Source organism: Zea mays, chromosome 7, assembly GCF_902167145.1.
Source record: "Zea mays cultivar B73 chromosome 7, Zm-B73-REFERENCE-NAM-5.0, whole genome shotgun sequence".
Classification (NCBI taxonomy): domain Eukaryota; kingdom Viridiplantae; phylum Streptophyta; class Magnoliopsida; order Poales; family Poaceae; genus Zea; species Zea mays.
The window spans coordinates 98,669,833-98,814,011 of record NC_050102.1 but is presented as its reverse complement, the minus strand read 5'-3'; the positions used below and the strand labels follow the sequence as shown (position 1 = coordinate 98,814,011).

The following is a 144,179-nucleotide window of genomic DNA, read 5'->3' as shown; positions in this document are numbered from 1 at the left end:
AAAAATCATGTTTATTGGAGCATCTTATTGCATATCTGTTTTTGCTCTTCTCTGTTCGCTTCCTATTTCTTGGAAGCATTTGCTATTCTCTATCTTTGAGATTATGAATACTGCCGAATCCATATGCTGGAAAACAATTTCTTAATTGTACCCTTTTGTATATTCAGGCAATTGATCACATAATTAATTCAGCTGCCAAATCGAACTACATGTCTGCTGGGCAGATATATGTTCATATTGTCTTCACGGATCCAAATGGTGCTGTTGTTGGAGTTGGTGCCCAACACTCACAGGTTTTTGCACAAACTTGCCTCTATATGGTTGCTCTGTTGTTGCTGTTATTCTTTAGAAGACAAATTGTTATGCCAAATGATTTAATGTTTTGAAAGTCTTTACTGGGATATACATTGACAAGGGATATATCAATTGTAGGATTAAATAGTTTGTTACATGAGTTATTTATCTCCATACTATAATGGTTTGTCTAACTATTCTAAAAATAGAAATAAAACGTAAATGTGTTCACTGAAAGAGGTGCCATGACAAGAAGTCCCCACCAGGACATCATTATCCCCCACGCCCCTGTACTCTAGAAATTTGGGGTTAATCACCAGACCACAAGTGCAATAGTAGTTTGAAGGTACCTTGCGTATGTAATAATAGTTCTAATCATCATTAATAAACATGCAACAAATTATTGAGGTTACCTTGCATTAGTTTACATGGATGTTTATTTAATTTACTGCTTTAAGAAGCAATCCTAGATCCACATCCAACTGTGCCTCCCTGTATTATGTATGATCTATGGAGATCATGCTATATCTTCATGGATCCACATCACCTCAACGGGTAGCTAAAAACCATCCGCATCAAAAATATTAAGCAAATTAGACATGCTGGCCTATCAGCTTATTTCTGGTATAAAAAACTGAGGTCATTAAAAAAGAAGAAAATATTTTACTTTTGCTACAGCCTGCTAGACTGGACCCCGTTGTGTTCTTCCTATGATCAGTCAGTCAGTCACAAATTTAGAGCATGCAAATCAAGTATGTTTGTCCATTCATTGCCCATCATGAATCCCAGACAAATATTGAGCTTGACTCCACGCGCATGCATGCACTTTCCGAAGTTTTTTCATTAACTGAACAAAGACATTTCAGAGTGAATAAATGAGGCTCCATACACTTCAGTTCATTGAAACTGAATTGCTCTTGTATACTTCATTTCATGCTTGATTCGAAGAGTAAAGGAATACTCGGAGCAGACCCAAGAAGGCGACGACCAACATGTTTTCAAGTTCTCAAGCCTTCTTGATGATGAGGTATATTCCACAATCCCACCAACAATTCCATATAGTCATTTCAGTTAATAAATGAATAGATTACACGCCCATCAGATGATCTCATGTAATTTTCCTTATCGGATCGAAAAGATTGTGATATTCATGATATAACAGCAAGGACTGATTGCAGCAAGACTTGAAGATTTAGGGAAGAAAGAGGAAAGACTTCAAGAACTGCCACTTCTACATGATATATCTGAACTAATAGAAGCCTATAGCTATAGGAAAGTTGGCCTGAATCTTGTAAAGCTTCAAAAGTACATCGATGAACGTTTGGGTTATAAATTTATAGATTAATATTAGCAGCAAATCAAACCAGCCCTACTGAATTTATGGAGAATATGGTCTGGAAGTTTGAGAGGGAGGCGTGGACGGTTATGCAGAGTAGACAACACAATGTGCAATGGGAGTTCTTTCTTGTAAGCTACCATTTGGGTTTCAGTGATTTCTTTTCCTCAACTTTTTTCAACTGGATGTTAAAAATGTCATCTTGAATAATTTGTCAGCTCACACTGGATTGCATTGCTTGATGGTTGATTTTGTAAAAAAAAGAATTTTGGACGTACTTTTCATCTTTTGGAAAGAAATAGAACATCAGGAATGTATAATCCAAACAAACACCCCTAAATTAGTATCGATAATAGGTCAACATTCTTCAATAAACAGATGATGATGAACAAAATATCCTTGTGCATCATGATGTTCCTCTCGCTAATTTTCCGCTATGTATTGCTTGGATGGATTTTAATCTAAGAGGTGGTGAAAAGGTAAAACTGCCATGTTAAAGTAAGGGGTACCATTTTATTTCTATTTTTTCATCTATGTTAGTTCAGTGCACAATCAGCTACTACTACCACCTCGGGGTCTGGGGTCACTTTAGTTATTTTTGATTTACTACCACCTGGGGGTCTGGGGTCACTTTAGTTATTTTTTATTCGACTCATAGAGGATCAGTTATTACAGTTGTAATAGTTGAAGGTGAGAGTATAACTTTTTTAGAAGATGGCCTATTTCTGGTGCGGTATGTTTTCATGTGTTAAGTCATAGTAATAACATTTTTTTGTGAAACATGATATGAATGTGATATCATTAGTGTTCTCTTACACATCACGTCTACCCTAACCAAACTTGGTTGAGGCCAAAGGCTTTTGTTGTTCTTGTATTTCATTGATAACAAGATATCTTAGTGACATCTAACATTCAAGTTTAATACAACAGAGACTTATCGGTATCTCTAAAAGGATTAGATTAGTGTACAAGGTGTCGACATTTGTTTATGATTAAACATTATATATTTACTCTTTATAAATAATTTATTGATATGATAATGTTTGTTCGACATAAGTTTAATTTATAATAATATTACATGTTTATATCGTTCCATGTCTATGTTTAATCATGGATTTTACTGTCACCATTGTACTCACGTAGCCCGTCGCTACCGTCCAGAGCGATTGGAGGCTCGTCAATTTATGTTCCGTGGCATCGCACGGGCACGTACCTAGTATTTATATATTCATATAGTTAATAAAAAATAAAAAAATGAAAACTAACCCTAGCCGGATTCGGCCCAGCCGAGTGCCCTTCTGGGCGGCCTCCCACCTGACTTCCCCCCCCCCCACTCACTTCCAGGCGGGCCCGCTCGGCCCCTTGCCTCTCTCTCCTGCTCGGACACGCGCGCCTGCACTCAGCGCCGCGCCGCGCCGCCCATGAAGCCCACCGCGCCCGTGCCCCCTCACCTCCTAGCGCCTGCTCGCCTCCCCACGGTTAGGAGCACCAGAAGCCGTCGGTCCCTTCCTCTCCCCTCCCCTCCACTCACCCCCATCAATGGAGGAAACGGTCGGCACCATTAATGGCCGCCACCGGCCTCTCCCTCCTCTCTCCCTGGCTCTTCTCCTCCCTCTCTCCGTCTATAAAAGGTAGCCCCGACTAGAGCTCTCTCCCTCCCCTTGTCCACTCTTTCTCCCTCTCCTCTCTCTCCCTCGCCTGTGCACACCGACCGAAGCCGCCACCATCCGTGGAGCTCGCCGGACCGCGCCACCCCGGCCACGCCCAACCTCGTTGCGCCCTGCCTGAACTCGTGGCGCCCTCGCCGCATCGTGCCCCGGCCGCGCCCGACCTCGCCACGCCGTGCCCCGCCGTCGACCGCTCCCTGCTCAAACACAAGGACTGGAGGTTGAAGATAACCTGATTGTTTTTGTTAATACCTTCAAAATTATGTTTTGAATTAGTTCATGAATTTTGTAATTATTTTTTGTAATTTGGAAATATTGTGATTTGGAATTCATGTCTGTAAATGATTGATTTTGAGTATATGTGCGATGAATTAACATATTAGTATCAGTCATGTTATTACAATTATGTTAGAATTTTGGATCAGAAAGAAGAATGACAGAATTTGGTAGACCATGTGTTAGTGATGAAAACACTAGATGAGTAATTAACTTTGTTTTTTATGAATTTTAGAAGTTGTCAAGAAGTTTATACTCATAAATTCATATACTTAATTTAGAGCTACTAAATAAATAATAGAAACTTTATTAACACGAAAGTGATAAGTAGTACAGTGTTTGTAATAATTCAAATGTCGTAGTCTAATCAGTGGTTGAATTTATTATTAAAATATTTTGACCTCTAATTATTATAACGACATTTTCTTTTAGAAAGAAAAGATAGAACTAAAATGAGATCATTGTTAATAGTAGAAATAATTAAGTAATAATTAATTTATTTCTATAGAATAAGTTAAATCATTTCATCTAAGCCATGTTATGTAAACTACTTTTAGTCGAATGTCCACATAACCTTTACTAGTGGCAACCAAAGTAGAGCTATAGTTTATGTCATAGCAAATAGATTACCATAAGTATGGTTTGTGTGGTGAATGTTATTCATGTAATGGTGAATTTTTATTTATTTGGTGAATGTTTTCTTTTGTATGTACGATATGTGAATCTATATTAGAAGTGATTTCGTGGTAGAAGACTAAAATACGTTTGACGACGATCTGCATGACACCTTTGAGCAAGGTAAGTGGATTCTCCCTCTGCATTTTTGTTTGCACCCAAATAATACATATAATAATATTTACTTTTGAATATTTGTATAATTTGATGGGTTTTGCCTAAATAGAACTACTTAGAAATACCAACCATTTTCCTAGTTTAACCTCGAATTAAAGTAATACTTAGTATTTATGATATTGCTCAATTTTATCACTATGATGCCACTCTTTGAAGGTATTATTGTTTGTAAACGAAATGTATATTGTTGTTTTAATCCAATGATTAAATCAGATCAAAGTTTATTAAACAGAACATGTTGTGACCACCTAAGATAACAAACCATGAGTGCTATCATGGCTCTGGTTTTGGTAATTAGCTTAATACGCTTAGTACTTAGTAACCTTTCCTGAAATATGGGCAAGAGGGGGTCGGCAGTGGTGGCAGCTCACGATAACATGGGAACGTAGTCTTGGCTAAGCTGCCTCGCTCAGAGTGCCTCCACACTGACTTGGAAACCTTAGTAGGTTGTTTTGTATTAAGTGTGTTTTGTGAAAGCCTCATATTGGATCCCTATCCATTCACCTCGGTAGTGTTTAAGGGTTCGTACAGCCCAGACTAGATGGGATACATGGCTTATGGGTAAAGTTGTACCACCTCTATAGAGTGTAAAACTGATATGTCAGCCGTGCTCACGGATAAGAGCAACCTAGACCCTCACATGATAATTACACTCAAATATGGAGAATAAATCGTGATCCGATGATTTATAAATGGTTTGCTTAAGTGGTTTCACTTAGTGCTTTTGATATAATCATATGCTTATGATTAATTGGGATATTTTGGGATATACTTACAATTAGTAAGTTAGGTGTTGTTAATAAAATATTGACCAACTAAAATGCTTACCGCATAACCATACCTACCTTGTTAAACTTGCATAACTCCTTCCACTTGCTGAGCCCCCTCCATAAGTGAGCTCAGCCCTTGCTAATATTTTGATCAGAAGTTGATGAGGAAGATTTTGATGTGGATGTTGACGATTACTAAGTCTAGCAATGTGCCGGTCATCTTCGTGTGGGAGATTGCTCCTGATATTTTTGTTGTACTGTAATGATGAAACTATTTAAGACATTTATGTCTAGATGATGTAATAAATTTATTACTCTCTTTACACCTTTTGCATTGTCTTTTGATATATTACACTTGTGACGTCAACATATGTGTGGAAAATGGATCCTGGCACACATATGCTATGCATTCGGTTTTGCCCCTAAAACCGGGTGTGACATAGAGGGAGCCCTTGAACCACATACTTAGCCAGTATATGAGCATGTTCATTATCTAGCCTCAGGATATTCTTCAAAATACTTTTCCAGGGCTGGGTTCTTTGCTTTCCTGGTCTTATCAACATGGCATGTAATGACTTGGGAGTCAGATTTGAGAATTGCTCTTTTTACAACCATTGCTTTAAGCTTTCTGAAGCCTAGCAACAAAGCTTCGTATTCAACAATGTTGTTTATACATTGGATCTATAATTTGGCTATGTATGAAGTCTTCACTTTTGATGCTGTTGGGGACTTGTTCTCAAATGCTAAGAGTTAAGAACAAGGCAACATAGAAAATGTTAAATGTTAAAGTCCTTCGTCCTTCGAAGCATTATCTCCCTTCGGATATAATGAATCCCGGACGAAGGTTATGAAGGACAAGCCTTCATAAACACAATAAATGATGGAGAAGGATTCATACATAAGATATAAAAAATAATATAAATACTTTAAACATTATTATCAACTTATTTTTATTTGAGTTACTGTATTAATAATAACAAATTATAAATGTACCTTCGACTCGAAGGAAAGCAAGGGTACAAGCGTGATGTGAAAGCAAATGCCAAGTCAGCGTGAACAGTACGGGGATACTGTTCACCTATTTATAGGCACGGGACGCAGCCCATGTAAAATTACACCCATGCCCTTTACATTTGCTAATGACCCTATAGTAATCCATCAAGGTCTGAATAGCCTTTTCCTTTTTAAGTCGGTTCCCTTTTCTGCTGTCATGCCGAAGTTCTCCTGCACATAGCTTCGGCTCTGCGCCAACCTTCGTGTTCTTTGTGCCTCTTCATGTTGTAGTTCTGATCCAAATCCGAAGATACCTGTTCATGTATTATACTCCAGAAACATTGTTAAATCATGTTTTTGAGGACCTTCGGAAGCCGAAGGCCCCCAACAGTAGCCCCTCGTAATATTAATTTGTTAGAATGATAAATTCAAATTGCGATATGGACGAAGGCCTTAAGCCGAAGGTCCGAAAAAACACCTTCCCTTTGCTAGAATAGCAATAGTCAATGACAAGTGGGGCCCTGCCACTTGCAACGTATTGGGCGTATAAATAAGAACGCACCGCGAGCACATTTAGCACTCTTTCTTGTCGTCTGCTCTTGCCTTCCTAATTTTTAGCTCTTTGCACACCAACGCTTGCCTTTCTTTTTAAATTTTTAAGCTTCGTCTTTGAGAGCACTTTCTTAGCATTTTTGAAGATGTCTGAAGACAAGAAAGCTGTCGTTGAGTCGAAGCTAAGCCTTTCCAAAGAGATGAATCTCGGCTTCCTTGAATAAATAGCAAAGACAAACACAGAGAAGATTACTAAGGAGATTTTAGAGGGCCCATCTGAAGACACTGGTGATAGTGATAGTTATGATGTGGAAAGTGGCGGTGAGGATTCCGAAGATCGACCCTGGCGACCAAGCCATGCAGTTTTTGGAAAATCAAGCATTAAATAAAGCCATCTTGTCAATATGAGGGGTAGATATTTTTGGGATTTATCTATTGTGAGGGCTGACGAAGGATAGAAAACTTGTCCGACTCCCGAGGAGAATGCAGTCGTGATATTCCAAAGTTTCTTTAAGGCTGGGCTTCGGTTTCCTTTGAGCAGTTTTGTGGTAGAAGTTTTGAAAATATTTGAAATCTGCCTTCATCAAATTACTCCCGAAGCAATCATAAGGATGTGAGTCTTCGTATGGGCCATGAAGAGCCAAGGTTTGGAGCCAAATGCAAAAAGTTTCTGTAGCATGCATGAGTTATTATATGAGACAAAACCCTGGGGTAAAGAGCAATACCATAACAATTTTGGCTGTTACAGCTTCGGTGCCCGCTCTGAGTCAAGCTGTCACGTGCCAACATTTTGGACGAGATGGCCTGGGGACTGGATGAAGGAATGGTTCTATGTGAAAAACGACTTGAAGACACGAGAAGATATTAAAGATATCATCATGCGCCCCATCTGGCAGCGTTTTGGCCTTTGGAAACCGAAGGTGGATATTGACGAAGCAGCCAAACAATGCCGGAGAGCCTTCGGTGTAGTTTGTTCTTTCATCGGAACGAGGGATTTGATCCAGGAGCATATTTCCTTCAGAGTATGGCCACTTGTGGAAAAGTGGGAAATACCAAAGGAAACCATCAGCAAACCTGACGAAGGTGGACTAGTTAGGCTAAAATATACCTTCAGATATGGAGATCAGTTTGTCGAGCCAGATGATGACTGGCTGAAATGTATTGAGGCCACAAGCGATGAACTGCTTGGACCATATTCGAAGGCAGAAGATACTGCTCTGTCTGCAGCCTTCGGAGGCTGGAAGAAGAAAAGGTTCAATCGAGTATTTGATGCCATTGGGTTCGTCTATCCTGACTATCGTTACCCAACACGGGGTCAAAAAAGGAAAGATACAGCTTCTGTGAAGGAAGCTGCTTCAGCCGCTCTTAATGAGCCATCGCCGAAGAAGAAAAAGATGAAGGTTCTTACACACCAGCCACGCTATATTGAACCGGCCACAGTGCCCGAGTTTGTCGGTGAAACCTCTTCGGCCCCCGAAGCCAAGGAGCCGACTCCCCTGCCGAATATTGAAGAGCCGGTCATAATGCCGGAGATGGAGAAAATAGAAGAACTGAAGGCTAAAGAAACAAGGACATCTGAAATTTTAAGTCCTTCAGCAAAAGTTGAAGTACCAAAAAGCCAAAAGGGTCCAGCAATGACCCCTAAAAGAAAAAGGATGGTTAATGTACTGGATGTATTGGAGACAATAAAGTCTTCAAGCATTACTCAGAAGAAAATTGCCAAAACTCCCGAAGTACAAATCGAAGCCTTTGGTGCCGAAGCTTCAAAGCACCAAGCTGAGACTGAAGCTGGGCCTTCAGAGCCCGCCAAGGTGAAATCCTTGGAAACCAAAGAAACAGAAGCAACAGAACAAATTTTGGCTGAAGAAACTGGCACTGCGGCCCCCGAAGCATTTTCCGAAGCTTTCAATTATATTTTATGACATGCTTCGGGGAAAGAGTTGACTGAAAAAGAAAAGCAAGAGGCTCAGTTCTATGCCCAAAAACTGAAATATCCAAAGGGGGCATTGATATTCAACGGCAGCGGAGAAGAAGACTTCTTGTATTGTCTCCCTGACAGCAAGGAGATTTCTGTCTGTCGGGAGATGAGCAAGAGCTTCGGATTCCCAACATTAGAAGACGGGCTCTCGGTGTTGTCCAAAAAAGAGTTGGCCGACAGCTTGGCGTACAATAGCTTGAAGGTGAAAAAATGAGATCTTTGTATTATTCCTTGAAACCAAAATTTTTCGTTTGCCTGAACTTATTAACGCATTTTTTACAGGGCCTTATACTTAGCAATGCCCTCAGGGCACAAAAAGATGCCAAAGACGAAGGGTGTACCATAGCCTTGAGCAACCTTCTTTCCGAAGTAATTGAACTAAGAAACGAAGGTCTCGAAAAAGATAAAATATTACATTCGCTGGTGAATAGAATAAAAGAAGACGAAGCTACTTTCAAAGCTCAAGCTGAGGCTCAGAAGCGCGAAATTGAGGATCTTCGGAAACAGCTAGCCAGAGCTAAAGAAGAATGCACGGTTGAAGAAGCCAAACGAGAAATTAGTGAACAATGGTCAAATCATCTAGAGAAAAACGTTGAAGAGCTTCGTGCATCCAAGAAAAGGTGTTATGAAAAATCTGTAGAATGTGTTAAGAAAATAAGAACCAGCTTCGCCAGCGTTGGCGCATTCTCGAGTGAAGAAAATTTCATAAGGGGCAACCCCGAGGGCCCAATTGGATGGATCAGCCACGAAGCTGAAGCTTTTGAAGAAGTTTTGAATAGCCGCGGAGACATTTGTGCCTTCTCAGGTGCTAGGGGGATTGCCACTGTTTTGGAGAAAAAAGGCTGCGATCACGTGAAATCCTTGGCACAAACAGAAGCCGACTTGTCCCTTGAAGACATAAAAGACCCTTCAGCCGAGGCAAGCCCGGTTGGTGGAAAATTTTTCACCGACATCTGGGACAATGGTGGCCGGGAGATGGCCCAAGAAATTATACGAAAAAGCGAGAAAGGTATTCATGACGCTAGAAAAGTAGCAGAGGCCGCTGAGAAAAGTGCGGATCTCGAAGGGAAAATAGGTATTGACTAGTAATTTTTGGCTCTTTGTTGTAATTTTTTGATTTCGAACTTGTTTACACTTTGTAACACAGCCGCACTTTCTCCTCCCTCAGAGCCTGCCGAGCCATCGGTGGTCCCCCATGCGAAGGGGGATGACAAAATTAGAAAAATGGCCGAAGCTATCATGGATAAAGTTGTTGATCAACTACTGAACGAAGCTGTAGAAGTAGTTCTAAGGAAAGATTAGATGTTATTGTAAAAATATTTGGAATGTAATATTTGTTGAACAACATGTGTAATATTTTGTAACTTTAAATGTAATATATAAGCTATTTATGGTTCAATTCTTTACGATGCATGAAACTTTACATACATACCGCTTTTTGAGCCTTCGACGAAAAAACACCTTCCCTTCTTTTCATGCTTCGTAAATAATATCGGTATTTTCATAAAAACATCCAATCGTCGTAAAATCAGTAACTAATAGATCTTTTCATTTCGGAGTTTGACGAAGGTATGCTTCTTCGATAATTATTCTTGTGCCTTGGCACTGTTTCTTCGAAACAATCTTCGAATATCAACATTGAACCCCCTTCTTGCGTCATTGATGCAATATGATGTATGATGTTATGCTATGCAAATGATGTGATGATGTGATGTTATGCAAAATGATATTTGCCGAAGATCGACGTTTATTTTTCACTGTAAGCCTCCCTTAGGAGCTTCTTCGCCTTTTACTTCAGCGGAATCAGCGTTTATTTTTCGCTGTAAGCCTCCCTTAGGAGCTTCTTCGCCTTTTACTTTCAGCGGAATCAGCGTTTATTTTTCGCTGTAAGCCTCCCTTAGGAGCTTCTTCGCCTTTTACTTTCAGCGGAATCAGCGTTTATTTTTCGTTGTAAGCTCTGCATTCCCTTCGGAACAACTTTTGAGCAGAAAACTTACGCTACGCTCCCTTAGGAACGACTTTTTGTTATTTCGGAGATTCTCCTTGTAGCCATAAATTCTTATGCTTCGGCAACTCCGTTATTCTGTGAAGAAGGTATATTTTTACTGTGGAGAAAACGAAGCTATTACAAGAAATTGAAAACGACAAAAAGCACTTAGGCTTTCAATAATTGTTCCTTATTAAAAAGAAAATGCTTCTGAATGTAAAAACTGCTGCCGAGGTAGGATATTTGTTAGTAAATATGCTTCGATTCTGGCACAGTACTATTGACTGTGCGAGCTTCGGACTCTTCTCTGAAGTCCCATTGGAGGTGGGTATGCTGACTCCCTTCTGGCTGCTGGCCTCGTTGCATTGGTGGTGGAGGTGGAGGTTGTTGCCAAGATGCCTAAGGTTGGCTTGCCGAAGCAACATAAGCTGCAGGGTGGTTGCCTACATATTCTGGAATGTAAGGCGAATGGTACGAAGCAGTGTGCATAACTTGCTTCGGCTGGCTCTGTTGGGCTGCAGCTTCTGCTATCTCCTTTTGTTTCTGGATGGTAACATGGCACATCCTGGTGGCATGGCCCTTGTCCTCACCACAGAATAGGCAATAAATCTTCCTGGGCTGATCCCCAAATCTTCCTCCGAAGCCCCTAGCACCTCTGCACCTTGGAGCTGGAGGCCGAGGATAGCTCTGTTGCTGCCACGAAGCCTAGGAGGAATATTGCGGCCTCTGTTGTTGGCTTCCCCTGTCATCACTCTGAGTGTTATGGATCGATCTGACATGTCTAGGATGAATTCTTCCTCTGAAGCCCCTGGCTATTTCGGAGAACCTGTAAGCTTCCTCCCTTCTCTCTCGAAAGTCATTGTCAGCGCGGATGTATTCATCCATCTTCTGAAGCAGTTTTTCCAGTGTCTGAGGGGGCTTCCTGGCAAAGTATTGGGCTGAAGGTCCCGGCCGGAGCCCCTTAATCATGGCCTCAATGACAATTTCATTGGGCACTGTTGGCGCTTGTGCCCTCAGGTGTAAGAACCTTTGGACATACGCCTGAAGATATACTTCGTGATCTTGGGTGCACTGGAACAAAGCTTGAGCAGTGACTAGCTTCGTTTGAACCCTTGGAAACTGGTGATCAGCATATCCTTCAGCTTCTGCCATGATGTGATTGTTCCTGGCCGAAGGGAGGAGTACCAGGTTTGTGCAACATTCTTGACGGCCATGACGAAAGACTTCGCCATAACTGCAGTGTTGCCGCCATAGGAAGATATTGTTGCTTCGTAGCTCATCAGAAACTGCTTCGAATCTGAATGTCCATCGTACATGGGGAGTTGAGGTGGCTTGTAAGACGGAGGCCAAGATGTAGCCTGCAGTTCTGCTGACAGAGGAGAAGCATCATCAAAAGCAAAATTTCCATGATGGAAATCCCCATACCAGTCATCCTCGTTGAAAAAGCCCTCTTGATGAAGCTCTCTGTGCTGAGGCCTTCGGTTCTGCTCATCTTGAGCAAGATGGCGAACTTCTTCAGAGGCTTCGTCTATCTGCCTTTGCAAGTCAACTAGCCTAGCCATCTTTTCCTTCTTCCTTTGCACCTGCTGATGGAGCATCTCCATATTTCTGATCTCTTGATCCAAGTCATCCTCCTGAGGCGTTGGACTGGTGGCCTTCCTCTTCTGGCTTCGGGTCTCCCGAAGAGAGAGGGTCTCCTGGTTGGGATCCAGCGGCTGCAGAGCGGCAGCCCCTGTTGCTGAAGCTTTATTTGGCGGCATGACGAAGGTCTATGCTTGCCGAAGGTGTTCAAAACTCAAAAAGTGGAAGTGAGTTCACCGGAGGTGGGCGCCAATGTTGGGGACTTGTTCTCAAATGCTAAGAGTTAAGAACAAGGCAACATAAAAAATGTTAAATGTTAAAGTCCTTCGTTCTTCGAAGCATTATCTCCCTTCGGATATAATGAATCCCGGACGAAGGTTATGAAGGACAAGCCTTCATAAACACAATAAATGATGGAGAAGGATTCATACATAAGATATAAAAAATAATATAAATACTTTAAACATTATTATCAACTTATTTTTATTTGCGTTACTGTATTAATAATAACAAATTATAAATGTACCTTCGGCTCGAAGGAAAGCAAGGGTACAAGCGTGATGCGAAAGCAAATGCCAAGTCAGCGTGAACAGTACGGGGATATTGTTCACCTATTTATAGGCACGGGACGCAGCCCATGTAAAATTACACCCATGCCCTTTACATTTGCTAATGACCCTATAGTAATCCATCGAGGTCTGAATAGCCTTTTCCTTTTTAAGTCGGTTCCCTTTTCTGCTGTCATGCCGAAGTTCTCCTGCACATAGCTTCGGCTCTGCGCCAACCTTCGTGTTCTTTGTGCCTCTTCATGTTGTAGTTCTGATCCAAATCCGAAGATACCTGTTCATGTATTATACTCCAGAAACATTGTTAAATCATATTTTTGAGGACCTTCGGAAGCCGAAGGCCCCCAACAGATGTTGAGATTATAACATCACCAGCACCTGCCCCGAAGGACCCCCACGAGCGATCACAAAAGACTACCCATATAGCTTCTTCTGATGTAGTAGCTTCATCCTGTGAACTAGGAATCCAATCAATAATGAAATCTACCAATGCTTGAGATTGGATAGATGATATGTGTACAAAATCTATGACAAATTCATCGAGTTCAGCGGCCCATTTTCCAATCCACCCGAAGCTTCTCTGCTTCTTATGATATCTTTCAAGGGCTCTGATAAAGGTACAATGATGTTGTAGGACTATAAATAGTGTTGAAGCTTCTTGGAGGCTATTAAGACTGCATATAGGACATTCTCCATTTCTATGTAGTTCTTTTTAGATGGGACTAACACTTCGAAAATGAAGTATACTGGCATTTGATTTTTGATTCCTTCAACTTTCTCTTGAACTAGAGCAACACTTACAATGGAGTGCGAAGCTGACACATAGAGTAGTAGAGGAGCCCCTAGCAATGGTGGAGAGAGAGAGTTATTAGCTCAATCAAATACTTTTTCAACTCTTCAAAAGCTTGTTGTTGAGCTGCTCCCTATTGAAATACTTCTGCTAGTTTCAGCACTTCGAAGAAAGGCAAGCTTCGTTCTGCAGATCTTAAAATAAATCGGTTCAAGGAAGCAAGCCTTCCTGCTAACTTTTGAGCCTCTGTTCTTGTTTTCGATGGCTCCATCCGAAGTATGGCCTCTATCTTATGTGGATTTGCTTCGATCCCTTTTGTTGACACAAGGCAACCAATGAATTTGCCCTTTTTCACTCAGAATACACAATTTTCTATGTTCAACTTCAGGACTACCCTTTGGAAGTTGGTGATTGTCTCCAGGAGATCTAAGATATGGCTTTACTGCTTTGTGCTTTTTACAATGATGTCATCAACACAAGTAAAAATATTTCTACCAACTTGTGTGCTCAACACCTTGGTTGTCATTCTACTGAAGCTTCCGCCAGAGTTCTTGAGCCCCTTAGGCATCTGAAGGTGGCAATAGGTACCGTTGGGGTGTTTGAAGCTGGTCTTTGGCTCAACTTTGTTCTTCGTCCAAATCTAATGATAGCCTGAGTAGCAATCTAGCAGGCTCATAACCTCCGAAGTAGATGTTGCATCCATGAGGGAATCAATTCTTGGCAATGGAAACTCATCCTTTGAGCATGCCTTGTTGAAGTCTGTGAAATCTATGCACATTCTCTATTTGCCATTTTACTTCTTGACCATGAGTGTGTTGGCTAGCTATTCTGGATATGCAACTTCTCTTATTATGCTAGCACTGGGTAATCTTTTGACTGTCCTTTGCACCTTCGACCTTGTCTTCATACATGTTGTGAAGTTTTTGCTTTCTTGGTCTACTTCTTGGATCAACATTCATAGCATGTTCTATGATACTTCTATCAACCCCACGTAAGTCTTTTGTTAACCAAGCAAAGACATCTTTGTTGTGAAACAAGCATCTTTTGAGATCTTATTCTTGCTCCGAAGAGAGCTGGTTGCCAAAGAAAACCCATTGACCAGCCACATCTTCATAAAGCAAGATTGGCTTCGGTTGATCTACCGAGGATACTTTTTCTTTGATTTGCTTTTCTGATGCTTGATCTTGTGTCTCAGCTTCATCAATGTTGTATACAATTTTAGGCTCTTGCAAGGTCCCTCCTGCCCTTTTTGTGGCCTCTTGACTGCCATACACTGATATGACTCCTTGATTGCTTGGTATCTTCATGCAAAGGTATGCTGAATGCAAAACTGCTTCGAAGATATTGAGTGTTCCTCTTCCAATAATTGCATTGTATGGGAACTCCACGTCAACTATCTCAAACACAGCTTCTTCTGTCCTTGTGTTTGTTGACATAGCCCAAGATGATGGGCATAGCCAACTTTCCAAGGGCCAACACTTACTGCCCTCCGAAGCCACAGAGAGGATAAGTTGAACCTTAGATTTTATCTTCTGGCTCCTACATCTACTTGAAGGCCTTTGCAAATATGATATCTGTTGCACCGCCTATGTCAACCAAGACATTGTGGACCACGAAGCCCTTTATGACACATCAGATCACCATGACATCTTTGTGTGGGTAATCTTTGAGACTGAGATCCTCTTGGGAGAATATAATGGGAATATGAGACCACTTGGTTTTGATGTAGGGTCCTTGGACACCCACATGCTGCACCTTTCTTTGGGATTCTTTTTTTTGCTTTTTGTTGCTGGGTTCAAAGCTCAAGCCCCCAGTGACAGGGAGCACAAGCTTCTTCATCTTTGATGATGAACTTGCTTGCCATGCTCTTTGTCGTGGTCGTGAAATCACCAAAGGTGGGCACCAATGTTGGTCACTCATTTTTTATTTCTAAAAGATATAAAAAACAAGGCAACACAAGTTAATAAACTATGAGGTTCTCCTTTTAACTAGCTTTCCTTTGGAGGTTGGTTAAAAAGGAGAAGATAAAAATGATGTGATGATATGGTAATGAAAGTAGTATGTAAATCAAAAAGAGTAAGCATATCACTCATCTGGATGTGCACACTTGCATTTATTTCATCCCATGCAATGTAATATATCATTATAATCATACCTTTAGCTTTACACAATAGGTAGCTCGAAGGTAGTTTCGAAGGCTGAGCTAGATGAAGCTCTAGGCTCTCGAAAACGTGATTTGTGCATGGCATTATTCCTCTACTTATAGTCATGGGATACAGCTTTGGGCGAAATTACAAATATGTCCCTAAACCCTATACATAGTTTCTACAAAAACCATAAGGGCAACATTGTACTTCTCCATCTTCATATCTTGCGGAACAAGTCTTTCACGGTTTTCAGCTTTGCCTCTGCTTCGTCGATTTACAGCTCACCTGAAGTTGCGTCCTTCGGCATCAATCGGGTTAGCGCTCCTAATTTTCTTTAGCTTCGTCCATACTGCCAGCTTCGTCCTAGTGACGAAGGTAGAGACTTGTACCTAAAACTTGCTTTTCATGACGAAGTTAGCAACTTGTAGACCTTCGGTGATGAAGGCTCCCCCCAACGGTGTTTTACCCGGTCGTGCTCTTGGATGTAGGGGTGGCAATGGATCGTGATTCAAATGTCTCTTAACAATTTGTTTGAACATTAACTAATTTTAGTTTAAAAATAAATAGAAATAGAGCCCAATACTAATCCAATCCGATCTTTAAATTTTTTTTGTGTAAAATTTAGAGCCCATAACCACCTCTAGTTGAATGTTTTTTCCTTCGATTGCTTCTTTGCTCTTGTGTTTACTAGATCCCATTTCATAATTTTGATTAGATTTCATGGATCTCTATTATGATGAAAGTAGGAGATTGAGAAGTGGATTGGTTTAATCAATAGCATGAGGGCTCCAACTCTTCCAAAGATCTCTCATACCTTTGGACCTATCTGTCAACAATGTTTTTCAAAACTATGGTTTACACTACTATACTTTGTAAATATCATGATACTGTCATAGTTTTGGCCAGCTAAAAAATACCATGGTTTTGAGAAACATTGTTTGGATACAACATTGTAAACCATGATATTTAAGCAAAAGCCAGCCACACTATAAAAACTTTGTGATAGAGTGAAGTTTCCAATACTCGAAAAATACCATGGTATCTACAATACCATGGTTTTAAAAACATAGTTTTTAAAAATACAACCAAACACCTTATGGCATAAAATACTTTAGTATTCCTATAACCATGGTATTGCATAGAAACTATAAAAACACTTTACTTCCAATTCCAAATAGGTCCTTCATCTTCTTGCTCTTTGGTTGCTCTTTCGCTCAACTCTGTATTCGATCTTGTTTCCTAGAGTCGTCTCATGTGGATTGGTTGGATCAGTAGCGTGAGGATGGCACTTGGATGGAGAGTTGAATTTTTTAGACCTCCTATCATAGGAGTCCGTGATTTTTGTTCAGGAATTTTGGTGATATTTTTTGCATATGAGCTAGTGTTGTTGTTGGTAACCATATTATTTAGGGTGTGTTTTGGTTGATTATTCTATGATTTGATGGTTTCTAGGATTTGTTTCTGGCTAATTTATTCCATTGTAGGTGAGGAATCATGGTGTAATGAAAGGTCAGAGGGGAACAACTAGTAGTCTACTGCTCTTGGATGCGATTAACGAATTATGATTCTTAGGGTAATGAAGGACCAGAATGGAACATGGCAACTGATTTGTGATTTGCAAGTTTGGACATGATTAATCTTCCTTGTTCCTCATAATATTACAAGACCTAGTTTTATATATGATCTTAGAACTAAAAATATAGAAAGAGTACTGTAGATTCGATGACTCAAGAATTGAACATTGTTTATGGAACTTCAGTGGAAGTGTCTTAGTTTAAGTTAAGATGACAACTCTATCGAGGAATATTTGGTAGTAAATTTATGGGGGAGATCATGAGATCAAGAACTAAAGGTAAATGCACAGGTGACAAAAAGATTTAGACATGTTTGAGCTCTCGATGCGAGCTATATGCTACATCATGTATGTTGGTGCCTATTGCTTATGATTTGATGATATGCCCTCTTGGGGTGCCTCGTTCCTCTATTTATAGTCCAAGGGGGAAGTGGTTACATGAAGGTTATCTAGTCACATAAAAAATAAGGAGATCTATATAACACCCTAAGATTCTAACTTTGAGAATTAGGAGGATTTATCCCAAGATTTCAATAAATATGGTTTCTAACAAAAGTTAATAGAAAGGGGTCCTTATGAAAGTGAAATCATTATTTTGTTGAATAATATATTTAGATCATTTTCTAAAATATGTAGGTGAAAATATCTCTTAATGGATATTATACATCAGAAGACAATTACCCTTCAAAAGAATAGATGATAAACATTAAATTTTTGGAATAAACTTTTAGTTTGGCTACATATTGAAGATAATGATTTGTTTAACAAGGAAAAGGTGTGTGATGCATATTGGAGACATTTTCTTAAATAAATATATAAAGTAACTTGTGTAGAAATAAATTTAGTTGCATATTATGCTGGAATTTTGAATGTGCATCTAGTTTGACTTGAAATTTAAACACATATTTGAATTTAAATTTGACAAAATGGAAAATGAAATGGGTAAACATAAAATAGAAAAGAAAAGAAAAAAGGAATTACTTACTATGCGCTTGGGCCACCTCTTTACCTACCCGCCCAAATATCACGCACAGCGGCCCATCACCGCGCCCGCAAGAATACCATGTGCTGTCAGGTGAGCCCAGCTCCTTAGTGCCTCAGTTGCACTCGACACGTTAACTATCAAGCGAGCCCCAACAACGACCTCATACCCCACATCCTCCCGCAAGCCACATGGCACCAACAGACCTACCCCACCTGTCAGCCTCACACTATCCTTCGCTTGTGCTCGCGTGGTCTTCGCGCTCGGTGTCGTGTGGGCCCCTGATGTCAGCCTCGTCCATCCGTTGTTGCAATGAGCTTCATCGCACCGCACCATGGAAAGTTGCCTGCATTTTTGGACACTTTTAGTTGGATGGATCAATCTAACTCTAGTGTACAAAAATGTTAACCTTGTGTGTCAGTGTTTTGAACCTCGCTCTAACAAGTAAATTTATTGTGCACGTTCTGGGCTCCAGACGGTGTGTGAAGTGAGCACAAGGATTTATACTGGTTCGGGAAGAATGTCCCTACTTCCAGTCATCGGTGGTTTGTGCTGCAGGCAGCATTAATGATCAAAGCTCGGAGTAGGGGTTACAAGCGGGTGAGAGAGGTCGGAGAGGCACTGTATCATGGTGGAGGTGGAGCTAAGTGTTACAGAGTGGAGTCCTAGCTAATTTGTGGCTTGGCGGTAGGGCTCCGACCTCCAAGTCCTCGTCGGTGCGTCCTCCTCTTGTTCGTCGATCCTCCTGGGCATCTTCTTTTCGGTGGAATGACCCCCGATCCCTGCTACCTGTCATTTAGAGAGTGCACCGAGGAAAGGCGTCCCTAATTGTTGGGGCCCGTTAGTCAGACGGGAGAGGCAGGTGCGTCAACCCTGGAAGGACCCACCCCCGGTCGAACCCTGCGATACCGAGCCTAGGGTTGGGCGTGGTAGAACTAGACAAGGGAAGCTAGGTGTGTCGGAAGGGAACCACTCGAGTGGATCCAGCGCCCAGCCCCGGACTGACTCGCCATAAAAGAGTTGTCGCATTAACCACGCATGGCACCGAGCCACAACATGCGCTCCGGTCCGCTTCCCACTCATGACGTATAGACCCCTCAGGCTACATAGCACTCATGACCTACGAGCCCCAGGACGGTGATGCATTAATGGCGTGTGTGCCCCTCGACCTGCGGCGCACTTATGGCCTATAGAACTAGGCCTGAGTGCACAGACCTCTCGCAGGGCGCTACACGACAGGCCACGCCGAGGCCCAGGCTATGGACGCTAGGGGTTGGCGTAGCCAGGATGATGATACCTAGGAACATCATCGCTCCCACATCACCCGCCACATTAAATTTGAGACAACCAGGCAGCTCTAGGTGCCACGAGGACGCGTGGCCTCACCTTGGGTAAAACACTAGTTTTACCCTTGCCTTACGGCTCCTTCCTAAGGAAGCCACTGCTGGATGACCCCCTCTCCCATCCTATAAAAGGAAGAGGACGACCTCTATACAAGGGGATCAAAAGGAGAGAGCTCTTGGACACAACCAAATGCCTTTAGACGGAGACAAACCCATAAGGACAAACGGGAGGAGGAGGAGCACCGACGAGGACCTGAAGACCAGAGCCCCGCCAAGCCAAGACTTAGCTAGGACTCCACCTTGCAGCTTCTAAGCTCCACTCCCAGCCCAATAAGAGATCTGGGAGCCTCTCTTCCCTCTCTCGACTACTTGTAACCCCTACTACGAGTTTGATCATCAATGGTGCCTATAGCACAAGCCATTGATGAATGGGAGTAGAGACATTCTGCCTGAATCAGTATAAATCTTGCATCCTCTGCGCACACCCTCTGGAGCCTGGAATGCGTAAAGTAAATTTACTTGTTGGAGCGAGGTACAAAACACCGATAGTTGGTGTGCCAGGTAGGGGCCTTGCGCCTTCCACGAAGAGATCATCCAAGCTCCGGATGGAGAATGTCTAACAATGGATCCAGACCTCGCTCTATATATATGAAAGGGTACGATCGATTGCGCGCACCACTAATTGAACCAATCAATCAATATATCAATTCCTTTACTTTATTGCCCTAGGAGTAGCAGTAATGGCATCGACTAATATGCAAGCAGACCCTACATGCAAGCATGTAATCATGTATTCTAGTCCCTCTGATTCTATCCAATGATGGATCAAATAGGCAATTATTTTTAAAATGGTACACACTGGTGGAACATGCTGATGGGAGGACCAAATTAGAAATCATAGATCCATCGTTGGATGGGAATCGAAGGGACTAGAATACATGATTGCACGCTTGCATGAAGGGTCTGCTTGCATATTAGTAGATGCTAGCAGTAATTAGCCTAGTTGTAGTCTTCCTTGGCCTAATTTCTTAATCCATAAGCGACTCTATGTCGTCTAGAGATACCCTGGGTGACCTGCTAACCCTAGAGCACCCCTAGAACTCTCCTCCCTAATGGGGTCCCTCCTAGAAGGTGAGGTCTAGGGTTCCACACCGCTAACAGACGCCCTGCGCCGTTGTGAACTGTATGAGCCCTGTGCGCGGACCGTTCGGGGTGACATAGAGAAGATCCGCTCCTGTTGCAAGGTCGCAGAACGTCCACGATCACGCAGGGAGCATGCCAGGAGGTACAACTCTAATGTTTGGCCCCGAATTGGAGCCAACACATTTTTTGGAGACTCCATTGGGGACAAGAGGTGTGACCTAGCAAACAAAGATAACTGGTTCAAAGGATTACTCTAATATCTCCCCAAGCAACATCATCAAGCTGACTATGGAAAACCTATCACTCAAAGATCAGTAAGAATTCAAGGAGTACAAAAGGCAGTTGATCAAGGAGGTTGAGGCAAAGTACTTAGCCAATTTCAAGATGGACTGGCACCAGAAGATCATCAAGAAAGGGGAGATCGGGATGTCATCTCTCCTACCTTTGTCAAACCCCAATATAAGTAAATAAAATGACCTCCAGTCCCTCAAATAATATGTGGATGTACAAGGGAATCAGTTGCAACAATGCATTAGGGGGATAGAAGACACGCTTAAGAAACTCACACGTACAATAGAAAATCTGTCGTGTCTAATTTTCCATCACATAGGTCGCGATTGTGCCAAATTCACCAAAAGCACCAGCTGTAGATAGGTCCTCACAAACCTAGTCTTTATATGGTATGCCGATGAATACATTCACACAACAACCAAAACTCTTCTAGCCGATTTGGGATAAACCTGCGAACTTGTGCACGGCCGGACCATTCGGGCCTGAGATCGGACCATCTGACCTAGTGGTGGATGTCTTCGTACTTTGTGGCGAGCCACCGAGATCCACGGTAGGGCCATCATACTGTGCACAAGAGCTCATAGACATGCTCAGACCATTCGGTTACGTACGGATCGTCCAAGTATACCTCTGGACTGTCCGTGTATCACACCGGACCGTCTGACGTAGGGCACACAGAATAGGACATTGGTAATTACCATAAACCCTTCTACACATCTCAGGAAAACTTCTCCCTACCACCCATGGCTCCTCAAAATCATGGCATGGCTCCACGAACACGTGGGGGTGAGTACTTTTTGGCCCCTAGAAGGCCAGAAAGATTTAACACACATTATGCGGCACCTAGGGCACGCATTAGTGCCTCATAGAACCCCAACCCATGGGCAAGGGGATGACATAACGAGACACAAGCGCCCACACATTTTGACCCAAGGGCCGCTGGATTACCACTGGTCGCCATTGACATAGTAAGGGAGGAAATAGCTGGGGCATTCTGAGACAAACTCGGAGTTAACATGACCCATGGGGGGCAGTTATATCGGAAACCATATGACACCCAATTTGACTATGACCCATATTCACAGGAGACTAGGATACCTAAATTCTCAAAAAATTTGGTTGACCAGTGCAAAAGCACACAGGAGCACATAGGCCAGTTCCTAGCACAATTAGGGGAGTTGTTCGATAGGGAGGCTTTCTGCGTTCGCTTATTTTCATTATCCCTTACTGGCACCGCACTTGCATGGTATGCCATCCTATCACCTAGTTCCATCTACTCTTGGGTGATTTAGAGCAGAAATTCCATGACCATTTCTTCTCCGGAGAGTATGAGTTAGATTTGGTAGATTTAGCAGCCTTGCGGTAGGGACGGGATGAATCGGTTAATGATTATATATGAAGATTCTAGGACATTAGAAATCGATGTTTCCAAATTCACGTTGTTGATATATAGCTGGCAGGGTTATCTTTTAATGGGATGTGTTCATACTTAAAAGAAAAGTTAGAAGGGCTTTAGCTTGTGAGAGCCGAAGCAAAGATACATCTAAGAGGACTCATCACAACGTTCACAGAGTTGAGTGTGATGAGAGTAGTTCAGCAGATGAGTCTCCACAGGTATATGTCGTTGAGTTAGTTTGGCCAGCAAAGGCCAAACCACCAGCTTGCTCCTCTTTACAGCCGATTCAAAAAATTAGCAGGAGGAGGTTAAGTTTACTTTTACTGTTGCCAAATGTGATAAAATATTTAATGAATTACTCAAGAGCAGCAATATTAAGATAAATCACACTATTCCATCTACCGACGAGCTCAAACGACATGCTTAATGTAAGTGGCATAACTCATTCTTGCATGCCACTAATGATGGTAATGTGTTCCATTGACAGGTGCAATCGACCATTAATGAAGGCCGATTGAATTTTCAAGATATGCAGGTTAACAAAGAACCTTTTTCTGGTCAACGTGATGGATTTAATGATGAAAAAGTCTTGGTTCGGCCGGATATGGCCGACAAGGACAAAGGCAAGGGGGTCATCATCGGTCACCCTCGGGCCCTCGATGTAAACACAAAATTTTATTACAGGAAAGTCGTTGTTGAACGAACCCCATATGGAGGAGAAACATAAGATCACCATAAAGTTCGAAACTTCTAGGGGCAAACACAGACAAGCGACTGAGCCAAGCTCCCTATTCTATGCATCGTGGATGGTCCAACTGGATAGCACGGATGGTTCGCGTCTTGGGCAGACGGTTTGGGCATCTCTGGCAGATGGTCTAGCGACATCCAAAAACAACAACGACTACATAGCTTCAAGTCGTGACGACCTAAAATAGGTACATGGAAGCAAGATTCAACAAAAGCACCTATTTAGCTAATCAAAGTTGGCCCAACTTTTAGTCAACTATTGTCAAAATATGTCAACAAAAAGGTCGATCCCCATGACCGGACAACGAAGCGACCTCATTCACCTACCATAATGAGATAGGCGAAAGAGAATTGGAAGTGAAATGGGCTTAATCATTTCCTATAATCGATTTTGGTGTTTGACGTCCATCACAAACCACGTGGACTAACTAGTTTGCCTAGTTGATCATTTCTCAGGTGCATAAGTTCATCTACAACTATTCTAAGTTGATTATCCAGAATACCGTAGATTATTCTGGACAGGAGAAGCTTTTTGGAAAAACACCTATGCGCGGGCTGTCCGGGCCCTTGTGGCAGACCGTCCACGACACCAGGGTGAGCCTCGAACAGGAACACTACAAAAACACAAGTTAACACTACGGACCGTCCGATGGAGAAGCGAACACCGTCCGAGACCAAGCGCGGACCATCCAGCCTCAGGCGCGGACCATCCGGTAGTTGAAAAAACAGAAAACCCCGAAGGTGACGGGTTCGGTAAAATGCATTTTTCGTGTCCTCGCGGACCGTCCAGGGTGCACGACCGGACCGTCCGCGATTGCTTTATCTGACATCTGACGACACATTAAATGTACTATAGACATTGATATAGTTGTTACTGCCGACCGTTGTGATTTCAGCCGTTGATGTGCAGGGGCGGACCGTCCGGACCAGAAGCGCGAACCGTCCACAGTCGACAGAAAAGGAGCAATGGGTAGGAAGTGGTTGGAGGCTATAAATACAACCCCAACCACCTCCATTCACTACATCCAAGCACTCCACTCTTTTACATTCAATACAAGAGCTAGCAATCCATTCCAAGACACACTCAAAGCTTCCAATCTCTCCAAGTCCCACAATTTAGACAAGTGATCATTAGTGCTTAGTGACTTGAGAGAGAGTGATCCGTGTGTTATTTGTCGCTCTTGTTGCTTGGCTTTCGCAATCGTGCTTTCTTCATCTCTCTCTAAACTCTCCAAGTGTTTTGTAAAGATTGCAAGAGACACCTAATTGTGTGGTGATCCTTGTGGGGTCTTAGTGACCCATGAGATTGAGAAAAAGCACTTGACCGGTCTAAGTGACCGATTGAGAGAGGGAAAGGGTTGAAATAGACCTGACATTTGTGGCCTCCTCAACGGGGACTAGGTTCTTTGGAACCGAACCTCGGTAAACAAATTGTCGTGTTCATTTATGTTGATCTCCATTCGATTTGTTTATCCTCTCTTCTCTCTCTAAAAGTTCCCTTGCACATATTGATTTGAGTTGGCTCCCAAAGTTATCCGCATTAATTGAGCAACTCTTGGAAAGGAGAACTATCTTCCACACTCCGAATTACTTCTAACACTAACCTCGAGCATAATGTGTGTTTAAAGTTTGTAAATTTCAGGTTTCGCCTATTCACCCCCCCCCCCCCCCCCCGTCTAGGCAACTTTTAAGAATACTTCATCCCAGGAGGTGAGGCTGAAAAAATTGACCCAAAACATTGTTCAGCCAGTCCCAAACACACCAGCGTGGACACCTTCACCTCAGTATGCACCTATGTCATACTCACCTCAATATCCATATCCTTACACATAACCACATCCACCATATGCGCTAACCAAAATGTGGGGAATGCCCATGATCCACCCAAAGTATCCTTATGAGATGCCACCACATCCGGCTTAGGGGGTGTAACACCCTGAATTTGGGGGTATAAAATTTCTTTCTTATGATCATCCAAATTCAGGTGTTACTCTTCTCTATCTCACTCTAGTTTCTCTCTCTCTAGTTTTCTTTCTCTCTCTTTCTCTTTTAATTAGAGTTAGTTGTATTAGTGAGGGATTATTTATTTTATTTTTCCCAAAACATATGAGTCATGGAATGTTGCATCATATTGAGCCTAAATATTCTTTGAATTGTTGCACATATTTGATTTGGTTTGGATTTGAAACTTGAATTGAATTTGAATTGAAAACCCTAGAGAAAATAAATAGAAAAGGCAATAGAAATTCCAGGAAAATGGAAAAGGCCAATTCAGCCCAGGTCGGCCCATTCAGTCCAACCCGCGCGTGCCCCCTGTGTCTGAAAGGCAGGTCCCGCCAGTCGACGCCATCCAGCGCGCTCACTCCTCTCTCTCTCTCTCTCTCTCTCTCTCTATCTATCTCGTGGGCCAGAGCTGTCGGCGCCGTTCTTTTTTCCCCGCGCACTCTCTCTCTCTCTGTCCCGCCATCCCCACCTGTCAGCCGTCTCTAACCTTCCGCCCACGATCTCCCCGCCGTGGACGTGCTCACGACCGCGCGTTCTCCGACCACGTCCGAGCCCCCGCGCCCCTTTTGAGCCCCGCGCCCTGCTCGTCCACCTCCCCTCTCTCATTTGAGCCCTCTGCCCAGTTCCCTCGCCCTCTTTCTCGCTCTGCCCGCGCGAGCAGAGAGCTCCGCCACCGCCCGCCGACGCCCACCGCATGTTCTGTCGCCACCGTTGCACCTATGCCCCGTCCAGTGCCACGGTGAGCTTTGCCTTATCGTCAGCTACTCGGGACACCCTTTGGTGTGCCCTCTCCCTCCCTGTTGCATCCGGTCCGCTCTCACCGGAGCGTTTTCTTGCACAGCCAGAGTCTGCCATCGTCGCCCCATCAAGCCCCAGCGCCTCCGCCGTCGTTTTGCTACGCCAGCGCTTCTGCTCGAGGTAAGCAACCTGCCCGTGCCCTTAATTTGGTTATCCTCGCTCTATAGCTCGCGCGATTGCTCGCCGGAGTAATCCAGTGCCGCTGTTAGCCCGCTCCGCCGTGGTCTGCGCCCTCTGGTGCTGCTGCGCCAGCGTGTAGGCCATGGCCGAGTTCGCCAGACCGCCCTGATTGCGCCTAGGCTAGTCCCCGAGCCTCTAGTGCCCCGCTGTGGCCAGTCTGCTCGTCTCCGGCGAACTCTCACCGCGGGACCGAGCGGCGCCACCACGCCCAAGCCAGCCCTGGCCGTTAGATCTCGGTCGTTTGTCTCAGATCGGATGGTTTAGTCTTAACCCGAGTAGATCTAATCCTAGCCCTTCGATCGGAATCTGACCGCCCCTCTCTCTTCCCCTCACCCGCGTCTCTGCCCCTGGGCCCGGCCGTTCAGCCCACCCTAGCCCGCTGATGCCTTGGCCCCGCTTGTCAGCTGCGCCCTCGTGCCCGCGCCCGCGCGATCTAATCTGGGTCATTGATCTCTGATTTGATGGCTGAGATTACCCTGTACCCCTTCGCGTGTGAGTTTTGCTTAAGAACCCCTCTGGTTTTAGGAAATCAACCTGACGTCCTCTGTTTTAGCGCATAGGTCCCTGTTTTATTTAGAATAGCCCTCTGGACTTTTATTTAATCACAGATTTAGCCTTAATTCCATATTTCAAACTTCAAAACTTGTTTATTTCATATCTTTTTCATATGAACTCCAAATTTAGTGGTTCAAATTGCAAAATGTTCACAAGATTATTTCTGTTCAAATAAAATATGATCAACTGTAATCTGTATACTTTAATTTTTACACTTAGAATATAGAATTTAAAGTATATGTTGATTTATTTATTTAATGAAATAAATAAAAGGAGAATCCTAGGAGTAAAATATATTTAATCTTGTGAGATTAGTGTCATGCATTACATGAATTCATTTTTGGTTAACCTTTAGGTCTTAATGACATAAATAGAATTAGGTATGTAATTATGGATAACACTTAAAGGATAATCAAATTCCTATATGAGAGTAGTCCATCTTATAATTTAATCTTTTCTTTGTTTAATTACTACTTAACCTTTTTGAGCTATGTTCCAACACTTAGAGAGTAATTAATCCCCAATTAGGATTAGTCCATTTTATAACTTGATCTCATTCCCCTGTACTTAATATTATACCTTTTTGAGTTGTGTGCCAATGTTTGTACATGTTCGATGTGATGTTCATTTTTACCTTCCAAATGTATTGAACGTATGCTCGCTTTATTTAGACAACGAGCAGCTCGTGGTTCCTGAGTGTGTTGATGAAGATCCCTCTAAGCAACAACCTAGTGAAGGCAAATGTCCTCTGACCTATTATGTCCTACATACTTTATAATTCACTGTCCCGCATTACATTATTTAAGCCTAAGGATTTACTAGCTTTGTATTTACCTTATCCTTGTTTACCTTTTTGGGTTAATCATGGTTAGCTTAACCTATTGCTTAAACTTAATCAATGAACATGATGTGATCTTTTATGAAACGATGATGTTATCCCGATGAGGTTCTTGTGATTACTTTAGGGGGGGCTCAGGTTGTTTCCTGAGTACCTCTCCGTAAGGACCTGTTTGGGGAGTGACAACCCGGGATAACAAACCATGAGGGTGGAATGGGACGCCCTTAGCTGATTAATTAGAGGAACCAGAGGAGTAGTTAGCTTCGCTGTAGGGCTGTCAATGGGGTCCGGGCACAGTACTTGCTCTGCCGAGGCTGGTTGCAGAGGTTCTTTGATTTGGTTTTGTTAGTCACCCTTCCTCTGGGGAGATGTACTATGTTTATCAAACTGGAGAAACCTAACGGGCGGCTATGACCTCTAGGAAATCTTTGTAAAGGCTACGTAGTGAGACCCTGCTAGGTCACCTTGGTAGTGATCAATGGGGAGGCTAGAACCCCGGGCAGAATGGGAATCACGGCTTATGGGTAATGTGTGCGACCTCTGCAGAGTGTTAAAAACTGGTATATCAGCCATGCTCACAGTTAAGAGCAGCCTTGGGATCCTCTTCGATTAAAAGAACTTTGGTTACTTTTATGATGATGATTAACAATGATGGTTACAAATCTGATCTCTGGTATTTCCTCGTGGAGGGAGTGCCTCTGGGTAATAACTGGGTTATTACTAAAATTTGGCTATACTTATAGTAATAAAACTTGACCAACTAAAAGCAACTGCTTAACCTTAACTCCACATACAGCTAGTCCACTTTAGCCAAATGGGACATTTGCTGAGTATGTTGATGTGTACTCACCCTTGCTTTACAAACCACCCCACCCCAAGTTGTCCGCACTGTACTCAGTGCTCAGGAGGTGAAGCTGGCAACATGGAGGACTTTGAGGAGTTCCAGGACTACGACGAGTTCTAGTTTACTTTAGTGGCAAACCCCAGTCTGCTGCCTGTGTAGGCTTATCATTCTACGTTTCGTTACTCCGCACTTTGATGTTATTGTTAAACACCATGTTTATGTAATAGACTCTGTGGATGTCTCAGACATCTTGATGTAACTAAGTACCTTTCCGCTATTTAATTCAAGCATTGTGTGATGATGTCCAATTATGTAATCGCTTTGTACGTGAGTTCTGATCCTGGTACTTACATGGTTCGCATTCGGTTTACCTTCCAAAACCGGGTGTGACAGGGGGCACCCCAAACATCTATGTTTGATAGGATAACACCACTGGTGCAGGATCGATTGGGCGTTTCTCAATCTGGTCAGCAGGCACAATCACAACAAGAATGTTGGTCTCCTCAGCCACAAAGGCTAATCAATCTGGAAGGGGGAAATAGGGAGAAAACGTCTATAAATGTATATACCAATGCTAAATAACAACAAAGGAGGATGTCATTAAGATAGGCACAACAGATGTTGTCATAAAAGGAAATAATGAGGGGCTGATGATCTTTAGTGAATCAGCCAAAACAAATGAGGAAAAGGATAAAATTGCTACCAGTAAAATATCTGACCCAAAGTACTCCAGGTCTTGATGGTGTCTATCAGGACTAACTCACTCTCAAAACACAAATTGCAGCACTTGAGAGAAAGGAAAATAGAGAAAAGGAGACAAAAAAGATATTTAATGATACACATCTACAATTCCCACCACCACAAAAAAAATAAAGACTGCATGCCACTAAAACTAACACAAAAGAACAAGCAGCCATAAAATATAAAAATACCACATTAATTTTGTAGGTTTCTGCAGGTACGATAGACCGTCCAACTCCAAGGCGGACAGTCTGCGTCAAGCACCTAGACCGTCTGCGGCCCACTAGGAAGCTTCCGAGGACTTGCCAGTTGCCATGGACCAAGATGGAACCGAGGATGATCTATTTGGGGAGGAAATGGTGGATAACGGGGCATCGCTAGAGCACCTAGTTATGGAGATTAATGTAATTATGTTTGCAGCCGGTTAAACTATTATTGGTGATGATGAACATGTGGTTGCTCTGTTTGATTTTGGTTCTAAAGAAATGATCTTCACCAAACCCAAGGAATCATTCAATCATTTGAAGCTGCTCTATGTGCACGACCACATCGATGGGACATCGATTTCTAGGATGCTAATTGATGGAGGAGCGGCCGCCAATTTAATGCCTTACTCCTTGTACCGAAAGCTTGGTAAGAAGGATAACAAGCTGATCATGACCAATATGATGCTTAGCGGTGTTGGGAGCAATAATTTGATCGAGGCTAAGGTTGTCACGTCCGTTGAATTAACCATCGGGACAAAGACCCTTGTTGTTGCTTTCTTTGTCGCTGCAGTAGAAGCCAATTATAGTGTAATCTTAGGAAGAGATTGGGTACATGCCAATGAATGTGTACCTTCTAATTTATACCAAATGCTAATACAATGGGTGGGCGATGAAATAGATATAGTATATGCAAACTCATTGGCTTGCATTGCTATGGTCGATGCCCCTATACTTTGGACTTATGATACTGCCAAATGTTTAACAGGGGTTGATTTTCAGATTATCAATTCATAAGCGTATGCAAGGAAGGCTTCACTCGTATAATGTTAGAGCCGATGGAAAACCGGCTAAATCATAAGTGATCAATGATGCATACACCAAAAAAATCGGGTCACGGACGGTTCGGGCTTTGACGCCGGACAGTCTAGAGTCTAACAAAGAGGGTTGCATTACATAACCCTTCTCACGGATGGTCCGACCTCTATGGTCGGATGGTCTGGAGTCCAATAGAGAGGTCTACAGTGTGTAGCCCCTCTCGCGGACGGTCCATCCTTTATGGTCGGATGGTCTAGAGTCCAGCAGAGAGGTTTGCAGTTCACAACCCCTCTCATGGACGGTACGACCCTTATGGTCGAACGCTCCGTCGCCAGCAGAGGGTGGCAAACTCCTTTGACATGAGCACAATAGAGGAGTTTAGAGATTTAGACAAGTGAGGTCAAGGGTTTACATAGGCCGAACCTTTGGAAGAAGTTGACATAGGAGATGGTAGCACTCTAAGACCGACTTTTGTAAACGAGAGCCTAAAATCCGATCCTAGGAACAAAATGACCAGGTTATAAAAATAATACTCTGATTTCTTTGCTTGGAGTTATACTGAGATGACAGGTTTAAGCCTAGAGCTAGTGGAGCATCAGTTGCCTATTAAGCTTGGTTTTAGGCCATTCAAGCAAAGATCAAGACCGTTTCGTCCAGACTTGATCCCTAGGATTAAGGACGAAATCCATAAGCTCTTAGAGGCTAACTTTATTAGGCCTTGCAAATATATAGATTGGGTTTCAAACATTGTGCCAAAGGATAAAAAACATTATGGTAAGCTCAACGTACATATTGATTTATGTAATCTAAATAGAGTGAATCCTAAAGATGAATATCTTATGCCTATAGCTGCCATTTTAATTAATAAATCATTAGGAAATAGAGTCATTAGTTTTCTTGATGGTAATGTCAGATAAATCAAATTTTTATGGATGAAAAAGATGATTCTAAAACGACATTTATATGTCCAGTCTTCATTGGTTTATTAGAGTGGGTTGTTATGACATTTGGTTTAAATAATGTTGGCACCACTTATCGAAGGGCTATGAATTTAATTTTTCATGAGTTATTAGAAAATATTGCTGAGGTCTATATTGATGATATAGTAGTCAAATCGGCTATGTTGAATTCCCATCTAGCTATTTGCGCAAAGCCTTTGATAAAATGCGACATTATGGTTTGAAAAAGAACCCACACAAATGCACCTTTGGGTGTCGACTAGCAAGTTCTTAGGATTTATTATTCATGAGAATGGCATAGACGTACATCCCAACCGAATCAAAGCTATTCAGAATGTGGGAGCTCTAACTTGTAAACTTGAAATGCAAAGTTTTCTCGGCAAGGTAAATTATTTGTGAAGATTTATTTCTAACCTAGTCGGGAAGATCGATGCTTTCACTCCTATTCTTTGGCTTAAAAACAATGATAATTTCACTTAGGGGTAGAGCAACAGCAGGCATTTGATCTTATCAAGGATTATTTATCTTCGGTTCCAGTGTTAAAAGCACCGAAGTGAGGGTTGCCTTTCAAGTTATATATTGCAGTGGAAGATAAAGTTATTGGAGCTATTCTGACCCAGGAGTCGAAGGTTGGCAGATGCTTAAACGAGGTACACCTTAATTGAGAAATTGTGTCTATGCTTGTTTTAAGCATTCACCAAGCTTAGATGTTATTTACTATCTAGCTCTTTCATTGTTTCCTATATAACCAATGTAATTAAATATATGTTGCAAAACCCAATCATCAGTGGAAGAATTGGTAAATGATCTTATGCACTTATAAAATATGACTTGGCCTATGAGTCATTGAAATCTATGAAAGGCTAGGTTGTACCTGATTTTATTGTAAAACATCAGATTAATGATAACCTTGAGCTAGTCATTTCATATCTTATTATTACTTCCTAGACTCTGTACTTTGATGGATCGATTTGCAATGAAGGGCTAGGTGATGAGGACATCACTCCCATACAAACAATGCATGAACTGACAACACGAGCACGTGCACGATAGTTAAATCTCCAGGTTTGCTCTAACCTATTTAATTGTGTTTTAGAGCTTACGCTTGGTGTCATCTATGTTTTGATGATTAGGAACCTTGCAGAGAACTGGCAAGGACTTGGGAAAGGCCAATATGTTAAGGAAGAGAAGCTAGGACACTCACAACAAGAGAAAGCCAAGTCCGACTCAACTTCGTCTCCACCTTGGAGTCTAGGACTAGTCTGCACTAAAACGGACACCCATGATACATCCAAACTCTGATTAGGTTGGAATTTATATGTATGGAAAGCTAAGGAGATAATCTTTCCAACCCAACTATAACCAACTTAAAATTCATTTGGAGTCAACGGGAATCATCGAAACAAGTCAGCGTTCAAATTTTGTTTTGGTGTTGCAACATCGTCCGTTGGGCTGTTGGCCCGTGTATCGTGTTGGAGTCCATTAGGGGTACCTCTAGGGGTTATGCACGCTCTTAACCTCTATTTTATCAGCAGCTGCTGCCACAATAGGGTTTGGATTTTGATTAGATCATAACTGTCATTGAACAGTGTCGTCGTTCATTAGTTTGTGAGACCCCACCTCATGATCAATACAATTTTGATTGCGTTCTTCCCATTCTTGTTTGTTTTCTTGATTGTGCTTACAGGGATAAGCCTTCGTGGTGAGGTCACTCGTGTGTCATGGGTAATAACCAACGAAGCAGTGATGTAGTGATTGTGAGGATCTGTTTGCTTGGAGCTTTAGATCAACAACGTCGAGATCTCTACCCAATCAAGTTATCCTACCTCGCGGAAGATTGGGTGTCGTCCTCTATCAAGTGGTATCAAGATTCAGGTTGCTCGTGAGGTATAATCATACCTTTAGATTCATTTTGTTTCGTCCCATAGTTCACAAAAAGCCAAAAAAATACAATCAATTTATCCTAGCACACTACCATCGCCTTAGCCTTTGCACAATTCAGTTTAAGAGTTCGTAGTTCTGAGTTCATGTCCTAGGTTGAGTCTAGTTGCTAGCTTGGATTTGTGTTAGGCTCAGTGTTGACCCTATCTTTCTGTTGTCTACCCACAAAATCAACCCCACAAAATAGAGCTCATCCAAAAAACGAGCCTACCAACAAAACTGAACCCATCCACCCTTCATGTGCCTTGCCAACAACCCTAATTAGGTTGCTGGTTTAGATCTATTTTGGATCAGTTTGGTCATTACCATCAACTGCCATCCCACAAACTCAACCTCGATAAACCGATCTCATCCATAAAACCGACCCTATCCATAAACTGAACTCATTCACCCATCATTTTTCATCTCATCATCTCGTCTTTATCAGATTAGTTTCTGTTCAGTTTGGTATTTTGAGCATAAATCTCGCATACAAACTCGTAATTTATTGTTCTTGTACATTCTGGAAAACTTAGAAAATTATCTACAATGTTTTTATTTATGATATTTCCAGAAAACGTCAGTATCATGGAGTTATTGGTATTGGAAGTAAATCTATTTGTGATCCTGAAATTTTGGACCAGACTGTATTTCGAGGTCAATATCTCCCATTTACCTTATCCAAAATAGTTTATCCATGTATCTAAAAGAAAGATAAAAATAGAACTACAACTTTTGTGTTGTGAGTTTTTGTGTTTGATGTCTCTAAATTTGTGAAAGAGTCTGTTGAATTTAGAGCAGAAAATCTATGACAGATAGATGAGAATTTTTTTGATACTCTTGTGTTATATCTTGTTTTTGTGACACTTGTGAAAAAAGAGAATATAAAAAGCAATTGTAGAAAAAAGCTGCACAAAACAAAGAAGAAAAATAAGAGAAGAAAGGGAAAAAGAGTGTCGGTGCGCATAATCAGGAACACCATTGATCTGTGCACCTCTGTGTTTGTTTTTCATTCCAACTTGTTCCCTTGCTATTCCTCGAACCTTTTCACCTTCTTTGTGTCTTCCTCCAATTGTGCTAATACATTCTCTAGGCCAGCATCTAGGATGAGTACTTTGGACACTTATATTCTATTGTGGGCTCTTTGAGCAGCTACTGCAGACTTTGAACAGTTTACTTTCTCTGCAAAGTGTTCTCATGCTGTTATTACTTTTACTGATATTGACTTTATTGAAACCTCAAGCTTATCCTGCTTCTTTATAGAACTGTAATACTAATGATTTTGTAGTGTCCAATTCTCGTTTCTACTGAACTTGCCTTAATCGTAGAGTAAATACCAATTTATGCAATGATTATATATTGGTACCTCAATCAGATCTAAAGCTCAAAGGACAAGAACAACACCAATATTAACACAGTGTTGCTAGGTAGATTTAGAAAGTTTATAAATGATATAGATCTAAAGGAAATTCCCCTCGTGGGAAGAAAATTTACTTGGTCGAATGAGAGAAATGCCCCCACTCTTGTGAAGCTGGATCATGTGTTTTGCACAACCAGCTGGGAGGATCTTTATCCAGACCGTATCTTGCATAGCGATGCAACTAAGCTATCTGATCATTGTCCTTTGTCTCTCAATCTTATAGAGGATGGTAAGGGCAAGTGTAGATTCCATTTTGGAAGTTTCTAGACCAAGATTCTAGGTTTCTTAGATGTGGTGGCTGCTTCTTGGGATCAGCCAAGTCTGGCCTCTTGTCCTCTGGAAAGAGTGTTTCTTAAGATGAAAAGGTTGGCGAAAAACCTACAGTCGTGGGGCATAAAAAGGTTGGTAATGTCAAGTCTAAGATGGCCACATCCAAGGAGATTCTGCATAGGCTTGACATGGCTCAAGACATCAGACTGTTATCTTCAGAGGAGCTGTGGTTTAAGAGAAAATTAAAGTAGCATTACCTGACACTTGCTTCCTTGGAGAGGACGATTGCGCCTTAGGTCCCAGATCAAATTTTTGGAGGGTGATGCCAATATGTCCTTTTTTCACATGCAGGCCTGGTATAAAAAGATAAGGAATTTCATTCACAAGTTGGTTAATGGGGAATAGGTGGTTACCCCACAAGAACAAAAGGAAAGAGGTTTTGCATGAGTATTATTCTAACCTTTTGGGCATGGCTCAGCCAAGTGAGTTTATTCACAATTTGGACGAGTGTCATAGAAATGCGGTTGATCTGAGTGATCTGGACCTCCCTATCTTGGAAGAGGAGGTATGATATACTATCATATGTTTGCCTTCTGATAGAGCTCTAGGGCCAGATGGTTGCACGGGGAGATCCTACAAAACTTGTCAGCATATCATTAAGGCTAATTTGCTAGCAGCAATAATCACCCTACAACAAAGGTAATGTGGAGAAATTATGGATGCTGAATTCAGCTTTTCTAACTTTGATACCTAAGAAGACGGATGCCTTTGCAGCTGGTGACTTTAGGCCTATAAGTCTTATCCACAGCTTTGCCAAGCTGGTCACCAAAATCATAGCTAATCGTCTGACCTTTCATCTCAACAAGTTGGTTGCGACGAATCAAAGTGCTTTCATCATGGGTCGATCCATACATGATAATTTTATGTTGGTTCAACACTCCATTAAATCTCTTCATAGGAAAAAGATTGATAGCTTGTTCTTGAAGCTAGATATTACTAAATCTTTCGATTCAGTCGCTTGGGCCTTTCTTCTTGAGGTGTTATCACATCTTGGTTTTGGGACTGGATGGTGCAACCTTGTCTCAAATCTGCTGGTCTCTTCATCGACACATGTGTTTCTTAATGAAATCCCGGGAGATCATATAAGGAATCAAAGAGGTTTGCGCCAGGGAGACCCTTTGTCTCCATGCTTTTCATCCTAGTCATGGATGTGCTAAGCAGCTTGTTCAAGTACGCCAAGGATAGAGGGCTGCTCCATGACTTAAATGATGGAAATGTTAAGGCCAGATTATCGATATATGCAGACGACGTGGTTATTCTTGTCAAGCCACAGGAGAGGATTTAAGATGTGTCAAGCTTATCTTGGAATGTTGTGGTGAAGCCTCAGGTTTGGTCGCTAACATGCAAAAGAGTTGTGTTATTCCTATAAGTTGTGATGCACGGGTTGCCCAGGAATGTTGTGGTATTTTGTAGTGTACTCTAGGCTCTTTTTCGTGTAACTATCTAGGGTTGCCTATCTCCAATAAGAAGCTCAAGAAAGGTGATCTCTTGCAATGGATAGAGAAGATTGCTGACCGCCTTCCTAGTTGGAAGGCATCTCTGCTCAACCTTGCTGGTAGGACGACTCTAGTGCGGTTTGTGCTCTCAACTATCCCTGTGTACCTTCTCATTGCCATGAATGTGCCTAAATGGGTGATCAAATCTATTGATAAGCTGCGACGAGGTTTTATTCGGAAAGGAAGGAAAGAAGTAAATGAGGGTAGTTGTTTAGTGACATGGGATAAAGTTACTAGGCCGCTTAATCTTGGAGGCATGGGAATTCTAATATTAGTTGGGCTTTGCAAACGAAATGGTTATGGGTGTAGAAAATAGACCCGAATAGGCCTTGGAGTGGTCTAGAACTCCCCATATAGTCGTAGGCTAGGCAACTATTTGCTAACTTAGTCATCTCCTTTGTGGGCAATGGATGCAACACGTTTTGCTGGTCGGATAGGTGGCTGAATGACTGTAGTATTCGGGACATTGCTCCTGAGATGGCTGCTAAAGTTGAAAAAGGGTCATTTCCACTAGAACGGTGGCACAAGCTATTGGCAACAGATTGTGGGTGAGGGACATTATTTCCTCCCTTTCTTTAGTGGGGTTGCAACAATACCTTCTGCTTTGGGATACTTTGAGAGAGGTAGTGTTGACCCAAGATGATGATCAACATGTGTGGAGGCACGAGGCTTTTGGTCGGTTCTCCTCTAAATCTTGCTACAGTGTCCTGTTCACAGGATCCATCCCCTTTGAGCCCTGGAAGAGGCTATGGAAAAGTTGGGCCCCTCCTAAATGTAAGACCTTCCTATGGCTGGCCATGAGGAATAATGTTGGACAGCTAATGCCTTGGCAAAAAGAGGCCTCCCACATCCGGAAGCATGCCCTCTCTGTGGTCAAGAGCAAGAAATTGTTCATCACCTCTTGACTACGTGTGTCTTTGCTCGGCAACTTTGACACGCCCTCTTATCTCCTTTCGGGCTTAGTCATCTGTCCCCTGGTGTAGATGAGGTCAATTTTGCTGATTGGTGGAGAAGAGTATGTAATAGAATGCATAAAGACAAGAAGAAAGGCCTTAATAGTGCCATTATCCTAGGTGCTTGGTGCTTATGGCTGCAGCGTAACCGGATGATTTTTTAGGGTGATTCTCCCTCCATCAGAAAGGTGCATAGGGGTTTTTTAGATGAGTTGGTGTGTTGGGTGCTAGCTAGAGCCAAAAATCTCGAAAGCTTAGGCTTAGCTGAAGCCCTTAGTGTGGTCGGTGAAAGTTATGATACAAACATGTAATAGTTCTAAGGGTAGTGTGTGCTTTTTAGGAGATTCATGCATAGAAGGTTTTGTCTCCTGTTTTGTAAGACCTTTTGTCTCTTTCCCTCTAATATATAAAAATCTGCAGCTATCATGCGTGTTCAAGAAAAAAATTATATATTGGTATCATAGCCTCATCCAACAAGTATGTTGCGCTTCTCATTTAGGTACTTTGTCTGAAGTTGCCTGTAAATTTAATTTTGTTTCAATGTAACCAATTCTTGTTGGTTCTACAAACAAGGGAAAGAAGCAATACAGATAGAGCTTGCATTTAATCAATTGTAGTGGTCACAGGGTCTCCACAACTGTTGGATCAACTGTTACTACATGCTATCAGTTGCATGATTTGTGATGTCATTATCGAGCCATGAACTTCAGTATATGATAACTTGATAAGGATGCCATGTAGCCAACGGATGTTGAAAAAATATTGCTTCATGGCAATGATTTCAAGTCGCCTGGTCGAACCCTGGGACAAACTAGGCTACTAGTCACGATTAGGCGATGACCAAGGCGATTAGAGGGGGGTGAATAGGCGAAACCTGAAATTTATAAGCTTTAAACACACACTAGGGCCGGGGTTAGCGTTAGAATTAAATTCAAGTCAGAAAGAATGTTTCTCTTGCAAAGAGTTGCTCAAAGGATGCGGATGACGTATGGGAGCCAACTCAAATTAATACTAGCAAAGGAAACGTTAGAGAGAGGAAAGAGGGCAAACAAATCAAGCGAGTAGACACTGTGATTTTTTTTACCAAGGTTCGGTTCCAATGAACCTAGTCACCGTTGAGGAGGCCACAAAGGCCGGGTCTATTTCAACCCTTTCCCTCTCTCTCAAACGGTCACTTAGACCGAGTGAGCCTTCCTTAATCACACGGGTCACTTAGACCCCGCAAGGACCACCAAACACTTGGTGTCTCTTGCTTTGCTTACAAAGCACTTGAGAATAAGGATGAGAAAAGAGAAAGGCCAATCCAAGCAACAAGAGCAACAAAAGAACACAAAACACCCTCTCTTAAGTCCCTAATGGAATTGAGTTGATTTGGAGGCTTGGAGAGGATTTGATCTATTGAATGTGTTTTGAAGTGAAGTCTTTTGCTCTTGCAATGAATGGGATGTTCAGAAAACTTGGATTGCAATGAATGAGGTGGTTGGGGGCTATTTATAGCCCCCAACCACTTCCTAGCCGTTAGCAAAGGCTGCTGGCGATGGGCGCACCGGACATCCACTATGCATTGTCCGGTGCGCGCCACGTCAGCGCAACTGTTAGGGTTCGGAGCAGTTGACCGTTGGAGACATTTGTCTTCTAGCTACACCGGACAGTTCAGTGCCCTCTAACTTCTGTGCTCTGACTTCTGTTGAGGCACTGTTTACCGCAGAACGCTTTTGCAGTCGACCGTTGGTGACAGTTAGTCGTTGCTCCGCTGGCTCACCGGACGGTACGGTGGCACACCAGACAGTCTGGTGAATTATAGCGGAGACTACCCTGGAATTCCCGAGAGTGGCTGGTTTGGAGGGCGCTAGACCTGGTGCACCGAACAGTGTCCGGTGCGCCAAAAATCAGCACACTTGAGTCCTTTTTGCTCCAAATAAATTGTGTCCCCTAACTGAATTCTTTCTTTGTTTGTGTTGAACCGTATGCACCTGAGATAAATGAAATCTAGACAAACTAGTTAGTCCACGTGGTTTGTGTTGGGCGTCAACCACCAAAATCGATTATAGGAAATGGTTATGTCCATTTCCCTTTCAATCTCTCCCTTTTTGGTGATTGATGTCAACACTAACCAAAGCAAATATGAAGTATAGAGATATAACTAGTTTGCAATTGAGATAGATATGCATAGGTTACTTATAATTAAACCAATTGAAAGGCTTTAAACATATGATTAAGAATGAATGGATTGCTTTTCTTTTATTTAATATTTTGGACCACATTTGCACCACTTGTTTATTTTTGCAATTCTTTTAAGAAATCCTTTCAAAATCTTTTGCAAATAGTCAAAGGTATAGGAATACGATTGCAAGAAGCATTTCTAAGATTTGAAATTTCTCCCCCTGTTTCAAATGCTTTTCCTTTGACTTAATAAAAGCACCCCCTTAATGAATTCTCCCCTTAGCTTTCAAGAGGGTTTTTGAAATAAATACCAAGTGAAAGTTCACTTTTAAATATACCAATTGAAATACACTTCTTTTGAAAATTTAAAATGGTTTTAAAATGGTGGTGCGGTCCTTTTGCTTTGGGCTAAATTCTCTCTCCCCCTTTGGCATTAATCGCCAAAAACGGAGAACTTTGAGAGCCCTATGTCATTTTTCTCCCCCTTTGGGGCCTAATACCTTCTCCCAAATGGTAATATAAATACAAGTGAAGGGTCATACCATTTGAGAGTTGTAGGAGTAACGGCAAAGGGTAAATGATACCGTTAGAGTTGGAGTGGAAGCCTTGTCTTTGCCGAATACTCCATTTCCCTTTCAATCTAAGACTAAGTATAGAAATACACTTGAAAGCACATTGGCACAAGAATAATAAGAAATATGCATTTGTACCAAATGAAAGAGACATGATCAAAGATCTATATATGAGCTATGTGTGCAATGTTTCAATCAAAGTTTCGAGAATCAAGTATATTTAGCTCATTCCTAAGCTTGCTAAAGGTTTTCTCATCTAGTGGCTTGGTAAAGTTATCGGCTAATTGATTGTGGGTGCTCACATAAGTAATTTCGATATCCCCTTTTGTTGGTGATCTCTCAGAAAGTGATACCGGATGTCTATGTGCTTAGTGCGGCTGTGTTCAACAGGATTATCCGCCATGCAGATTGCACTCTCATTATCACATAGGAGAGGGACTTTGCTCAATTTGTAGCCATAGTCCCTAAGGGTTTTCCTCATCCAAAGTAATTGCGCACAATAATAACCTGCGGCAATGTACTCAGCTTCGGCGGTGGAATGAGCTACGGAGTTTTGTTTCTTTGAAGCCCATGACACCAGGATCCTCCCAGAAACTGACAAGTCTCTGACGTGCTCTTTCTATCAATTTTACATCCGACATAATCGGCATCGGAATACCCAATTAGATCAAAGGTAGATCCCTTGGGGTACCAAAGCCCAAACTTAGGAGTATAAACTAAATATCTCATGATTCTTTTCATGGCCCTAAGGTGAACTTCCTTAGGATTTGCCTGGAACCTTGCACACATGCATACAGAAAGCGTAATATCCGGTCGAGATGCACATAAGTAGAGTAAAGAACCTATCATCGACCGATATACCTTTTGATCTACGGACTTACCTCCCGTGTCGAGGTTGAGATGCCCATTGGTTCCCATGGGTGTCTTGATGGGTTTGCTATTCTTCATCCCAAACTTCTTAAGTATATCTTGAATGTACTTGGTTTGGCTGATGAAGGTGCCCTCTTGAAGTTGCTTGATTTGGAATCAAAGGAAATACTTCAGCTCCCCCATCATAGACATCTCGAATTTTTGTATCATCATCCTACTAAACTCTTCACAAGTTGACTTGTTAGTAGACCCAAAAATAATATCATCAACATAGATTTGGCATATAAAGAAGTCCTTTGCAATAGTTTTAGTGAAGAGAGTAGGATCGACTTTTTCGACTTTGAAGCCATTAGTGATAAGGAAATCTCGCAGGCATTCATACCATGCTCTTAGGGCTTGCTTGAGCCCATAAAGCGCCTTTGAGAGTTTATACACATGGTTAGGGTACTCACTATCTTGAAAGCCAGGAGGTTGCTCAACATAGACCTCTTCCTTGATAGGTCCATTGAGGAAGGCACTTTTCACGTCCATTTGATAAAGCTTGAAGCCATGATAAGAAGCATAGACAAGTAATATACGAATTGATTCAAGCCTAGCTATGGGTGCATAGGTTTCATCGAAATCCAAACCTTCGACTTGTGAATATCCCTTTGCCACAAGTCAGGCTTTGTTCCTTGTCACCACACCATGCTCATCTTGCTTGTTGCGAATACCCACTTGGTACCTACAACATTTTGATTAGGACGTGGAACTAAATGTCATACCTCATTTCTTGTGAAGTTGTTGAGCTCCTCTTGCATAGCCACCACCCAATCTGGATCTCTTAATGCATCTTCTATCATGTATGGCTCAATAGAAAACACAAAAGAATAATGTTCATAGAAATAAGCAACTCGAGATCTAGTGGTTACCCCCTTATGAATGTCACCAAGAATGGAGTTGATGGGGTGATCTCTTTGAATTGCTTGGTGGACTCTTGGGTGTGGTGGTCTTTGATCCCTAATTTCTTGATCATCTTCCTTGTCATCATTGTCTTCATCTCCCCCTTGAACAATGTCCTCTTCTTGAGGCAGCTCATCGTCTTGATCTTCATCTTCATTCTCTTGAGCCTGATCCTCATCTTGGGCTGGTGGAGATGCTTGCATGGAAGATGATGGTTGATCTTGTGTTTGTGGAGGCTCTTTGAATTCCTTAGGACACATATCCCCAATGGACATGTTCCTTAGTGTGATGCATGGAGCCTCTTCATCATCTAATTCATCAAGATCAACTTGCTCCACTTGGGAGCCATTAGTTTCATCAAACACAATGTCATAAGAAACTTCAACTAATCCAGTGGATTTGTTGAAGACTCTATATGCCCTTGTGTTTTGAGTCATAAACTAATAAAATGCCTTCTACTGCTTTAGGAGCAAATTTAGAACTTCTACCTCTTTTAATAAGAATAAAGCATTTGCTCCCAAAGACTCTAAAATATGAAATATTGGGCTTTTTACCAGTGAGGAGTTCATACGATGTCTTCTTGAGGATTCGGTGAAAATATAACCGGTTGATGGAGTAGCAGACGGTGTTAATCGCCTCAGCCAAAAACCGGTCCGGTGTCTTGTATTCATCAAGCATGGTTCTTGCCATGTCCAATAGAGTTCTATTTCTTCCTCTCCACTACACCATTTTGTTGGGGTGTGTAGGGAGAAGAGAACTCATGCTTGATGCCCTCCTCCTCAAGAAATCCTTCTATTTGAGAGTTCTTAAACTTCGCCCCATTATTGCTTCTTGTCTTTTTGATTCTCAATTCGAACTCATTTTGAGTCCGTCTTAAGAATCTCTTTAAAGTCTCTTGGGTTTGAGATTTTTCCTGCAAAAAGAATACCCAAGTGAAGCGAGAATAATCATCCATAATAACTAGACAGTACTTACTCCCGCCGATGCTTATGTAAGTGATCGGGCCGAATAGATCCATGTGGAGTAGCTCGAGAGGCCTGTCAGTCGTCATAATGTTTTTGTGTGGATGATGAACTCCATCTTGCTTTCCTGCTTGGCATGCGCTATAAACCATGTCTTTCTCAAAATGAACATTTGTTAGTCCTAAAATGTGCTCTCCCTTTAGAAGCTTATGAAGATTCTTCATTTCAACATGAGCAAGTCGGTGATGCCAGAGCCAGCCCATATTAGTCTTATCAATTAAGCAAGTGTCTAGTTCAGCTTTGTTATCATTAAAATCGACTAAATATAGTTGATCATCTAACACTCCTTTAAATGCTATTGAATCATCACTTCTTCTAAAGACAGTAACACCTACATTAGTGAATAGACAGTTGTAGCCAATTTTGCATAATTGAGAAACAGAAAGCAAATTGTAATCTAAAGAATCTACGAGAAAAACATTGGAAATAGAATGGTCAGGAGATATAGCTATTTTACCCAAACCTTTGACCAAACCTTGATTTCCATCCCCGAATGTGATTGCTCTTTGGGGATCTTCATTTTTCTCATATGAGGAGAACATCCTTTTCTCCCTTATCATGTGGTTTGTGCACCCGCTATCGATTATCCAACTTGGACCACCAGATGCATAAACCTACAAAACAAGTTTAGGCCTTGTTCTTAGGTACCCAAACGGTCTTGGGTCCTTTTACATTAGAAACAAGCACCTTGGGTACCCAAACACAAGTCTTTGTACTCTTGTGTTTGCCCCCAACATATTTCACAACTACTTTGCCTGATTTGTTAGTTAGCACATAAGAAGCATCAAAAGTCTTAAATGAAATGTTGTGCTCATTTGATGCATTAGGAATTTTCCTTTTAGTCATTTTAACATGAGTGGAATGCCTAGAACTAGAAGCCTCATTTTTATACATAAAAGCATGGTGAGAAATAGTATGAGGTTTTCTAGCATGAATTTTCCTAATTTTGTGCTCAGGATAGTTTGCATGATATAAAATATAGCCCTCACTATCCTGAACAATGGGAGCCTTACCCTTAACAAAATTAGACAATCTTTTGGGGGCATTAAGCTTGACATTGCTTTGGCTCCCTTGTTGGAAGACAATGTCATCCTTAATGCCAGGGCCTCTCCCATTATAGAGCATACTTCTAGCAAATTTAAATTTTTCATTTTCAATTTCATGATCGGCAATTTTTGCATTTAAATTAGCTATGTGATCATTTTGTTGTTTAATCATGGCAAGGTGATCATCAATAGCTTCTATATTAACATCTTTACATCTAGTACAAATGGTGACATTTTCAATAGTAGATGTAGATGGCATGCAAATGTTTAATTCATTAATCTTAGCATTTAGATTAGCATTCTCATCCCTAAGACATGAAATTGAATCATTGCAAACATTCAATTTTTCAATCTTAGAAACTAAACTAGAATTTTCATCTCTAAGACAGGAAATTGAATTATTGCAAATGCTAAGCTCTTTAGATAAGTTTTCATATTTCTCTACTTCTAGAGCATAAGCATTTTTCAACTTAACAAATTTTTTATTTTCTTTAACGAGTAAGTCCTCTTGGCATTCCAAGATATCATCCTTCTCGTTAATAGTCACAATTAATTCATTTAATTTTTTCTTTTGTTCCATGTTAAGGTTGGCAAAGAGAGAAATTAAATCATCTTCATTATCGCTAGAACTACCCTCATCACTATATGTAGTATATTTGGGGGTACTTCTATAATGTACCTTCTTCTTGTCGTCCTTTGCCATGAGACACTTGTGGCCGACGTTGGGGAAGAGAAGTCCCTTGTTGACGACGATGATGGCGGCGTCCTCGTCGGAGGAGTCAGTGGAGCTCTCGTCGGAGTCCCACTCCTGCCCCATGTGCGCCTCGCCTCCCTTCTTCTTGTAGTACCTTTTCTTCTCAATTTTCTTCTTCCCCTTCTTGTCGTCGTCCCTGTCACTTTCACTTGTATATGGACATTTTGCAATGAAATGACCGAACTTACCACACCGGTAGCACACCCTTTTTGAGCGGGGCTTGTAGTCCTTCCCTCTCCTTTGCTTGAGGATTTGGCGAAAGCTCTTGATGATGAGCGTCATTTCCTCGTTGTCGAGCTTGGAGGCGTCGATTGGGATCCTACTTGGTGTAGGCTCCTCCTTTTCTTCCGTTGCTTTGAATGCAACGGGTTGCGCCTCGGGTGTGGAGGTGGCACTTTGCTCCAAGTTGACAATGTGTTTGGAGTCTTTGATCATAAGTTTAAAGCTCACAAACTTGCCAATTACTTCCTCGAGAGACCTCTGTTTATATCTACGGTCTCCACGGATTAGTTGCACTTGAGTGGGATTACAAAAAACAAGTGATCTAAGAATAACCTTGACCATCTCATGGTCATCCCACTTGGTGCTTCCGAGGTTGCGCACTTGGCTGACCATTGTCTTGAGCCGGTTGTACATGGCTTGCAGCTCTTCCCCTTTGTTGAGGACGAATCGACCGAGTTCTCCCTCGATCGTTTTGCGCTTGGTGATCTTGGTCACCTCGTCCCCTTCGTGCGCGGTTTTGAGGACGTCCCAAATTTCTTTGGCGTTCTTCAACCCTTGCACCTTATTATACTCCTCTCGACATAGAGAGGCGAGGAGTATAGAAGTTGCTTGTGAGTTGAAGTGCCTAATTTGGGCGGCCTCATCCGAGTCGTAGTCCTCCTCCCCCACTTGTGGTGCCTGCGCTCCTAACTTAACAATATCCCAAATACTCTCGTGGAGTGAGGTTAGGTGGTGCCTCATTATATCACTCCATATGCAATAATCTTCACCATCGAAATATGGCGGTTTGCCTAGTGGTACGAAAAGTAATGGAGCGCGCTTTGAAATACGAGGATAGCGTAGGGGCATCTTACTATACTTCTTGCGCTCATGGCGCTTAGAAGTAGTCAACGATTCGGTGCTGGACGTGGAGGGTGATGAAGAGTCGGTCTCATAGTAGACCACCTTCTTCATTTTCTTCTTCTTCTTGTCACCCCTCCGATGTGACTTGATGGAGGGAGAGTATTCCTCCTTGTACTTGTTGCCGGACTCTCTTGAGAGAGTCTTCCCCGAGCCCGTGGGATTTTCACTGGTCACGATCTCCCTCTTGGCGTGATCTCCAGACATCACTTCGAGTTGGTTAGGCTCTTAATGAAGCACTGGCTCTAATACCAATTGATAGTCGCCTAGAGGGGGTGAATAGGCAAAACCTGAAATTTATAAACTTTAAACACACACTAGGGCCGGGGTTAGCGTTAGAATTAAATTCAACTCGGAAAGAATGTTTATCTTGCAAAGAGTTGCTCAAAGGATGTGGATGACGTATGGAAGCCAACTCAAATTAATACTAGCAAGGAAACGTTAGAGAGAGGAAAGAGGGCAAACAAATCAAACGAGAATCAAAGCAAGTAAACACGGTGATTCGTTTTACTGAGGTTCGGTTCCAAAGAACCTAGTCCCCATTGAGGAGGGCACAAAGGCCGGGTGTATTTCAACCCTTTCCCTCTCTCTCAAACGGTCACTTAGACCGAGTGAGCCTTATCTTAATCACACGGGTCACTTAGACCCCGCAAGGACCACCACACACTTGGTGTCTCTTGCTTTGCTTACAAAGCACTTGAGAATAAGGATGGGAAAAGAGAAAGGCCAATCCAAGCAACAAGAGAAACAAAAGAACACAAAACACCCTCTCTCAAGTCCCTAATGGAATTGAGTTGATTTGGAGGCTTGGAGAGGATTTGATCTATTGAATGTGTCTTGAAGTGAAGTCTTTTGCTCTTGCAATGAATGGGATGTTCAGAAAACTTGGATTGCAATGAATGAGGTGGTTGGAGGCTATTTATAGCCCCCAACCACTTCCTAGCCGTTAGCAAAGGCTGCTGGCGATGGGCGCACCGGACATCCACTGTGCATTGTCCGGTGCGCGCCACGTCAGCGCAACTGTTAGGGTTTGGAGCAGTTGACCGTTGGAGACGTTTGTCTTCTAGCTGCACCGGACAGTCCAGTGCCCTCTGACTTCTGCACTCTAACTTCTGTTGAGGCACTGTTTACTGCATAACGCTTTTGCAGTCGATCGTTGGCGCCAGTTAGCCATTGCTCCGCTGGTTCACCGGATAGTCCGGTGGCACACCGGACAGTCCGGTGAATTATAGCGGAGGCTGCCCTGTAATTCCCGAGAGTGGCTGGTTTGGAGGGTGCCTGGCTTGGTGCACCAGTCAGTGTCCGGTGCGCAAAAAATCAGCACACTTGAGTCCTTTTTGCTCCAAATAAATTGTGTCCACTAACTGAATTCTTTCTTGGTTTGTGTTGAACCGTATGCACATGAGATAAATGACATCTATACAAACTAGTTAGTCCACGTAGTTTGTATTGGACGTCAACCACCAAAATCGATTATAGGAAATGGTTAAGTCCATTTCCCTTTCAGCTTAGGCTTAGTTGAGGCCCTTAGTGTGGTCGGTGAAAGTTATGATACAAACATGTAATAGTTCTAAGGGGTGTGTGTGCTTTTCGGGAGATTCCAGCATAGAAGGTTGTGTCTCCTATTTTGTAAGACCTTTTGTCTCTCTTTCCCTCTAATATATAAAAATCTGCAGCTCTCCTGTGTGTTCGAGAAAAAAATTATATATTGGCATCGTAGCCTCATCCAACAAGTATGTTATGCTTCTCATTTAGGTACTTTGTCTGAAGTTGCTTGTAAATTTAATTTTGTTTCAATGTAACCAATTCTTGTTGGTTATACAAACAAGGGAAAAAAAGCAATACAGGTAGAGCTTGCATTTAATCAATTGTAGTGGTCAGAGGGTCTCCACAACTGTTGGATCAACTGTTACTACATGCTATCAGTTGCATGATTTGTGATGTCATTATCGAGCCATGAACTTCAGTATATGATAACTTGATAAGGACGCCATGTAGCCAATGGATGTTGAAAAAATACTGCTTCATGGCAATGATTTCAAGTCGTTTGGTCGAACCCTGGGACCGACTAGGCTACTAGTCACGATTAGGCGACGACCAGGGCAATTAGTCGACCCCTAGTCGGTCCCTGGTCATCCTAGACCTTTTAGACTAGTAGTTATACTTATATAGGTATATATATACATAAATATACCTATATACATTATATAAATTAGAACAAACAATTAGGATAAACAAAATAACATATTGCTTTATTGTGATTTGTTACTTACCTGAACCTAGCTTAGGAGTAGAGCAGTAAGCCAGCAACCATTCGCTAGTTCGGCACTGGGCACTGACAGAAATACAGAGAAGGGGAGAAGGGGGAAGGAGGAACCTTGAGATGATGAGCTCATCTCGTCAATGATGTTGGTCTACTGGAGAGTGGAGACACCGGTAGTCTGTCACAGTCGCCGCCGATCCTCTGTCACAAGTCACAGCTGCCGTCGGTACTGGTCTTCTAGACTGCAGCAGGACAACAGCCGAGCAGGCAGAGGCGCCGGTGGAGCAGGCCAGCAGGGGGGCGAAGGTGAGCAGCCGTCGGTGTTCTGTGGCCGCTGGAGCTAGATGTCTGGTCTGGGGCGCAAGGGCAGCCGCCGGCGACCAGGTTTGAAGGCCGGAGGTCGGGCAAGAGAGGAGGTGTACATGTACGCTGGTTTTGGCGGCTGGGCAGCTGGGTATTGGCAGAGGAGAAAAGAGGCCAGACTAAATGATACTGTAGATGGACTGAAAATGGTCCAATACCAAAACCCTAGCCGGGCAACCAGGAAACGTTAAGTGAACAATAAGTCGCCCTAATCGACGATTAGTCGGGCGACTAGGACGACCAGCCCATCAAGTCGAGTCGTCTGCCTAATCGGACACAAACAGGCGACCAGCCCGACTAATCGCGATTAGTCGGACGACTTGAAATCATTGCTTCATGGTTTATTTAAGCAAGAGCAACACATGCTTATTGTCGGACGACAAGCCTATCAAGTCGAGTCGTATGCTGATGTTTCACTTGTAGGGCATTCAATTTAGCATGGGGAGGCACTTGAGATATCCTCAAACTCTTCTACCTTATAAGTTGTGTTCCAGAACATTTGCTGAAGAGGACATCTGTATTTTTGTGATGGTGCTTTTATATTTGGTAGGATGATTGAGGTGAGCCGAGTTATTGAGTACCTAATCGGTACCGGTTCATCTCCAAGTTGAAATTGATCCTTAACTGCTATCAGATAAAATATTAATGTCAAATTTTTATCTTTTCAGAAATCAAAGAAAAGATGGATAGGAGCTCAGAGACTATAGTCCATAGAGAACTTCCAGTGTTCTGTCACAGACATCTTAATATTCCCATGTAATATGAAACAGAGACTACTAAAATGAATAGGGCTTTACCTGTACTAGACATTAGTATGCTACTTGCTATTTACATTGCACTGGTGTAAAATGCATAGGGCTCTACCTGTACTAGACATTAGTATGCTACTTGCTATTTACATTGCACTGGTGAACTTAATACAAACATGCTGGCCTATGCTTAGTAGTTCCTACATGTAAACCTAGTTCATGATGCACAGCAAACTACATCTAACTTACCAGTAGAATACCATCTATATCAATGGTGGATGATTCATTAGTATCGCTGCATGAAGCTTGTGCTGTCAGGCTCTGACTCTCACCTGGGTTTTGCCAGAAGTTCCTGCGTACACCACTTGAGCTCAGGCTATTTGCTGCAAGGCTGAGGTCTGACAGCAAAGGCTGCAGTGGGGCACTGCCTTCAAGCAGGCTAACAACTTTTGACATCTTTGGTCTGAGTGTAGGCGCCGCAGTTGTGCATAGCAGGGCAACATTCAGCATGAGGAGCGCTTCTTCTGTCGAGTAATTGGATCCTAGATCTGGATCAACCAATTCCAGTAGAGTTCCTCTCTCATGTAGAACACAAGCCTGGAACAGATTTGGAAGATGTGGTTAACTTACTAATCGAGGTATGTGCATCTGAATAACATAAGAACTGTTAGGGTTTGACATTCTGATATAACCCAATTTCATCTGGCTATGCAGAAAATGAGATACAGATACTGTTTTCTCGTTTGGTTAGTCTAGACTCTAGTCTAGAGGTAAAAATCATAAAAATGAACACTCTGGGGCTCTCTTGGGTGGGAACCCTCTCCTAAACCCCCTTCCTTATAGTTTCACCTGGTTTTCTCCTCTCTCTTTTTTCCTTTTGCTACTTAAGTTTTTGTACAGTTTCTTAGGCCATATTTGGTTTGGATTGACTAGTCCCTAAAATACCAAACAGGGTGACTAAAAGCCCCCTTCTAAAGTTTAGTCCTCTAGTCACCAAAGGAGTGACTAAAAGTGACATTTTTACTGCATGTGTCCTCCCCCTTCTTTCCTGCACACTATTAAATAGGAGTAATGCAGTCTTTATGCATAGTAATTAAAGTTTTTTAGTCAGTTTTAGTCACTGAAACCAAACATGTTACTTTAAGTTTAGTCAGGTGACTAAAGAAACCAAAAAGGGCCTTAACCCTTTTCTGTATATATATGTATTTATACAAAAATAGGATCTCCCCTACCCTATCAGTTAAAAAAGCACTCTGGGATGGCAAGAATCTTTTTTTCTTAAGGACCAAATAAGTCATGATTTAATGTACCATGGAAATTCATGTATGAACAGAAGTTTTTTTAGTAAGGAAAAAAGGACAGGATACAGGATTTGAGCTAATGCTACCGTTGATATGATAAGTAAATATTAAATTCGCTTCCATATGAAACATTCTAGTGTTTAACAAAAAAGGATCATGTCCCAACAATATGGACAGCTCATATTTGTAGCAGAAACAATTATCTGAGGTCATTGCTTTGTGTGTAAGAGGTGATCATATACAATCTCCCATCAGCATGGTCTAAACTCCAAACTGCTGTTTATGAATGGATCAAGATTCAGGAGTTACCCAATCTAAAAGATAAACAAAGTCTTCCTTCGGCCTGTAGTTTGTGTTACTTTTTCCACTGACAATTTCCAAAACAACAACACCAAAACTGTATACATCAGCTTTATCTGTTAAATAACCACGCATAGCATACTCAGGAGCCATGTAACCGCTGCATGAATACAAACCAATCATGTCAATTGTAAGTTATACAGTTCTATAGACTTATCAACAAATGCTTGGATAAGTTCTTCAAATAGGAACTTATTAATATCATTAAGTGTCTTATTCAGGGAAACTATCAATATGCTGCTGACTTCATATTTCTCCAGTGTTTTCGCTATGTTAAATGTTTTCAGTGTTCATTAGATATTTAGTGTTTTCCGCTAGGTCAAATGTTCCCATGTTCGATGTATCCATTGCTTTGAAACTGTCTTCCTTTCTAGAGATTCTTATCTGTAGCCTTAAGGTTAATAGGATGTTAAAGAAAACAGGGCATGGGATGAAAACACTTACATAGTTCCAGCTACTTTTGTGCTTATGTGGGTGTGATCATCTTCATTAAGCTTTGCTAGCCCAAAATCTGAGATCTTGGCATTCAAATCTTTGTCGAGCAGTATATTGCTGGCCTTTATATCTCTGTGCACGATCCTTATTGCAGACTCTTCATGCAAATATGCTAGACCTTTCGCTATTCCAAGGCAAATCTTATGCCTTGTTCCCCAATCCATTCTCAGTCTATACTGTTCAACTGGACACAGCAGTAACATTGCATAGAAACAGTCTTGAGTTCTATGTAGCAAAACTTTAAAAGGGGTAAACCAAGAAACATAGAGAGAGTATGTTTACCGAAAAGAGCTCGTGCGAGGCAATTGTTTTCCATGTACTCATAAACTAGCGACAGCTGGTTTCCTTCTGTACAGCAGCCGTAGAGTTTGACAAGGTTTGGATGCTGGAGTGCAGATATCATGCCTATCTCGTTCACAAATTCCCGATTCCCTTGTTTAGACCTTGATGATAACTGCTTGACAGCGATGATGGTGCCATCGGATAATAAACCCTGTGAGTCAGTGAATGTAATGTTCCATTATAAGAGTTGTACTTTAGCAGTATTAACCTCTTCAAGTAAGGCTAGCTGACCTTGTAAACCGAACCAAATCCTCCTTCACCAATCTTGTTAGCTGCATCGAAGTTCCTAGTTGCTGCTTTGATTTGACGCAAGGTGAAGGAGCCAATTTGCAGGTCAAGGGCTCTGAGTTCTACATAAAGGATTTATATTCGATCATTATACTAAGATCTATAAGGATGAATTTCTTTCTTGCCACAGAAATATGCAAAAAACTTTACTATACTGACTTAATTGTTTTGTTGCCAAAGAAATTTGTGAATTATGAATCTCTCTCCTTTATTTAGCTGCAGTGGTTTAGCTGTTTTGTGCGGGTCTGTTGGGACCGTTCCTCACGCTGTGTTTGCTAGTCTGTCTTGTCTCGGTCCTCGGACCTGTACATTGTGTTTTCTGAACTCTCTTATTTTAATGATTAGGCAGAGCTCCTGCCATTTCTTTCAAAAAAAATTTATGAATCTCTGTTTATTTGGGATCCAAGGTATTTTGCAATTCCTAGTGCAGCTCAGTAGGTTTGCTATAGCATGTGGATTTAACCAAAAACTGAAAGAGAGTTACCAGTTTATTAAATAACAAAATAATTGAAATGAGAAAAATAACGATGGTACCTTCATGCATCGAACTCTTTCTCTGCTTCTTAATACAATAAATGCCGAGAATCAGAGCAGTGAATATTGCTACAATAGGAATTCCAATTCCTAAAGCAATAGATGCCCTTGAACTCCTTTTTTCCCTACTTCCAGCTTTGGGAGGGTCAACAGCCAATGGAATTTGGAAATCTGAACATGATCAACACAAACCACAACTGCCAGATCAGTACGGGAAACAACAGCTTTCTTTGAAAACTATATTCTGCAGATGTTCAATATTGTCTCCTTGCCCATAGTAATTACAGGAATTGAATATGTAAAATCGACAAATTCAGGATTCAAAGGAACAGACTTGGAGTTACTGATATTGCAGATATCAGTGGGCCATAAGAACCTCTATATGGAATGCCTGTTGTCCCTCTTCCTGCCCAATAGAACTGAATCTCTAGAGTGTGATTTGTAACATATGTTTGAAAAGTCTTGGTAACTGGTTTTGCAGCCGCACCGGATGACTGTTCAATATCGAAATCCTCTAGCACCATTCTCCCCTGAGGTTAAAGAGCCGTTTTTTAATACCACTGCTAAGAAATGAAAGTGTTACAATAGAAAGGAAACGCGAAAGTGCCTCTATCCGAGTTGGTTAGGTGGTACAGGTAGCACTCCTCAGGTCGCTAAACTTCTCGTGGGAGTGAATTTTAGGTAGTAGTTAAAAAAAATCCCTCTCATACCAAAGCACAGGTCTAAGGCCTGGTCTGGTCGCGGTCGTTTCTCACATGAGCCACGGTGTCGCTGTGTATGGGTGGGGCAGTGATTCAGGGGTTTTCTCGACCTGTGTGAGAAGGTCTTCTTAATATAATGTCCGGGGGGCTGTCTTACCCCCGGCAGTTCGAGTTTTTTTTTACAAATAGAAAGGGAACAACTAACATATATTACAATAGAAAGGAAACAACTAACATATAGTTTACCTGTATAAACACGTTGAATCTCCTTTTGCCAAGGCTATAATATGTGCTGTCATTTGTGAAAACAATTTCAGCAAAGTGGAGATTAACTGTGTAGCTCCCACTTAACATGCAAAGCCCATAATATGTGAGCGAAAGAGGAGAAAGACGGGCTTTGTTGTACAGATCTGAATTGGGCACGGCCAATTTTGATGCACTTGTTGCTATGTAGTTGTCGTCATTTATGTTGTCGTCCATGAAGTTCCCGGTGCTGCTGAATGCCCAGTTCAAGCCTGGGGACACATACAACAATGATGCCCCTTTGGGTGTTGTGTCGGCTTCATATTTAGTTCCGTTAATAGTTGCTTCTTTGTCGCCGCAATTGATATGCAGTGAAGAGTGATCTGCAAAAATGTGTAGGTAAGTTTTCCTTGCAGCATCGCTGCTGAATCAAGAACACTAGCTATGATCTTAGTTTCTTTTTGCTAAAAAACAATGTACCCTTGTGTAAGTAAGCCCGAAATTACTAGTAAGTGAGTTTATGGGTTTTGTTTATTTTGAGTTTAGCACTTTTACTAATAATCATACAGGTTATAGAAATTTGTAACTTATCCAAAGCTCATTAACCACTATCAATGCTACCCTTTTCTATCATAATAGAAAAACTCAACCAGTTTGGGGAAGTATCGTCCCCACAGTTTTGCACTAAGATTAGAAGTTTCTCTTGCACAGGCCGAGAAACACCCCAAAGGGCAGCTGTCCTTGTTGTGCCACCAAGTGTCGAGTGTTAATGTCATGTTCAAACAAGTGTACACCAGGCGCCATAGGGCCCGTGACGTGGGCCGATCCTAAGAACGCGCTGCTGCGCGCACGGCAAGCACGCAGGGCACGACCTCCAGCAGCGGCTAGGAGGAAAAGTAGGAGATCTTTAGCTATTTTGGTTAGTCCTTAATTAGTGGAGTTTGTTACTCCTTTTGGTTGAGCCGAAAGGCTATAAATGTGGAGATCTTTAGCTATTTTGGTTGGTCCTTAATTAGTGGAGTTTGTTACTCCTTTTGGTTGAGCCGGAGGCTATAAATATGTTGTAATCAAACACTTGGAAATTAAGAAAGATATTACTATCTAATCCTCTCTCTTCCTCTACCTAAGTCGGCGGCTAGGGGAATAACCCACCGACGAAGAACGGCGGCAAGGGGGTATAACCCGGCCGGCCATCACGGACACCGGCTACGATCTACGTAGCCAAGGTCCCCCTATCCTCGGGCTCACTGCCCTTGACAACCTGGTATCTCAGTCTCGTCGATCCTCTCCCACCACCTCCACCCAATCTTCCACCGCAGCCTCACCACCATTCCAGCCGCCGCCTCCATCTCCTTCCTCTTCGTCCAAGGCAACGTCTGCACCGTCAACCATGGGCAATGGCGATCAACACACCATGGCCGAGGGGAGGAGCCTCAAGACATGTACAACCGGCTCAAAACCTTGGTGAATCAAGTGCGCAACCTCGGGAGCAAGAAATGGGATGACCACGAGGTGGTTAAGGTTATTCTAAGATCACTTATTTTCCTTAACCCTACTCAAGTACAATTAATTCGTGGTAATCCTAGATATACACTAATGACTCCCGAGAAAGTAATCGGGAATTTTGTGAGCTTTGAGTTTATGATCAAGGGCTCACGGAAGATCAACGAGCTTGACGGTCCCTCCACGTCCGAAGCACAACCGGTCGCATTTAAGGCGACGGAGGAGAAGGAGTCTACACCGAGTAGACAACCAATCGACGCCTCAAAGCTCGACAACGAGGAAATGGCGCTCGTCATCAAGAGCTTCCGTCAAATCCTCAAACAAAGGAGGGGGAAGGACTACAAACCCCGCTCCAAGAAAGTGTGCTACAAATGTGGTAAGCCCGGTCATTTTATTGCAAAATGTCCTATATCTAGTGACAGTGACAGGGGCGACGACAAGAAGGGGAGAAGAAAGGAGAAGAAGAGGTACTACAAGAAGGGCGGCGATGCCCATGTTTGTCGCGAGTGGGACTCCGATGAAAGCTCTAGCGACTCCTCCGACGACGAGGACGCCGCCAACATCGCCGTCACCAAGGGACTCCTCTTCCCCAACGTCGGCCACAAGTGCCTCATGGCAAAGGACGGCAAAAATAAGAAGGTTAAATCCAAATCCTCCACTAGATATGAATCCTCTAGCGATGATAATGCTAGTGATGAGGAAGATAATTTGCGTACTCTTTTTGTCAACTTAAACATGCAACAAAAAGAGAAATTAAATGAATTGATTAGTGTTATCCATGAGAAGGATGATCTCTTGGACTCCCAAGAGGACTTCCTTATTAAAGAAAACAAGAAGCATGTTAAAGTTAAAAATGCTTATGCTCTAGAAGTAGAAAAGTGCGAAAAATTATCTAGTGAGCTAAGCACTTGCCATGAGACTATAGACAACCTTAGAAATGAGAATGCTAATTTATTAGTTAAGGTTGATTCTAATGCTTGTGATGTTCCAATTCCCAATCTTAGAAATAATAATGATGATTTGCTTGCCAAGATTGAAAAATTGAACATATCTCTTGCTAGTCTTAGGAATGAAAATGAAAAATTAATTGCTAAGGCTAAAGATTTTGACGTTTGCAATGCTACCATTTCCGACCTTAGAAGTAAAAATGATATATTGCATGCTAAGGTTGTACAATTAAAATCTTGCAAACTCTCTACATCTATCGTTGAACATACTTCTATTTGCACTAGATGTAGAGATGTTGATATTAATGCTATACATGATCACATGACTTTAATTAAACAACAAAATGATCATATAGCTAAACTAGATGCTAAAATTGCCGAGCATGAACTTGAAAATAAAAAATTTAAATTTGCTCGTAGTATGCTTTATAGTGGAAGACGCCCTGGCATCAAGGATGGCATTGGCTTCCAAAAGGGGGACAATGTCAAACTTAATCCCCTCCTAAGAAATTGTCCAACTTTGTTAAAGGCAAGGCTCCCATGCCTCAGGATAACGAGGGTTACATTTTGTACCCTGCCGGTTATCCCGAGAGCAAAATTAAGAGAATTCATTCTAGGAAGTCTCACTCTGGCCCTAACCATGCATTCATGTATAAGGGTGAGACATCTAGCTCTAGGCAACCCCGTGCTAAGTTGTCTAAGAAGAAAACTCCTAGTGCATCAAATGAACATAGCATTTCATTTAAAACTTTTGATGCATCTTATGTGTTAACTAACAAATCCGGCAAGGTAGTTGCCAAATATGTTGGGGGCAAGCACAAGGGGTCAAAGACTTGTGTTTGGTACCCAAAGTTCTTGTATCTAATGCCAAAGGACCCAAAACCATTTGGGTACCTAAAGTGAAGAACTAAACTTGTTTTGTAGGTTTATGCATCCGGGGGCTCAAGTTGGATCATCGACAGCGGGTGCACAAACCACATGACAGGGGAGAAGAAAATGTTCTCCTACGAGAAAAACCAAGATCCCCAACGAGCCATCACATTCGGGGATGGAAACCAAGGTTTGGTCAAAGGATTGGATAAAATTGCTATATCTCCTGACCATTCTATTTCCAATGTTTTTCTTGTAGATTCTTTAGATTACAATTTGCTTTCCGTTTCTCAATTATGCAAAATGGGTTACAACTGTCTTTTTACTTATGTAGGTGTCACTGTCTTTAGAAGAAGTGATGATTCAATAGCATTTAAGGGTGTGTTAGAGGGTCAGCTATACTTGGTAGATTTTGATAGAGCTGAACTCGACACATGCTTAATTGCTAAGACTAACATGGGTTGGCTCTGGCACCGCCGACTAGCCCATGTTGGGATGAAGAATCTTCATAAGCTTCTAAAAGGAGAGCACATTTTAGGATTAACAAATGTTCATTTTGAGAAAGACAGGATCTGTAGCGCATGCCAAGCAGGGAAGCAAGTTGGTGCCCATCATCCACACAAGAACATCATGACGACTGACAGGCCACTGGAACTCCTACACATGGACCTATTCGGCCCGATAGCTTACATAAGCATCGGCGGGAGTAAGTACTGTCTAGTTATTATGGATGATTATTCTCGCTTCACTTGGGTATTCTTTTTGCAGGAAAAATCTCATACCCAAGAGACCTTAAAGGGATTCTTGAGACGGGCTCAAAATGAGTTCGGCTTAAAGATCAAGAAAATTAGAAGCGACAACGGGACGGAGTTCAAGAACTCTCAAATTGAAGGCTTCCTTGAGGAGGAGGGCATCAAGCATGAGTTCTCTTCTCCCTACACCCCTCAACAAAATGGTGTAGTGGAGAGGAAAAATAGAACTCTATTGGACATGGCAAGAACCATGCTTGATGAGTACAAGACTTCGGATCGGTTTTGGGCCGAGGCGGTCAACACCGCCTGCTACGCCATCAACCGGTTATATCTACACCGAATCCTCAAGAAGAAATTATATGAACTCCTAACCGGTAAAAAGCCCAATATTTCATATTTTAGAGTCTTTGGTAGCAAATGCTTTATTCTTGTTAAAAGAGGTAGAAAATCTAAATTTGCTACTAAGACTGTAGAAGGCTTTTTACTAGGATATGATTCGAACACAAGGGCATATAGAGCCTTTAACAAGTCCTCGGGACTAGTTGAAGTTTCTTGTGACGTTGTGTTTGATGAGACTAACGGCTCTCAAGTAGAGCAAGTTGATCTTGATGAGATAGGTGATGAAGAGGCTCCGTGCATCGCGCTAAGGAACATGTCCATTGGGGATGTGTGTCCTAAGGAATCCGAAGAGCCTCCAAATGCACAAGATCAACCATCCTCCTCCACGCAAGCATCTCCACCAACTCAAAATGAGGATGAAGCTCAAGTTGATGAAGTACAAGATCAAGCAAATGAGCCACCTCAAGATGACGGCAATGATCAAGGCGGAGATGCAAATGATCAAGAAAAGGAGGATGAAGAGCAAAGGCCGCCACACCCAAGAGTCCACCAAGCAATCCAACGAGATCATCCCGTCGACACCATCCTTGGCGACATTCATAAGGGGGTAACCACTAGATCTCGTGTTGCACATTTTTGTGAGCATTACTCTTTTGTTTCCTCTATTGAGCCACACAGGGTAGAGAAAGCACTTCAAGATTCGGATTGGGTGGTGGCGATGCAAGAGGAGCTCAACAACTTCACTAGGAATGAGGTATGGCATTTAGTTCCACGTCCTAATCAAAATGTTGTAGGAACCAAATGGGTTTTCCGCAACAAGCAAGACGAGCATGGTGTGGTGATAAGGAACAAAGCCCGACTTGTGGCTGAAAGGGAATTAGGCTTTCACATAGTCCCTAATTAATTTTGGTGGTTGAATCGCCCAACACAAACAATTGGACTAACTAGTTTGCTCTAGATTATATGTTCTACAGGTGCAAAAGGTTCATCTATAACTATACTAAATCGACTGTCTGGAATACCGTAGATTATTCCGGACAGGAGAAGCTTTTTGGAAAAACAGGCCAAGCGCGGACCGTCCGGGCCCCTACGGCGGACCGTCCGCGACACCAGGATACCCTTCGGATAGAACCAATGCAAAAATACAAGTCTCCACTACGGACCGTCCGGAGGAAAAGCAAGGACCGTCCGAGCCCTCGCGCGGACCGTCCGGCCTAAGGCGCTGACCGTCCGGTAGGTGAGAAACCGAAAACCCCGAAGGTGACGGGTTCGGAGAAATGAATTATAGCGGCCTCGCGGACCGTCCGGGCCAGGCGGGCGGACCGTCCGCGACTGACTTTATCTGACATCTGACGACACATTAAATGCGATATAGCCGTTGATATAGCCGTTACTGCTGACCGTTGCGTTTTCAGCCGTTGATCTACAGGGGCGGACCGTCCGGACCAGGCGGGCGGACCGTCCGCGCTCAGCAGAATGGAGCAACGGCTAGGAAGTGGTTGGTGGCTATAAATACAACCCCAACCACCTCCATTCACTTCAACCAAGCATTCCAACCTTCAACATTCAATACAAGAGCTAGCAATTCATTCCAAGACACATTCAAAGCCTCCATCTCTCCAAGCTTCACAATTGAGAAAAGAGATCATTAGTGATTAGTGACTTGAGAGAGAAAGTGATCCGTGTGTTATTTGTCGCTCTTGTCGCTTGGCTTTTTGCAATCGTGCTTTCTTTCAATCTTTCTTGCGATCAACTCAATTGTAACCAAGGCAAGAGACACCAATTGTGTGGTGGTCCTTGCGGGGAAGTTTGTTCCCGTTTGATTGAGAAGAGAAAGCTCACTTGGTCCGAGGGACCGTTTGAGAGAGGGAAAGGGTTGAAAAAGACCCGGCCTTTGTGGCCTCCTCAACGGGGAGTAGGTTTGCGAGAACCGAACCTCGGTAAAACAAATCCGCGTGTCACACTTCTTATTTGCTTGCGATTTGTTTTCCACCCTCTCTCGCGGACTCAATCATATTTCTAACGCTAACCCGGCTTGTAGTTGTGATTAACTTTGTAAATTCCAGTTTCGCCCTATTCACCCCCCCTCTAGGCGACTATCAATTGGTATCAGAGCCCGGTGCTTCATTAGAGCCTAACCGCTCGAAGTGATGTCGGGAGATCACGTCAAGAAGGAGATGGAGACCGGCGAAAAGCCCACTACAAGCCATGGGAGCACTTCATCGGAAGAGTCCCGCACCAAGAGAAAGGAGAAGAAGAACTCCTCCATAGGGAAGGAGAAGAAGTCTTCTTCACACCAAAAGGAGAAGAAGGAGAAATCCGCTTCTCACAAGACGCGTTGAAGTGGGGACAAGAAAAAGAGGATGAGGAAAGTGGTCTACTACGAGACCGACTCTTCATCGCCATCCACCTCCGGCTCCGACGCGGCATCCGCCACTTCTAAGCGCCAAGAGCGCAAGAAGTATAGTAAGATCCCTCTACGCTACCCTCGCATTTCCAAACATACACCTTTGCTTTCCGTCCCATTAGGCAAACCACCAACATTTGATGGTGAAGATTACGCTAGGTGGAGTGATTTAATGCGATTTCATCTAACCTCACTCCACAAAAGCATATGGGATGTTGTTGAGTTTGGTGCACAAGTACCATCCGTAGGGGATGAAGACTATGATGAGGACGAAGTGGCCCAAATCGAGCACTTCAACTCTCAAACTACAACCATACTCCTCGCTTCTCTAAGCAAGGAGGAATACAACAAAGTGCAAGGGTTGAAGAATGCAAAGGAGATTTGGGACTTACTCAAGACCGCGCACGAGGGTGATGAACTCACCAAAATCACCAAGCGGGAAACGATCGAGGGGGAGCTCGGTCGCTTCCGTCTTCGCCAAGGGGAAGAGCCACAAGATATGTACAACCAGCTCAAAACCTTGGTGAACCAAGTGCGCAACCTCGGGAGCAAGAAATGGGATGACCACGAGGTGGTTAAGGTTATTCTTAGATCACTCATCTTCCTTAACCCCACTCAAGTTCAATTAATTCGTGGTAATCCTAGATATACATCAATGACCCCCGAGGAAGTTATCAGGAATTTTGTGAGCTTTGAATGTATGATCAAGGGCTCAAAGAAGATCAACGAGCTTGATGATCCCTCCACGTCCGAAGCACAACCGGTGGCTTTCAAGGCGACGGAGGAGAAGAAGGAAGAGTCTACACCAAGTAGACAACCTATCGACGCTTCAAAGCTCGACAATGAGGAGATGGCTTTGATCATCAAAAGCTTTCACCAAATCCTCAAGCAACGGAAGGGGAAGGATTACAAATCTCGTTCCAAGAAGGTTTGCTACAAATGTGGTAAGCCCGGTCACTTTATTGCTAAATGTCCATTATCAAGTGACAGTGACAGGGATAACGACAAGAAGGGCAAGAGGAGAGAAAAGAAGAGGTACCACAAGAAGAGGGGCGGCGATGCCCACGTGTGCCGCGAGTGGGACTCGGACGAGAGCTCCACCGACTCCTCCGACGACGAGGATGCCGCCAACATCGCCGTCACCAAGGGACTTCTCTTCCCCAACGTCGGCCACAAGTGCCTCATGGCAAAGGACGGCAAAAAGAAGGTTAAATCTAAATCCTCCACTAGATATGAATCCTCTAGTGATGAAAATGCTAGTGATGAGGAAGATAATTTGCGCACTCTTTTTGCCAACTTAAACATGCAACAAAAAGAGAAACTTAATGAATTGATTAGTGCCATTCATGAAAAGGATGATCTCTTGGACTCCCAAGAGGACTTCCTAATCAAGGAAAATAAAAAGCATGTTAAGGTTAAAAATGCTTATGCTCTAGAAATTGAGAAATGTGAAAAATTATCTAGTGAGCTAAGCACTTGCCATGAGACGATAGACAATCTTAGAAATGAAAATGCTAATTTGTTAGCTAAGGTTGATTCTCATGTTTGTAATGTTTCAACTCCCAATATTAGAAATAATAATGATGATTTACTTGCTAAGATTGAAGAATTGAACTTATCTCTTGTTAGCCTTAAAAATGAAAATGAAAAATTAATTGCTAAGACTAAAGATTTTGATGTTTGCAATGCTACTATTTCCGACCTTAGAAGTAAAAATGAAATATTGCATGCTAAGATTGTAGAACTAAAATCTTGCAAACCCTCTACATCTACTGTTGAGCACACTTCTATTTGTACTAGATGTAGAGATGTTAACATTAATGCTATACATGATCACATGGCCTTAATTAAACAACAAAATGATCATATAGCTAAATTAGATGCTAAAATTGCCGAGCATAACTTAGAAAATGAAAAATTTAAATTTGCTAGAAGTATGCTCTATAGTGGGAGACGCCCTGGCATCAAGGATGGCATTGGCTTCCAAAGGGGAGACAATATCAAACTTAATGCCCCTCCTAAAAGATTGTCTAATTTTGTAAAGGGCAAGGCTCCCATGCCTCAGGATAACGAGGGTTACATTTTGTACCCTGCCGGTTATCCCGAGAACAAAATTAGGAGAATTCATTCTAGGAAATCTCACTCTGGTTCTAACCATGCTTTTATGTATAAGAGTGAGACATCTAGTTCTAGGCAACCAACCCGTGCTAAGTTGCCTAAGAAAAGAACTCCAAATGCATCAAATGATCATGACATTTCATTTAAAACGTTTGATGCATCTTATGTTTTGACTAACAAATCCGGCAAGGTAGTTGCCAAATATGTTGGGGGCAAGCACAAGGGGTCAAAGACTTGTGTTTGGGTACCCAAAGTTCTTGTGTCTAATGCCAAAGGACCCAAAACCATTTGGGTACCTAAAGTCAAGAACTAAACTTGTTTTATAGGTTTATGCATCCGGGGGCTCAAGTTGGATACTCGACAGCGGGTGCACAAACCACATGACAGGGGAGAAGATGTTCTCCTCATATGAGAAAAACCAAGATCCCCAACGAGCTATCACATTCGGGGATGGAAATCAAGGTTTGGTCAAAGGATTGGGTAAAATTGCTATATCACCTGACCATACTATTTCTAATGTTTTTCTTGTAGATTCTTTAGACTACAATTTGCTTTCTGTATCTCAATTATGCAAAATGGACTACAACTGTCTCTTTACTGATATAGGTGTCACTGTCTTTAGAAGAAGTGATGATTCAATAGCATTTAAAGGTGTGTTAGAGGGTCAGCTATACTTAGTAGACTTTGATAGAGCTGAACTCGACACATGCTTAATTGCTAAGACTAACATGGGTTGGCTCTGGCACTGCCGACTAGCCCATGTTGGGATGAAGAATCTTCATAAGCTTCTAAAGAGAGAACACGTTTTAGGACTAACAAATGTTCATTTTGAGAAAGACAGAATTTGTAGCGCATGTCAGGCAGGAAAGCAAGTTGGTGCTCATCATCCACACAAGAACATCATGACGACCGACAGGCCACTTGAGCTACTCCACATGGATCTATTTGGCCCGATTGCTTACATAAGCATCGGCGGGAGTAATTATTGTCTTGTAATAGTGGATGATTATTCTCGCTTCACTTGGTTATTCTTTTTGCAGGAAAAATCTCAAACCCAAGAGACCTTAAAGGGATTCTTGAGACGGGCTCAAAATGAGTTCGGCTTAAGGATCAAGAAAATTAGAAGCGACAACGGACGGAGTTCAAGAACTCACAAATTGAAGGCTTCCTTGAGGAGGAGGGCATCAAGCATGAGTTCTCCTCTCCCTACACACCTCAACAAAATGGTGTAGTAGAGAGGAAGAATCGAACTCTATTGAACATGGCAAGGACCATGCTTGATGAGTACAAGACTTCTGATCGGTTTTGGGCCGAGGCGGTCAACACCGCCTGCTACGCCATCAACCGGTTATATCTACACCGAATCCTCAAGAAGACATCCTATGAACTCCTAACTAGTAAAAAGCCCAACATCTCATATTTTAGAGTCTTTGGTAGCAAATGCTTTATTCTTGTTAAAAGAGGTAGAGAATCTAAATTTGCTCCTAAGACTGTAGAAGGCTTTTTACTTGGTTATGACTCAAACACAAGGGCATACAGGGTCTTTAACAAGTCCACTGGACTAGTTGAAGTCTCATGTGACGTTGTGTTTGATGAAACTAACGGCTCTCAAGTAGAGCAAGTTGATCTTGATGAGATAGGTATTGAAGAGGCTCCATGCATCGCACTAAGGAACATGTCCATTGGGGACGTGTGTCCTAAGGAATCCGAAAAGCCTCCAAATGCACAAGATCAACCGTCCTCCTCCACGCAAGCATCTCCACCAACTCAAAATGAGGATGAAGCTCAAGTTGATGAAGTAGAAGATCAAGCAAATGAGCCACCTCAAGATGATGGCAATGATCAAGGGGGAGATACAAATGAGGAAGACAAGGAGGAAGAGGAACGAAGGCCGCCACACCCAAGAGTCCACCAAGCAATCCAACGAGATCACCCCGTCGACACCATCCTCGGCGACATTCATAAGGGGGTAACTACTAGATCTCGTGTTGCACATTTTTGTGAGCATTACTCTTTTGTTTCCTCTATTGAGCCACACAGGATAGAGGAAGCACTTCAAGATTCAGATTGGGTGGTGGCAATGCAAGAGGAGCTCAACAATTTCACTAGAAATGAGGTATGGCATTTAGTTCCACGTCCTAACCAAAATGTTGTAGGAACCAAATGGGTCTTCCGCAACAAGCAAGATGAGCATGGTGTGGTGACAAGGAACAAAGCTCGACTTGTGGCCAAAGGATACTCCCAAGTTGAAGGTTTGGATTTCGGTGAAACCTATGCACCCGTAGCTAGGCTTGAGTCAATTCGCATATTATTGGCCTATGCTACTTACCATGGCTTTAAGCTTTATCAAATGGACGTGAAAAGTGCCTTCCTCAATGGACCAATCAAGGAAGAGGTCTATGTTGAGCAACCTCCCGGCTTTGAAGACAGTGAGTATCCTAACCATGTCTATAAGCTCTCTAAGGCGCTTTATGGGCTCAAGCAAGCCCCCAGAGCATGGTATGAATGCCTTAGAGATTTTCTTATTGCTAATGGCTTCAAAGTCGGAAAGGCCGATCCTACTCTATTTACTAAAACTCTTGAGAATGACTTGTTTGTATGCCAAATTTATGTTGATGATATTATATTTGGGTCTACTAACGAGTCTACATGTGAAGAGTTCAGTAGGATCATGACTCAAAAGTTCGAGATGTCTATGATGGGGGAGTTGAAGTATTTTCTAGGATTTCAAGTGAAGCAACTCCAAGAAGGCACCTTCCTAAGCCAAACCAAGTACACTCAAGATATTCTAAGCAAGTTTGGAATGAAGGATGCCAAACCCATCAAGACACCCATGGGAACTAATGGGCATCTCGACCTCGACACGGGAGGTAAGTCCGTGGATCAAAAGGTATACCGGTCGATGATAGGCTCTTTACTCTATTTATGTGCATCTCGACCGGATATTATGCTTTCTGTATGCATGTGTGCAAGATTCCAAGCCGACCCTAAGGAAGCTCACCTTACGGCCGTGAAACGAATCTTGAGATATTTGGGTTATACTCCTAAGTTTGGGCTTTGGTATCCTAGGGGATCCACATTTGATTTGATTGGTTATTCGGATGCCGATTGGGCGGGGTGCAAAATCAATAGGAAGAGCACATCGGGGACTTGCCAGTTCTTGGGAAGATCCTTGGTGTCTTGGGCTTCAAAGAAGCAAAATTCGATGGCTCTTTCCACCGCCGAAGCCGAGTACATTGCCGCAGGACATTGTTGCGCGCAACTGCTTTGGATGAGGCAAACCCTGCGGGACTACGGTTACAAATTAACCAAAGTCCCTTTGCTATGTGATAATGAGAGTGCAATCAAGATGGCGGATAATCCCGTCGAGCATAGCCGCACTAAACACATAGCCATTCGGTATCATTTTCTTAGGGATCACCAACAAAAGGGAGATATCGAGATTTCTTACATTAATACTAAAGGTCAATTAGCCGATATCTTTACCAAACCACTTGATGAACAAACTTTTAACAAACTTAGGCATGAGCTAAATATTCTTGATTCTAGGAACTTCTTTTGTTGATTTGCACACATAGCTCATTTGCATACCTTTGATCATATCTCCTTCATATGCTATGACTAATATGTTTTCAAGTGAATTTCAAACCAAGTCATAGGAATATTGAAAGGGAATTGGAGTCTTCGGCGAAGACAAAGGCTTCCACTACGTAACTCATCCTTCGCCGTCACTCCAAGCAACCCTCCATTGTTGGGGGAGAAAGCATGAGCACCAAGCAAAAGGACTCCATCTTTGGTATAATCTTCACTCATTTGTTTTGACCAAAGAGGGAGAATGTAACTCAAGGGCTCTAATGATTCCGTTTTTGGCGATTCATGCCAAAGGGGGAGAAAATATGAGCCCAAAGCAAAAGGACCGCACCACCACCGAATTCAAAAACTTAGTTTTTTCAAAGAGTATTTTCATTTGGTATCCTATTGTGTTCTAAAGGGGGAGAAAAGTAGTTTTTCAAAAAAAGATATATCAAAACCCTCTTGAACACTAAGAGGAGGATCTCATTTAGGGGGAGTTTTGTTTAGTCAAGGAAAAGCATTTGAAACAATGGAAAAATTTCAAATCTTGAAAATGCTTCGCAAAATCTTATTCATTTACCTTTGACTATTTTGCAAAAGACCTTTGAAAAGGATTTACAAGAGAATTTGTAAAAACAAAACATGTGGCGCAAGCGTGGTCCAAAATGTTAAAAACAAAAAAACAATCCATGCATATCTAGTAAGTAACATTTATTGGCTCAATTCCAAGCAACCTTTGCACTTACGTTATGCAAACTAGTTTAATTATGCACTTCTATATTTGCTTTGGCTTGTGTTGGCATCAATCACCAAAAAGGGGGAGATTGAAAGGGAATTAGGCTTTCACATAGTCCCTAATTAATTTTGGTGGTTGAATCGCCCAACACAAACAATTGGACTAACTAGTTTGCTCTAGATTATATGTTCTACAGGTGCAAAAGGTTCATCTATAACTATACTAAATCGACTGTCTGGAATACCGTAGATTATTCCGGACAGGAGAAGCTTTTTGGAAAAACAGGCCAAGCGCGGACCATCCGGGCCCCTACGGCGGACCGTCCGCGACACCAGGATACCCTTCGGACAGAACCAATGCAAAAATACAAGTCTCCACTACGGACCGTCCAGAGGAAAAGCAAGGACCGTCCGAGCCCTCGCGCGGACCGTCCGGCCTAAGGCGCGGGCCGTCCGGTAGGTGAGAAACCGAAAAACCCGAAGGTGACGGGTTCAGAGAAATGAATTATAGCGGCCTCGCGGACCGTCCGGGCCAGGCGGGCGGACCGTCCGCGATTGACTTTATCTGACATCTGACGACGCATTAAATGCGATATAGCCGTTGATATAGCCGTTACTGCTGACCGTTGCGTTTTCAGCCGTTGATCTACAGGGGCGGACCGTCCGGACCAGGCGGGCGGACCGTCCGCGCTCAGCAGAATGGAGCAACGGCTAGGAAGTGGTTGGTGGCTATAAATACAATCCCAACCACCTCCATTCACTTCAACCAAGCATTCCAACCTTCAACATTCAATACAAGAGCTAGCAATTCATTCCAAGACACATTCAAAGCCTCCATCTCTCCAAGCTTCACAATTGAGAAAAGAGATCATTAGTGATTAGTGACTTGAGAGAGAAAGTGATCCGTGTGTTATTTGTCGCTCTTGTCGCTTGGCTTTTTGCAATCGTGCTTTCTTTCAATCTTTCTTGCGATCAACTCAATTGTAACCAAGGCAAGAGACACCAATTGTGTGGTGGTCCTTGCGGGGAAGTTTGTTCCCATTTGATTGAGAAGAGAAAGCTCACTCGGTCCGAGGGACCGTTTGAGAGAGGGAAAGGGTTGAAAAAGACCCGGCCTTTGTGGCCTCCTCAACGGGGAGTAGGTTTGCGAGAACCGAACCTCGGTAAAACAAATCCGCGTGTCACACTTCTTATTTGCTTACGATTTGTTTTCCACCCTCTCTCGCGGACTCAATCATATTTCTAACGCTAACCCAGCTTGTAGTTGTGATTAGCTTTGTAAATTCCAGTTTCGCCCTATTCACCCCCCTCTAGGCGACTATCAGTGGCCAAGGGATATTCGCAAGTCGAAGGTTTGGATTTCGGTGAAACCTATGCACCCGTAGCTAGGCTTGAGTCAATTCGTATATTATTAGCCTATGCTACTTACCATGGCTTCAAGCTTTATCAAATGGACGTGAAGAGTGTCTTTCTCAATGGACCGATCAAGGAAGAGGTCTATGTTGAGCAACCTCCCGGCTTTGAAGATAGTGAGTACCCTAACCATGTTTATAAACTCTCTAAGGCGCTTTATGGGCTCAAGCAAGCCCCAAGAGCATGGTATGAATGCCTTAGAGATTTTCTTATCACTAATGGATTCAAAGTCGGAAAGGCCGATCCTACTTTGTTCACTAAAACTCTTGAAAAAGACTTGTTTGTATGCCAAATTTATGTTGATGATATTATATTTGGGTCTACTAACGAGTCTACATGTGAAGAATTTAGTAGGATCATGACACAAAAATTCGAGATGTCTATGATGGGGGAGTTGAAGTATTTCTTAGGATTTCAAGTGAAGCAACTCCAAGAGGGCACCTTCCTAAGCCAAACGAAGTATACTCAAGATATTCTAAGCAAGTTTGGGATGAAGGATGCCAAACCCATCAAGACACCCATGGGAACCAATGGGCATCTCGACCTCGACACGGAAGGTAAGTCCGTGGATCAAAAGGTATACCGGTCGATGATTGGCTCTCTACTTTATTTATGTGCATCTCGACCGGATATTATGCTTTCCGTATGCATGTGTGCAAGATTCCAAGCCGACCCTAAGGAAGCTCACCTTACGGCCGTAAAACGAATCTTGAGATATTTAGTTTATACTCCTAAGTTTGGGCTTTGGTATCCTAGGGGATCCACATTTGATTTAATTGGTTATTCGGATGCCGATTGGGCAGGGTGTAAAATTAATAGAAAGAGCACATCGGGGACTTGCTAGTTCTTGGGAAGATCCTTGGTGTCTTGTGCTTCAAAGAAGCAAAATTCCGTAGCTCTTTCTACCGCCGAAGCCGAGTACATTGCCGCAGGCCATTGTTGCGCGCAACTACTTTGGATGAGGCAAACCCTTAGAGACTACGGTTACAAATTAACCGAAGTTCCTCTTCTATGTGATAATTAGAGTGCAATCCGCATGGCGGATAATCCCGTTGAGCATAGCCGCACTAAACACATAGCCATTCGGTATCACTTTCTAAGGGATCACCAACAAAAGGGAGATATCGAGATTGCATACATTAATACTAAAGATCAATTAGTCGATATCTTTACCAAGCCACTTGATGAACAAACATTTAACAAACTTAGGCATGAGCTAAATATTCTTGATTCTAGAAACTTCTTTTGATGTCTTGCACACATAGCTCATTCATATACCTTTGATCATGTCTCTTTCATGTACTATGACTAATATGTTTTCAAGTAAATTTCAAACCAAGTCATAGGTATATTGAAAGGGAATTGGAGTCTTCGGCGAAGACAAAGGCTTCCACTCCGTAACTCATCCTTCGTCGTCGCTCCGGGCAACTCTCCATCTTTGGGGGAGAGCCCTTGTGGCATCTCGACCTTTCCGTGTAAATACCTGGGGCTGCCTCTGTCCCTGAAAAATCTCACCAAGGATCAGGTGCAGCCTATTGTGGATAGAATTGCTGATCAGCTGCCAGGCTGGAAAGCAGATTTGATGACAAGAGCAGGCCGTAAAGTGCAAGTTCAGCATGTGCTTACCGGAATGCTTATTTATCTTGCTATGGCAGTAAATATTCCCTCTTGGGCTATTAAGGCCATTGATAAAATTAGAAGAAGTTTCCTTTGGAGAGGGCGCAAGGAGGCCAGAGGTGGTCACTGCCTGGTGGCCTGGGGCAGAGTCTGTAGACCCCTACAGATGGGCGGTCTTGGCATTTCTAGTCTTAAAGAACTTATCTGGGCCCTGCGCATGAGATGGCTTTGGCTCCAAAAGACTGAACCTAACCGACCTTGGTGCAGCTTTCCTATCCAGGTTCCGGATAAAGCAAGGGCTTTCTTCTCGATGGTGTTGACTTCAAAGGTTGGTAATGGGGCTAATACTTTGTTCTGGACTGATAAATGGATTCATGGGCAGAAAATTGCAGATTTGGTTCCTAGATTATTTGATATCATTCCGAAAAAAATCACTACCAGAAGGACGGTTCAGGAAGCATTGACAGATAGAAGATGGATTGCTGATATCACAGGATCACTCTCGGTGGGAGTATTATTGGATTATCTTCATCTTTGGAATTTAATTTCAGATTTTGAGCTGCTGCCAGATATAGAAGATAAACATACTTTTAGTATTGCTGCAAATGGGACTTATTCTGCTAAGGCTGCATATGATGGGTTGTTCATCGGGGCTGTGCATTTCGGTCACTATGAAAGAGTTTGGAAAACTTGGGCCCCCTCTAAATGCCACTTCTTCCTCTGGTTATCGGTGCTAAATAAATGCTGGACAGCAGATAGGTTGGCAAAGAGAGGACTTGATCATCCAGAGAAGTGTCCGCTTTGTGACCAAGAGTCTGAATCTTTGGATCATATTTTGGTTTCTTGTGTTTTTGCGAGAGAATTCTGGTTCCGGCTGATGTGCATTTTCAGACTACAAAATCTGGCTCCTACACCTAGTACGGTGTCTTTTACGGGTTGGTGGGAGATGATAGACAATGGCTCTGGAGATATGATTATGAAGGGTGTCAACTCCCTTATTGCCTTGGGAGCCTGGATTATTTGGAATCATCGGAACCGAATTGTCTTTGATGGAATCTCCCCTAGTGTTTCTGCAGCTCTTTGTCAGGCAAGGGAGGAACAACAGTTGTGGGAAATGGCAGGAGCTAAGGGTCTCTCCTTTCTTGCCGCAACCATCAGGGGCACCTAGCTGCCTGGTTTATCGCTGATGGGCTGGTTTTGTTTTCAGGATCTGTTTGCTCTTGTTTTTGTTTTTTCTCTTCTTTTTTCTTTGGTTTTTTTATCCCCTCTGGGGAGGTCTTTTGTACTATGGTCTATTTTGGACCCTCTTTTCCTTCTACTTAATATAATGATGCGCAGTTCTCCTGCGCTTTCGAGAAAAAAAAAGCCTGAGTCCCAAGCAAAAGGACTCCGTCTTTGGTATAATTCTCACTCATATGTTTTATTTGCCAAAGGGGAGAAAGTAGTTAAAAGGGCTCTAATGATTTTGTTTTTGGCGATTTATGCTAAAGGGGGAGAGAGCATGAGCCCAAAGCAAAAGGACCGCACCACCACCCATTTAAAAATTTTGGTTTTCAATTAGTACTAATTTTAGAAAGAGATTTTCAATTGATATGATTTTCAAATTGGTATCTTATTGTGTTCAAAAGGGGGAGAGATTAGTATTTTCAAAATTAACATCTTAAAACCCTCTTGAACAATAAGAGGAGAATTTATTGAGGGGGAGTTTTTGCTTAGTCAAAGGAAAAACATTTGAAACAAGGAGAGAAAAATTCAAATATTGAAAATGCTTCGCAAAATCTTATTCATTTACCTTTGACTATTTGCAAAATAACTTTGAAAAGGATTTACAAAAGAATTTGCAAAAACAAAACATGTGGTGCAAGCGTGGTCCAAAATAATGAAAATAAAGAAACAATCCATGCATATTCTATAAGTATTTGTATTGGCTCAATTCCAAGCAACCTTTGCACTTACATTATGCAAACTAGTTCAATTATGCACTTCTATACTTGCTTTGGTTTGTGTTGGCATCAATCACCAAAAAGGGGGAGATTGAAAGGGAATTAGGCTTACACCTATTTCCTAATTGATTTTGGTGGTTGAATTGCCCAACACAAATAATTGGACTAACTAGTTTGCTCTAGTGTATAAGTTATACAGGTGCCAAAGGTTCACACTTAGCCAATAAAAAGACCAAGAAATGGGTTCAACAAAGAGAGCAAGGGATAACCGAAGGCAGCCCTGGTCTGGCGCATCGGACTGTCCGGTGTGCCACCAGACAGTGTCCGGTGCACCACCGGACAGTGTCCGGTGCACCAGGGGACTCCAAGCCAAACTCTTCACCTTCGGGAAAACTCAGAGGCGCTCTGCTATAATTCACCGGACTGTCCGGTCAGTGTCCGGTGCTCCAGAGGAGAGCGGCTCTGAACTCGCCAGCTTCGGGAATTCGCTCCGCTATAATTCACCGGACATGTCCGGTGTACACCGGACTGTCCGATGAGCCAGCGGAGCAACGGCTACTTCGCGCCAACGGTCACCTGCAGCAGCAATTAATGCGCGCCAGAGCGCGCAGAAGTCAGGCACGCGCGAAGTGGCGCGCCGGACACTCTACAGTGCATGTCCGGTGTGCCGCCGGACATCCAGGCGGGCCCAGCAGTCAGAGCTCCAACGGTCGGAACCCAACGGCCTGGTGACGTGGCTGGTGCACCGGACAGTGTCCGGTGACGCACCGGACTGTGCGCCATGCGACAACAGCCTACACCAAACGGCTAGTTTGGTGGTTGGGGTTATAAATACCCCCAACCACCCCACATTCAAGTTATCCAAGTTTTCACACTTCCAACCACTTACAAGAGCTAGACATTCAATACAAGACACACCCAAGTGATCAAAACCTCTCCCAATTCCACAAAAGCTTTAGTGTTAAGTGAGAGTGATTTGTTGTGTTCTTTTGAGCTCTTGCGCTTGGATTGCTTTCTTCTTTCTCATTCTTTTCTTGCGATCAAAACTTAATTGTAACCAAGGCAAGAGACACCAATTGTGTGGTGGTCCTTGCGGGGAAGTTTTGTTCCCGGTTGATTTGAGAAGAGAAAGCTCACTTGGTCCAAGGGACCGTTTGAGAGAGGGAAAGGGTTGAAAGAGACCCGGTCTTTGTGACCACCTCAACGGGGAGTAGGTTTGCGAGAACCGAACCTCGGTAAAACAAATCCGCGTGTCACACTCTTTATTTGCTTGTGATTTGTTTTGCGCCCTCTCTCGCGGACTCATTTATATTTCTAACGCTAACCCGGCTTGTAGTTGTGATTAACTTTGTAAGTTTCAGTTTCGCCCTATTCACCCCCCCTCTAGGCGACTTTCACATTCGGACTCTGCAACGCCCTGGCCACATTTCAGGCGCTCATGATCGACGTCTTGCGCCCGTTTCTTCGCTGATTTGTACTTGTTTTCTTTGACGACATCTTGATCTACAGCAAGTCATGGACCGACCACCTGCGTCACCTCCGCACCGTCCTTAGCAAGCTTCGTCGGCACACCCTCTTCGTCAAGCGCTCCAAGTGTGCGTTCGGGGTCGGCTCCGTCGCCTACCTCGGCCACACGATCTCGGAGGCAGGGGTGGCCATGGACTCCGCCAAGGTGCAGGCCATTCACGAATGGAAGGTACCTCGCTCGGCGCGGGTGGTGCGCGGCTTCATTGGGCTCGCGGAATACTACCGCAAGTTCATCCACATCTACGGCTCCATCGCTGCGCTACTCAAGAAGGAGGGCGTCGTGTGGGGGCCTGAGGCTGCCTCAGCCTTCCTCGCCCTCAAGGAGGCGGTCACCTCGGCGCCGGTGCTCGCTATGCCGGCCTTTGACAAGCCCTTTGACGTCGAGTGCGACGCGTCGTCCCACGGGTTTGGTGCTGTCCTCATCTAGGAGGGGCATCCGATCGCCTTCTTCAGCCGGCCGGTGGCACCTCGACATCAAGCCCTGGCAGCCTACGAGCGTGAGCTCATTGGTTTGGTCCAGGCGGTGCGCCACTGGCAGCCATACCTCTGGGGGCGCCGTTTCACAGTCAAGACGGATCACTACAGCTTGAAGTATCTGTTGGACCAGCGCTTGGCCACCATTCCGCAGCAACATTGGGTTGGCAATCTACTGGCTTCGACTTCTCCGTCGAGTACAAGCCGGACACGACCGTCGCCGACGCGCTGTCCAGACGCGACACCGTGGAGGGAGAGCTCCTTGCCCTCTCTGCTTCGCGCTTCGACTTCATCGACAAGCTCCGACAGGCCCAGCAGGACCACCCGGCCCTTGTCGCTCTCCGTGGCGAGATCACAGCGGGCACCCGACCGGCTCCCTGGGCGTTGGTGGACAGCATGGTGCAATTTTCCGGATGGTTGTACATCTCGGCCGACTTTCCGCTGCTACAAGAGATCGTGGGGGGCATACATGAGGACGGACACGAAGGCGTACAACGGACGCTCCACCGGCTGCGTCGTGACTTCCATTTTCCTAACATGAAGCAAGTTGTGCAGGAACGGGTGTGTAGATGTGAAGTATGCCAATGCTACAAGTCCGAGCACCAGCACCCGGCGGGTCTCCTTTCGCTGCCGGTTCCCCAGGGCGTATGGACTGACGTCGCGCTAGACTTTGTGGAGGCGCTGCCACGGGTCTGCGGCAAGTCGGTGATCCTCACCGTGGTGGATAGTGAAAGTCGCCTAGAGGGGGGTGGATAGGCGAAACCTGAAAATTATAACTTTACACCCCAACTAGATCCCTTGATTAGTGGTTAGAACAAGATTCACAATTATCGGAGTATAGAAACCAAGTCCTTTGCTTGCAACGAGTATTGTTTTCAAAGAGTGCGGAATTTAGTCAATAGCAATACTACTAGAAATGTTAGTGGAGAATAATGCAAGAGGGCTTAGATAAGGAGAGGAGTAACACAAGTTCTTTCTTGCAAGGGGTTGCTTCTCTAAATGTGAATTTAACTTGAAGCAACACAAAATAATATTAGCAAAGAGAAGCGCAAGAGAACTTAGAAAGGGAGAGAACAAACAAATCACAAGCAATAAACACGAGAGACACAGGTGATTTGTTTTACCGAGGTTCGGCCCTTGAAGGCCTAGTCCCCGTTGAGGAGTCCACTAAGGACGGGTCTTTTTCAACCCTTTCCCTCTCTCCATCGATCACTAAGACCGGCGAGCTCTTCTTCTTCTCAAGGATCACTTAAGACCCCGCAAGGATCACCACACTCTTAGGTGTCTCTTGCTAGCTTTACAAGCCTCCAAAACTTTGGAGGAAGTTCAATGGGAGTCAAAACTCCACGCACAAATGAACACAAGATATAGCACACAATTTCTCTCAATGAATCTCACAAGGCACTCGTGCTAAACTCACACGAGTAGCTCTCTTTTGCTTGATCTCTCTTTTGTGGCACTTGTGTTGGTTGTAGTGGTCTAAATCTTGTGTATAGGATGGATCAATGAATAGAGGTGGTTGGGAGGGCTTGGATATGTCAACTATATGACTTAGAATGTTGCTTGGGCTCCCACACCTTGAAGTGGCCGGTTGAGGTGGTATTTATAGCCACCAACCAAATTGTAGCCGTTGGAGAAGGCTCCTGGCGATGGGCGCATCGGACAGTCCAGTGCGCCACCAGACAGTGTCCGGTGCGCCGCCACGTCAACCTGTTGTTAGGGTTTGGAGCTGGTCGACCGTTGGAGGCTTTGTCCTCATGCGGCACCGGACAGTCCGGTGCCACATCGGACAGTCTGGTGCCCCTCTGACATTCTGCTCTGACTTCTGTCGCGTCACTGTGCTGCACTTTTCATCCGTCAGAGTCGACCTTTGCGCGCAGATAGTCGTTGCTCCGCTGGTGCATCGGACAGTCCGGTGGTTCACCGGACAGTCCGGTGAATTATAGTGGAGCTGCGTCTGGGAAACCCGAAGCTGAGAAGTTTGGAGTGAACGTCCCCTGGTGCACCGGACACTATTCGGTGGTGCACCGGGCAGTCCGGTGCGCCAGACCAGGGCAGCCTTCAGTTTCTTTTGCTCCTTTCTTTTTGAACCATGTCTTGGACTTTTTATTGGTTTGTGTTGAACCTTTGGCACCTCTAGAACTTATAATCTAGAGCAAACTAGTTAGTCCAATTATTTGTGTTGGTCAATTGAACCACCAAAATCATTTAGGAAAAGGTTTGACCCTATTTCCCTTTCAGATAGGTTCAGCAAGTACTGCCATTTCATTCCATTGGCACACCCGTACTCCGCTGAATCCATCGCCCAAGCTTTCTTCAACGACATTGTCCGCCTCCACGGTGTTCCACAGCCCATGGTCTCTGACCTGGACACGGTGTTCACGTCAACGTTCTGGCAGGAGTTGATGCGGTTGATGGGGACCAAGCTGCAAATGACCACGGCGTTTCACCCCCAGTCCGACGGGCAGTCCGAGTCGGCCAACCGTGTCATCCTCATCTACCTGCGGTGCTTGGCAGGAGACAGACCGTGCAAGTGGCTCCAATGGCTCCCATGGGCGGAATTCCTCTTCAACACGGCGTACCAGACGTCCCTGCGGGACACCCCATTCCGCGTGGTCTACGGGCGTGATCCTCCCTCCATCCAGTCCTATGAACTCGGGGAAACCAGGGTGCCGGCCGTCGCCAAGAGCATGGAGGAGCGCACGGAGTTCCTGGCGGACATCCGCTACCGTCTGGAGCAGGCACAGGCGTACCAGAAGCGCCACTACGACCGTGTGCACTGCGATGTCACTTATCAAGTCGGTGATTGGGCGCTGCTTCGACTACGTCAGCGCGCGGCGTCGTCTCTTCCTCAGGCGGTGGGCGGCAAACTGAAGCCGCGCTTCTTTGGGCCGTACCGTGTCGTCGAACTCATCAACGAGGTCGCCGTCCGAATAGAGCTTCCTCCCCATGCCCGCATCCACAATGTGTTCCATGTGGGGCTGCTCAAGAAGTACCAGGGGCCGCCACCTACAGAGCCTCCACCACTGCCGCTCCTGCATCATGGCGCCATTAGCCCGGAACCAGAGCGCGTGGTGCGGTACCGTTTGGCTCGCAGCGTACATCAGGTACTCATCCAGTGGAAGGGCACGTCGGCAGCATCAGCATCCTGGGAAGACGTCGCGCCTATCCGCACCAAGTTCCCCCCAATTCCAGCTCGAGGACGAGTTGGCTCTCGACGGGGAGGGAGATGTCATGTTCAAACAAGTGTACAACAGGCACCATAGGGCCCGTGACGTGCGCCGAGCCCAAGAACGCGCTGCTGCGCGCACGGCAAGCACGCAGGGCACGACCTCTAGCAGCGGCTAGGAGGAAAAGTAGGAGATCTTTAGCTATTTTGGTTAGTCCTTAATTAGTGGAGTTTGTTACTCCTTTTGGTTGTGCCGAAAGGCTATAAATGTGGAGATCTTTAGCTATTTTGGTTGGTCCTTAATTAGTGGAGTTTGTTACTCCTTTTGGTTGAGCCGGAGGCTATAAATATGTTGTAATCAAACACTTGGGAATTAAGAAAGATATTACTATCTAATCCTCTCTCTTCCTCTACCTAAGCCGGCGGCAGGGGGAATAACCCACCGACGAAGAACGGTGGCAAGGGGGTACAACCCAGCCGGCCATCACGGACAGCGGCTACGATCTACGTAGCCGAGGTCCCCCTACCCTCGGGCTCATTGCCCTTGACAGTTAATTGGCTTGGTTCAATGCCCTCTAGGAGTCACGACCGGTGTTTATATATTGCTGATATATGTGGTTACAGAGAAGAGAGAAGATAGGGATATACATGGATGTGATCGTAATCCACAACTAACCCACTATGAATCATGGTAGAGAGACACAGCTCTCTCTAATCTAGGAGTAGACGTAACAAACTGTGTTTTCGTCTAATACCCCCCTCAATCTGGACGTCGTGGAAATAAGTTCAGATTGTTTCTGAAATGCTTGAATGCCGGAGTAGGAAGCGCCTTTATCATGATGTCGGCCACTTGATCCTTCAATGATATGGCGCGAACCTCAAGTTGTTTCATGGCAACACGCTCTCGGACAAAATGATAATCAATCTCCACATGCTTCATACGACGATGAAAAACTGGTTTTGCCATGAGATATGTAGCGCCTATGTTAACACACCATAGGTTCGGTGGTCATGGAAGAGAAATGCCAATTTCGCGAAGAAGAACCTGAAGCTAGATGACATCTGCTGTGGCATCAGCGACGGCTTTATATTAAGCTTCAGTGCTTGACTAGGACACTGTAGCTTGCTTGTGAGAACTCCAGGAAATAAGGTTGCCCCAAGAAAGACGGCGTACCCATCGGTACTACGCCGATCATCCAAATTACCAGCCCAATCTGCATCTGAAAAGGCGCTAAGAAGCAATGATCCAGTCTTGATAAAACGTGAGCCATAATCAATTGTGTCCCGTAGATAACGAAGAATGTGTTTAACTACAGTCCAATGCACTGAAGTAGGGGCAGCCATATATTGACAAACACGATTTACCGAGAACGAAATATCTGGTCGAGTCAGCGGCAGATATTGGAGTGCTCCCACAACACTCCTATATCGAGTGGAGTTCTCTTGTGACAAAGGTTCTCCATCTGTTAGAGTAATCTTTTCAGCGGGGACCATCGGTGTAACAGCAGTACTAGCAGCAAGCATATTAGTCCGGAAAAGAAGATCATGAATGTACTTGTGTCGTGTTAAGGTTAGACTGTCGATATGATGATGTACTTCAACACCCAAAAAATAGCTCAGGGGTCCAAGATCTTTTATCGTGAAATCATCTCTGAGTTGCCCAAGCAAGCAATCAACGACCACTGAAGAGGAACTAATGATGATTATATCATCAACATATATAAGAAAATAGATCTTGATGTCACCTATGTTAAAAAGAAATAGAGATATATCTGCTTTTGAGGCCAAAAAACCCAGGGCAAGTAATGTAGTGCTTAGGCAAGAGAACCATGTACGAGGAGCTTGTTTGAGGCCATACAGTGACTTATCAAGCTTGCAAATATACTCTGGACGAGCGGAATCTTCAAAATCAGGTGGTTGCTTCGTATAGACATCTTCATCAAGAAAACCATGAAGGAAGGCATTTTGAATATCGATTTGTCGAATAACCCAGCCACAAGAGACAACCAATGATAGAAGAAGTCGAATTGTAGTGGGCTTTACAACCAGACTGAAGGTGTGATCATAATCCACACCATATTGCTGCTTGAATCCTCTAGCAACCGGTTGAGCCTTATAGCGATCAACTGAGCCATCAAGTTTCTATTTTATTTTGAAGACCCATTTGCAATCGACCACATTCAAGCCAAGCCGAGGAGGAACAAGGTGCCAAGTAGCATTTTTAATGAGAGAACGATACTCATCATCCATAGTCCGTCTCTAAAGAGGATCATTAAGAGCAACAAAATGAGAAGTAGAGCTGAATCAGAGGACCATACCACAGAGTATGTAACAGTGCCATCTGTGTAGCTTGGGCTTGCGAATATTGTGCCGAAGTCTAGTGTCGTACGAGTGTTCAACAAGGTGAGACAACGATGCCAGTATTGCATGCTCCTCAGAACTAGAAGCAGGGACCAAATCTGTTAGGCCACCAGGTGGTGCCATCCCAGGCCGAGTGCAGGCAGATGGATTGGCGTCCACTGATGCCGGACAGAGCGCGGGACGATTGTCCGCTGAATCCTGAGGCTCCTCCGTCCGAGCGGGAGATGGTACTGGCACCGAGGATTGTGCCGGATCTGCTGCATCCAAAGAAACAACAGGCAAACGAACATGCATAGGATCATATCTCAACAAAATACTACGATTGTCCATTTCTTTGTTACGTAATGGAGTGTTAGGATCATAGGACAAACGCTTGGAAGGGAAAAACATTCTCATAAAAAACAACGTCTCTTGAAACATAGATGTGGCCAGAATTGGGATCAAGACATTTGTACCCCTTATGGAGTGGGCTATAGCCCAAGAACACACACTCCTTGGATTGGAAGGATAGCTTATGCTTGTTGTAGGGCCAAAGATGAGGCCAACAAGCACATCCAAATACACGCAACATAGAATAATTTGGAGAAGTGTGAAAAAGGCACTCTAAAGGGCTAGTATTATCGATGACACGAATAGGCATGCGATTTATTAGATAGGTGGCGGTGAGAAAAGTGGCATCCCAACATTTAATGGGAACATTTGCATGAGCTAAAAGAGCAAGACCGGTTTCTACAATGTGTCAATGTTTCCATTCGGCTGAGCCATTTTGCTGGTGTGTGTGAGGACACGAGACGCGATGGGCAATACCCATGGAGCGGAAGAAAGTGTTGTGTATTTTTTGATATTCTCCACCCCAATCAGATTGAATACATTTGATCTTTCTATCAAGGAGAAGCTCTACATGAGTCTTAAACTCTATGAAGATACGAGGAACATCAGTACGAGCATGCATTAAGTAAATCCAACAAAATTTGCTAAAGTCATCAATAAAACTGATGTAATAAGAAAAACAACCAACAGAGCTAGGGGTAGGGCCCCAAACATCCGAGTGAATAATCTCCAAAGGAGAAGTAGAATGATGAACAGAATGTGTATAAGACAACTGATGACTTTTAGCAAGATGACACGCATTACAAACTGATTATGAATTATCTCTAGAATACGAGAGTTTGTTTAAATGCAAAATAGACTGAACTACTTTGGGTGCAGGATGTCCAAGGCGTGCATGCCAATGAGAGTAGGTAGTAGATCTTGCTGCAAGAGCATGTTTGAGCGCAGGGAGATTTGTGGACTTGGTTGGATAGAGGTCCAACTCACATCACCCGTCCAGAAGGCTTTTCCTCGACTGTCGGTCCTTAATGGAAAAATGCCAAGGATGATATTAAAAAAATACGTCATTATCTCGTGAAAATTTATGCACTGAAAAAAGGTTTTTAGTAATGTTGGGAACATGAAGGATGTTATGTAACACAAGAGGACGATTGGCAGTATTAAGAGAGGAATGATCAATATGCGTAATTCATAAACCTGATCCATCGCCGACGTGCACTTGTTCATTGCCGTGGTAGCGTTCACGGACGGTAAGACGATCCAGATTGCTGGTGATGTGGTCGTTGGCGCCGGTGTCAGTGTACCAGTCGGTATCAACCTTTGAGGATGCGGTGGCGACGTGTGAGAAAGGAGGTTCCTCGGAGTAGGAGTCGTCCATGCGGTACCAGCAGCGTATGGCCGTGTGACCTTCCTTGCCGCAAATCTGGCAGATGGGGTGCGAAGTAGAGCTAGGTGGGCGACGATCGTTGGGACGTCACAGAGCACCCCCATGAGGCCGCCCACCTCCATGTTCACAGGAGCGTCCACCACCATGGCCCTTGGACTGGCTTCCTCGGCTAGCGTAATTGGCAGATGATCCCATCTGTAGCTGAAGATTTGTATGATGTCGTAGTTGATGCGCCTCAAAAGTGACGAGGTGGGTGTAGACGTCGTCGAGGGAGACGGAGTCCTTGGTCGTTATAGATGTAACGAAGGAGTCGTAGTTCGAGGGAAGCCCGGTTAGAAGATATGCCAGCACATCCTCATCGCGAAGAGCGGCATCCGCGGCAGCAACCTCCGAGGCAAGGTTCTTGACTTTGCGAAAGTTATCTGCCGCCGACAGATCACCTTTCTTGACGTTGGCAAGCTCGACACGTAGCTGCACTGTGTGAGCACGGGTCGAGGAGGAAAATTTCATCCGGATGGAATCCCAGACTTCCTTTGACGTCTTGGCATCCAGGACGTCGTGAAGCATCTCTTCAATCATTGATGAGAGGAGCCCGCTCAAGAGATGTTGATCGGTATTGTACCATTGCTCATAGGCAGGATTGGGAACCAGCTCAGCGTCAGTCTGTGTGGACGCCATGATTTGTGGGATGCCTTCTTTCAATCTAAATGAGTTGGATGTGCCTTTCTCAGAGGAAGAAGTTTGGGGCACTGTAAAATCTATGCCGTCGGATAAAGCTCCGGGCCCGGATGGTTTCACCGGTCGTTTCTACAAGGCTTGTTCGGTAACAATCAAAGCTGATGTAATGCCAGCGATCTCTTGTGTTTGGGCTCGAAAATTTAGAAACATGGGGCTGCTCAATTCAGCGTTTATCACTCTTTTGCCTAAGGTTGAGGGTGCAGCCCAAGTGAAAGATTTTCGTCCAATCAGCCTTGTCCATAGCTTCGCGAAGTTAGTAACAAAAATGATGGCCAACAGATTGGCTCGGCATTTGAATGATATGGTTTCTCCTAATCAAACAACATTTATTAAGAAAAGATTTATCTTAGACAATTTCATGCTAGTGCAACACACTGCAAGGTTTCTTCATCGTCAAAGGTAAGCCCGCATTCTTTTCAAACTCGACATTTCTAAGGCTTTTGATTCGGTCTCTTGGGCTTTCTTGTTGGAAGTCCTGCAGAAGTTGGGTTTTGGGCAGATCTGGCGTGACATCATTTGTGGGCTGTTAGCCTCTTCTTCGACGAGAATTTTATTAAATGGTGTTCCCGGGGACTACATTGCTCACTAGCGGGGTCTTCGGCAGGGGGACCCTTTATCTCCAATTCTTTTCATCTTAGTCATGGACACTCTCAACTTGCTAATCCAGAGGGCCTCTGATGAAGGGCTGCTTCACTCTCTTTCCACGAACAGTTTGCAACACCGTTTCTCTTTGTACGCGAATGATGCGGTGGTTTTCCTCAAGCCGGTGCCCTCAGACATAATTCTGATTCTGGAAATCCTTAGGATTTTTGGGGATACGTCTGGTCTAATGACCAATGTTCAGAAGAGTAATGTTTTTCCTATTCGATGTTCTGAGGCGGATCTTGCTTGTGTTCAGGAGCTCCTTCCATGTTCCATTTTGGAGTTTCCCTGTCAGTACCTTGGCCTCCCGCTTTCTCTTGGAAAGCTTAGAAGAAGTCAAGTTCAAGCAATTGTTGATAAAACTGCAGCCCAGTTACCTGGGTGGAAAGCTGATCTGATGACAAAAGCTGGTAGAGCCATTTATGTTCAATTTGTGATGACATCAAGAATGATTTATGCTGCTCTGGCGCTGGACATCCCTCCTTGGGCTGTTAAAGCAATCGATAAGATTAGACGAGGCTTTCTGTGGAGAGGGAGGAAGGAGGTGAATGGTGGCCATTGTCTGCTGACTTGGCCCAAAGTCACTAGACCCAAGGACCTGGGGGGTCTGGGCATAAGTGACCTTCGGATCATGAGCTGGGCACTGCGGGCTAGGTGGCCTTGGCTGCAAAAATCTGATAGGACTAAGCCATGGTCGGACTTTCAGATTCAAACTTGCGACATTGTGCAAAGCTTGGTGGCTGCGGCTGTTATCACTCATTTGGGAGATGGGTCTGATACTCTTTTTTGGAAGGATCGTTGGCTGAATGGCAAATGTATTAAGGACGTGGCACCTGCTGTCTTGGGTATGGTGCCCAAGTGCATTGCTTCTAGGCGCCTGGTCAAAGACGCCTTGCCTGATCTCAATTGGTTGGCTGATCTGAGGGGGGCTATTTCTGTTACAGCCATTGCTAATCTCATGGACCTTTGTGACTTGCTAGAGGGGATGGTTCTTCAGCCGGATGTTCCCGATGTGCATGCCTGGAGGTTCAGTGAATCGGGTCAATACTCGGCTAGTTCAGCTTACAGGACTTTGCTTCTTGGCTCTGTTAGCTTTGAGCCTGCTGAACGCATTTGGAAATCCTGGGCTCCAGGAAAGTGTAAATTCTTCCTTTGGCTTGTGGAGCACGATAGATGTTGGACGGCTGACAGACTTGCTAAGCGTGGCCTAGATCACCCGGAGTCTTGCCCTTTATGCGACCAGTTGGAAGAAACTATCAACCATTTGCTGGTTCAGTGCAGTTTTGCAAAACAGTTTTGGTTCAGCCTTCTGCAGACAGGTGGTTTCCAGGAGCTCTGCCCTTCCCATGTTGACGTCTGTTTTGAAACCTGGTGGAGGAATAGTGCTGCCAGGGTGGGCAAACCTTTATCCAAGGGATTCAATTCTCTAGTCATTTTGGGTGCATGGTCTCTGTGGAAACATAGAAATAGGTGTGTTTTTGATAAATGTAACCCTAGCGCTGCGGTGGTGTTGGCAGCTGCAAGGGAGGAGTTAATGGGTTGGCGTATGGCTGGAGCCAAAGCGCTCTCTTTCTTCCATTTAGAAGAGGTGTCTTAGTTGTTTGGGGTGTGTTTTGGTGTTGGTTGGGCAAATGTAACACCTTTGTACCGGGGGTTTTTCTCCCCATTTTCTTCTTCTTCTTAATACAAAAATACGCAGCTCTCCTGCGTATTCAAGAAAAAAAAACGTCGGTGCGATGAGGGTACCGTCTAGGTATCCGATCAGCTTGGAGCTCCGTAGTTATGGAAGCAGCTGCACACGCCATAGCAAGTTGTTTTTGTTGAGCTTGATGGTGACAGCGTGGTGGAGGGGAAAGGTGGTGGTGGACATGATGGACGATGCAGGAGTTGAGACGGCAATAGGGCAGGAGTAGGATATAACAATGAACATGGATCGAGTGATTAATCCCTTGGCACCGATAATGTTAATTGGCTTGGCTCAATGCCCTCTAGGGGTCACGGCCGGTGTTTATATATTGCTGATATATGCAGTTATAGAGAAGAGAGAAGATAGAGAGAAGAGAGAAGATAGGGATATACATAGATGGGATCGTAATCCACAACTAACCCATCGTAAATCACGGTAGAGAGACGCAGCTCTCTCTAATTTAGGAATAGACGTAACAAACTGTGTTTTCATCTAATACTGAGGACACGAGGTGTTTCTCGATGCATTATGATGTACTGATGCTTTCAAACTAACTGTGAATACTAGAGATCAACTTACATTGTCCATTCGAAGCAACACATGGGAAGTTCCTCTTTAAGCATGGATGAATACTATTTCTGTGCACAAAAGGCAAACATAGGAGTCAGAAGATTTTATTATGGCTAGACAAGTTCATGGCCTAAACTTTTGTATTATATTGAAGCAACAAGCTAAAGGATCTTACAAACGGTTCACTTCAGCTGAATAGCTCTCCACCAGATTGCTGTAGTTGAAGGATTTATAAGAAAGGGTTATGTATTTTTCTTAAGGATTCTGAAGAGCAAGAAGACCAGGTATCATGGTAAAGCTTTCTTACACACTCCCTTGAAGGCATTGGCTCGGACCTGAACTCCCCATCGTGAAGTTATTAAAAGATATGTCCCTGCATGTGATTATTTTCTGTTATTGGATTCTATTGAAAGCTTGACTTGTTTAGCTTCGTAATACTTAGTTACATGTACATACAGGTATTGAACATTTTTTTCTCTCTTTGCAGTCACCAGGTAAACAAGAGTGGACATAGGAAGAAAACTCAACTGGTTCAATGCTATTTCAATCATGACATGTGTCATGGATGCATTTCTAAATAGAAATATTTTATCAGTTTTCTGAAGATCATTAATCCAGCAATTGACATTCTATTAACACACCAACATCTTAGAAAGTTGAAGCTATACTTCCTTAACTTTTATGATAGCTTTAAAACGTCCTGGTAAATAAAGCTATGTGGTATTATTCGTGGATGTCTGTAGGTATCGGCTCATTGACCTATCTATTTATAAGAGATATGGGTTCTTGATTCAGCGTTGAAGCCTCAGAGTGTGGAAGTGGCTTAATACTCACGCGATCTTGTTTCTTCTTAATAACCATCCAGGTATGTTCCCGGTGAGTGAATTTCCAGATAGATATCTGCAGGCAATTTTGGTAGATGCACATTTAAGAAAGGAGCACAATGAAATGTCATGTTTATTTCATTTTTATGGAAATGTCACTACTTACATGTAATCTACAGCTCCCATGCTAGCAAAAGAAGGTGGTATTTCTCCACTCAGTTTATTAAAGCTGAGATCCCTGAATAAACAATGTTATAACAAAATATGTTAATTATAAAAACATTTTAGCACTTAGATAAATTGTGATTTATTACAGATGCTTAAGAGATGTCCATGTGCCAATGTATGGGGGTATGCTTCCACTGATGGAACAGTTCCTTAGTACCCTACATTTGAGTAATTTTGTATCATATGAGATATGAGAGCCAGCATATGGCAAGCTTGAAATTCAGTAAATTACGAACTTACAATTTGTTCATGTATGTCATTCCACTTAAATCAGGGAAAGATGAACCACTACCTCTCAGGTCACTAATCCTCCTGTTTCACACGGAAACACTAGGAATTAGTGGAAATTAATCATATCTTTTTTATGGTGGAGCTGTAAGGGCTTATGTCCGGTGAGTGAATATCATTATATATGTCAAATCATGAGAACAATAGTTTCAAACATTTTTGCTGACATACAGATCAGAAAGGTTTTTCAATTCAGATAGGCTCGAGGGAATTGGCCCTTCTAAGAAAGATCCTTCTATTTGCCTGCACCAAGAAGAGTTACACATTTTACATTACATAAAGAAGGTATAAGCATGTGATTTCTGTGGTCATGAGATGTGTTTTGTCATAAATTCACCGTCTCACAATTTGTCAAGCCTTTTCAAGTTTCCCCAAAAATCAGGTATCCTTCCGGAAAAATTGGTGCTAGAAATCCTCCTGTTACCAGTATCAATAGTTAAAAATTACCAAAAGACTCTTCAAAAATGAAGCGAAGTGGGAAAAGAATATAGATGGAGTAGTCTTACAAATCAGTTAAATTACTGAATAGCGAAAGAGCAGCTGGAAGGGGTCCAGTGAACTCATTGGTTGATAATATTCTGAGTTACAGGATGAAAATGTTAGTCATCAGAAACTGCATCGATCAATACTCATGTATTCTTTGTGTGTGAATCTTAAGAAAATACACTCACAGCTTTTCCATTCTAATTAAATACCCAATTTCAGGAGGGATTGGCCCATAGAACTCATTGCCTTCAATGCTCCTGCAGATTAATTTTCCAGACATAATTCAGGAAGGGAACTTATAAAGTAATCAACAGAAATACTAGTTGCTTTCAGGCTCTTACAGGTTAGTCAGGGTTGTGATCTTTGTGAGAACCATGGGAAAAGGCCCTGACAATCTATTCGCCATCAGTGACCTGCATGGCTTTGGCATCAACAGATCAACAACATGGTATGTGACTCTGTTTGTTCTACAAATCGAATTATTAAAATATTTTATATTCTGATACCTTCGTTCATAGGAGGTATGTTTTAGGCTTATGATCGGAAAATCAAATTCATTCAGTGCATTAACGGCGATGCCATGGATTATCATGTACGGCACCAGTCAGATGAACAAGAATTCACTACTCTAACAAGGCTGCAAAGGGAGACTACTACTAGACTGTTGTTGGTCACTACTACATTTGTTGAGCACAGAAAGTGACCGTGCAGACGGTCCGGCCCTGAGGCAGACAGACCGTGGTCCGGATGGTCCGCAGTGGTGGCGCGGATGGTCCGCGCGTGCGCAGGGTCCGAGTTTCTTGCGGGGTTTGTTAGCTAAAACTACGGGATTAACTTGGGAAATGACTTGTAATGGGTCCAGATCTCCCCCCTTTATATAGATGAAGGGCTACGACCGATTAAACCCCCCACAATCGATCAAATCAAATCTACTTCTCGTTTTACCTTATGCATTAGGAGTAGTTCTAGTTTAGCCTCCCTCTACCTCAAATCTTCACTTCTCTTTGGCTCTACGTCGACTAGAGGCATCTTGGGTGGTCTGTCGATGCCAAGACACACCCTAGGATCTCTCCTCCCCGACGGGGTCCCTCCCGGAAGGTGAGATCTAGGTCTGCTGTGAAGAAGAAGACCCTCTGCGCCATTGTGGACCGTCCGAGCCCCAAGCGCGGACCGTCCGGACGTACACATAGGAGGAGAGCTCCTACGCCAGGTCGCGGACCGTCCGGCTCTGTGTCGCGGACCATCCGCGCCTCTGCAGAGAACACCGCCAGGCGACCCGTTTCCATGTTTGGCGTCCAGATCGGCGCCAACACACTTTTTGGCGACTCCGCTAGAGACAGGTGTCTAGATCTACTAAAAATCAGGCTCTCAAATGGTTGGTTCTAAAGATCACACCGATATCTCCCTGGACAATATCCTGAAGCCGGTTGTTAAAAGTCTGACGACCGATGAGCGACAGCAATACGAGGACTACATGCATCAAGCGAAAGAGAAATTCTTGTCACAATACACGGTGGATCGCCACCAGAAAGTTGTCAACCATGGAGAGACCGACGTCACATCTCTTCTATCTTCGCTTCAAGTCCCCAAGGTAAGTAAACCCGACGACATCCAATCTATTAAACAGTATGTAGATCATCAGCAGAATCAAATGAAACAACAGATTGGAGGGATAGAAGAATCAATTAGAAAATTAACACGTTCGTTGGAGAAGTCTGTTGCTCCTAGTTTCCCATCATATGAAACTAGTAATATGATATCTATGTCTAATACATCTGCAACAAATAGGGATTCGCAATTCCAGCCATTAATGAACTCATATCCAGGGCAAATATCACCACCCGTCCCTTCTTGGCAGATCGGCGCCCCTGGACACGGTCAGACCATTCGAGATTTTGCCTGGACCGTCCGGCCCTTACGTGGACCATCCGGCTTTCCATGCCGGACAGTCCGCGGCTGCACCAGGACCACCGTGTAGTGCTCCAATAGCAGCGAACATGACCGGGCAATTCGGATTTACCACCGGACCGGATACGCATACATAGAGCCCATTGCTGCACACTTTGCACCGAATTATTACACACTACAGCAGCAGTATGTTCCGCCCCTACATATTTAAACCACAACGCACCATATGATCATAGGCCGATCAATATTATCGATCGGTCACGGCAAGAAGGTCGGCATAGCAACGCCCGACCAAATGTGCCCCACAACCCAAGGTCTGGTGGTCTGCCACCGGACGCAATGGAGAAAATTAGGGAAGAGATGGCTGAATTATTTCGAGATAGACTCGAAGTTAGTGTAGGCAGAGTGGGGCAAACATATCAAAAGTCATATGATCACCGGTTTGACATTGTCCCATATCCACAAGGGGCAAGGATACCAGAGTTTTCTAAGTTTTCTGGTGAAAATGGGAGAAGTACACACGAACATATAGGCCAGTTCCTAGCACATCTAGGCGAATTAGTCGATGGGGAAGCATTTCATGTTCGTTTATTTTGTTTATCCCTTTCTGGTACCGCTTTTGCATGGTACACCGCCCTGCCTCCTAATTCTATTAATTCCTGGAATGATTTAGAGAGTAAATTTCATGAACATTTCTTTTTCGGGGAATATGAATTAGGGCTATCTGATTTAACTTCAGTCCGACAGGGACACGAAGAATCGATTAATGATTATATCCGGAGGTTCTGGGACACTAAAAATCGATGCTTTCGGATTCATGTCGCGGACAAAGAGCTAGTAGGGCTGGCTTTTAATGGGTTGCTATCCTACTTAAGGGACAAATTAGATGGGACCAGTTCTTCTCAATAGCTCAGCTACATCAACGGGCTTTAGCCTGTGAAAGCCAATTTAAAGAGACATCAAAATCGGTCGCCCGTACTCTACATCTAGTAGAGCGTGATAGTTCAGATGATGAATCTGTAGATGTATATACCGTTGAGTTTGTTTGGCCAACAAAGGCCAAATCTTCTGCATGTTCTTCTTTACAGCCCGTTCAAAAGAATCGGCAAGTAGAGATTAAATTTACCTTTAATGTTGCCAAATGTGATAGAATATTTGACGAGCTACTAAAAATGACAACATTAAATTAACTCATACTATTCCTCCTATTAATGAATTAAAGAGACGTGCTTATTGTAAGTGGCATAATTTTTTCCTATGCTACCAATGATTGTAATGTTTTTCGTCGATAGATACAATTGGCCATAAATGAGGACCGGTTGGCTTTTTAGGAGATGCAAGTGGACACACAACCATTTCCTGTCAATACAATAGAACCCACAAGCAAAAAGGTCTTGGTTTGGCCCGAAGTGGCCGATAAAGGCAAAGACAAAAACATCATCATTGGCCATCTTCACACGTCAAATATATCACAAGAAGAGATTGCTCAGAAAGCTCCAGACAGAAAGACTAACAAGTCCGGAGGCACCGGGGGGCAGCCTCAAACGAGCAGCCGAGCAAAACTCCTTGACTCGAGCATCGCGGACTGTCCAGCACCTGCGCGCGAACAATCCGGTGCTCATGCGGACGGTCCGGCTGACTCAGTCGGACAATCCAATCATGGCCATAGGCGTCAGCCTCCACACAAAGCAAGGAAAGAGACACAAGGGCAAAGCAAACATAACACACATGGTCAGCTGGTAAAAGCCGGCCCTACTTTCGATCAATTGCTCGCCAAATATGCTGGCAAGAAGGCCATTCTATGCAATCGGACAATAAAGGAACCCCGGTCACCCGCTAAAACAAAACGGCCCGAAAGGCGATGCAACAAGCATCGCCTATTCATCCTGTGATGCCAAGATGCTTTCGACCTGCCTACCCATCGGTGATATATTGTCCTGTTCAAATATGGAATGGTATGACAATGAACCTATGGTATATGTATAGTCCCTTTGTCTATTCAGGCTCGGGGGCACCTCGATTCTATTCCTTTTGATCCATTCATCGAATGGTCTTGGCCGAGAAAGATGTAATCCGAAACGACCTTTATGCATTGGGGCTCTATTGAATAATCATCATATTGGATTGAAAAATCCGATGACTTGCATCAGGCTTAGTTTATATGCTTTTGATTCATCAACCTCCACCAAAAGGCAGGGGGCATATGTTGAGCACAGAAAGTGACCGCGCGGATGGTCCAGCCCTGAGGCCGAACGGTCCGCGGTCTGGACGGTCCGTAGTGGTGGCGCGGACGGTCCGCGCTTGCGCAGAATTAGTTAGGGTTCCGAGTTTTTTGCGGGATTTGTTAGCTAAAGCTGCGGGATTAACTCGGCAAACGACTTGTAATGGGTCCAAACCTCCCCTTTTATATAGATGAAGGGCTACGGCCGATTAAACCTCCCATAATCGATCAAATCTACTTCTTGTTTTACCTTATGCATTAGGAGTAGTTCTAATTTAGCCCTAGTTTAGCCTCCCTCTACCTTAAATCTTCACCTCTCTTCGGCTCTACGTCGCCTAGAGGCGTCTTGGGTGGCCTGCCGACGCCAAGACACACCCTAAGATCTCTCTTCCCCGACGGGGTCCCTCCTGAGAGGCGAGATCTAGGTCTGCTACGAAGAAGAAGACCATCTACACCATCGTGAACCGTCCGAGCCCCAGGCGCAGACCATCTGCGCCTCCACAGAGAGCACCGCCAGGCGGCCCGTTCCAGTGTTTGGCGGCCATATCGACGCCAACAACATTTATATTTTTTTTCTTGTGTTAAACCTAAACAACATTTGAACTACTGAAAAGGTAGGCTTAAGTGCAGAGATATGATGACTAGTATTCATAAAGTTTGCTTTTTGACATAGGGCAAAAGCCACCTAATCTATCACAGCACAGGAAGATGGAAAAAAATGTGCTTGGGACTCGGAGTGGCGGTCTAGTTTGTTGCTACCTTAGATATTCCTTGCCGACAACCTAGGCCCTACACCACAGACGAGACAATGACTGTGGCTTCACAAAGTGCAGGAAAACCACTAACCCAGTGATACATTTTGTTCTATTCTACTAGTAGTCAAGCAAACAATAATGGCCAGGTAAAAGTGCAAAGGCACACTCACAGTCCTTGTAACTTCATCCTGGCCCACTGGTGAGGCACTCCGCCATGGAACAAGCTCCTGCTTAGATCTCTGCATGCAGCACAGGAACAACACCGTTATTCCTATTGCTCTTAACAGGTGGAGCTTGTGCACAGGTCAGCTTGACCAAGATCTGAAGATTGACAACTCACAGCTGGAGGAGGTAGGGGAGGTCAGCGAAGTCAGGCGGGAGCTCACCGGAGAAGTTCTGCCCCTTGAGGAATCTGCAAAGATTATCATGGTGCCAAACCGGGCCATGCGGTTTTGTTGGTTCAGTGAATCAAAGAAAACTGCGGCCAACGCAAATTAAAAAAAAAAGAGTGTGTGTGTGTGTGTGGACAAGTGAAGCGTACATCTCTGTGACATGGCAGACGGTGCCGTTGGAGAAGGAGCAGTCACAGTGCACCCCGGAGTCTCCGTGGTCGCAGGGACCGGCGCCGGCGGTGAAGTCCCAGCTGGACACACCAAGCCTGGCCGCGATCCGGCGAAGGACGCTCGCTGCAAGAGGAGGCGGTTCCAGCAGTTGCGTTAGTCGAAGAGAAAGAGGAGGAAGTATTAAAACGAATTTCTGGGTGGTTGGTTGCAGTTGCAGCCTTGCAGGCAGCAGCATGCGGAGCATTTTGCGGCATCTCCATGGCTGGTTTGCAGCTGAGACTCTGAACATTCAACCAAATGGAACCTTTTGTTTCAAAGAAACTGTTTCTTGGAGATTCTCTTTGGCAGGTGTTACAGCAACTAGGTAGCTCAAGGGTGAAGCTAAGCTAAGGTGGACAAGAAAGGCTGGCAGGCAAAGAACATGCTCCATGAATCAATACAGTGCAGCAGCTGTGCGACAGCAAAGCACCTTCAGCTGGAACGAGGCTCGGAGTCGGAGCGGCCGCGGCCACCTCGCTCCGCCCTGTGCCATGGACGGCCTCGACGAGCAGCAAGCCGAGGAAGAACACCATGTAGAAGCAGAAGCAGCCACATGGACATGGCGGCCTACACGCCATTGTCTCTCTCTCTTCCAGGTTCCAGGTGGAGGTAGTGGTGGCGATCAGGTGAAAGTAGTGGACGGAGTGGAGAGGAGCGTGAGTGACTTGGCTGTCTCTAGGCGAAGAAAGAGGGAGGGGCATGTATATCTTTTCTCTATCGTAAAGGCGTCTCACTGTCTCAGTCTTTTTGGAGTCTTCTCCGCGGTATCATTGGCAGGCATGTCACGTTGCCATGGGTGTACCCCTGCACTGCCGCGCAGCTGAGTTGCTTTCTGGTTGCGCTGCACCTGCACTGCACTGCAGCTCCCTCTGCGAGTCAAGGCCGGGATAGAATGCCAGAATGGTTCTTGGGTCCAACTTCCAGGCTGGCGCGATGGCGGGCTTGTCGGTCGCCGGAGTCAGACTGTTGACTCTGCTTGAGCGACGTCTACGCTCTGGTAGACCAATGCTGCGATAGACGATGCATCGCTGTCTTGCCAAGCTGGAATATAAGCTCTCGTGATCGGCAGCTTCGGTGCCGCCAAAATCCGCATGGATTCCGACCCGACCTCGACTGCATGAGCGTTCGTCGACTTCCAGAGCTGCACGGTCTGCGGCTGCGAGAAATTTTCAGCCCTGCACAGCACTTGCACTTGTTTCTTTTTTCCGGGTCCCGCAGTGTTAAGGCTTTCCGGTCCTGAAATATACATCTGTAGACCATCCCTTATATTATATAAAATCACGTAGACCACAGACGACTTCTGCTAGATTAGGCAACTGTCAGTGTTGATTAGTTGAAAAGTGTCTTTTTCGCACATTGATCACCCCCATACTTTCCAATCGGTACAGTGGCCTAGTCAACTATAGTTAATGAAAATACGATTATGACAATATTAACATATATATTTTTCATCGTGTCTAATGTGTATTTTGGTTTTTTAATTAAGAATATGATTTGTTGGTCCTATTCAGCGGAAAAGTAGTCAAAGATGTCCCGTAGTAGGGATGAGTGGATGATATTGATAGTCACACCCACAGATACGGGTGCCTACAGGTTTTACATCCATTAGGCGGGTGTTAAATTAGATTTATGGGTGCAGGTACAAGTGCTAAATTAGACTCATGGTTCAGGTGCGGGTCTAGAGTTTCACCCACGAGTGTCCAATGAGCCCGATAAATAATATTATATTGTCTTAAGTCTTAACTAGGTATATACCCGTGCGTTGCTACGGAATCAACACATTTTATTAACATACATTGAGATTAATACATTTTATTAAGATACATTGAGATTGTGAATACAAATGTGAATATCGATTGTCCCCAAGCGAACGTAGATGGATGGGTTGTCCTCGGTTGCAGTCGATCTTAGTTGGGTAGCTCGTCGCTACGGCTATATATCACATAGTTAAATCTTATTTAAATGGAATAATTATTCAAACACGTCCAAATCTTTACAATAAAGTACCATAAAGATAATTCAATACATTTCTATTGCAATCATTTGAATACTAAGGCAAATGCAAAGGATTAAGAACTCATAATAAAGTATCAATTGTTTGTGTGCATACAAGCTTAGTGGTCCAAAGGTAGCTAGCAAGTGGTACCCATATAAGAGTATATTAGTCTGGGTGGCTCCATGATAATGACACCAATCTAGAGTTCTGTATTGCACCTGCTAGAGTCCAATGAATCAAGCTTACCAAAGTTTTAGTTTAAAACAGACAGTTTAACCTTCATTCAGAAATCAGAAGCACTGAACCCAGTAACAGTTCTTCTGAAGATTTTTTCTCTCATACAGGAAATATTGGCAAACATTCATTTCAGGTTATCAAACATCTAAGGAATACAATGCTATGAATCTTGCTACCAAGCAGATAGAGAATTGTTATTACCGAAAAATAGGTTATTCTAAATGCAGCATGTGATTCAGTCCAACGATAGGAAAAAATCCAGGCACACTTTTTTCATACTTCATGTCCGGTCCAAATTGGGGTCTTCCAATTTGATTGTGGTAAAGCACAAAAGTAGGTGGAGTGTGAGACCTTAACCACAAGTAGAACTAAAGAATAATGTTCTTTTCCAGTTTTGCACGTGCCGGATATTGAACAAATGAAAAATCCAGCATTTACAAATTGTGGAACATGACATACATTCAGGTTGCACGACTGCTGCCATTAAAAATGAATGTATACTATTTAGACCATTTACAAATTGTGATGTGAAAACCTTCTGCAACATAAAAAGTGGGCCAACAGGGTAAATAGAGTCGACTCACACAACTTCTTTAGTTTCAGTACAATCTTTGCTTACACAAAACAATCAGCCGAAGGTAAAATCTTACACACTCTAGTTGCAAAGTGAGCAGGATTAGTAGACACCATCTGCAGTCGAGTAAAGCTTTCTTTTGTTCTGCCCATCAAAACCAAACTGTTGCTTTCTCTGTCGAGTCGATGGACTTTGTCTCACAAGGCACAGGGAAAAGATATCTTTAGAGCCCCTAAGATTACACATTAAAGATTATTAAAGCTCAGATGCAAAACCAAGGATGAAATTACTTTTCTTCATTGTGGTGAACAAGAAAAAAGTGCCAAAATTTTGACGAGTCACATAGATTAAACAATAGACAAGAAGATACCTAGAGGGCTCAATCCATAGAAGTATATGATCCCCTGGATGGAGCGGGTAACTAAACAAAAAAGTAAGGTAGAAGTGTCAGATCTAGAACATCAGTTAATAGGTAGTATTCTGACTAAACAACACAAAGTATTATGTTCGATATTACCATCGTGCGGAGGATTATGATGATTCTTATTATTATCACAAGTACAATACAATTATCAGGAATTAATATGTGCATTTCTGAAAAAGTACCAAAGTCATGCATACTGGTATACATGGGCCATGACAGGAAATTCACTGCAAGGATTTAAATAATCGTCGTGTATTCAAAATAGCATAAAGGTTTCAGTTTTCCCAATGTTGCATAGCAAAAAAAAAACACTAACCAGACTGTGGGTTTGGAAGTCGATACGATTACTGCCTGAATTCTCATCAATTTTCTCCTCACGCTTGTTGTCTTGACCCCCCCCAAATGAACTTGTTTAAATAATCACAGTGCATGTAGAACAAAATATATAAGAAGCACAGACATATCTAACACATACTGAAATTTTTGTTTAACATTACCTATCGTACTGATAGTAAGAAGAAAAACAGTGGACAGATGAAAATGGAATCTTACATTGATAAAATGGAGTAACCAAATGCATATAAGAAGCATGGGCAGATCTACACACATACTGAATTTTTTTAACACTACATGGCATACTGATAGTAAGAAGAAAACAAGAGATAGATGAACATGGAATCTTACATTGCCCTGAGCTCGATGCAGTTCTTGATCTTTACAGGGATTGGGTCATGCAACCTGTTCTACAGAGCTCTAAAAAGGGAGGAATGCACATCCATGAGTAGGCAGCAGCATAAATACAAGATTCATCTCATACATATCCCTATTCGGGGTGGGTTATTTCTACTCATATAAGTAGAACAGAAGGCATGCTAGATTTTGATAAGCACCTAGGTTAGGTATACACCATTTCCAAAATTGTGTACATATAAAAGGTAAAAGTGGCTTGCAATTTGGAATGGCAGGAGCCAGGAGTATTTATTTAGGCTTTTAAGTCACATGCGCATACAGAAGGTAGTGCATAAACTCCACTAAATCATTGTCTCTATGTATGTAAAATTGTGGTGGATAATAACAATAATAAAGACATTTTCTAGTAGTACCATTGTCATCTCTACATGCAGCTTAATTAATGAGCTAGACATAAAAAAAGACGTTGACCTTTCTTAGCTCTGAAAGGTCAAATGTGACTAAATTGCTTCCTCTTAGTTTGGTTGACAAAATATTTGTTAAACAATGGCATTTAACTATTTTCATATTAATATCATTATAATTCAATCTAAACTAAATTATGTGAAAGCAAAGGACCTTGCAACCAATCTGAGATTAAACATCCAATCAATTCTGGTATAGAAATCAGTAAATAATTTTCACAAGTGGACAGCAAAAAGAAACTGCATAAGCAAGTCACTAAGTACTGCATACAGAATCAAGTATATGTACATGTTTAATCATATCTATAATCTCATCGACATGATCTGAAACACGAGGCTCCACAGATGGTTGTAAACATTGAAGTTTGGCCATGTCTGACAAGAAGTCATCAAAGAACCTTTTGCTTAAGCTAAAAGGATCTTCCCCAAGTTGATTTGCTCGTGCAATTATCTATATTGCAACTCAAGTTTCCTTTGCTATAATTAAGATCAGGATACACAAGGGTAAGAACAGTTAATGTCACCCCCACAAATACCATAAATATTTTATCATATTTATTTTAAAATGTATCGAAGACCTTCTCATCTCAAAAGTCAAAACAGTTGTACAAGCAGCACTCCTAAAACCTGAAAGAAGAGAACTGCATGATTTGAAATTCCACTGTAGGATAGCAAGACAAAAAAGGGCAACACCGTCTAAAAGTAATATGGCGAACTCCCAAAATTTGAAACTTTAATAGCAGGTTGTGGGCAGCCCCTTGCCAAGCAGTCTTTGCAAACACTCTAGTAGTTTGGACTATTTTATCATTCAAGGAAAATATGAGATATAATCTTAGGATATACTGGAAAAGAACAACCATAAGCAGCATGTCAATGCCATGCCCAAACAAAGAATGTTTGATAGCTGGTATCACAGACCAAATAATGACCCGCAATAAATGTTCATTTATAAAGTAACCACACGAACAATGTTTGGATCACAGAACATACATTATTCCTAGTTGTATGTGGGATGCTCCCAATCTTAAGCCTGAAAGCATCTAGATCACGTCCAATGTAGGTTCAATAACTTAACGCCTAACAACTTCATTCTCAGGGTATTAAAACAGTTGGTGCAGTTGCAACCATCACAGTGAGTACATGAGGGGATGATTTCTATGTAGCCACGCGGTGAGAAAGGTAAAATTTAGAAGGTCAAGGAACACGGAGCAGGACATAGAATCTCATTCAACCCTTGGCTATGTATAAATTGAGAGGATTAAGGGAAGACCTCTTAATTTCATCTGAATAATTATCCAGATACGGTTCTCTGCAGATAGACTGATTTCTTATGACCTTCTGATGAACCCATAAGAACAGCATTAATAGAACAGCTCTGAACTTCTTCATGCTCAAATTTTTTCCAGAGTAGTTGCTTCTCTATGAGCAGTGCCCAATGCTCCTCTTCGTGAGTGTGCACATACGACAAATGAGTCTGAGCTTCATTACTTGATGATTTTAGTGGAGTAATAACAAGTAACAATGTTAATGCAATTGATACACATGAAATTTGTAGAAATATTTTTTCTCAAACGACATAGAAGAGTTGTGTGGCATCATTTTTTCTCGAACGACATATGAGAGTTGCAGAAATTCAAGCCATTTTTTATTGAAGCACTGCAAACTCCTTCACAGGGACGTATCCGTAGGTGTCATAACCATGTTTCCAATATTGTGTCTAATCTTTCTTTGATTAACCTATCACATTTCAATGATTTCTCATCAAACTTGTGCATTATTATAGATCACCACTACTAAACAATATGGTCATGACATTACATACTTCTAAAATGTGTACTTTTATTTTTAATAAAATACCCTGCTAGAAAACGCATGATACAAAACTGCAATGAAAGTTCAAAACTCACTTAAGTCGGCTACACCTTTCCACTAAGGGCATTTGAAGCTAACTGACTCAACCTGATAGGAGAATTATAATCAAACAATCCGTATATGTCTCAGGTGCAGGTTGTAGCAAAGCAATAACTGTTGTTCTGCCAATGACGTAAATGATATATTCACACCTCCGTAACAATAAGATTGCACATATTTGATCAAATTTAATTGGGCGGCAACTGAATTACTGACCCACACATGGATGACCCCAAAAGCATATCTCCAAATCGCATCCCGGATCACATTAGCTTCTTCTCGCCATGTCGCGTAGGGCTAGGCTCATCAAGGGCAAAAAGACCATGGCTGCACCTCCGTCGTTGGAGCTAGAACCAGCAAGGAGGACCACTGCACGCTCGCTTCTCCTCTTGCGTCGCGTTGTGTGGAGGTGACAGGCGAGGTGATGAAGGACGGGGAGTAGAGCGCGGTGGGGGTGGCTGATGTCCGGGTGGGGACAGACAAAGGGCGTGCACCGCGGCGGCGCTGCCTCAGCAGGCATGGCGAGCGGAGGTGGGCGGAGGTGGGACGCGGCGGGACTGCGGCGGGACTGCGGCTTGGGAGCAGGCGAGGTTTCCGGCGCGCGCAGGCGTGCGGAGGTGGGCGGTGGTGAGCGGATTTGGTGGCGACGGTTCCGGCGTGCGCAGGTGGGTGGAGGTGGGCACGGGGTTTTAGGGGGCGGGGGCGGTCTACAGATGGATCTTAATTATTAGTAGAGATTTTTATCCTAAGTCTTAATTTTTAAGGAATTGAATTTGTCTTAGCTCACTAGAGTTTAGAACCATACTGTGTTTGAATATTGTTTATCTTTATTCTGATGCTCACCAACTATTTGAACATATATAATAATTATTATTTTATTAAGTGTAATTTCACCATTGCTAATCTGAGATACGAGAAGTTTGATTTGGCCCATCATTAAGCCTCATACAATTATTATGTGACTAAATTGAGTTTAAAACAATGTTATCATGTGAATTGTCAACATATTACATGTTGTGTTGATGAATTGACTATCTATATATTTATGTATGTTTTTATATTTTATTTGTAGTGTAGTGTGTGGTGCTACTTTCTAAGATTGCAATACTTACAAAGTTCGATCACCCAATGGGTGCCCAACATCCAACGAATGCAGGTGTGCAAATACACCCATTAGGTATCACATGTGCGGGTGTGTCTTGATGTAATAAGTGTCAATACGGGTGGGTGTTTGTTCCACCCATCGAGTGCCCACCCATTGCCATCCCTATCCAGTAGTCGAATGCGGGTTAGTGACTTTTCTCTTCTGGCTTCGTGCTTGCAAAGAGGTGTGTCTTCAACTTGATTCAGATCTATGGGAGCAAGAACAGAACCAACAACTATAGGCTTGTTTGGAAGCATGATGAAGGTGCTCTTGATGTCCTTGATTCGTCGGAGGTGGGCGCCAATATTGATCACCTGCTTTGATTCCTAAGGAAGGATCAAAATAGGGCAACATGATCAACGATAAGGGGAAGAAGTTTAAAAAAGTGATTAAACCTTAGAACAAGACAAGAATGTTTAAAGAGAGAGAGATAGTGATTATCATACTATTTCTATTACTTCTTCATCATACATAATTACGAATATACCTTTTGTGCGTAGAAGAAGAAATAAAGGAGATAGAACTTCGTAAGCAGAGTGATATAGGTTACTACCACCAAAAAGGGTGTCTGTGATGCATGGTACTATACAACTATTTACAGTGGCAAGGTACAACTTCATAAAAAACACAATCATGCTCTCAGACCTATACACATGAACTATGAAATCAACTAAGGGCACTGTTGTTTTTTCCCTTTGTAGTCTTGTGTAACACCCTGAATTTGGGGTATAAATTTTCTTCTCTAAATACCTAGCAAATTCAGGTGTTACTCCTTTTCTCACTTCTTTAGTGTTTCTTTTCTATTCTGTTTGATAGGATTTTGGGTTAATTAGATGGGAGACGTATTATTTTCTTGAGAATATCAAAACCTAGGGTATATGTGAATGTTTGCATCATGCTGAGCCTAGATTCTTCTTTTTGTTTGATGCACATGTTTGAATTATTTGAATTTGAATTGTGGTTGAATTTGATTTGAATTCCATAGAGAAAATAAAAAGAAAAGACATTTCAAAATTTAGGAAAATGAAGAAACCCAATTCAGCTCATTCAGCCCAGATCGGCCCAGCCAGTCACGCGCGCGCGTCCGCTCTGCCTAACAGGTGGGTCCCGCCTGTTAGCGCCCGCGCGCTCTCCCTCCCTCTCTCCCTCTGCCCGGTGGGGCCGGCCTGTCGGCACCAACTTCCTTCGCACGCGTGCCCCGCTCTCTCCCTGTCCCGCGGGCCCCGCCTGTCAGTGTCACGAACTGTTCCCCACGTGCGCTCTCTCTCTCAGCGCCATGGGCCAGCCCTATCAGCTTCGTCTTCCCTGCAACCACCACTGACCCACGTCTGCGTGCACGCCGAGAGGACCGGCCACGTCGCCTGCTAAAAGTTGCCTAGAGGGGGGTGAATAGGCGAAACCTGAAATTTACAAACTTTAAACACGCACTATGCTTGGGGTTAGCGTTAGAAATAATTTCGAATGCGGAAGATAGTTCTCCTTGCTATGAGTTGCTCAATCAATGCGGATAACTTTGGGAGCAAACTCAAATTAATAAGAGAACTTTTAGAGAGAGGAAAGAAGGGGAAACAAATCGAATGGAGATCAACACAAATGAACACAACGATTTGTTTACCGAGGTTCGGTTCCAAAGAACCTAGTCCCCGTTGAGGAGGCCACTAAGGCCGGGTCTATTCCAACCCTTCCCTCTCCCAATCGGTCACACAGACCGGTTGAGTGCTTCTCCTTAATCACTTGGGTCACTAAGACCCCACAAGGATCACCACACACTTAGGTGTCTCTTGCTAGCTTTACAAAGCACTTAGAAGAATTAGAATAGGAAGGAGAAAGCAATCCAAGTAACAAAAGCAACAAAAGAACACAAATGATGCTCTCTCAAGTCTCTAAGCAATTGAGTTGATTTTGGAGCTTGGAGGGAATTGAATGCTTTGATTGTGTCTTTGGAGTGTTTGCCTTTGCTCTTGTATTGAATGTGTAGTTCAGAAAATGTAAAGCCCAAAATTGGTAAAAAATTGAAATAATAAATAAATAAATATATTTATGATAAGGTTTTAGAAATTTCTGAACACCTTTGGAAATTATTAGTTCCCTCTCCTTTTCATAATCAGATAATGATATTCAAGTAGTCAAAATAAAAAATAAATAAATATAGTAATGTGCATTCCATACTAAGTTCTTGTATTTTTGCATTTGTACTCAAATTTATGAGACAAGTTTAAGTTTGAAAAGTAGATAATGAAAATGGAAAAGCAAATAAGAGAAGAGAAGGAAATACATTACAAATATATATATATATATAATTGTATATTAAATCTTAGGCTTTGAACCATTCTCTAAAGAATTATATGAAAGTGTTGCCTCATGAAGATCATTACCTTCATGACCTTCGTCTGAAGATCATTATATCCCGAGGGAGATAATGCTTCAGAGGACGAAGGCCTTTAACCATTAACATTGTGTTGCCTTGTTCTTAAATCATAGCATTTGAGAACAAGTCCCCAACAGGGAAATAGGGTTAACCTTTTTCCAATATTAATTTTGGTGGTTGAATGCCCAACACAAATATTGGACGAACTAGTTTGCTCTAGAATATATGTTCTATAGGTGCATAAAGGTTCAACACAAACCAATAAATGTTCAAGAGAAGGTTCAAATACAAAGGAGCAAAGAAACCGAGTGTGCTCTGGTCTGGCGCACCGGACTATCTAGTGTGCCACCGGACAGTGTCCAGTGCACCAGGTCTGTACAAGGATGAACTAGCCACTCTCGAGTTTTTCCAGGCGCGCTCCGCTATAATTCACCGGACTGTCCGGTGTGCCATCGGACTATCTAGTGTGACAGCGGAGCAACAGCTACTTCACGCAACGATCGACTGCAAAAGCGCGGTGATCAGATGAACAGTGAGGAATAGTGCGCGTAGAGTCAGAGCCGCAGGACAGAGGCGCATCGGACACTGAACTGTGCCTGTCCGGTGCGGCACCGGACTGTCCGGTGCCACTAGAGGATAAAGCCTCCAACGGTCAAAAGCTCCAGAACCCTAACGGTTGGGTGACATGGCTGGCGCACCGGACAGTGTCCGGTGGCGCACCGGACTGTCCGGTGCGCCCATCGACAATAGCCTGCCCCAACGGTTGTTTGGTGGTTGAGGGCTATAAATACCCCCAACCACCACCACCCCAAGTATCCAAGATTTCTGAGTATCACATTCATTACAAGAGCTCCAGCATTCACTCCTAGACACAATTGAAAAGATCAAAGCCTCTCCAAGTCCCCAATTCATCTCAAACACTTAGTGACTTGTGAGAGAGAGAGATTTTGTGTTCTTTTGAGCTCTTGCCTCTTGGATTGCTTCTTCCTTTCTCATTTCTTTTCTCAAGTGATTTGTAATCGAAGCAAGAGACACCTAAGTGTGTGGTGGTCCTTGCGGGGTCTAAGTGACCCAGGAGATTAAGGAAAAGGCTCACTCGGTCTAAGTGACTGTTTGAGAGAGGGAAAGGGTTGAAAGAGACTCGATCTTTGTGACCACCTCAATGGGGACTAGGTTCTTTAGAACCGAACCTCTGTAAAACAAATCACCGTGTTCATCCGCTTGATTCGCTCTTGATTTGTTTAACCCCTCTCTTTTGGACTCGGATTCATTTCTAACGCTAACCCCGACTTGTAGTGTGTGCTTCAGTTTATAATTTTCAGATTACGCCTATTCACCCCCCCTCTAGGCAACTTTCAATTGGTATCAGAGCCTGATGCTTCATTAGAGTCTAACAACTCGAAGTGATGTCGGGAGGATCCGCCAAGGGAGTTCGGCACCAAAGCCATGGAGGGATCCCCTCCCCGCGTCAAGTCACATCAGAGTGGCGACAGGAAGAAGAAGAAGATAAAGAAAGTGGTCTACTACGAGACCAACTCTTTGTCGCCCTCAACATCCGGCTTCGACGCGACGTCCGTCACTTCTAAGCGCCATGAGCGCAAGAAGTATAGTAAGATGCTACTTCATTATCCCCGTATTTCTAAGCGCAGTCCTCTACTCTCTGTTCCATTAGGCAAACCACCATATTTTGATGGTGAGGATTATTGTATGTGGAGTGATAAAATAAGGCATCACCTAACCTCACTCCACGCAAGCATTTGGGACATTGTTGAATTTGGAGCGTAGGTACCTACAGTGGGGGACGAGGGCTATGACTCGGACGAGGTTGCCCAAATACGACACTTTAACTCCCAAGCAACTACTATAGTCCTCGCCTCCTTGTGTTGAGAGGAGTATAATAAGGTGCAAGGGTTAAAAAGTGCCAAGGAGATTTGGGACGTCCTAAAGACCGCGCACGAAGGAGACGAGGTGACCAAGATCACCAAGCACGAAACGATCGAGGGAGAACTTGGTCGATTCGTCCTCAACAAGGGAGAGGAGCCACAAGCAATGTACAACCGGCTCAAGACCTTGGTGAACCAAGTGCGCAACCTCGGGAGCACCAAATGGGATGACCATGAGATGGTCAAGGTTATTCTAAGATCCCTTGTTTTTCGCAATCCTACTCAAGTGCAATTAATTCGTGGGGATCCTAGATACAAATTAATGTCTCCTGAGGAAGTGATAGGAAAGTTTGTGAGCTTTGAGCTAATGATCAAAGAATCGAAACACATCGTTAACTTGGAGCAAGGCGCCACCTCCACTCCCGAGGTGCAACCCGTCGCATTCAAAGCAATGGAAGAGAAGAAAGAGGAGTCTACATCAAGTAGGCTTCCAATCGACGCCTCCAAGCTCGACAATGAGGAGATGGTGCTCATCATCAAGAGCTTCCGCCAAATCCTCAAGCAAAGGAGGGGGAAGGATTACAAACCCCACTCTAAGAGGGTGTGCTATAAATGTGGTAAGCCCGATCATTTTATTGCTAAATGTCCCATGTCTAGTGATAGTGACAAGGGCGACGACAAGAGGGGGAAGAAGAAGGAGAAGAAGAGGTACTACAAGAAGAAGGGCAGCGATGCCCATGTGTGTCGGTAATGGGACTCCTATGAGAGCTCCACCGACTCCTCCGACGAAGATGCTGCCAACATCGACGTCAACAAGGGCCTCCTCTTCCCCAACGTCGGCCACAAGTGCTTCATGGCAAAGGACGACAAAAAGAAGAAGGTACAAACTAGAACCACCCCCAAGTATACTACATCTAGTGATGAGGGTAGTTCTAGTGAAGATGAAGATGACTTGCTTACTCTTTTTGCCAACCTTAACATGCAACAAAAGGAAAAATTAAATGAATTGATAGGAGCCATTCATGAGATGGATGAACTTTTGGATATCCAAGAGGAATTCATTATTAAAGAAAACAAAAAACATGTAAAAATGAAGAATTCTTATGCTCAAGAAGTTGAAAAATGTGAAAATTTGACTAAGGAGCTTAGCATGTGCCAAGATTCAATTACCAATCTTAGAAATGAAAATGCTAGTTTAAATGCTAAGATTGATAAATTGAATGAATCAATTTCTAGCCTTAGAACTGAAAATGCTAGTTTAATTTCTAAGGTTAAAGATTTAAATGTTTGCAATGATTCTATTTCCTGTCTTAGAGATGAGAATGCAATTTTAAATGCTAAGATAGAGGAATTAAAATCTTGCAAACCCTCTACATCTACAGTTGAACATATTTCTATTTGTACTAGATGTAGAGATGTTAATGTAGAACCTATTCATGATCACCTTGCTTTTATTAAACAACAAAATGATCATATAGCTCAATTAACTACTAAAATTAATGAGCATGAAATTGAAAAGGAAAAGTTTAAATTTGCTAGAAGCATGCTCTATAGTGGGAGACGCTCTGGCATTAAAGATGGCATTGGTTTCCAATAGGGAAGCAATGTAAAGCTTAATGCCCCTAAGAAATTGTCTAACTTTGTTAAGGGCAAAGCTCCCATGGTTCAGGATAATGAGGGCTATATTTTATATCCTACTGATTATCCCGAACACAAAATTAGGAGAATTCATGATAAGAAATCTCATTCTATTTCTCACCATGCTTTTATGTATAAGAATGAGGCTTCTAGCTCTAGGCATTCTACTCATGTTAAAATGCCTAAAAAGAAAACTCCTACTGCATCAAATGAGCATAACATTTTGTGACGGAACCCCTCAAGTCATTAGGCCCACTTACAGTTGTCCTTGTCCAGCGGACCTCAGACAACCTTGTAGATGCATCTAATCACTTCACAAGTTCGGTATCTGTATCCTTTACCTTTCCCAAGAGCATTTCACCCGTCACACAGATATTACATAAGCGGAAGCAGTTATAGTAACTTAATTTACATTAACATATAGAAAGAGTGTTAATATTACATACTAGCGGTATATGAGTGCAGAAGTATTATTATTACAAACTCGGGAGGCAAAAAGTCCTCCCGCATAAAAGTATAATGTTTTTAAAGGAGGACAACATCCTCTCGAGGATTCACTCTTGAGATTCTTCCTTTGGCACCACCTTAGAGCAAAAGCAACAAAAGTTTGCTGCTTCCTCACTTACAACAACATGGGTTGAAAACCCTGAGTACAAAGTGTACTTTCGCAAGTCTTACCCGTCAAAATAAAAGACTCTCAAGGATATGCTGGCTTGAGGGAGTCAAGGTAAGGCTTAATCAAGAATCAAGACTCTGTTTGCAAAAATGCTTACTAATAGTGGATCCTTAAAAATCTAGTTTTATTAGCGAGTTTAGTCATTACCTGAGTCTAGAGTCCTTTCTACCCTAGTTCAAGCACTTGGCCTATACTAGCCATCTTTTTATCAACCCTTCTTGCTCACTGGAATGCTACGTGTAGGGCAGTGACCAAGTCTTCATGTTCGAGAAGTAACGGCGATTCGAATCGATTAATACCTAGCTGGGGATCTCCAATCACACGACATAAGTAGCACTTAACCCTTGCATATGTCAACTCGCCACCGGGGTTCTTAAGACTAGATCAGGTTCACGCCAACCGAGAGCATAGATACACCACCGTCCAGCCTCTTGCCACGGAGGGTACACGCTACTCTCGCCATCTCTCCACTCCCATTGTGTGTTGTCTTATTCTGGTATTAGTCTGCCCGAGGCAAAGCTTACCCATGATGAGGCATGTGACCAGTTAAAAGGTCCTCAATCATCAAGCCTACATCGACACGGTCCTTAATCGACGCAGACAGAGACACTACACCGAGACTCTCTTCTCGTGCAAGTCACCTGCCCAGTCTCAGCTTTATAATTTAAAAACCCAAAGTTTGGTACCTCGCTGAGGTACATCTTTTCGATGATGAATCCATCATGGCCATGATGGATCCACCATCAAGTTTTATTTTTGAAAACATCCCATCCCACTTGGAGCATCATCTTTTGTCAAAACAAAGCATTTTGTTTTTCTAGAGCAAGACTAAGCATCAGAAAAACCTTTTCATAAAACAGGTGATCAAAGAAAGGTAATCAATCTTCCAAGGAAGGAAATGCATCAATTGTTTAGCACACAACTCCTATCACCTAATGCATCAAGCAAGTGAGAAAGATTTTAAAATAGCAAGGAGGTGGCAAATGCACCGGGGCTTGCCTTGTGTTATAGGAGAGTCGGGCTCTGCTCCACAAATGTCAAAATAAAAGCAGTTCCTGGCAGGTGGGCCTTCAGGTGGTGGTGTAGCTCTTCCTTCTTCAACCTCTACTTCTTCCTCGTTTTCTATATATAACCATATATAACCATGAATGCTCATGTGATGCTTATGAAAATGCAATAATAGAAAAGGTTTATCAAGTTGTATCTTGAATACAACTTTCCTTCATGGTACTCCAGGAAACTAGGGTTTTTGGAGTCAGTTCTTCATTTCAGAGGGCAGATATTACCTAGAAGACTAGGGTTTTAGATTTAGGGATCAAACAATGTCCAAAGCAAGTCAAACTTCACCCAATGTTTCTAAATATCATTTTAAGCTTATCCAAAAAGTTTGGTGATTTTTAGAGTCTTCAAATAATTCCTAAAATTCCAAGAGACTAGGTTTTGGCTATTTTAAATACTTCATAATTCCTAGTTTGGACTAAAAATCTTGGAACCATTTTTATTAAATATAATAGAAATTTAGGAGTCCAACAAAATTGGTCTCATATTTTTAGCATTTTCCTAGAATTTTCTATGGATTTCCTAAGTCTGGTAGAAAAAGTAAAGAGAAAGGGTGAACAGTGGTGGGCTGAAACTGGCCCGAGTTGGCCCACGAACAGGGAAATACGCGCGCGCCTGCTCCTGCGTCGCTGGTCTTGTGAAAAGGCCCCTGGTTAATCACATAACTGGTGAAGAATCCCTAGCCACTATTCATTGTCTCACTGACAATTGCATAGAGGTCCTCCGACTTCTGTTTCTTCTCCAACCTGACCCATGGCCACGGCGCGGTCGCCGTCGACCACCTTGTTGCTCGGACTGGCCATGACCGGCGTTGGCTGCCCAAATTACCTAATGGGCAAGCATTACTGACCCGAGGCAAACCTAGAAAAAGCCTTAATTGAGTTAATACGGACCTGGATTGACCTGACCACGGTGACGGCGAATACCGAGTACAAATCAAAGTGTTCCGGTTGATTGAGTGTGGTCAAGTACAAAGGGTTGAGCCGATGAGTATCAGGAGCATGTGTGTGTGCTAAAACATGACCAAGGAGAACGGGAGCAGACCTGGGAACGGCTGGCCACGAAGTGCGGAGAATTCGTGCTCGTCGGTGTCTGAGAAGGGGGAAATCGTCGTCGCGACGAGCTCTGGTGGAATTAGGAGGTCATGTTGGGGCTATACTGTCGCAAAGGGCTACTGATTCACCGTGCACAACTAATTTGGGGAGAGGTGGAGAGGATCCCGTGAATTTTTGCTTCAACTAAGCTCGCTGGTGAAATTGTGAGGATCTCGCCGTGGTTCATGGTGCTATTTAAAGGCACAGCGGTCCGGCTAACGATTAGTGGCCATGAAACACCTCGCTCACGCATGGCGACCACGTAACAAAGGAGCACAGTGAGGTAGAATGGCGGAGTGAGTGACACGACAATAAAAGAACCGAGTCACAGTGGCCGCCGGTGAAATATCTCCGGTCAGGCTCCGGCTAGGTCCGCGGAACCATGACACGGCCCGTAGTTATCTCACCGCGGTCGATCCCTCCCCCAATTCACTCGAACACATCCAAATCTATAGTGCCTTGGATCTTTTCGTTGTTCTTCAGATATTTCCTGCGCTCTGATCTTCAGTGTTTTACTGAACCGGCCTCCTTTCACCCACTCTACCTCCTAATTCTTGTTAAGAATAGGGTGATCTTCATTAATAAAATTTGTTCACCAAACAACACTCTTCAAGTTTACTATAGGATTCATGGATCAATTCTACTTAGGTTCTCAGATTTGGTGCTCCCAAATCGACTGCATCTCACTAAGACCATGGTGTTCTGAATCTGGCTTTTAGTATTGCCCAGTTCGCATGGATTGTTTCTGACAGAACAACTTCACACCACTAGTTCATTGATTTTTGAACAGCAACATAGTAAGTTGACTGTACCAAAGTTACTCCCCTACAAACCAGCTTTAACTTTGTTACAGAGGTTTTAGTTAAACACCCATTAAATCGAGCTCCACATGGTCCTAAAGTTGGTCCTATACAACTGATTTCTCTGAACATCATAGTCTTAGTCTGACAGCCAGACTTCAAACTTATTTATCTCTCATTTCTGTGCAACATTAGTGCTTGGTCATTTAATCAAATTTGTTCTCCTTACATAGCTCTACAAATTTGATATACTGACCATTAGCAAAATCCTTAAGAATCCTGAGATGTAGAGCTCAAAAGTCAGCCCTATTCAACTGATTTTGGACTTAGGCACATAAGAGGTATAGAGTGTCTTTTTGCAAATAAGCCCAAATCTCATAATTTGATTTGCAAATCCTCAAATGTGTGAAACATATGATTTGAGGTGCCCTAATACCTTTGTTTTTGCACTTTGGTCCAAAAGTGCAACAATTTTACACTTAGCCCCCTAGGGTTCTAATTTAGGGTTTTCCAGGGTCTTTTCAGGGTTTTTAGCACTCTAGGGTTTTGATGCCACTCAAGTCCTTCCAAGAGGGTATCTTAGGATCATTTCTCATATCTTTTGAAGTTTTCTCATGCTTGGGCTTCCCTTAAATCCATAAGCCCAGATTTAGGGTTGAGTACTTTGCACTAGAGTTAACCACACATCAAGTCATATCAGTACAACATATTTGAAATTTTTACCTAGTTAATGCACTTTAGGTGTGACAAACACATGATATGATAATGCTCATGATGTTATGCTCAAGTTTTAGTGACAGTAACACCAGGGGTGTTACACATTTCATTTAAGACTTTTGATGCATCATATGTTTTAACTAACAAATCAGGCAAAGTAGTTGCCAAATATGTTGGGGGCAAACATAAGGGCTCCAAGACTTGTGTTTGGGTACCCAAGGTGCTTGTTTCTAACATCAAAGGACCCAAGACTATTTGGGTACCTAAGAACAAGGCCTAAATTGTTTTGCAGGTTTATGCATCCGGGGGCTCAAGTTGGATAATTGATAGCGGATGCACAAACCACATGACAGGGGAGAAGAGAATGTTCTCCTACGAGAAAAATGATGATCCCCAACGAGCTATCACATTTGGGGATGGAAATCAAGGTTTGGTCAAAAAACTTGGTAAAATTGTTATATCACCTGACCATTCTATTTCCAATGTTTTTCTTGTAGATTCTTTAGATTACAATTTGCTTTCCGTTTCTTAATTATGCAAAATGGGCTACAACCGCCTTTTTACAGATGTAGGTGTTACTGTCTTTAGAAGAAGTGATGATTCAATAGCATTTAAGGGAGTGTTAGAGGGTCAGCTATATTTAGTTAACTTTAATGAGAACACAATTGAACTCAACACTTGTTTAATTGCTAAGACTAATATGGGTTGGCTCTGGCATCGCCGACTAGCCCATGTTGGAATGAAGAATCTTCACAAGCTTCTAAAGGGAGAACACATTTTGGGACTAACAAATGTTCACTTTGAGAAAGACAGGGTTTGTAGCGCATGTCAAGCAGGAAAGCAAGTTGGCACACATCATCCACACAAAAACATAGTGACAACGGACATGCCACTGGAACTACTCCACACGGATCTATTTGGCCCGATAGCTTACATAAGCATTAGCGGGACTAAGTACTGTCTAGTAATTGTGGATGACTATTCTCGCTTCACTTGGGTATTCTTTTTGCAGAAAAAATCACAAACCCAAGAGACCTTAAAAGGATTCTTGAGACGGGCTTAAAACGAGTTTGGATTAAGGATCAAAAAGATAAGAAGCGACAATGGGACGGAGTTCAAGAATTCACAAATTGAAGGCTTTCTTGAGGAAGAGGGCATCAAGCATGAGTTCTCTTCTCCCTACACACCTCAACAAAATGGTGTAGTGGAGAGGACGAATAGAACTCTACTGGACATGGCAAGAACCATGCTTGATGAGTACAAGACATCGGACCGGTTTTGGGCGGAAGCAATCAACACTGCTTGCTACTCCATTAATCGGCTCTACCTTCACCGAAACCTCAAGAAGACATCATATGAACTCTTAACCGGTAAAAAGCCCAATGTTTCATATTTTAGAGTCTTTTGTAGCAAATGTTTTATTCTTATTAAAAGAGGTAGAAAATCTAAATTTGCTCCTAAGGCTGTAGAAGGCTTTTTACTAGGATATGACTCAAACACAAGGGCATATAGAGTCTTCTACAAATCCACTAGATTAGTTGAGGTTTCTTGTGACATTGTGTTTGATGAGACTAATGGCTCCCAAGTGGAGCAAGTTGATCTTGATGAATTGGATGATGAAGAGGCTTCATGTGTCGCACTAAGGAACATGTCCATTGGAGATGTGTGTCCTAAGGAATCCGAAGAGCCTCCACAAACACAAGATCAACCGTCATCTTCTAACCAAGCATATCCACCTACTCAAGATGAGGATCAGACTCAAGATGATGAAAATAAATATCAAGAGGATGAGCCACCTCAATAGGAGGACAATGATCAAGGGGGAGATGATAATGATAAAGACAAGGAAGATGAGCAAGAAATTCAGGGTCAAAGACCGCCACACCCACGAGTCCACCAAGCAATTCAACGAGATCACCCCATCAACTCCATCCTTGGTGACATTCATAAGGTTGTAACCACTAGATCTCGAGTTGCTCATTTCTATGAACATTACTCTTTTGTATCCTCTATTGAGCCATACAGGGTGGAGGATGCACTAAGAGATCCGGACTGGGTGCTGGCAATGCAAGAGAAACTCAACAACTTCACATGGAATGAGGTATGACATTTAGTTCCACGTCCTAATCAAAATGTTGTAGGTACCAAATGGGTATTTCACAACAAGCAAGATGAGCATGGTGTGGTGACAAGAAACAAAGCCCGACTTATGGCCAAAGGTTATTCACAAGTAGAAGGTTTGGATTTTGATAAAACTTATGCACCCGTAGCCAGGCTTGAGTGAATTCGTCTATTACTTGCCTATGCTACTTACCATTGCTTTAAGCTTTATCAAATGGACGTGAAAAGTGCCTTCCTTAATGGACCAATCAAGGAAGAGGTCTATTGATAGGAACGGGGGTGCCCGATCTTCCATCAGGTGAAGGTAACTATCGATTTGGTGGAGATGTCACATAGACGATCCGACTTCCAATCAACACGACAAGAACCCCGCAATCGTAGCACCACTTCTCCTCTGGTTATCAACCGTGCGCTGCTTGATTGACCTCGCCACGAGGGCTAATCCTTGCCTGCAAATCAAAGACACAAGCAAGAACGAGAAAGAACACAATCTAAAAAATTGCGGATGGATGATTAAGCTCTTGAGTTGGGGTCTCACAAACTGATCTACGACGAACTATTTTTGACAGATCTAACTTACGCAAAACCCGAGCCCTAATGTGGTGGCGGCTACTGATTATATAAGGGTTAGGAGCGTGACTCCCTCCCTGGACGCACCCTAATGAACCCAACAAAGATACATGGCCCAAAGGCCAATTATGGTGTCGCAGCACCGAGACAGATTACAGACGTCGGTTTGGTCCTCCACTTTGTTCCGAACGTCCTTGCTGGCCTTCCACGCCTCCAAGTCCTTCACCATGTCCTTGCTGGTCCTTTCCTTCATTCCTAAGTACAATTAATTCATTAGGTAGCACACTATTCTCAAATGCACAAGAATAAGTATATAGGAACGAGCTCACCTACAAATTCAATTGTCTTCCGCGTGCGCGAGTAATCGGACCTTGAACGTCAACTAGGGGAGTGTTGTTTGTATCCATGGTAGTGATGTCCTCATCATCCTCCCCCTCTTGAAGTGGAGTCGTCCTCGACTCAAGCTCATCTTCTTCCCCCAAATACGATTTCAAATTTGTAATGTTAAATGTAGGACTAACCCGGAACTCGGGAGGCAACTCAAGTTTATATACATTATCATTTATTTTCTCCAAAATCTTATATGGACCAGCAGCACGTGGCATCAATTTAGACTTTATTAACTCTGGAAATCTATCTTTTCTCAAGTGCATCCACACTAAATCACCCACTTCAAGCTTAACTGGTTTTCTACCTTGACTACCAGCAATTCTATATTTTTCAGTCATCTTTTCAATGTTGGCTTTAGTTGAAGCATGAAGTTTCAAAATAAAGTCAGCACGCTCCTTAGCATCACTATGTACTTGCTCGGTAGTAGGTAGAGGCAAAAGATCAATAGGAGCACGAGGGTTAAAACCATACACTACCTGAAAAGGACTTACCTTGGTGGTGGAGTGTTCCGCCCGATTATATGAAAACTCCACATGCGGCAAACACTCTTCCCACATTTTAAAGTTTTTCTTCAATATTGCTCGCAGCATTGCAGACAATGTTCTATTCACAACTTCCGTTTGTCCATCAGTTTGGGGATGACAAGTAGTAGAAAACAGCAATTTTGTCCCCAATTTGTTCCATAGAGTACGCCAAAAATGACTCAAGAATTTTACATCACGATCTAAAACAATAGTAGAAGGCATACCTTGCAAACGAACAATCTCTTTGAAAAAGAGGTTAGCAATATGAATGGCATCATCCGTTTTGTGACAAGGTATAAAATGTGCCATCTTAGAAAAACGATCAACCACAACAAAAACACTATCGCTCCCCCTCTTCGTCCTAGGCAATCCCAAAACAAAATTCATAGAAATATCCGCCCACGGAACTGAAGGAATAGGAAGAGGCATATACAAACCATGTGGGTTGAATCGTGACTTTGCTTTTTGACACGTCGTGCATCTTGCTACAAAGCGCTCAACATCACGTCGCATTCGAGGCCAAAAGAAGTGTGTGGACAGCACAGCCTCCATCTTCATGGCACCGAAGTGACCCATCAAACCACCACCATGCGCTTCCTGCAACAACAAAAGACGAACCGAACCAACTGGGATGCATAGGCGGTTAGCTCTAAACAAGTATCCATCATTTAGCACAAATTTATTCCATGTATGGCCCTCTTTACAATTTAATGCAACCTCTTTAAAATCATCATCAAAAGCATATTGTCCCTTAATTGTTTCAAGTCCAAAAATACGACAATCAAGTTGAGACAACATAGCATAGCGTCTAGACAAAGCATCGACAATCACATTATCATTCCCCTATTTATGTTTAATGATGTAAGGAAAAGTTTCAAGAAATTCTACCCACTTAGCATGTCTACGGTTCAGATTTGTTTGACTACAAAGATGCTTAAGTGACTCATGATCAGAATGAATAACAAATTCCTTAGACCACAAATAATGTTTCCATGTTTGCAAAGATCGTATGAGAGCATATAATTCTTTATCATACGTGGAATAATTAAGAATAGGACCATTCAATTTCTCACTAAAATATGCAACGGGTTTACCTCCTTGCATCAAAACGGCACCAATGCCAACTCCACTTGCATCACATTCGAGTTCAAAAGTCTTACCAAAGTCAGGAAGTTGGAGTAGTGGCGCGTGAGTAAGCTTCTCTTTTAAAAGAGCAAAAGAATCCTCTTGTGACTGCCCCTAATTAAATGAAACACCCTTCTTGGTCAGCTCATGTAATGGGGCAGCGATGGTGCTGAAATCCTTCACGAAACGACGATAAAATCCTGCAAGTCCAAGAAAACTCCGCACTTGTGTCACCGTCGATGGCGTTGGCCAACTCTGAATAGCATGCACCTTGGCCTCATCAACCTCAATACGATGTGGAGTGACAACATAGCCAAGAAACAATACTCGTTCGGTGCAAAAGGTGCATTTCTCAAGGTTAGCAAATAAGCGCGCGGCGCGCAAAGCATCAAAAATAGCACGTAGATGGTCAAGATGTTCAGATAAACAAGTGTTATAGATCAAGATATCATCAAAATAAACCACCACAAATTTTCCAATAAATGGGCACAAAACCTCGTTCATCAAACACATAAAAGTACTAGGGGCATTAGTTAATCCAAAAGGCATCACTAACCACTCAGACAAGCCGAACTTGGTTTTAAAAGCAGTTTTCCATTCATCGCCTAATTTCATTCTAATTTGGTGGTACCCACTGTGCAAATCAATCTTAGAAAATATTTTAGAACCACTTAACTCATCAAGCATATCATCTAATCGAAGAATAGGATGATGGTACCAGATAGTGATGTTGTTAATGGCTCTACAATCTACACACATGCGCTAACTGCCATCTTTCTTTGGAACCAAAATGACAGGAACAGAACAAGGACTAAGGCTCTCACGTACATACCCACGGTCCAAAAGGTCTTGGACTTGGCGCTGAATCTTCTTAGTCTCCTTAGGATTTGCTCGATATGCAGCACGGTTGGGCAAGCTCGCTCCAGGAATCAAATCAATCTGGTGCTCAATCCCACGAATGGGAGGAAGTCCTGGAGGTAACTCAGAGGGAAAACATCTTGGAACTGCTGCAAAAGGTTAGTCACAGATGCAGGCAAAGTGCTAGGAATATCATCAATAGAAAAGAAAGCATCTTTGCAAACCAAGGCATAGCAACAAGCATCAGTAGCATGAGTTTCAAGAAGATCAGATTTAGTAGCAAGCATGACAGGAGCTTTCAATTTAATTTGTTGCTGAATTTCTGTCTCATTAGTTGGTTCCTTATGGGTACTTGCAGCTCTATCTTTATCAGCTTGTACAATTTCAGTAAGAGTCAAAGGTAGCAAAGTAATGTTTTTATCTTTATGCCTAAAAGTGTATGTATTACTCCTACCATGGTGACGTGCATCAGTATCATATTCCCAAGGTCTACCCAACAAAAGAGAACAAGCTTCCATAGGTACTACATCGCAATCCGCATAATCAGAATACATACCAATGGAGAAATGCACTCATACCATGTGTGTTACCTTAACCTTGCCTGAATCATTGATCCACTGAATGTGGTATGGATGTGGCCATGGATGTGTGATCATGCCAAGCTTCTTGACCAAATCTGAACTCACCAAATTATTGCAGCTTCCACCATCAATAATAACACGTGCACGCCGATTCTCGATGGCGAAGAAAGTCTGGAACAAATTATGGCGTTGCTGCTTCTCTGATGATTCAGGCTCAGAACTAAGAACATGCTGCACCATGATGCTTCGAAGGTTCACCGTAGCATTAGCACCAAGCATGGCATCATCATTAGCAGCAACATCACTGGAGTCATCATCGTCATCCTCACCGTCGAAAGCACTAATGTAGCCATCATCCGTAGCAATGTATGTTCGCTGACTCGGGCAATCCTTCTTCATGTGACCAATCCCATGACAGCGGTGGCAAACAATACCCGAAGAATGACCACTGGAAGGTACTGCAGATGCTAGTGAATTATGTTTCTTAGCGGGTACCTGCAAAGGAAGTTTACCAACATGTGCAGTAGGTGTCGAGGGAGGTCGCGTGGACGCTGGAGTGGTCGAAGGTGTATGACTCGAGGCAGGTGTGTGCGTCCGTGATGTAGAGGAGGCGCCAAAAGTAGCCCTAGGTCGATGTTGGCGTCCCTGCAATTCCTTCTCTGCAAGCATAGCAAACTGGAACAACTTGTTGATAGTGTTAAATTCTTTGTAATCCACAATGTCCTGAATGTCACACCACAAACCTAAATAAAAATGGCAAAGAGCGTCCTCATGTCCCTCTACTATCCCACAACGCTGCAATCCCTTCTGAAGCTCAGCATAATAATCTTGAACAGATTTATCCCCTTGCTCTAAACGCATAAATTTCTTACGCAATTCTCTATGATAAGATGGGGGAACAAATCTATCGTGCATAGCTACCTTAAGATCTTCCCAAGTCGTAGGTGCTCTACCATCCCCAACTAGACCAGTCCACCAGACAATAGCAAAATCTTTAAATTCACTAGTGGCTTGTCTAACTTGATGTCGTTCAGGTACAAGGTGGGCAACAAATTTCTGTTCTATCGTCATCTCCCAATCAAGATATCCCTCAGCATCATAATGACCCGAAAAAGATGGTATAGTAAATTTAATCTTAGCATAAGGGTCATCAGGAGCACGATTGTTATTACCTTGCTGGCGGTGTGGCATACCTTCTGTGTTTTGATGAAGACGGTGACGTAGGCGCAAATATCTGGTGGCCACTTTATCATAATTACCTTCTGCATCAAACACCGCATCATCGAGAAGACGTGGACGAGGAGGTGGTGGTGGTGGTGCTGGTTGTTGTGTCTCCAACATAGCAAGTCTATCGACGATCTCGGACAATCGTCGATCCAGCCTCTCGTAAGTCTTGCCAAGGTTCATGTCAATGAAGGCATCATGCACTGACTTGTGGACCGTCTCCTCCATTTGCTCCTTTAGGAGCTTGTTGTTTGCCTCAAGATCTTGGCGGCTAACACATTCATCGAAGACTGTAGGGATCCTTGCTTCTTCTTTGTCGCCTGCCATCAAAACACAAAAACAGGAAACAAATGGTGAAGGTTATCCCTAATAATTTCACTACACGCTCCTCTCAGGTGGAACACAAGAACACGCTCTAATGTATCTTACCAAGCTCTTACAAGTGTCTGACGAAATACAAAGCAAAGGATGGTACAATCGAAGGCTAGTTCGTGATACTTACCAAGAGGGAGTGAAACCACAATTGCAAGGTCAAAGCTGTTTTGATCAGAAGAAAGTATGTGGAGCTTGGGAGGCCAAAAATTAATATCAAGGATTAGCAAAAATCGAGTGCAAATTAGCGAAGTTCAATAAGTGTCCAAAGCACAAGTCACAATTGCTGGCTAAGACGTGTCCTATCGAAGCACAACAAGGTAAAGGTAACAAGGAATGGTGGACAAAAAACTTAAAGAACCAGCAGAATGGCAGTTCTATAAATAGAGCAGATTTTTCAGCACTAGTAGAAATCAAAGGCACGTTTCCAAAGGATTACCAACAAAAGAGCTCAAAATATTCTGAATTTTTTACCACTGATCCAAAAACACAAAGGATGGAAGCACACAAAATTTCACTTGAAACAGAGTTGTATTGTGACCTAGAGAAAATCACAAAGGATCTATGAAATTCCTGAAAACACTTAAACAATTTTTTAATTATCTTACTGATTTTTTTTGAATTTTTTGACCGAACCAAACAGGCCAAAGGCATTTGGGTCACCCCAGAATGGAGTCAGGAATCTGCTGTAAAAAATTGAGCTCAAACAGAGCACCGAGCAAAAAGTTATGCCCGTTTTATGGAAGGTACCTCAAGTAATGGTTTTCAAAGGCACAAATTGACAGGAACCGTAGCGGCGGCTATGGACCACAAGGGCATAAACCTCCCTGGTATAAGCAATAGGTAAGCGCTAGATGATGAAACAAGGAGGGGCTATGATGCAAGGTGGCTTGCAACCTAATCTAGGCGGCTTGCAACCTAATCTAGGGCTAGCGTGGCGAGAGTTCACACAAGGCAGCTAGCGAGGGCAAATCGAGTAATGTGGTGTCTCGACTTGTAATCTGGGAAAGGTGGATGGAATAGCGGCGGAAACCAATAACAGCGACAGAGCGGTTGAACTACGATTACGACACGACCTAAACCAGCAACAAGACTCGAACACGGACACAAACTCAACAAAGCAATCTGAAACGAAATTGCAAGGCTAAACAGGGTTGTAGGACAACTGAATTTTTTTGTTTGGCAATTTTCTAGAGTTATAGGATGAAAAACATAAACTAAACTAGGGTAAACCTGACGGTAATACCTAAGTCTTTGAATACCACTTGATAGGAACAGGGGTGCCCGATCTTTCGTCAGGTGAAGGTTACTATCGATTTGGTGGAGACGTCACATAAACGATCTGGCTTCCAATCAACATGACTAGAACCCCGCAATCGCAACACCACTTCTCCTCTGGTTATCAACCGTGCGCTGCTCGATTGACCTCACCACGAGGGCTAATCCTTGCCTGCGAATCAAAGACACAAGCAAGAATGAGAAAGAACACAATCTGAAAATTGCGGATGGATGATTAAGCTCTCGAGTTGGGGTCTCACAAACCGATCTACGGCGAACTGTTTTTGACTGATCTAACTTAAGCAAAACCCGAGCCCTAATGTGGTGGTGGCTACTGATTATATAAGGGTTAGGAGCATGACTCCCTCCCTAGACGCGCCCTAATGGGCCCAACAAAGATACACGACCCAAAGGCCAATTACGGTGTCGTAGCACCGAGATAGATTACAGACGTCGGTTTGGTCCTCCACCTTGTTCCGAACGTCCTTGCTGGCCTTCCACGCCTCCAAGTCCTTCACCATGTCCTTGCTGGTCCTTTCCTTCATTCCTAAGTACAATTAATTCATTAGGTAGCACACTATTCTCAAATGCATAAGAATAAGTACATAGGAACGAGCTCACCTGCAAATTCAATTGTCTTGTGCGTGCGCGAGTAATCGGACCTTGAACATCAACTAGGGGAGTGTTGTTTGTATCCATGGTAGTGATGTCCTCATCATCTATTTTGAGCAACCTCCCGGCTTTGAAGATAGTGAGTACCCTAACCATGTATATAAACTCTCAAAGGTGCTTTATGGGCTCAAGCAAGCCCCAAGAGCATGGTATGAATGCCTATGAGATTTTATTATCACTAATGGCTTCAAAGTCGGAAAAGTCGATCCTAAACTCTTTACTAAAACTATTGCAAAAGATTTGTTTGTATGCCAAATTTAAGTTGATGATATCATCTTTGGGTCTACTAACAAATCTACTTGTGAAGAGTTTAGTAGGATCATGATACAGAAATTCGAGATGTCTATGATGGGGGAGTTGAAGTATTTCCTAGGATTTCAAGTCAAGCAACTCCAAGACGGCACCTTCATCAGCCAAACAAAGTACATTCAAGACATACTTAACAAGTTTAGAATAAAGGATGCCAAGCCCATCAAACACCCATGGGAACCAATGGGCATCTCGACCTCGACATGGGAGGTAAGTCCGTAGATCAAAAGGTATACCGGTCGATGATAGGATCTTTACTCTATTTATGTGCATCTCGACCGGATATTATGCTTTCCGTATGCATGTGTGCAAGGTTCCAAGCCAATCCTAAGGAAGTTCACCTTAGGGCCATGAAAAGAATCATGAGATATTTAGTTTACACTCCTAAGTTTGGACTTTGGTACCCCAAGGGATCCACTTTTGATTTAATAGGATATTCCGATGCTGATTGGGCAGTGTGTAGAATGGATAGGAAGAGCACATCAGGGACTTGTCAGTTTCTGGGGAGGTCCCTGGTGTCTTGGGCTTCAAAGAAACAAAACTCAGTAGCTCTTTCCACCGCCGAAGCCGAGTATATTGCTGCAGGCCATTGTTGTACGCAATTACTTTGGATGAGGCAAACCCTCAAGGACTATGGCTACAAATTGAGCAAAGTCCCTCTCCTATGTGACAATGAGAGTGCAATCCGCATGGTGGATAATCCGGTTGAACACATCTGCGCTAAGCACATAGACATCTGGTATCACTTTCTGAGGGATCACCAACAAAGGGGGGATATCGAGATAGCTTATGTAAACACCAAAAAACAATTAGCCGATATCTTTACCAAGCCATTAGATGAGAAAACCTTTAGCAAACTTAGGAATGAGTTAAATATACTTGATTCTTGGAATTTTGATTGAAACATTGCACACATAGCTCATTTATATACCTTTGATCATGTCTCTTTCATTTTGGTAAAAATGCATATTTTTTATGTACCGAGGCTACGACTAATGAGTTTTCAAGTGTATTTCTATACTAAGTCGTAGATTGAAAGGGAAATGGAGTATGTGACGAAGACAAGGCTTCCACTCCACTCTAAACAGTATCATTTATCCTTCGTCGCTACTCCGCTCACTCTCAATTGGTATAATCCTTCACTCTTATACCAATGGGGAGAAAGTTTAAAGGGCTCTCAGGTCTCCGTTTCTGGCGATTAATGCCAAAGAGGGAGAATATATTAAGCCCAAAGCAAAAGGACCGCACCACCAGCTAATTTTAAATTGTCTTTCAAAATTTTTTAATTGGTATATTTAAAAATAGATTTTCAGAACTGGCATCTAAATTACGAACATACTTCCAATTGGTATCTATTAAAATCCTCTTGAACACTAAAAGGAGAATTTCATTCAGGGGGAGTTTTGTCAAAGGAAAAGCATTTGAAACAGGGGGAGAAATTTCAAATCTTGAAAATGCTTCTTGCAATCTTATTAATATACCTTTGACTATTTGCAAAAGACCTTAAAAAGATTTTCCAAAAATAATTTGCAAAAACAAAACAAGTGGTGCAAGCGTGGTCCAAAATGTTAAATAAAAGAAAGCAATCCATGCATATCTAGTGAAACTATAAATTGGTTTAATTCCATGTAACCTATGCACTTACCTTATGCAAACTAGTTCAATTCTGCACTTATATATTTGCTTTGGTTTGTGTTGGCATCAATCACCAAAAAGGGGGAGATCGAAAGGGAAATATGGTTAACCTTTTCCTAGTATTAATTTTGGTGGTTGAATGCCCAACACAAATATTGGACTAACTATTTTGCTCTAGAATATATGTTCTACAGGTGCATAATGGTTCAACACAAACCAATAAATGTTCAGGAGAAGGTTCAAATACAAAGGAGCAAAAAAACTAAGTGTGCTCTGGTCTGGCGCACCAGACTGTCCGGTGCCCCAGGTCCGTACAAGGATGAACTAGCCACTCTCGGGTTTCTCCAGGCGCGCTCTACTATAATTCACTGGACTGTCCGGTGTGACAGCGGAGGAACGGCTACTTCGCGCAATGGTCGACTGCAAAAGTGCGGTGATTAAATGAACAGTGAGGAACAGTGCGCGCAGAGTCAAAGCCATAGGACAGAGGCGCACCAGACACTGAACAGTGCCTGTCCGGTGCGGCACCAGACTGTCTGGTGCCACTAGAGGACAAAGCCTCCAATGGTCAAAAGCTCCAGAACCCTAACGGTTGGGTGACATGGCTGGCGCACCGGACAGTGTCCGGTGGCGCACCGGACTGTCCAGTGCGCCCATCGACAGCAGCCTGCCTCAACGGTTGTTTGGTGGTTGAGGGCTATAAATACCCCCCAACCACCACCACCCCAAGTATCCAAGATTTCTGAGTATCACATTCATTACAAGAGCTCTAGCATTCACTCCTAGACACAATTGAAAAGATCAAAGCCTCTCCAAGTCCCCAATTCATCTCAAACACTTAGTGACTTGTGAGAGAGAGATTTTGTGTTCTTTTGAGCTCTTGCCTCTTGGATTGCCTTCTTCCTTTCTCATTTCTTTTCTCAAGTGATTTGTAATCGAAGCAAGAGACACCTAAGTGTGTGGTGGTCCTTGCGGGGTCTAAGTGATCCGGGAGATTAAGGAAAAGGCTCACTCGGCCTATGTGACTGTTTGAGAGAGGGAAAGGGTTGAAAGAGACCCGGTCTTTGTGACCACCTCAACGGGGACTAGGTTCTTTAGAACCGAACCTCGGTAAAACAAATCACTGTGTTCATCTGCTTAATTCGCTCTTGATTTGTTTTCCCCCTCTCTTTCGGACTCGGATTCATTTCTAACGCTAACCCCGGCTTGTAGTGTGTGCTTAAGTTTATAATTTTCAGATTACGCCTATTCACCCCCCTCTAGGCAACTTTCACATGGATAATATGCATGGTTATTCAATGTAGTCGAAAGGGCTCACTTAATCCATATTATGGTGCGTGTCTAATATAGAAGAATCAAATCCAAATTAACTAGAGAGAGAATACATCACATAATTTTGGATTTTTGAGCATATGATAATATTCATTTATCTTCCAATTGGAACTTTGTTTCATAATCAACAATTGATGTATATCCTCAAGTGCTTTTTTTCTTAGTGGCTACACAAGTCACAAAAGAGATAAGATTTGAAAATAATATGCACTTGAGATTCAGTTGTTACCACCCTTGCCACTATCTCCAAATATGATTTATAAATTTTTTATTGAGCACCCAACTTGATCCATTGAAGGAGGGATCCTGTAAAACAAGTTTAAGCTTCATATCTTGGTACCCAATTTGAATTGGGTCCTTTGAGATTAGTAGTAAGAGCCTTGAGTACCCACACAATCCTTATTGTGGTCTTTCTCTTTGTGTAGGCACCCACATATACTTGACAACCATCTTACATGGTTTCAAGTCGATATTTAATCACACAGACAAAAGCTAGAGTTAAGAATAGGAGCCTTTTCTCCTTTTCTTAATACATCATTATGTTGCCTTCTTGATGATGAATCTAGCTTGACCTTGGGTGCACCTAGCTTATCAAGGTTAGTCACACAAGCACTCATATCATATCTTCACAAATGAGGACAAGTTATGCATGAAATTTACAACTTAGTGATCCAATTTAGTGTGAAGCATATGGATACCGATTGAAGTAGATTTCTAAGATATCAATATATAGGTTTCCAAAATTTAGAGAGTATGGATCACTAATTGCACCTTTTACAGTTTAAAAATCATATCCATGTTAGGCATATGTATGTGATGAATATCAATAAAAGGATTCTTATGCACTTTTAGATTTAATGATAAGGGAATTTTAAACTGCATCAAGAGTAGCTATTTAGAAAACGAAGATTACAATCCATAAGAATGAGATACAATCCTACTATTATGGATTGAGTTAGTATAGCTTACTAAAGAGAAACTTATTCTCTAAGACACAAGATATATAATGTGATCCTACTAGATATGTGCATCAAGTATTTGAATGACTTGTCAAATGCACTTTCAATTCAGTTAAGAGTCTCATGAGGAGTACATTACATATATTGTTCAAGGCATGACAAATTTGCAATGAATTAACTTATGCCTAAGACTACTTACCACCATATAGAATGTACCAGTTGTTATATCAATTGAAAGATCTTACTATATGAGATGGTGTCATCTAAGTATTCTTATTTTCTTCATTTGTGGAGACTTCCTTCTTTAGCTTGTTATCTCTTTTCCTTTTAAAACTAGTCAAAAAAGCACTTCGAAAAGAGATATTAGTGGTACATGGAAGTGTTTAATGAATGGTGATCTTTAGATATGAATTGCAAACAAATCATCATTTATGAGGCATAAAGGCATAAGTTAAATTATTTTTAAGTTAATGCACATGGAGGAGTGAATTAACAATATGCACCAATTTACAAATTTAAGCCAAAATGAATTTAACCTTTATATTGACATTTCTTTCCATAGAATGGATTATTACCAATTGAAAGAATGTCACTTGAAAGGAACTATTAGTGATCACATACCAAATGAAACAATTAGTTCCATACCTTTGCCTTGAGCATTCCTAATCTGTCTTTTAGGTGAAGATTAACCTTTAATGCTTATGATTTTATCAATTGAAAGAGCACAATCTCTACTTATGAATTTCCATGAAATATCTTAAGAGAGATTGCATTTGAAACACAAGCAATAGTTTCCTATTTAGCAACCTCTAGTATATAAATGATAAAAGGTTACTAAAATAAGGAAACCTCATGATATGAACTAAATTACCCTTACAAGCATCATGCATAACATTAATAAAAAAGGTGAAAGTAGCATGATTATTTACTTAAGTTTATAGGGCAAGTTTAATTCATAACATGGGGAGTGATTAATGTAGAAGACTCAGAATCAATTTAAAGCATGTAGATTGTCACAATATAAACATATAAACTTGCAATCTACCATATAATTGGATCTTTTCTAAGGCAAGGTAAAATCTTTTAAGTTCATTCTCAATTGCTTCATTTTTCCTATGTGGCTACAAAAGACACAAAGGAATACACTAATTAAAAGCAATGTGCACTTAAGAATTAACTGTTACCATCCTTTGGATATCACTTAGTTGTAGGCCTTTTGCTTGATTCCCACAAAGGTGAATCCTTATTCCCTACAACACAAGTTCTTGCTAGAGATGAATATGAAGTTAGTGATATAACAACTCAATTCATCTTTGGGTCAATCTTAAAGGATAGACAATGTAAGATTGATAGCTTGAGATAAGAATTGAGTTAAACTGCTCAAGCACCCCAAAGCTTCATATCATCTCTAGGTACCTACAAAACTTATTAAGTACATTTTGGTACCCACCTTCAAGGTTAGCCAATAAGGACTTAGGCACCTAAATAGCCTTAGTCCTATAATGTGGTGAACTCATCACCTTTCTAGCACAAGAGTCAAATCTAGGTCTCCTAAGCATATTTGAATGTATTGACAAGTTAGGCTTAGGAGTTTTACCCTTTCGACAAACCTTGAATAGATGACCTTTTTCACAGCAATTATAGCAAATGCGGTGCTTATCCTTGCAATGCATTTGCCTTTTGCTTTCATCCTTTTTGATGGTCATCTTTCTTGATCGTGCAAGATCTTGGTTCTTTATGTGGGGGCATGAACCAATTTCATGACCCTTCTCCTTGCATCCATAGCACCTCCTATCGCTTCTCTTTGATCTTTCTTTGTTGAAGCACATAGGTACATTGTTAGAGCAAATCATATGAGCATTAATTTTCTCACCTTGAGTCTTGCTCATGTCCTTCTTGGAAAGCTTGGTATTCATTTGAAGGGGTTTTGTGCATGCTACGGTGGTCCCCTTCTCAAGCTTTTTCACCATATTATCACTATTATCTTGAGAAGGTTGAGCATGACACTTTCCCTTCAATTGAGTCAAGCTCCTTCTTAGCCTCTCATTTTCTTCCTTGAGCTCATTGTTTTCTTTTGCATAGGAAAGATTACTTGTTCCTAAAAATTCTAGCTCAATGGAAGATTGGCTTTCTTGAGAACAACATTTGTTAGCACATGATAATATAGTTTATATTTGAGTACATGTGCATATGTGAGGTTGGTATGCTTTCAAATTAGTTAAAACAACCTCATGAGCCATTTCTAACATGATATGTGAATCCATAAATATATTATGAGAGCACACAAGCATATCATGTTTTTCTTGCAAAGCTAGATTTTCAATATTTAGCTTTTCTATCGTGTTCTTGAGCATAACATTTTTATTTTCTAATTGAGCAATATATGATGAATGATTAACAACTCTAATTTGCTTAATTGAAATGTCTTCATACCTTTGGACCAAATCATCATAAGAGCACTTTAGCTTCTCATGCTTTTTGGTCAACTTCTCTAAGTCTTCGATTTTTCTGATGAGGAAGTCTTCTTTCTTATGAAGCATTTCTTTTTGTTCTTCCGCTCTTTTCATGAGTTTGAGCAAGCTCATCTGATTTTTCTTGCTTAGTTGGGCGAAGAATTGTTGAAGATCATCCTCATCTTCACTATCACTTTCTTACCCCTCCTCATCCTCACTTTCACTTTCACTGTCACTCCCATTAGCGATAAAGCACAAATGAGAAGTGGATTTGAAAGACGAACCTTGTGAAGAGGTGGACTCGTCGTTTGGTCTCCATCGATCATTTTCTTCTTCTTCGATTTTGTTATTCGCCTCATCTTCCTTCATTTTGAGGGACATCCTTTCGGTGATTCTCATGGCAAGATCTATTGCCCTAGGATCAACATCTGCACCAAAAGATGAAGTCGAGACAACCTGTGGCGGAACCGCTCGAATTATTCCAACTTAAGTGCCTAAGTCCCACCTTAAAGGATAGACCACACTTAAATAGGAATAAAACGTCAGTCCCTCGGATCCAGTCCGACGAGGCCACTAACAGGATCAAGTACCACATACTCACTCGATGGTGAGGCACAGAGCAAATACAATAAAGCATAAAACCATACATTAAGGAGTATTAATTATTACATCATCAACGGAGTTCAGCAAAAGTAGTAATCATTGTTCGGAATGCAGCGGAATACAACTAACGATAAGTAACCGGAGGGATGGGGAAGCCTGTCCCATCACTCCTCATGCTCCTCCTCGGCCGAGGTAGGGTCCCACTCGACTGTCCAACCCGGTGGCAAGGTGGACGGCCAAGTCACTCCAGCAACCATGTCCTCCAGAGAACCTGTAAAATTATGCCACAAGCAAGGCTGAGTATACTAATACTCAGCTAGACTTACCCGGTGTGAGGAGTCTACTCCTCTACCTCTAGACATGCAGCTATTTGGGTGAGGGGTTTGGTTGCCAAAAGCACTAGCTGAGTCTAAAAATCAAGTTTTAGCATTTGCAGGTTTTAGTGTGACTCTCTTAAGACTGAATGTGTACTAGCTACTCAATCATGGTATCAAGCAATTTAGCAATCAACATCCTTTGCCAAATCATCACATTTCCACTTGTTACTCAATGCAGTACAATGGATCAAGCAGTCTCATTAGCTGCGAGAAGCAGACGATTCGAATCGAGTTTTTATCCTTGCAAGGTAAACCTAAACACAAGACATGGCGAGGCACTCCATCCCCATACATATCAACCGTCCCCATCGATTCCCTGGCAACAGATCAGGGCTCACCGCCTTGGCGTACAATGCCTCACTGACCCCGACTGCCGTCGTGCAGTGACCGCACTTGTACCCACCATAACCGGAATGGGAGACCACGTCTCAGGTCGCGTGAGGAGTAAAGTCTGCGGGCAGGTTCACTCAGGTACTAGGCTTACCGATTTACCATATTTCTCGGCATGTGCTTAGTACATTCAAACGCTTGACACAGGTATCCGCACGTTAATCCTTATTCCAATTTCATCTCATGGACCACGCATCCCCATGGATCCGTGTCCACAGACCAACATCAGTATGATATGAAGGTGGATACAACCAATTTCCTTACCTCGCGCGAGTGCTAGAAAAATCACTCGACTTCTACTGAGATCCCTAATTAGCAAAGCAGCTACTCGACCTATCATACTAGTATCCATCTCAAAGGAAATCCTGAGGTAATGCAACTAGGGTTTCAGGCAACTCCTACATTTAAGTGCACAATACAAGCCTACAATCATTAAGTGCAGTAAAATAATATATAGAACTGGTTATGCATAAACCGGGGCTTGCCTTCGAAAGCTGAGGCAGGCAGATCCTCTAGGGCAGGCTCTGGTGCTGGATCCGGGGCTACCTCCTGAGCAACTCCTTGCTCTGGCACGAGGATGTATTCTCCGTCCGCGAGGTTACAATCAATCGAATGCAATGAATAAGATATATGCATGCTATGATATGTAGAATTTAGTAACAATTATGCCTAGTGAAGAAAAACCAAGTTAGTTAATAACTTAGGGTTTCCTTGCCATAAGAGGCTCTTAGGGGTTTATGTTTATCATTTTAGGTTTGAGGTTAGGGATAAGCATAATGGATTAAGATTTGGATTGCCCCTTAGATGTTTTAGTAGGCCCTCAAGGGGTTTTGCTGGTTTGGTTAGGGTAACATTAGTCTCCACCATTAAATTCCCCTTTTTCTTTTTCTATTTATGATTTTAGGGTGGGTTTGAACTACAACAGTGATTTAAATTTTTCCATACTTATAATAACAAAACATTAGTTAGCCCAAGGTTTGGGGTGTTTTCTCCTTAGGGTTATTTTTCTAGGGTTTTTCTAAGTTTCCCTTGTTTTCCTAAAATAAAAGGTATCTCATTTCTTTTGTACTAAACAAAGGTCTAACAAAATTTCCTAGTGAACTATACTGAATAAGAAAGCTAACAAAAATGTGGGTGCTCTCTGGTTTTTACTTTAAACTACCTATTATATTTTCTTTAGCTTTAGGCTAAAAATGATTTAAATGACAAACTTTACCTAAATTGGGTGTACAGAGGGGTTTATTATTTTTAAACAGGTTAGGAAGTGATTAGGTGCTTTTCTGAATTTTCTTAATCCCGCTCTAATAGTATAGCTATTTTTCCCCATTTCTTTTAGCTTTTGACCAGTTAATCATTTAAATCAAAACTTTGAAGTTTTCTGTAACACTTCAGGGTTTTATATTTTTCCTAAGTAGTTTACATTATTTAGGATCTGGCAAAATTGGTTTGACTCGATTTGGATGAACCAAACTGAAGTTATGAATTTTTCAAGTTCTGTTTGCATTTAAATTAGGATACTTAAAAAGGTTTTCTGGAAAACCCGTTTGCATCGAAGACCCTGGGTTCTTTCTAAACCAATCCCTTCAGTTATACCCCTGCGCCACTATTCCTCTGAGTCGCTGACAGCGCACAAAACCCCCTGGCCTTTACTTCTTCTTCCCCGAGGTCCCTCCCCTTATTTAAACAGTAACCGCGGAAAAGAACAGGGCGGCGCGGCTTACCGGCAGCGAGGGAGGTCCGGCGAAGGGCGGGGTTGACTCAGGGAGGTTCTGGCGGTCACAGTGAGGTACGGCTGGACGGCGGTGGTGGCTGGAATCGGCCGGTCCACGTGCGCAGGCGGGTGAACTCGTCGGCAACGAGTGCTCCGGCCTAACCACGGCGATATTGGTCAATCCAAGGGCACGGGGAGCTTCACGGGGTGTTAATGAGTCGACTCGTGCAAGGAATTGAAGAACAACTCACCGTGGAGCTCGGTCTACGTTCACCGGCAGTTGGGTGAAGTCCGGCGACCGTGGACTGGCTTCTCCGGCGAGGCAAAGTTCGATTCCTTGCTCGGGGAGCTTCACCGAGGCATGCATGGTCTACTTCGAGGGTCGGACGGGGTTGGGAGAGGCTCTGCTGGCCGGTCTACGGTGGCAGGGGATCGGGTGGCCGTAGGCACACCGTGCGCGGGGCAATGCCGGTGATCTGGTGCTCCGTTGAGGTCGAGCGCTTGTAGGAGAGTACGGTCGAAGTCCCTGGTGGCTTTATAGGCACGGGCGCGGGCAACGGCGCTGGCCTGGCTTGGCGTGACGTGGGGGCACTCGGGGGCGGGCGTCGGGTGTGCTCTGGCGAGCTCAGTGCACGTCGAACACGTGTAGGTTTGCTTCTGCTCTTGTTCTATCCTCTGCTGAGCGGCCAAAACGTGCAAATCTTGCCCTAAGACCTTTGAGAGATCTCTTCCCTGCACCTAGGGCTACCTAGTTCATGTGAGTTCCAAGGGGAGATGTGGTCAGGTTAGAGAGATACAGGGGTGGGAAGTCGGCTCTGTCAGAGCTGTCCACACCGAGACAAATCTTGTGCCAAGTCATGTCAAACGACTTAGGGTTGGGTTCAAATTTTTCCAGGGTGTTCTAGAGGTATTTTGGCACCACTTTGTCAATTGGGCCAAGTGGTTTTGAAGTTTGAAAGAGGGTGAACATGTTTGATCTTTGAAAGAGGGTTGGTTTAGGAATTTGAAAAATTCTGATTTTTCTCTTATGCTCAACCCTTTGTTGAACCTTTTGGGGTTTTTCTAAAATCTTTTTGGGGTCACTTTCTTACTATCATTTGTAGGGTATTAAGTGTACTACATCTTTTATAATTGGCCCAAGCCATGATCATGTGGTTTTCATAGCCTTTTGGTCATACTCTCTTATAGTGCTCCAATTGTCCAAAAGGGGTTTGCATTAGGGTTTGGGCAATTCTCCCCATTATATGCACCTGATAAAGGCAAGTCATGACATCTAAGATGGATTGCACTTACTTAGGATCTTGAGTTCCAAGTTTAAAGTCCTTTACTCAATTTTAGTCTCTTGTGATGATGGGCTTACTTGTCTAGCCTTGAGTGAAAACCCTAAGTAACTCCTGGGGTGTTACAGCCCTCCCCCCTTAAAGGAATCTCATCCCGAGATTTTAGGTAGAGTCCTTTGGAGGGGTGCCATGAAGGTGTGCTGGTGTGTTGCTCCTTCCTTTATCCAAGTTTGTCTAGTTAACTGCTCTTTGAATGTCATCCTCTTTGCAACTTCAGAAGGAAGTCCTTTTTGGAATCATTTTTAAAGCTCACTATACCTTTAACATCTAAGTTTTTCTTATATTTAGATTCAAAGGGCAGGTGGGGGTGGGGTTTTGGATTACGTAGCGACTCCTTTGGGCAGAAAGTCAGGGAAGTGAGAACGTAGAAAATCCTCTGTCTCCCAGGTAGCTTCTTCTACTGAATGGTGACTCCACTGAACCTTATACATTCTGATCGACTTTGTCCGCGTTAATCTCTCCTTTTGATCCAATACCTTGACGGGGTGCTCTTGATAAGACAAGTCTGGTTCTATCTCAATTTCCGGTTCAGGTAGTATTTTAGTGGGTAAGCAGACACATTTCCGTAGCTGAGATACATGGAACACATCATGAACTGCTGACATGTGGGGTGGCAACTTCAATTGATATGCTACAGGTCCACAATTTGCTTTGATCTCATAGGGTCCAATGTAGCGAGGAGCTAACTTGCCCTGGATTCCAAATCTCTGAACACCTTTGGTGGGTGACACCTTAAGATAAACATGGTTTCCCACTTCAAACTGTAAAGGCTTCCTCCTCTAGTCATGATAGCTCTTTTGCCTGGCCTGAGCGGCTTCTAGGTTCCTCTTAATAACTCTAACCTTTTCCTCTGCTTCAAGTACCAAGTCTGGTCCAAATATTTCCCTCTATCATGCTTGAGACCAATTTAGCGGTGTCCTACACCTTCTTCCATACAAGGCCTCGAAAGGTGCCATCTTCAAACTGGACTGGGTAGCTGTTATTATAAGAAAATTCTGCCAAGGAAAGACACTTGTCCCAATCCTTTCCATAGTGTAGCACACATGCCCTCAACATGTCTTCCAAAATCTGATTCACCCTTTCTGTCTAACCATCTGTCTGTGGATGGTATGTTGAACTTCTTATTGCACGGGTCCCAAGTGATTCTTGGAGTTGCTCCCAAAAGCATGCCACAAACAGTGCTCCTCTGTCAGATACAATAGTCTTCGGAATTCCATGCAAACGCACTATTTGATCAACATAGATTTATGCATATTTCTCGGTCTTATGGGTGGTATGCACTGGCAAGAAATGAGTTGTCTTGGTCAACCTATCTACAATGATCCAGATGGAATCATGGTGCCGGGAGGTATTGGGCCATCCCACGATAAAATCCATACAAATATCCTCCCATTTCCAAGATGGTATGGGAAGGGGCTATAAAGTGCCTGCTACCTTCAGATGGCTGGCCTTGACTCTCTGGCAGGTGTCGCATTCGAATATATATTTAGCAATTTCCCTCTTCATTCTGGTCCACCAGTACAAGGATCTGAGATCATGATACATCTTGTTACTGCTGGGGTGTATGGAAAATTTTGAAAGGTGAGCTTCATCCAATATTTTCTTTCTGAGCTCTGGGTTTTTGGGAACAACCAATCGGTCCCCAAACCATAGGATCCCTTTGTTGTCCTGATGGAAGCATTTGTATTTTTTCGCCTTCTGTTTGATCATTTCCTTAACAACTTGAACACCCTTGTCACCAATCTGTGCCATGACTATTTGCTCTTGTAATGTGGGCTCCACTGAAATATAACTTAAAGCACCAGAGGAATTGACTTCTATTTTTAACTTGCACAACTCATCACATAGGGTGGTGATTCTTGCATCCATAGTCATACAATTGCATTGGGCTTTCCTGCTCGAGGCATCTGCCACAACATTGGCCTTGCCAGGGTGGTAATGCACCTCCAAATCATAGTCCTTGATTAGCTCTCACCATCTTCTCTGCCTCATATTAAGATCAGCCTGGGTGAAGATATATTTGAGACTCTTATGATCAGTGTAAATATTATAGCGAGCTCCCATCAAGTAATGTCTCCAAATCTTGAGAGCATGAACCACAGCTGCTAACTCCAGATCATGTGTGGGGTAGTTCTGCTCATGGGGTTTGAGTGCTCGGGAGGCATAAGCGATAACTCTGTTGCCTTGCATCAAGACACATCCCAATCTAGTACCGGAAGCATCGCAATAAACCTCAAAAGGCTTGGTGCTATCAGGCTGAGCTAGCACGGGTGCTGTTGTCAAATGCTGCCTGAGTGTATGAAAAGCATCCTCACATTTCTGACTCCATTCGTACTTTACTCCTTTCTTCAACAATTCAGTCATCGGCTTGGCAATCCTGGAGAAATCCGGAATAAATCGTCGATGATACCCTGCCAATCCTAGAAAACTCCGAATTTGCCGCATTGTGGTAGGAGGTTTCCAATTCATTACTTCTTGTACCTTCTCAGGATCAACTGATACCGCATCCTGAGAAATTGTGTGACCCAAAAATTTTATCTCCTTCAGCCAGAATTCACATTTGGACAATTTAGCATACAACTGATGGTCACGCAGTCTCTGAAGTACGATATGCAAATGCTTAGTGTGCTTGGCTTCATTTTTGGAATACACCAGAATGTCGTCAATGAAACCACCACAAACTTGTCGAGTTCTGGCATAAAAACTGAATTCATCAAATACATGAAGTAAGCCTGGGCATTGGTCAGCCCGAAAGACATCACCAAAAACTCATAGAGCCCATATCTGGTAGAGAAAGCCGTCTTGGGAATATCGCTGGCACGGATCTTGATTTGATGGTAGCCCGAGCGAAGGTCTATCTTGGAGAACACCTTGGCTCCCACCAACTGATCAAACAAAACATCAATGCGGGGCAGTGGGTATTTGTTCTTGATGGTCACCGCATTGAGAGGGCGGTAATCGACACACATTCTCAGACTTTCATCCTTCTTCTTTACAAACAAGGCGGGGCATCCCCATGGCGAAGTACTCGGGCGAATGAACCCCTTGTCCAACAACTCTTGTAGTTGCTTTTTCAATTCCGCCAATTCCACTGGAGGCATCCTATAGGGTCTCTTGGATATAGGAGCAGTCCCGGGTTGCAATTCAATCGCGAACTCTATGTCTCTGTTGGGTGGCATTCCCGGTAATTCGTCAGGAAAAACATCTGGGTAGTCATAGACCACAGGAATTCTTTCAACCGGTGACTCTATCATGGTGAATGCACAAGAGTGGGTACAACCCAGCTCAGGCAAATATAAAGTAGTCTCGCCACAAGTAGGGGAATGAATCTCAATGGCCCTTGCTGCAATATCGAGTACTGCCTGATGCCTAGATAACCAATCAGTTCCCAATATGATATCCACACTATCCAAACCCAAAATGAGGAGGTTGGTTTTGATTATCAAACTACCAAACTTTATAGGCACATTCTTGTTGATTTGATAGGTGGCAACCCTGCCTCCTGGTGTTGAAATTGTGATACCCCCATTGGTGTGATGGAAAGGTAGTTGACATTTGGCACTAAATTTTGTACTGATAAAACTATGTGATGCACCAGAATAAAAAAGAATAATTGCAGGATATTTCAAAATTGAAAAGATACCAGTCATGACGGGTGCTCCCTCCGGAATGTCCGCCATGGTGGTGAAGTTCAGCCTGCCTTGCCTCACTTGCACCTTCTGCCTCTTACCCTAGTTCTGGTTGGCATTCTGTCCCTGCCTCTGCTGGTTTCTGGGGCAATTCTTAGCATAATGCCCGGTGTTACCACAAGTGAAACACCTGTTGTCATTGGCCTGACGGTACTGCTGCTACTGATTGTTCCTCTGCACTGGGGGCTGAGAGCGGGCGGGTGCCTGCTGCTGCTGTTGGGGTCGAATCACCCAACGTCCTTGCTGCTGCTGGGGTCCCCTGTTCTGGGTGTCCGATACAATCCTTAAGCGCTGTGGCTGAGCTAAAGGTCCTGCCACAGGGGTCTTCCTCTTTTTCTCTGCCTGCCGGGCTGTGATACAATCCTCCTGAGAAATGGCCATGTTGACTAACTCATTATAGCTGTTGGCCCTAACTGTGTTGAGACGGTCGCGGAGCTTAGTGCTGAGCCCCCTCCTGAATCTGTCCCTCTTCTTCTCATCAGTGTCTACATGATATCCGGCGTACTGGCACAGGTCATTGAAGGCCTGAGCGTACTGCAACTCTGTCCGGTTCCCCTGAGTGAGTGCCAGAAACTCATTGAGCTTGTGGTCCATAATGCCTGCTGGTATATGATGCCCCCTTAAAGCTGCCTTGAATTATCTCCATTCCACCACGTGGCCATCTGGCTGCATAGCGAGAAAGTGATCCCACCACGTCCGCGCGGGTCCGCGAAGCTGCTGAGTGGCAAAATGAACTTTGGCCGCATCTGAACAATTGTCGGTAAGTAATGGGAATTTGGATTCCACTACCCTGATCCATACATCAGCATCAAGTGGGTCCTCTGCCTGAGTGAACAGTGGTGGCCAGGTACTGAGGAACTCCTGATAAGTGGCTGCCGCCGGGGGACGCTGATGGTGATCACCACCACCATAGTGCTGCGGTGGTGGCTGACGCTGAGCAACCTGACGCGGGATCTCATTCTGTTGTGCCATCAACTCTTGCATGGTAGGAGGCGGTGGCGGGGGTGGAGGAATGCGCTCATTCTGTCCACGACGCGCTCTTCCTGCCATCTGAAAAAATCATGTATATTCTCAATATCATATCTCTGAGGTTCAATACTCAATCGTGGTGAAAGAGTAAAAGGGGGTAAAACCAACATATACATCCTTGCATAATTTATAAAAGATTTCGCATGGCATAAACTTTTCTTCTTAAATTTAAACTGACATCATTCATCACCCATACTTCCAAAAGAGTTTGTCCCAATTACATCAGTAACTCAAAAGACTCAACTCCATCTAGCCTAGTACCCCAAAGGTGCAAAAGATAAGCTAGCCTCGAGGAGTTCTACCGCCGCAGACTTCCAACTCTATCTCTGCGACCTAGTGAGCAAATGAGGCAATGCTCGACTCGGGGAAGGTGGTCTCCCTGAGCCAACAGTGTCCAGGCTCGAGGCAGGCTCCTCTCCTCCCTCGATGTCGACATCCTCGTTGGCCTCCATGTCCTGGATCTCCTGGTGGTGCATATCCAGATGATGGTTATCCTCCATGAGTTGCTGCTGAGTGTTGATAAGCTGATCCTCGAGAACCTTGATGGTGTTCTCTCTGGTTCCCACTAGCTCCTCAAGCTCTTGGATCTCATTTTACAACTGTTCCACTTGTTAGTCTTTTTCCACCATCTCAGTGGACAAGTCTACCACAAGTTCCTCCCTGTTATCCAAGGTGATCTTGGTAGCCTCCAACAATGCCATTAGATGAGACATTGCCTCACCTCGCATCACTTGCAGACGATACAGGGCATTCATGCACCACACCGTCAAGTGAGTAGTCTGACCTGGGTAGATAGCCCATATATCCTTGGCGTGATCCACTCAGTCCTTCCACATTGGGTCGTCCTCCTTCTCCGCGGGGAACAAACCAATGGGGTGAGTGGACAGCTCCAAGGGGTGGAAACCACAGAAGGTGGTCAGTCCGTGAAGAGCAATCGCCTCGATAGTATCCTCAGCCCTGTATCCAAAAGACTCAGAGTCCAGCGAACGCCAGCCTGGCTGCAGGGGATGAGGCTCTAGGGTCATCTTCACCCTACAGCGGGGCACTCGGTGCTTCTCGAATAGCTGCACCGCGTACTGGGGAGGCGCCGTGTAACCAGCTCCCTGAAGTACCTACCACAAGATACGGGGGAAACCCTCTCGTGCAAGTCCGTCTGTGTGGGACTGTGCATTCCCTTCGTTCGAGGATCCGTGAGAAGTCATCTGTGTACGGTTAAGCGTAAGTAAAAGAAAAAGAACTGTAAAATAAAAAGGGTTCATAACTTGGCCTCTCTATAATTACGACAATGACACTGGGTGTACTTAATCCATCATTATTGTGTATTAAAGTTCTTACCCGATCATCAAGTAGTTTAAATAAGGATGCATGCATGCTCGTCCTAAACGACCTCATTTCAATCTAGAGGGATTGGATTAGGGAAGAACTCCCATCCCTTATAGTAGCCCGTAGGGCTTACTCAATTAGCCACCTAGCTACCCCTCTATCATCCTAAGGCTTCACGTCCTAGGTCTATCCTGATCGTCCTACGGTCTATCCAACCTTTGTTTCTATCAAGTTTTACTTTGAAAAAAGGATGGTATTTATAGTTTATTGATTCCTCTGTGGTGGTACGAGCTCCGATACCAGCTGTGGCGGAACCGCCTGAATTATTCCAACTTAAGTGCCTAAGTCCCACCTTAAAGGATAAACCACACTTAAATAGGAATAAAACGTCAGTCCCTCAGATCTAGTCCGACGAGGCCACTAACAGGATCAAGTACCACGTACTCACTCGATGGTGAGGCACAGTGATGCGTCACAATGCCCGATCTTCACGACGTAGGATCAATCTTCAGATAACTAGCTTCGAAGAAGCCAAGATAACTTGCTGCAAGCAGTGATAACTAGTGCAACCTGACAAATAAAACTCGAAGCCAACCACCGTCTTTAACCGGCAGCCTGAATCGAGGATTCGCCCAACCACACTCTCAAAGAACCAACCAACACAGCCTACAATCAATCGAGGAAACCTCAAAGGGAGTAGGAGCACCAATTGGGAGCGGATGAAGCCGCCGCTTCTGCAATCCCGCGAAGGAATTCACAAGAGCAAAGGGGTAGAGATCACTCTCAATATTTGTTAGCACACAGCTGAACAAAAAGGGTTCTGTTTTAGATTATCATAAGTTGCCTTACATCATAGACATAGGGGGGTATTTATACTAGTAACAACCAGCCTTAGCGAGGTATAAACACAAAACAAAAGTATTTTCACGAGCTAATGTGAAGGAGCCTCTTCGGAAGATCTGCAGAGCTGATTTCCGTGTGGCTGTTTGACTTCTGCGCAACCTTCAGTATTTTGGCAATAACTTCTTCTAGGAATCTTCAAATGACATGGGACTGGTTGCATTGGAAAGCTAACTTGATAAGCTTTCTCACCATATATAGCATGCTTAATGAAACTTCGTAGAATGATGCAGTTTAATATGAAAACTTGGTCATCAAGCAGACTGTTGACCTTCTGACCAGTCAGCACTAAAGTAGGTCGGCTGCCTTTCTGGTAGATGTGGTTAAGTCGGCTGTAGAAGCATTGGAAACTAGACTTCAAGAGCTTTCCAAAAAGTACTTATGTGCCTTCATAGCTTTTGGGAATCAAAAGTTATGACTGTTTCTTCTGGACGGTTCTGTAGCGCTGGACTGACTCGGACGTAGCTCTTCTTGCTGATTCGCCTTTGATATGTTTTGTCCTTCCTCTTGGTGAACCTAAGTAATATCAACATACACGACTTAGGTAGCATAAAGTTCGCATTAGTGTTTAATTGAAATTCATAAAGTAGCGCGTGCACCTCTTGCTGTAGCTTCTTAGCTCGGCTACGTGTAATTGGTCCATCAAAGACTAGCGCGTGCACCTCTTGTTGTAGCTTCTTAGCTCGACTACGTGTAATTGGTCCATCAAAGACTCGGGTTGGTGATGATATTGGTTGTACTTGAGTTGATGTAGTATAACTTGGGGGTTGTAATGTGTTGCTTAATGGCGTGGTCATATCATCCTCCTCCCCTTGAAAAGGAGTCGTCCTCGACTCTGAAGTGTCTTCACTTGTATATGGTAAGAGATCAGCAACATTGAACGTGTTGCTCATGCCATAGCTCGGTGGAAGATATATCTTGTATGCATTATCATTGATCTTGGCAAGAACACGAAATGGACCATTCCCTCGTGGCTCCTGCAATAAAAACAATCTAACCGAAGAATTTGGTACACAAAGTTTGTTAGCTCTAAACAAAAATCCATCATGTATATGATATTTCTCCCAACCTTTTCCATCTTTACAATGAATGTACGGTTCTGAAAATTCAGGATCATCATTATACATTTCTTTCAAATTTTCAAGACCCAAAACTTTTACCTCTAGTTGATTCAACAACACATTCCTTCGAGACAAGGCATCAGCGACCACATTGTCCTTACCTTTCTTATATTTCACAATATATGGAAATGTTTCGATAAACTCAACCCATTTGGCATGGCGACGGTTCAGTTTGGCTTGCCCTTTCAAATACTTAAAAGCTTCATGATCAGAATGAATAACAAACTCTTTTGGCCATAAGTAGTGCTGCCATGTTTCAAGCACTCGGACCAAAGCATACAATTCTTTATCATACACAGAATAATTTAATTGAGCACCTCCCAATTTTTCACTAAAATATGCTATAGGCTTTTCTTGTTGCATTAAAACTCCTCCTATCCCAATCCCACTAGCATCACATTCTACTTCAAAAGTTTTAGTGAAATCAGGAAGAATAAGTACAGGTGCTTCAGTCAAACGTTTCTTCAATTCTTGAAAAGCATCTTCTTGTGAGTTTCCCCATTTAAATTCAACACCTTTCTTTATCAATTCATTTAAAGGGGAAGCGATAGTACTAAAACCTCGCACAAATCTTCTATAAAAACCAGCAAGACCATGAAAACTTCTTACTTGACTTACATTCGTTGGAGCTAGCCAATCCTTGATGGCTTTCACCTTGGATTCATCCACCTCTATTCCTTTTGCTGAAATAACAAAGCCAAGAAACACAACATGGTCTGTGCAAAAACTGCACTTCTCAAGATTAGCAAATAATTTCTCCTTTCTAAGCTCATCTAAAACTTGTCGAATGTGTTTCACATGTTCATCAAAAGACTTGTTGTAAATTAGAATATCATCGAAGTAGACAACAACAAATTTTCCAATGAAAGTTCTTAAGACATGGTTCATTAATCTCATAAAGGTACTAGGAGCATTAGTCAACCCAAAGGGCATTACTAACCATTCATACAACCCAAATTTTGTTTTAAATGCAGTCTTCCATTCATCTCTAGTTTTCATTCTTATTTGATGGTATCCACTTCTCAAATCAATTTTAGTAAAAATTGTGGAACCACTTAATTCATCAAGCATATCATCTAGCCGTGGAATAGGATGGCGATAGCGAACGGTAATATTATTTATAGCTCTACGATCAACACACATCCTCCAAGATCCATCTTTCTTAGGTACTAAAATCACAGGAACAGCACAAGGGCTTAAGCTTTCACGAACAAAACCTTTATCAAGAAGTTATTGTACTTGCCTTTGTATTTCCTTAGTTTCTTCGGGATTGGTTCGATATGGTGGACGGTTAGGAAGTGTAGCCCCTGGAATAAGATCGATTTGATGCTCAATCCCTCGAATTGGAGGTAGTCCAGCCGGTGTTTCTTGTGGAAACACGTCTTCAAAGTCCTACAAAAGATCAGCCACAACACTAGGAAGAGATGTTATGTCGTTAGGAGAAATCAAAACATATTTGTTCACAAGTACAAAGAGCACTTGATATGGGTTGTTCCTCACTTCTCTCAGCTCGGATTTTGTGGCTAGCATAACTAGATGTTCTCCCTCTTCCTTCTTTTTATCTTTGGAATTTGGCTTGTAGCACTCACTCACCGAATTGTGGATGGCACTCAATTTTCTTTGCTCTTCTCCTCCTCTACTTGCTGTACTAATTTCAGTTTTCTTTTGTAAGTGTTCAGCCATGATTTGTTGAGGGGTCATAGGCTTGAGTACAAACTTTCTCCCTTTCAGATCTAGCGTGTATTGATTTGTTCTTCCACAATGTTGAGAATATCGGTCATATTGCCAAGGTCTTCCTAGCAGCATATGACAAACAGACATGGGTGCAACATCGTACTCCACCGTGTCAACATATTCTCCAATCTTGAACGGAACTTTCACCTTATAACCAATCTTGATATCTCCCGATTCATTCAACCATTGGACATGATATGGATGAGGGTGTCGCTGCAACTTCAAACCAAGCTTGTCAACCATCTCACGACTTGCAAGATTATGGCAGCTCCCTCCATCAATGATCACCTTTACTACTTTGTCTTGCACTTTGGCTCGCGTTTGAAAAAGATTATGTCGCTGTCCAATTTCAGCTTCTTTCATTTGAACACTCAAGATTTGTGTAACCACAAGAGTAGTACCATGCTCAAATTCACATCCTGTATGTTCTTCAGATTTATCAATGTCATCTTCATTTCCTGCTTCAGCTTCCTCTTCACTCGCTGATGTATATTCTCCATCATCAGTCACAAGGATCACACGATTATTTGGACACTCCTTTATGACATGACCACGACCTCCACACTTGAAGCACTGAATACCACTACTCTTGGCTGTTGAACCCACTGATGTTGAAGTGGAGGCTGCTGGTTTATAACTCGTGTTTGGAGCAGCACCGTTCTTTCCACTAGAATTGCCTTGAATATTGGATCGCAAGCCCCCAGTTGAACCCTTTGTCGCTGAGGATGCAGCAGTAAACCTTGAGATCGATTTGCTTCCTCCAGTCATGGTTCGTGCACCATATGACAAGGGCTTGCTGTTCTTAGCATCTTGTTGTAGCTGGCGTTCAGCTTTGGTGGCTTGATGTACCAAATCAATAAGACTTTGGTACGGCTGAAACTCAACAATACGCTGAATGTTGCGGTGTAACCCAGCCATGAAACGTGCAATGGTTTGCTCTTCGTCTTCATACACATTGGCTCTAATCATGGCCTTCTCCATCTCCTTATAATACTCCTCAACAGAGAAACTTCCTTGCCTCAAATTCTGCAATTTATCAAAAAGATCACGCCGATAATGCTTCGGCACAAAACGAATTCTCATTTCTCGCTTCATTTCTTGCCAAGTAACAATAGGGTCCTCTCCATCTTCTTCACGATCACGAAGAAGTTGCTCCCACCAAATCAGAGCATATCCCTCAAACTCAAGAGATGCCATTGCGAGTTTCTTCTCCTCTGAATAATTATGTAGGCGGAAGATTTTCTCCACCTTCAATTCCCATGTGAAATAATCTTCAGGATCAGATCTACCATCAAATTTTGGCATGGTAAACTTAAGTTTCCCAAATCTCTCTTCTTGGTTGACACCTCTATGATGACGACGACCATAGCGATGTTGAGACTGATCATCCCCAAATTCAGATTCTTCATTGTCATTATTTCTTCGATTCCGGCCTCTTCCTCTACCATATGCAGCACCTTGATTTCTCCTCCCATGTTCACTTGCTCTTCTAGAATAATTTCCTTCATCTTCTTCCCCATCTTCATCATGGTTTCTTACACCGTCGGGGAGTCGACGACGACCTCTGATTTCAGCCATAAGTGTCTGAAGATCTTGTGCCAACAGATCTTGCTTGGCTTCTATGCTTTGTTTGAGCTCATTGAATTGTATCAGGGTGACACATTCTTCAATCTCAACGTTGGGATCCATCTTCCTGCGAAGTTAGTGGCAACAAGGCAACAAATATAGGTGGAATATGAAGCTATATAGAATCTCACAACCTCACCACTCTTACCAACCAAAGCTCTTATGAGGTCCCTGCGGGTTGCAAGAAAAATGTGTGGTGGTAACAAGAAAGTGATGGTTAAGCGAATACAAGACTAGAGTACCGATTACGATGGCTTATATGTGGAGCTTGGTGGGGAATAGTAAACAAGGAATGCAATCTGAATCCAAGTTGTTGTAAAGTTAAATAACCATCCAACTAGAAGTTCCCTGCCTAGTGCTGACCACAAGATACGAGGGATGCAAATAGATCAAACACACGCGCAAGAAATTTCAGATTTGATGCAGACAAGGAGTATGATTGGAATGCAAGTGTTGCAATCAGATCCAACCAAAATTTTGCACCAAATGATAACAGCAAGCTGGTTGAACAACTTGATAAAAATTTTCAGCACTAGTGCACATAAACAAAATGATTGTTCTATGTTTCTTTCACAATCTTGTTCAACACTTTTTTTGGATACTCTTTTTTTTATCGAACTAAACACAGAGATCTGATATGATATTGCACACTTTATAATACTTTAACAAAGAACTCAACCAGCAACTATAACTTAAATAGGATCAAAGTTAACGCGAAGGAAATGATGAGAGTTTTCAGATTTTTCTTTTTGTGGATATTTTTAGATATATATAAGAGGCTCAAAGGGAACACAAAGGATAGAGTGACCAGCAACTAAACAAAGACTCTAAGGACTGAAACTTAACAAAACTCACTGGAACAACAGATTGAAACAAAGGGCTATGACAAAATATTTTATGGCTTTTTGGTGGATAGGACGAACACAAAATATATGTAGCTAAGGGTAAAGAATCCTACCGTGGCAACTGAGGCTCTGATACCAGATGATGCGTCACGATGCCCGATCTTCACGACGTAGGATCAATCTTCAGATAACTAGCTTCGAAGAAGCCAAGATAACTTGTTGCAAGCAGCGATAACTAGTGCAACCTGACAAATAAAACTCGAAGCCAACCACCGTCTTTAACCGGCAGCCTGAATCGAGGATTCGCCCAACCACACTCTCAAAGAACCAACCAACACAGCCTACAATCAATCGAGGAAACCTCGAAGGGAGTAGGAGCACCAATTGGGAGCGGATGAAGCCGCCGCTTCTGCAATCCCGCGAAGGAATTCACAAGAGCAAAGGGGTAGAGATCACTCTCAATATTTGTTAGCACACAGCTGAACAAAAAGGGTTCTGTTTTAGATTATCATAAGCTGCCTTACATCATAGACATAGGGGGGTATTTATACTAGTAACAACCAGCCTTAGCGAGGTATAAACACAAAACAAAAGTATTTTCACGAGCTAATGTGAAGGAGCCTCTTCGGAAGATCTGCAGAGCTGATTTCCGTGTGGTTGTTTGACTTCTGCGCAGCCTTCAGTATTTTGGCAATAACTTCTTCTAGGAATCTTCAAATGACGTGGGACTGGTTGCATTGGAAAGCTAACTTGATAAGCTTTCTCACCATATATAGCATGCTTAATGAAACTTCGTAGAATGATGCAGTTTAATATGAAAACTTGGTCATCAAGCAGACTGTTGACCTTCTGACCAGTCAGCACTAAAGTAGGTCGGCTGCCTTTCTGGTAGATGTGGTTAAGTCGGCTGTAGAAGCATTGGAAACTAGACTTCAAGAGCTTTCCAAAAAGTACTTATGTGCCTTCATAGCTTTTGGGAATCAAAAGTTATGACTGTTTCTTCTGGACGGTTCTGTAGCGCTGGACTGACTCGGACGTAGCTCTTCTTGCTGATTCGCCTTTGATATGTTTTGTCCTTCTTCTTGGTGAACCTAAGTAATATCAACATACACGACTTAGGTAGCATAAAGTTCGCATTAGTGTTTAATTGAAATTCATAAAGTAGCGCGTGCACCTCTTGCTGTAGCTTCTTAGCTCGGCTACGTGTAATTGGTCCATCAAAGACTAGCGCGTGCACCTCTTGCTGTAGCTTCTTAGCTCGGCTACATGTAATTGGTCCATCAAAGACTCGGGTTGGTGATGATATTGGTTGTACTTGAGTTGATGTAGTATAACTTGGGGGTTGTAATGTGTTGCTTAATGGCGTGGTCATATCACACAGAGCAAATACAATAAAGCATAAAACCATACATTAAGGAGTATTAATTATTACATCATCATCGGAGTTCAGCAAAAGTAGTAATCATTGTTCGGAATGCAGTGGAATACAACTAACGATAAGTAACCGGAGGGATGGGGAAGCCTGTCCCATCACTCCTAATGCTC

General features: G+C 43.0%; 1 protein-coding gene and 1 long non-coding RNA gene across 7 annotated transcripts in view; one reads left to right on the top strand and one right to left on the bottom strand.

Annotated features, from left to right (window-relative positions):
- LOC109940932 (uncharacterized) overlaps positions 1-1,962 on the top strand; it is a 2,043-nt gene extending 81 nt beyond the window's left edge. Inside the window, exons 1-3 of the long non-coding RNA XR_002263700.2 lie at positions 1-293; positions 1,243-1,321; positions 1,457-1,962. The exon at positions 1-293 is cut by the window's left edge and continues 81 nt beyond it. This is a non-coding gene — a long non-coding RNA (uncharacterized lncRNA). The remainder of the gene's footprint in view (positions 294-1,242; positions 1,322-1,456) is intronic.
- Positions 1,963-49,130: 47,168 nt separating this feature from the next.
- Positions 49,131-92,724, bottom strand: LOC103632613 (probable LRR receptor-like serine/threonine-protein kinase At1g07650). 6 transcript variants are annotated; one of them, XM_008654363.3, is made up of 24 exons: positions 92,299-92,724; positions 91,808-91,952; positions 91,607-91,678; positions 91,437-91,505; positions 86,724-86,795; positions 86,568-86,639; positions 86,403-86,474; positions 86,242-86,313; positions 86,068-86,139; positions 85,849-85,920; positions 85,695-85,766; positions 85,547-85,618; positions 85,391-85,456; positions 84,864-84,929; positions 84,732-84,770; positions 84,566-84,624; positions 53,458-53,837; positions 52,845-53,040; positions 52,511-52,681; positions 51,920-52,038; positions 51,629-51,839; positions 51,296-51,530; positions 50,801-50,951; positions 49,131-49,787 (listed from the first exon to the last, which is right to left on the bottom strand). In XM_008654363.3, exons 1-24 carry the CDS (start codon positions 92,567-92,569, stop codon positions 49,431-49,433), a joined length of 3,183 nt encoding a protein of 1,060 aa, XP_008652585.1. In that variant the 5' UTR covers positions 92,570-92,724; the 3' UTR covers positions 49,131-49,430. The 6 variants fall into 6 exon arrangements, with proteins under 6 accessions (XP_008652585.1, XP_008652586.1, XP_008652587.1 ...); XM_008654364.4 differs by having other exon boundaries at positions 51,629-51,800; positions 92,299-92,713; XM_008654365.4 differs by having other exon boundaries at positions 52,887-53,040; positions 92,299-92,713.
- Between the last annotated feature and the right edge of the window lie 51,455 nt (positions 92,725-144,179).

Excerpts from the sequence above, each read along its gene's own strand:
- LOC103632613 (XM_008654363.3), bottom strand. The coding sequence starts at position 92,569 with ATGCCCCTCCCTCTTTCTTCGCCTAGAGACAGCCAAGTCACTCACGCT. Across the intron at positions 85,457-85,546 it reads ATGGGAGCTGTAGATTACAT|ATATCTATCTGGAAATTCAC; the intron begins GTAAGTAGTGAC and ends AATTGCCTGCAG. Across the intron at positions 84,625-84,731 it reads TCAGCTGAAGTGAACCGTTT|AAATAGTATTCATCCATGCT; the intron begins GTAAGATCCTTT and ends TTTTGTGCACAG.